At 37.2% G+C, this 144,179-nt stretch overlaps 2 protein-coding genes and 1 long non-coding RNA gene across 3 annotated transcripts; 1 reads left to right on the top strand and 2 right to left on the bottom strand.

Moving 5' to 3' along the window:
• Positions 1 to 1,466: 1,466 nt before the first annotated feature.
• On the bottom strand, positions 1,467 to 22,213 carry LOC109203853 (uncharacterized). Its single transcript, XR_002063512.2, has 5 exons — positions 22,089 to 22,213; positions 19,547 to 19,637; positions 4,096 to 4,134; positions 3,735 to 3,861; positions 1,467 to 2,871 (listed from the first exon to the last, which is right to left on the bottom strand). It is a non-coding gene; the product is annotated as an uncharacterized LOC109203853 (long non-coding RNA).
• A 48,301-nt stretch (positions 22,214 to 70,514) lies between these two features.
• Positions 70,515 to 132,853, bottom strand: gabrb2b (gamma-aminobutyric acid type A receptor subunit beta2b). Its single transcript, XM_005452554.4, has 10 exons — positions 131,956 to 132,853; positions 131,721 to 131,818; positions 131,112 to 131,179; positions 101,786 to 102,006; positions 90,345 to 90,427; positions 80,951 to 81,088; positions 79,556 to 79,708; positions 76,321 to 76,565; positions 74,990 to 75,130; positions 70,515 to 74,850 (listed from the first exon to the last, which is right to left on the bottom strand). Exons 1-10 carry the CDS (start codon positions 132,036 to 132,038, stop codon positions 74,503 to 74,505), a joined length of 1,578 nt encoding a protein of 525 aa, XP_005452611.1. The 5' UTR covers positions 132,039 to 132,853; the 3' UTR covers positions 70,515 to 74,502.
• Positions 119,741 to 121,874, top strand: LOC109203936 (zinc finger BED domain-containing protein 1). The gene is made up of 3 exons (XM_025910680.1): positions 119,741 to 119,874; positions 120,285 to 120,913; positions 121,003 to 121,874. The coding sequence occupies exons 1-3, from the start codon at positions 119,802 to 119,804 to the stop codon at positions 121,393 to 121,395; spliced, it is 1,095 nt and encodes a 364-aa protein (XP_025766465.1). The 5' UTR covers positions 119,741 to 119,801; the 3' UTR covers positions 121,396 to 121,874.
• Positions 132,854 to 144,179: the final 11,326 nt, after the last annotated feature.

The raw sequence follows: 144,179 nt of genomic DNA, 5'->3' as shown, positions 1-144,179 counted from the left end.
CGAAAACATGACAGAAACGGCGTGAGCCAAAAATGCTCAAAAACAACTGACGTTTCCATGCTGTCAGAAACCTCACTGACAGCGCAACTGTGGGTGGGTGTTACATGGCGGTGAGCTCGACGGTGGTAGCGGCTCTTGTATCATCTGCGCCAGTGGAGGCAGTGAGGCCATATGTCTGGACTGAGGGGAGCTAACCCACAGAGCCCTTGTCCTGTGGTCAACTGCTAGGGCCAAACTGGCAGACCATATGGAGATGAATAATCTGTGTGTTTTGAAATATTCTCTGGACTCCCATTGCATGGTTCAGTGGCATGTTAACGAGAACTGATAAATTCCTGTTAAAGTCTCTTGTTGGGGAAAAAAAAAAAATTGGAATGCCAACGCTTCTAGAAATGGTGGCTGTTATGTTGCACAAAAAACAGATCAGTTGAGAATATTTTTAAAGCCAACATCTTGTGTCGTTAACCTTGTACTGTGTATGCCAAGTAAAACACACCCATTTTATTTACTTAGCTGGAGAGAAGTTTAATGACCGTGTATGTACTGATGCTTATCACACCATTAAACCTGTGATATAACGCTGAAGGTGACCTGAGGTGATATCGAGGTCTTGAAAGCATTTAAATATAGGCATATTGGCTCATAATTTCAGACAGCCTGTCAAAGATAGCTTTTATTGTGCTGCACTGCATTCATCTTTTCACACATATTAATTCAGCACTTTATTCTATGTGCTTAAGCACTTTTTTGCCTTACACCTCACCCATAGCCATTTTAGATTCACCATTTAACCTAAAGTGCATTCATTTGGATTGCAGGAGGAAGCTGGAACATTCAAAACCAAAAAGGCCGTAGCTGTTAAGAATTTAGTGTCCTTAAGCTTCCAGGTTCAGCCTTCTTTTGGGCACGTTCAAGGCCTTTTCCTAACAAAATCCAAGCACATAAATGGAAACTCTAGTAGTATAAAGTGTCAACTATCCCTTTAGTTTTATCCAAATCATACTTAGAAATCTGACAGACACCTGACTTTAGTAAATATAACGCTAAGTTGTCTCATTTAACAGAATATTTAACCAAAAAGAGGACAGTGCATAGTAAACCTCTGCACTGTGTCTTGTATCATAAATACCAATTTATCCAAAAGGAAAAACAACAGTGAAAGAGAAAGGGCAGATTTTATTGTCATTCTGTGCAACAAAGCACAGCAATCATCTCTGCACGGAGAGTCAGACCAGTTGAACTGGTGGTAGCATACTGCATGATAATAAGTGGCCCATTAGGAGCACTGGTGAAAGGTTTCATGCTGTGTTGCAGTAATAGAATAATCAAGATGCCCGCTTTGACAGTAATTGAAGCTTTGCTTTGCCTGCACCTGCAAAACAGTCCACTAAATGAGATTCTCCTCTGTGTCTCTGTATACATGTATGTAACTGAAAGCATAGGATTGCATATACAATACTGGGGTACCATTTGAACCTCTTATTTTAGTAAAAGCCTACATTTCTAGGTTGTGTTAACATATTTCATATTTCAACTTGACAAGTAAGGACACAACAATTTAATAATTCTGAGATAGACAATCATTAATGTCATGAAGCAGTTTCCATTCACTTTTTTCACAGACTGGCATACCACTTATTTTATATCTTACACAATCAATATAATATGTAGAAACACTGAGTAAAACAACAAAAACAGGAAGTAGACAGAGATAGAGTCCAAATGCATTAATTGAAACCTGCTGAAAAAAGTCAAGGATTTTAAGACCAACTGGCAAATGCCAAAACATGCAAATAAAATACAATTAAAGTTATTATGAATATGTAAATGCAAGTTAATACAATCTTCTCGTGTTTTTTGTTGTAAGAGCATTATGTATCTTGGAAAATAAAACAACCAGAGCTGCCATTTCCAGGGGCAATTGCAAAAATCCCATTTCAAATTCACAGCCTGTAAGTATAGTGCCTTCGGCTCAGCAGCATCTCATTACCATAAATTTTCTGACAAGAACTTCTGCAGACATGGATCATTTGAGATGGAAGTGTAGATGAATCTGCTACTGACCCTGGCCTGGCCCCTTTGAAAAGATGAGTAAACCAGGATAGAATGGTCTTCCAGAAATCAATACGGTATTACAATTTTATTGGCGTTTATGTAAGAAACACAGCTCCATAGCAACCAACCTGGAGTCAAAAAAATCTAATATAGCCAGAGCAGTAGAACACCATGTTGAAGTATCTCAATAGGATTCGCTTACAGTGTTCGTCTCACTTCACATTACTTGCCAGCTCAGACTTTGGCAGAAGTTTAAACAGATTGAGATGGTTCCCATCTCAGTCTCTGCCACAGGTTTCCATTTGACCCATTCTGGGTGTTATTTTGCAGTGCATAAACAACTCTGACATTCATAAATAATACCTTTCCTTAGGGTAAAGGAGACATGCAGACATGAGACTGACTGGCAGTTTTCTGCATATTCTGTTGGCAACCTATGAGCGTCACTATCCCAGCACTTTCTCTGTTTCTGATTCCTGGAGCCATCTATTTGCCATTCAGTCACTGTGCCTGGATGGTAAAATTCCTTCATCCGTATATTGCTTTGTCTCTGAAATTGTCTTTTGCTACATTTTTAGTTCATTTTTCTCACAACACTTTGGCTCATTAATAATTTGTGTTTGTGTGCTGCAGAAAAGACACCGCGATTACATTTAATGAAAAATTGCAAGGATTGTGTGGAGGGGTGTCAGACTTAATCTTTCTCTTCTCTGTCTTCTCCTGCTGTGTTTACCTCCTTATCAGTGCTCACCACCATAAGAGTTCCTTGTCAGAGTCAATCAATGCCAGCCCAAAAATGCTGCATTGTTCATCCCACTGGAAAAAAAAAGGTAAACACTGTCACTGGTCATGAATGAGACAAGTGTCGCAGGAACAAGGAGATTTGTGAAAATAATTTTTTCTAAAGCTTCTCTCGCCTCTTTCTAGCTGCTTGTCATTGTCAGATCCCCTCATCTTAGTGTTTGCAAAGCTCTTGCAGTTTTGTATTACCTTTTTACGTGAGACTCTTTCATCCATATGCATGCCTTGTTCAAGGTAATAAGTTACAGCACTCCTGAGTCCCCCCTCCTGCTTGAGTGTGTATGCCTAATAGTTATATGCGGAGATTAAAATCAATGAAAATTTGTAACGGTTGAGGTAGTCAAGGTTTGCTGTAATCTTTATTGAAAAGTGCACAGAGCTTATCAAAATGGAATGGGCCAGGTGAAAAAGAAATATCTGACAGTCCGTATTTAACAGCTTTTTAAAGAGGCAAACCACAGTGGAAGTGAGTGTACCTGACAGTTTTCACAATCAGTTAATGTTTTGCTATGTTTGTCTTGAGGTAATGTGTAACCTTCGGAAAGGTGTGAATATGCTTGGTGAATTGTGAATAGAATACCTTTGGGTTTTAGGCTGTTTGTGGGACAACATTAGCAATTTGTTGTTTTAGACCCTGGGACCTCGTGATGGGCAATTTTTTCTTGTAATTTCTGACATTTGACAGAATGCACTAATAATAATGCCAATTAATAGGAAAAATAATTGCTATGGTAGAAAGATGCCCCAAAGCTATTAATTCTAGGCATATCAGGAGAACGTTTCTTTAACCTTTATTTTAGAATTACAGTGGGGAAAAGATTGCAGTACAGGAAGACAGGGACATGTGGAACTTCTGTTATTGTTGCTTCTTTACTCACAAGCACCTGAAGGTCAAATTCCATCATGTTGTACTCCTGGTGTGACCTCCTCTTGCTTCTACTTGCCAGAGATGGCTGCCAAGAGGGAGACATATCCTGTATTCCTCATAAAAGGTCATGTGGAGGTCTGCATGAGAGATATGAAAGGTCAGCGTGACTTAGCACTGATATTAAAGTGACCTATCTCCACCACAGAAGAAAGTGATTAAGACCTATGCACAGACAACTGCAGACCCAGGCATCTAAAAAAGTGTTCCTGGATTGATGGTGTATGATTGTGTGAGTGCTGAGCCATCAGTGACACCTGCATGACAGTTACGCGAGTGTGAATCAGCCCAGTGTGAACAAGTGCATGGCATACTTTTTAACTTCTGCTCCAATGGCACCATGTCATCAGTTCCTGAAGAGTAGAAAGAAGGAAATAAACAACTTGTGTGGTCAGCTGAAATGCTGCATATTGACTCTACAGTTTGATGTGAGCAAAAGGAACTTAAATTACACAAAAATAAAAATAAAAAGTAGTTTTTAATGCATGACAGATCTAAAGGCAGTATCTAAAGAATGTTTTTGCCCTTGAATTATGTATGACTTGTTATTTGCCAACCTAATTCTTTTCTTTAAGAAGCTGAAAACAAACATCAATAAATTCTGTTCACTTCATGGATAAGAGATTAATATCTGTCAGTAACAGATTAATCCTATTGACAGACAACAAAAAACTTTACTGTACAGCCTATAAAGGCTACATAATATGCCAGCGTTTGATTGGATTGTGAAAAATATTAGTCATCTTAGTTCATTTGCCATTATGATGCTAATCCAGGTGATTCTCAGGAAAGGTCGATGTGCTAACTTATTCATCTTAACAAAAAAGAAGAAATAAAATTAATGCCAGCTACATAAAAATATTCCCAGTAACTCAGTAGGTATACACATAGAATCTACACTCACCAGGTTAACCTGCAGGTTAAAACAAATGCCTAATTACCTAACCAAATATCAGTAACTTGCATTTACGCACATAGACATAGTCAAGACAACCATCTGAAGTTCAAAGCAAGCATCAAAATGGGAACCAAATGAGATTTAAGTGACTTTGAATGTGGCGTGGTTGTTTTTTTTTTGTTTTTTTTTTTGCACAACCATCACTAGGGTTTTGAGGCGTTTTGGTCTGACCAAAATAACGGCCAACAAAAGATTGGAACACAGTGTTGCAACACAGCAGGGTCAGAATTTGGTGTAAAAAATACGAAAGCTTGGATAATTCCAGCCTTGTGTGAATGGTTCAGGCTGATGGTGGCAATGTAGTTGTGTGGGGGATATTCTTTGGCCCACTTTGAGCCCGTTGGTACCAACTGAGCATTGTTTAAGTGCTACAGCTTCCTTGAGTATCATTGCCGGCTATGTTCATGCCTTTATGATCACATCTTCTAATGGCTGCTTTCAGCAGGATAATGCACAATATCACAAAGCTCATATTGTCTCAGACTGGTTTCTTGAACATGATAATGAGTTCACTGTACTCTAATGACCTTCATACTTAATCTCAGTGTAATATAGCACCATTAGGATGCGGTAGAACACGAGGTTTGCTTTATGAATTTGCAGCTGACAAATCTCTCGTGCTCTCCTTGTTGAAGAATTCAACAGAGTTCTGATCAGGTCCAATCCACCACTAATAAGGTGTAACTGATGAAGTGACCGGCGGTGAGTATAAAGTCATGAGTGATGCATCAGGTTAGGACCGTGTGAAATGCATGATAGACATCCAGTTTTCTCATTCTGTTGATATTATGTTCACTGTTTCTATCGACAATGTGGTCACCACTCATTAATGACACCTGCATGCTTTTAGACAAAAAAAAAAGATAATAAAAATGTGTAAGGTAGAGTTTGCCACTTTAATTAAATAATAAATAGAATTGTTTCCAATAAGTGTGCGCTCAGGGTAAATCATAAATAGTATCCCCAGTCCTCTAATCTTTAGCCAGTTTCATTCATTTTATTAGTAAGATCTGACTAAAGACTAATGACAAAACAAAGAAATTATGAACAGAAAGTACTTATTTTTGTATCTTGCCTTCCTTTAAAAAAAAAAAAAATCATGTACACAATACATGCTAATCTGATGATGTGCCCTTTCACTAAGATACTCCTAATTACGTTGCAACATCGATGGCCCTCCTGCCATTTTAGATTTTTCATCCCGTCTTGTGAGACCGTTCGCACACATCTGAAGGAGTTTCATTGTCAGCGATAAGCTGAATTTAAATGTCACTTTCCTGCTGTCTCCATAACATCAGGAGGTCTGCTCTGATTTGCTCTGTCAGTTTATGGATGCTTGCCAACCACTGTTACTGCCTGTCCTTAGGTTTGATGGCTGGAGAGTGAGATGGGTGGTTTTGCATTCAGAACACACTTAGACTGTGTTTATGCCAAAGACATTTCCATTACCTGACAGGGGATCAAGAGAGCTTGGCTATGATCCCCATGGCAACATGACACACAGAGATTAGACCAGATAGGAGGATAATAGGACATAGAGCATTCTTATTTGTCTGTGGTATCGCTGCAAGTATTTTCAAATATTACCTTTGCATGTTCATGTTTAATATTTAAAGTAAACCTTACCAGTCTTTGAACAGCAGACCATATTGACATATTTCTACTTTAAAGAAAAGAAAGCCAAAAAAGACCACCTTCTTTTAAGAGACTTCAGATACATTCAGTTCTCCAATGCTGGACACATGCAGTTCACTTGTCAATAGAGAGATGTGCTTTTAGCCCTCATAAATGCTATATATTACGCAGCTATCCACCTCCTCTTTGTAGTGTACATATTGCTGTAATTGTATTAACTGCAGGGTCTTTGGGGGTCTGTAAAAAGCATATTCATTTTAGATATTGTGGATGCTGACTGAAACATGGGAAAAATATAGAGAAAAGGCTCAAAAGCAGCTTAAGTCAATAATCTTAAGTCACTCTTCGTTTCTTTATATGATGCTCAGAAAATAGGAAAGTGCAGTGATTTACTGAAACGTGCAAACCTACATGTAAATACAAAACAGAGTTTGTACAATTCTAACAAGCTTGGAAGTCAGTGTTTGGTATGACCACCTTTATTCTTCGCTGCAGTCTGAACTCTCAATCCTATCTGAGAAATAGCTTTTAGCTTAGCAATCAAGAAAATGAGTTATCAAGACATCTTGTTTCTTCAGAAATAGTTTTCTGCTATCATAATTTTTGATCACCAATCCCACTGGCTGAAATGCAGACCATGACAGAGCCTCTACTGTGACTTACAGACTGCTGCAGGCACTCACTGTTGTACCTCTCTCTTGACCTCCTCCACACATACTAAAAACAATCTAAACCAACATTTTGAAATTGATTCATCACTCCTGCTGATTTTCAGTCGGTTTCTCGTGTTTGGCATACAGCATCCTCTTTTGTTTCTTTTCCCTACACGTCTTCTTGACAGCCACCCTTCTACTGAGACCATTTCTGAGATTTCAGTGAACAGTTGATGGATCTAATGAAGGGCCAAAAGCATCTCTGAGGTCTTCAGGTCTTTGCTGGATCATTTTCCTTTTTCTTAAGGACATGACTTTCAGATATTGTTCACTGGCTGTAGATAGTGTAATTAGGCCTCACACTTCTTTTTTGCCCTCTACTTCTTCAGATTCCTCAATTTTTAACGGTGTTGTTTTTTTAGATTCAGCTGACAAAATGGGAACAAATTTCGTGTTTTTTCAAACTCGACGCTAGTAGTACAGTGCCAAAGACATACAATTGGTACTTTGATAAGTTGCCTTTTATATGTAAACATAATACTAGTTCATCCCTGAGTTAGGTGCCTTTTTATGCTTGAATGATTAATACTGTAGGTTAGTGTTAAATGGCCCCCCTCTCTTCTCCTCTGCCAAAAATAATAAAATAAAACAACAAAAGAAAGAAAAGTTCTCTGAAAATACATTAAAAGAAAATCCCTGGAAGCAAAATATATATATAAAAAATGAGAAGTGAGTAAAGACTTGCACATTACTGTACGTACTAACTCTGTTGAGTTTCTGGAGACTAATAAATGTTTGTGGTACAAGTTTGATTTCACATACTGTCTGTGTCACCACAGTATCGGTATTAGCAAACACAAGTTACAGACGCTGTCTGTCACTCACATAGTGAGTCATGTAAGAAGTGATGGTGTAGAAAATGAAGTAAGGGGAGAAAAGAGACCTGATGGACATCATCAAGGTCACAATGTTGCACAATCAGGGAGCTAAGCTGCAGATCTTAATGTAAATGCAGAAACAATTAAAATGCAGATCACAAGCTGGGGAGGCTTTGGGAAATGAGGCGTTTTGCCAAGACACACTCTAATAAATTCTATGTACAACCTCATTGCAGCCTGCTGCCTCTCTGCAAACTCAAGCAGCTTCTATGGGCTGAAAACATAGTTTGTCCATTCTAAGTGCTTAGACAGACGGTCCATTAGTCTGCTTTAACATTAATCTCCATCACAGCACTCCCACTATCTTTCTTCTCCTCCCACAATCCATTGTTCCCAAAATGAAACTGCTCGCAACATTTTAGTGGATTGATTGGGACTCACTACAACCATCTAAAAAATTGAGGTTTGACCTACTGATAATCCATCTCTGTAAATAGAAAATGAACTAAAATATAAAGTAGCCTGATCGACTGTCTGCCTTCCTATCCCTTCATTGCACATCTTTACCTGCAGTTTCTATATACACGATGCTCACTCTAAATATATCCAGTTATCTCTATGTCTTTAAACTGGAAAACACCAACCAAGCATTAGCATATGTATTTCCCTACAAACCTAAACATCGTATTCAGTATTTAAGTTACATGAGTTATAAACAAAGATCTGACCTCCACCATACTCCGATGTGGCCTCTCCTTGAGTTCTCATGCAGTTGTACAAAATCAAAAGGAGGCCTATCCACAATTAAAAGCATCATAACACCCTGAAAGTTTTTCAAATGGCATGTTTTATTAGGAATGTCATGAAGTATGTGCACTTAATAATTGTTTGGGAAAAAGGACGACTTTCACAACCTGAAAACAGATAAAAAAAACCATTGTCTGCCTCTTTTTTTTTAATTTCAATTGTCAACTTATATCAGTGTCAAGGTATTAACACACACTTTACATGGGCACGCTTACATTAATTTGACGGCTTAAATCAGCAGTTGTTCATTTTCATTATTGTATCATTCAATAAAGAACATTACTGACCATCACTTAAATCATTAGAGGTGCCTCTACATGTTGCATTGTGGTCCACTCACATGCAGCACCAAAAAGAGGTAATCATCTCTGTCTTTTTATGAAATATACCTGTCAAAAATCGTTTTTGAGCATTACTGATTTATCCAGTTTACTGTTGTTTTTTTCCAGAACACTCATACCCAGCGGCACAGCTTGTCAAAACAAAAGGCAAAAAATAACTTAGGTTTTAGGAAATGTGTTGTAAAAGCAAAGCTTTTGTAATATTAGGGATACATTAAAATGTGATATAAAATTGTTACGTTTTTAAGCTACTTAAAATGGCAGTGGTCTCAGTCTAATGTTTTGCTGACTTGTCCATATGTCCTGACCTCTTCCCTCTGTGGTTTATAGATTTCTCTATAAAAATTACAGGAAAGTGGGGAATCATACTAAGTGGCATTGAACTCTTTAATCTGAAACTTCTATACTGAAATTTCTGTTGTAAAATAGATTAAAATTACATGACTTTTCTTTTTTTTTTTTGGAATAAAGACATTACATATCAATTCAGCTTTCCAAGTTTCTAGGTTTGCTTTCAAGTGCTGGAAGAGCATGAAATGGCTGCATGGTAGGAGATTCAGGAGTGAGTCCATGGGAGTCTGGGCTAGGGAAACGAACAATTGTCAGATTTTCTCAAAGCATGTGGTCAGAGACTTTCCCATATCATCTCATATGCGGAGACAATGCTTAAGCTTATCCAAGGCAACAATATGAAACAATGCAACAACATTGGCCATGCTGTGAAATGCAATGAGCTACAGATCTATGCATATAAATAATACTGCCAAAACCCATTGTGTATGTTGCATTTTTGTTTTACCTAACTCTTCAATCACATGTGCTAGGGGTTGACCTCTAAATGTAAATGTAAAAACTAAGGGCATAAAGAGGAATGCATCACAATTAGGGGGGAAACCCCCCCCCATCATATCTTCTGTAAAGCTGTTCCTGTAAACAGGAATAATAATGCTGATAACTCCTTGAGCTTTAACTTTTGGAAATTAGTATCAATAAAATTGATTTTAGAGGACTGGGTATCCTGCAGGGAAAATTTCAAAGGTGTCATGCAGCTTATGAACTGTAGTTACAGAAAAGACAGCATTCCCTAACATTTCCAAATACCAATTAAAATGTAATATTCAGCACTTTGGCACCCCGCTGAGCTGTGAATAAGCTGGTGCTTTTTGTGGTAAATTTTATAATTCTTTTTAAGAATTTATTTATTTATTAGATTTTGCATCTTTAACCATAAAAGAGAATGATCTAACAGAATACTCTGTCTGTCTGTCTGCATTTCTTTATTTCTGTTTCAAATAATTAGATCCCCAAATAAAGTTGTTATTTTGTTGGTGAAGGAAGCTAACACACAAACTATAACAATTACATGAAGCTGGGTTTGAGCTATTTTTGAAAACAGACCCCAAAATGTTTAAATTTAAACTCATATTGTAATTTACCTTATTTTCTGTAGTCTACCCATCTTTCCCTCTCACTTTCACATATCTAAATACAGACCTGTCTATTTTCAATTCTCTGTGCCCACATGTGGTTGACTCGCTTAAGATATTCCAAAATACTAAGACACTGAGGAGAAATTGGAGTCTAAATTAAACATCCTGTAATGGGTGCAGGAGCATGATTTCTCAAGACACTCGTCTCTATGTTTTACAGCAACAACTGAAAATACCTTTAAATTAAATTTAGATGCAGATCTGGTAAACTTATCTGGATTTGAGGCATGAGGTATGGAGGAGTGATATTTTTCACACCTGTTAACACTTGGACAAGCTAGGTTTTGGTAACCTTATATTCACAGAAAGATCCACTAAAAAGTACATGTAAGGTGCATGTGAAATAGCCATATATGTGACATGAATGTCACTTTGGGAACAGATGACATTGCAGAGTAGGCGATGTGTAACAATGGTAGTCATTGCATGCAAAAGATGTTGGCAAGCTTGTCAGGAAATATGACACATTCAAGCACAATTTTGCTAAAGGCCTTAGTGTTGCTGCCATATATAGAATAAACACAGACATGTTTTGAAGGCACGCCTAAGGGTATAAAGTTTATTCTGTACACATCCTGCTCTGCTTTATGGTGCTGCTGATTACTGGCTCACACTGCGACATAGGTGAATGTGGTTTATTCATCTGAACCTCATCAAATCAGTTCTAATCACAGAATGAACCAAGTGTTTATAGGCAATAAAAATCAAGTGATTAGCTACTTATACATCTGCAGACTGGAATCACGTAATTGAAGTATAATTCAGTAATGCTAATTGTACGTGACTGTTATGGGACTGGTAGCCTCAAAGTTGTGACATAATAATGTGTCATACAAGTACACACACACACACACACACACACACACACGCAGATGTCTAGATAGACAGACGACATTTTATTTTATAAATTAAACTGAACTGAATTAAATTACTTAATTCATATACAATGAATGAATGAATTTAGTACATTGGTACGTTGGATGGCAAGGGCATCCAACGTCCAACTTAAAGTGCTGGTTGCATTGGTTAATTTTATTAGTTTAGGAGTGAAAGCCTGAATCCAATGTGGTTTTTGATGCTGCTTCCATTTCCTCCATTAATGTTCGGTTTTTGTAAGTAATAACCTTTCTGTTATTAATCATTCCTTGAACTGCTGCAATGTTACTGCATCTCTGATTTTGGCTTCCTGTGAACTCAGTACTTTATTAAACTGTAAAACAGTTTACAGTGTAGATAGAAAAGAAAGATAACTGTATATATTTCATGAAATTGTTGAAAAAAAAGAAAAGAAATGTGATGCTGGTTAAGTCTTACAACAGGGGAAGGTTTAAGTTGTGTTCAAGTGGTTAAATTATTCATGCTATTGTGGGTTGGTGACATGTCGGGTAAGTTAAGGTATTAAGAACCTTTACCACTGCAACAGCCATACATTATAATGGACACACTTTGAAAACACCTTTCCCTTTTACCATTTTCTATTTTAATTCTAAAACTGTGTGACCTTAATAAAACAACAGCAATTCTTTATATCTTTTACTTGTATTTTGCTAGTCTTACTTCTATCTCTAAATCTAAATTAAGTAACACAAAAGGCATCGAATCCTGAAGCAAAAGGCATCTCCGGAGATACAATGTCAGAAATGACACCAGACTGTGAATGTGTTTGACAGCTTTCAAAACTGTAGGTAGAAGCCTTTCAAGTGTAAGACACTATCTGTCCTGTAGATGCAAAGCTATCACATCTTAATGCCTTTGTTCTACAATGCACTTTTATTCACCTGTTCATTTTTGCTATTATATTCAAAGGCTTTTCAGACAGGTTTTAACCCTTTAAATCCTGAACCATCAAATAATTGTTTTAAATTTAAAGAGTTTTTCATAAACTTTGTGACAACTAAATAATAAATAAATTAATATGCAAACTAATACATTTGCATATATTTGTATCATATTTGCTATAGCTTGTAAAAAAAGACAAAAGAAGAAAGATACAGGCCAATTTTCTGCAGTCAAAGTGTCAGTGCAACACTTTGAAGTTTAACATAAGTTGCTTCACTGGTACATGTTACAAATACAAATATACAATATAAAACAGTCAAATGAATACCAAATAACCCAAACGCAAGACCAAATAATTTTCCCCCAGTGGTTCAGTTTTTGTAACACGTGTAGATTCTGTTACTACTATGTGAAAAGTCTTACTCACTAATCCTGTGGTATGGCCAATGTCTTGTTTTAGCAGACAATATATTTAACAGAAGAGACTACCGTAGTAGATATCTGCAATTCACTAACAGGACAAGGGCATACATGAGGTGTGAACGGAACATTTATTATGAGAGAAGATAAACCAAAATCAAATATTTTGGTGGATTGGTAATCTACACTGGTAAAAAAAAATCCTTAAAAAACAGTAATATTCCGGCAGCTGGGGCGCCAAAATAATACCAGAAAATAACAGAAAATAACTTTCTCATAAAAATACGGTTATTTTCAGTAATTACAATACAGTTTGTTGCCCTAATTTTAGATGGGATTTTGCCTTCTGATTATAAGACAAACTGCCAACTCCTGAGCCACGATGGCCCTAAGTATTTGATGTAAAAAAAAGTTTATCAGAATCATTTTATATATTTTTCCATAGTATTACATTTGAATTTAACAGTTCAATCTTTCAAATAACGGACAAATATTTATGAAATTATGATACATTTGTGAATGTATTTTAACAATCTAAATATGCACATGTACAGACAAATATCTTTAAAAAACAAGAAAATGATGTTTTATTACATTTACAGTGATTTTATGTTATTTTACATTTGAAATGTGAAATCAGTCTATTTATGTAAATTTAATGATATTCTAGAAAAACAGTCCAAAACTGTAAAATACACAGTACAATACTTTTATATTAAATTTTTTTTTACAGTGTAGAAAAATAACTTATTTCTGCTTTTAGTATTGCTGATGTACTATTAATGTGCTTACTATTGCCATCCTACACAAAAAGTATTATTATTAGTATCACTTGTCCTAATAATAATAGAGTAATAATTATTATTATCATTCCAACTACTGTGGCAAAGGAAATGCTCAAATATGGGAGAAAAAAGTATTTCTCATCTTATTGTAAAGACCATGTCTGTACTGTCCTCTGTGAGCCATCAACGTCTGTCCAGTGATGTCAAGTAAGACCTGGAAAAAGTGTTATTTTGACTTCAAGACTATAATTGGCTGATTTAATTTTGACCATCTTATAAGACAGATGGATATCTACATGGTATCAGTCTTTATGGTGTATTAGCTACTGTTTGGTTAGAGTGCAGTGTAGGATAGTGAAGTCTGTGAAAGAGTTTATCTTGACTGACAAAGCGAAGCAGAAGCCCACCTGAGCTTAATTAAGCGCTCTGTGTGACAAATGCAGATGATATGAACAGAACCCCTGATATGAAAATGTATTGGCTACCTTCAAATGAAAGTCATCCTTCTTGGGTATGATTTTATATAATTTGGCCAGGATAATGTCTGGTTTCCAGGGAAAGAATTATATTTATTTAGTGGCGTATCTAGGGTGTCCTTCATTAAAGAGGATGCACATTGTGTATTATACACCAGGGAGAAGAAAACAGTTCGACCCCTTGGGTGAAGGTTTCAGTAACAGCTGGGACAGAATGCTTTTGCTGAATAGTTATCATTCACCAAATATAAAAGAGGATGTTTGCATACCTTCATGTGTTTTGTTTAAATAGATGCAAAGCATAATCCTTTTTTATAACCTGGACTTATTATTATCCTTTTTCTTATGCTTTTGTGTTTTTTGCATTTTGTCTTTTATGTCAGTATTTTGTGGAAATTTTAAGACAGAAAGAGGGAAACATTAACGAGTGGGTAAAATGTAAGAAATATACAGAGAATAAAGACATTGGTCTAATTTTTCGTGCAGTTACTTATGGATTTTTCTCCAATGAGCCATACAAGAAAAGACATTCTCCCTTTTGTGAAACCTTCTTTGTCATAATAATTTCCTGAAACCTTAAGCGATAGCTAGCTCTGATATTTGCAGATTTTTAATGAAGCCTACAAGTTCAGTCATAAAGATGGTATATAAAAATGGAATTACATAATTATAAGCTTTATAAATGACCAAGTATTTTGTAGTATATATTGTGTTGCCTTTATTTTACTTGTCTTTTGTTCATAGCTTATATAAAGCATAGCTATTTTATGCATGCAAAGACAGAAATCCTTTTGCCTCTGTTTACTTTGTTTTAATTACACACAGCAGTCATTTCCGTTTCTCCTGAACTTATTTCTTAGTTTTAAACAAATATATGTTTATTATTAAGTAAATCGATAACTTAGTGGTGCCCTTATTATTGTGCTCAGATGAGAAGTAAATCTTCATTGAAAAAATACACAATACCTATGTACAATGACATTCTGTTACACTTGCACTTGGACTGTAAAACACTAGAGACTAAACTGACATCACTAAACCCAGCTGAAAATTGCTTTGGAGCCATTTGACAGAATCTCAGTTTCTAGGTCACCAATTCCCCAAAGGACCCTCTGTAACTGGTGTAAGAACATAAAAAAAACCCAAACAAAGAAACAAACAAAAAACCCATCATTGTAACAGCAACAAATGATGCAGATGAGAAGACGTAGACAGGACAAAATACTATAGAATGTCACTCATGATTACAGCTTTATTGTTTTTCTAAATCCTGGATTTAGTTTTGGGTTTAATACAAGTACAATGACTGGTTGCAAACATCCTCTATCTACAGAATTTGTTCATATTTCCAACAACACTGTCTTGCAGGTTGTCTCTTACAACAGTTAGCTTATATATTTTGTTAGGAAACAAGTCACCAAACGTTCAGGTCAACCTAAAATAAAAGTTCGATAGCATGAAAATTCTTAACTAACTAATGTACACCTCAAATATTACACTGAGGCTTATGCCAATGCAGAAGTACCTTAAAATGCAGTGCTACAACTCCCCAAGCTGCTTTCACGAAATCCCTGGCTTTCAGTGACTCATGTTGTATATGTAGTGAATGAGTTACACTAGAATAGCGAAACTGTGATAGATTTAATCTTTGCACTTGGTTTAGATATCTGCAGTCATGCTCTTGAAGTCATTTCACAACATGATGACCTGATTCTGTAGCTGACCTTTGGATTCTACTCAAGCGTCTCTCATTGGGGTCTGTGAAGGCTGGTGAATCCTATTTGACTTAGTAAGACAGGAATGTGATTTTCCCTTTAAGGCTAAAGGCCAAAGACCCGTGTTCATCTTAATGGGAGGTCAGCACACTCAGAAAAGTAGATATATTGCGTATTAGAGGACAAATACTATAGGATAATATGTCATATAAAAATGTTCCAAGGTACCAACTTGCAATAGACAGTGGAGTCTCTTGACTGATGTGCTTGCATGAGAGAACACTTGGCTATACAAGATATTACAATTTTAATCTTGTAGTATTACTACTGTACCTTCTGAATCTGAATAAATTCCTCAGCTCACAGCTTATCAACTTATATGCTTGTGCTCTAACTGCAGATTCTACCCCCTCTACTTTGTTGGAATAATTCAGATAACCAATTATCAGAAGAACAAAATTAAAAAATGTAGAAATGTGTATCCTTTTTACATTGTAATTTAAGGCAACTGGAAGGAGAACAAAATTCCTTAAGAGAACATTTTTTCCAAGAGGTACCAGTGCTGCCTAACAGGAGGCACTGCTTTAAAGATTACCATCGGGAAACAAAGGTCTTTGTGTACAGTAAACACTACTGATCAAGCGTTACTCTGCACTGTGTACCCTAAGACATATCAATGGCTGTTTTTAGCTAGGCGTGTGGAAAGCCACATTGCCCAGAGGTGTATATTTGCTGTCAGGTATGTACAGTAATGTGAAAAATAAAGTTTTCACGTGACTGCATACAGTCTTGTGATAAACTAAGTAAACCTTTACTGCTGCAAGGAATTAAGAGGCTAAGTAGCAGTCGCATACTGCTAATCAAATGCAGCATCTGATTATGTGACAGCTAGTGTGATCACTGCTATAAAAGCAGTAATTTCAGCAGTTTGATGATCTGCGGCATTAATGTGTGTGTTAACACAATGCCAAGGGGCAAAGACATCATCGATGATCTATCTGGAGTCTTTTCCAAATAATTTGAAGCCCATTATTCGACAGTGAAAAAGATTATTGTTCATTATTATTCATAAGCTCACAATAATTGTCAGTATGCTCAGAAGTACACTTTCCAGTAAATTCACCCCAAGGTTAGACTGTGCAATGGTTAGAGAAACTGTAAAAAACCCAAGGGTTGCCTCCTGTCAAGCGTGGCTTAAATTTGCAAAGTTACATCTGAACAAACCATACGACTTCTAGAACATGGTCCTTTGGAATGATAAGACCAAAGCAGAGATGTTTGCATATAATGCACAGCACCAGGTTTGGTGAAAACCAAACACAGTGTATTAGCACAAACACCAACTCTCAATCATGGTGGTGGAAGTGTGCTGATTTTGACTTGTTGTTCAGCCACAGGACCTGGACACTTTGCATTAAGTTGACCATGAACCTCTCGATATACCAAATACCAAATGGTGAAATTGCCAATGATCACAAGCGTGGCAAAATGGGGTCTACAAAGCATGTCAAAAAAATGGCAAAATCTGTAACAGAATGACTAAAAAAAAAGAACTAAGGTGCTCCAATGGCCCAGTGATATCCGCAAACTTCAATGAACAGGATAAATGACTTAAAGAAAGATGGGCCAAAATTTCTTCACATTTTGACTGACCGATAAAGTCATACTGAAACCATTTATGATACGTTATTGATGGTGGTTCTAAAAGCTAATAAATCATGGGGTGTACTTCATTTTCACAGGGCTGAAGAGAGTCCTGTGAAATCCCCTGGTTAGTTGTAGAAAATTTGACTAACACTGACACTAAATCCTGATAGAGACGTGTGAGGTGCTGAAGCCAATGCTCGTGTGAGCAAACCTTCTTTAACACATTTTCCATATGACTGCATTGACAATTCTTTAAAATCTCAGCTTTAGGACAAATGTATTTGACTCTGTTTTTACTGCAATTTGTTTATTTTTGTAAGGTATTTAAGATTGTTTAATAAATTAAATAAAGTCTTTCTGCTACTAAACTTTTAATGTGGTTTCTTTATTGTCATGAAAACGTAAATATCTTAAATACATGAAACTTAAATGTATTAGTGGTATGGATGCCTACTCTTCAGCCTGTGTGGTAGGGTCCTTGTGCATTACCCATGATCCCATAGGTTTTAAAGCTTGATTTGCTTATTGCAAAACTGCAGCACTCACTTTTTCCTGTAAAAATGAATATAACCTCAGGCTACTTAGGAAAGAAATATTAAACCCACGCTGCACTGTTATTCTATTTCCAAACAACAGTTAACAAGGCATTCGGTTAGATGGGTGACTGGAAAGTACCAGAAAGTGTCAAAGTAAAGCTAACGAAGACAAACACCATAAACCTCAACCAGAGAACTACTTTGACCTAAAAATATAAAAAGGAAGCTTTGAAAGGAATTTCAAAATCCTCCAAACATACACATTATCATTGTAAAGTTTTTTTAAGGTAATGCAAAATGCTTTTACATGAAATATGAGTTTCTATTATGAAAAAACCTAAAGAACCAATTAACTGGTATTAATTTAATTATTTTTTTTGTTTTTCTTATTGCTGGTGTTTTCTTAAGTTGCAGTCTATTTGACCTCTCAGGGCCACCGTACCATTTGGAACAATCCAGATATTTGCCAGAAAGAGAAAAAACATAATTTTTCATTGTGGCATGAGAAAGGGAAAAAAATCTATTACATGTTATACAGTGGAAGGTTTATTTCATTTAAATGCCTTGTATCAAAATAGAGAATCAGCAACAATAAATTTCTTTAATATCAGCAATGGAAACCTATTATATAGGAAAAATTCATCCCAGTCAAATGAATCTAGAAATACCTACTTGGGTAACAAAATTTTTAAACACCTGTACCCTTAAATGTATAAGTTATAATACATTTAAAGTGGGAGCAAGATCTGTCTGTCATTCCAGATCCAGATTCTGGACTCAAATACGCTTAAACACCTTCAAAATGACTAAAAATCCCAACTTACAACTTATACAATACAAAATTCTCTACAGAACACAATATACAGGACAAAGGTTGTTCCAAATGGCCTTACGCACTCTAACCTATGCACCTATTGAAAAGACAACTCTGCTGCAGAACTATATATATGCAATGTGGTCCTGCACCCTTGTCCAGCAGTGTGTCCAGCAGGGCTCTGGGGTTCAGCAGGGGGTACTGTGCTGAGTACTGTGCAGTTCTTGGGCGCCTGGAGACCAGAAGCTATGAATGGGTTACTGCAGCTTCCCACCCTCATTTTCAGATACATTTTGTGACAAAAGCACACATACTTTCACCCTCTCTCTTTCTCTTTCTTACACTCACACTCACACACACACACACACACACACACACACACACACACACACACACGCACCACAAGAAGATTATTGTTTTATGTACCTGTGCATTTTCAAATGTTTGTGATCCAGTTGTGTTTTTTTTCTTACAGGTGCAGCACAATTGCACAATACATTGTGCAATTCTATTTGTACTCTGTCATTTTTACATCTTCCCCAATCCCCCCATCTCTTCTTTTTCTGCCTGTACTGTCTTAGACATTGTCATACTGTATACCACATATAATGTAATATCCGAAATAACATGAATAGGAATCAAGAAATAAACAGATGAACACTGAAAAAAGTAATTAAAAAAAACAAGTTTGTGGCAGCTCTCACAGCTTGACCTTTCATTTCCTTCAGTGTTTCTCTGTAATGTGCCTCCCACATTACAGAGAAACACCTCGTTACCAGCTTGTTCATGGCTATCCCACCTGTTTGACTCATATGCAGTGGGTGTACTCACCTGGGTCCAGACCTTTGAATTTGTCCATTTCAGCTGGCTCGTATCGTGGTGACATGAAACACTGGATTCGCTTTTGAAAAAGCAACTCGTCCTGTTAACACAGAAAGAGGACTAATGATTAGCCAATGAGCACCATGAGTAAAATTAATGCCTGGTTGAATTTTTTATCAGCCCCAGGATCAACAAACTTAAAAAAAAAAAAAATTCTACCTAGATTGGATGTGTTTTCCATATCGTGCAGTGTAATAGTTTGCATGATTCGGCTTACATTACACAGACATGTCAACCTTAAACGATCTTACATTCCGGCAGATGCGTTAGCTTTCTTAAAACTTGTTTGCGTGCTCTCTAGGAAAAGGACACGATAAGGAAGAGAGTTTTGGGGATTTGTCACATTGCTGAGGCATTTCTAAACTAGTGCTAGACTGAAAAACCAGCCCGCACAGAAGATCATAACTCATCACAGACATATTGGTACTTCTGTCAAAATCAACTAATGAAGACAAGACATTCAACGGCAGAAGTTTGTTTTTCATGAGTGATATTTATTATTTTCCCCCCATTATACTTTATGTCTTGAGAGCATTTTTCTAAAAATAAAATTGACTTGAATATATGTCATAATGAGAGCTCTTCTAGCAGCTTTCAGCTCTTGCACTGTAATAACTATGAAGAATAAAGTTTTACACTAGAATAAATATCATGCAGCTACAGTATAAACACACAAATATACAAAGACAGAAATATGTTGGGATCAAAGGATTTTGTTTCCTAAATATTTTGTAGCAGTAGCAAGTGAGGTTGGTGGATTTACTTTCCCTATGATTACCAAGCAATCAGTTGTCAAAAAGGGTGGTGGTGGGGGGATAGAGTGGATGATGGATTATGTACTGTGTCTGTATGTGTCTGTCTCTTCTGTGTGAACTGTGTTGTTTGTGAAGTAGAGTAGATTGTTCTTATTAGCAATCACTAAAGAGGAACACTCTCACATAGTTGCAGATAGTGTCTGTCCAGAGAAACCACAAGTTCCCCAAGCCCTTGAGATTGTTCATGGGGTTTCCAAACCCTGCTTCTTCCTGCCATGATGGATTCAGTGTATTAATAATGGACAGGGTCACTATTATTCTGGGACATCCAATTTAAAGTGATGAAAAAGTAATACAGTGAAGCTGAGTACAATGAGAAATAGGAAGAAAGAGATATAAAGGGGTTTCTTAGAATGTAGAGATGTGCAGAATATCATATTAGTCCAGTGTAAATTACTCTAGTGCAATTCACTAAGTGCTCACAGTATTGAAAGCTTTGGCTGGACTCCTGGGACCAGAAGCATAAAACTTTATAGATTCAGTAAAAGCCTGTGTATGCACAAAAGCAAAAATATGCAGTCTACACCAAATTTATGAACAGCTATAAGCACATTGTTTTTATTATACATCTCAGTCATCAGGAAATATACATACAAGCACCAGCCTAATGATAACTCTCAAAAGTAGTGGATTCCGAGTCCATAGTTTCACCACTATGGCGTAGCTAGTGTCTTTAGAAATTTAATTTGTGAAATCATAATTTTTGGGGAACTTACTAAACATATGGCTTGACTATGCTGGAACGGAAATGTCAATATGTCAAGAGATCTATGACAGCTGAGCTCACTCCATCTGCTAAGGAGGACCATATGATGCAGCTAAAAGTTCTGTAAAAGTTAGAGAAGTTCAGCTTAACTTTGGAGAATCTAATCTGTTCCAGTTTTCCAGTAAGTTGTGCATGGAATTTCATCATATTTTTGGGAGTATATGTGTAGTTTTATATTGTACTCTACAAAAGTCGCAAAGTGCACAATAAGTCTGAACAAAACTGAACAAAAACTGCAATTTTATAACTACATTTTTTCCATACATGCTTGTTGTGCAGAGATATTTCCTATTGTCCCATTTTACCATTAGCAAGGACTCTTTTACAATGAAATAATAGAGGAACTAATCTGAAATGAGGCTTCCTAAATTAATTGTGTCTTTATCTCTTTCAGTGTTAGTGTGGGATATTTGGAAAGAAACAGTCAGAAGAAGGAGAAAGTGACAGTAAATGATTTCTTGACTTGAAGAGGTGTAAGATGATGTTTGAGAAATTAGCCAACGGAGGGGGTGTCCCCCAATACATGTATTCACCCCTGTCCCACACTGGGTGAATTAATTGAATCTATTCATCACAGTGACTGGATCAATTTACCCTTTGAGGACACCGGCCCCCTTTATACAAAATTAAGTCAATCTGATTTACCAAACTCCTCTTTACTCCTTTCCCTCTCTCTTCTGCTTTTTTGTTATCCATCTTTCCTCTCTCAACACATTCTCTAAAAGCCTTAGGGCAGAGAGAAAAAGCACAAAGTATGTAAATAAAGAGGCACGCGCACACAGTGATGAGAAATCCACTCCAGGGTAATGGAATATAAAAACAACGTCTCCCTAATTTTCAATCCAATTATTTTATGATTAATTCTTTAAAGGCAGACTGGACTACAAAATGTGGTCATCATTCACTTCACCTGATTAGCTAGCCAGTCCTTTGCCAAAGGAGTTGCAGGCAGATTTGGTGCTGCTGCAAGAAACTCAAGGAACTGCAGAGGAGAGACTCAGGCAGATTATAATTACATTGTTATGCAGATTACGGATATTGTCTGAGGTGGATGGTCTGAGTGTGTAGGTGCATGTTGAATCAGCCCCTCCACTTTCCCCCCCCCGGACTCTTTTTTCCTCTTTTCTCACTCTCACTGACTTGACAGGAAACAAGAGAACAAGAGAACCATTTATGGTCTGATATTTTGAAGCCTGAGGATAATTATCACGACATACAGTTTTTGCTTGTTTTTGCTCATGTTGGACACGCATGGGTGAGCATTCAAAATGTACAAATACAGCATAATGAACCCAATGATTGTGTTCTATTGCAGAGCACCTCCAGTTTACATTTCCCCAAGGCTTATCAGTACTGAAAATGTATTTTCACATTTGATACCAGCCTGATTCGGTGTACCTAATAATGAAACCTAATGTTTTGCATCAGGAAGGGCAGAGCTGTTGATGAGTGGGCCACTATAAATGTTTAAGGTTCGCATGTACATCCTGTATAACTGAAGGATTTATTTTGACACTGTGTTTGTGAATGTTTTCATTTTGTTCATCCATTTTTGTTACTATTGTGTGACAATATTGTCTGAGTTTTTTCCTCATACAATAATCCTTAAGCTGTTTTAATGCTATATTGCTTCAGGCAACAAAATGTTATACTGACCTTAAGTCATTACCTATTCTTTGATACCTTTGGTGCTTTATTGTCCAGGTGAAGATTGGAAATGTGAACTTAAGTGAAGCTGCATAGTGTCTGACTCACTCCCGATGGGTGTCACACCCCGGGGTTGCCCCTTGTCACCAATTCTGTTCATAACTTTCATAGACAGAATTTTTATGCGCCATGGGGTAAAGGGTGTCATATTGGGTGGTCATTCAGAGAGATGAGACCCCAGCTCACACTGGGCTGGTTTGCAACTGAGTGTGAAGCAGCTGGAATGAGAATCAGCACCTCCAAGACTGAGGCCAGTGTTCTGAGTCGAAAAAGTGAGGATAGACTACTACATGTTGAGGAGGAGTTCCTGCCTTAAGAGTTAAAGTTCAAGTATCTTGAGGATCTTGTTCATGATTGAGGGAGGTAGTGAATCTAGAAACTGACCGGCAGATTGGTGCAGCCTCTGCAGTGGTGCACATACTGTACTCATGATTGTGGTGCAGAAAGAGCAGAGCATAAAGGTGAAGAAGTCAGTTTACTTGTTGATTGATAAACCTACCCTCACCTTCAGCCGCGAGCTGTGAGTAGTTACTGAAAGTAGTAGTGAATCAGAGTATAGCCATTGTTCTCTTCTTTATCGAAAGAATCCACCTGAGGAGGTCAATCCAATATCCAAAATCAATCAATACATTCAATTGGCTGCCGAAAAACACATTAAAATGCAACTTTATGTTTGGTACCAATTCTACTTAGATAAATATATTCTAATCCCTAAATTTCACATCAATGCCAATTCACACAATGTATTTCATAAGGATGTTAATTTCTTTAATAATAATTAAAGTTCCAACAATGGCTCACATGAAAATCTCCGGTTTTCAACTTTAAGCAAAGATGGTAGATGTGCTTTTCATATGGTATCCAACGCTTATTACCACAAAAAAGGCAAGTCAGAAAATGTTTTTTACCAATACTGATGAGTCTGTTTTTGTCTTCTTTGTTAAGCACATTGAGTTTGCATGTATTGCAAAGTGTTATATAAATAAAATTGCTTTTGCCATTTATTTTATACTTAAAACACACTAAATTTCATAAAGATGCACTAACCACCAAGATAAACGTTGCTGAGACAAACTTTCCCAACTGTAGTAGAAGGCAAAAGCGTTGTGACAAATGCAACAAAAAATAAAGAAAAAACACTATAATGTGATGGGCTGTTTACATGCCTTGAGGCTGTAGTGCTGAAGTGAAGTGTTATTATAAGGAGACAGAACTTAAATCCTGAGCCAGAAAAAGTCCCAAAAGTTTGGTAAGGGCTTGTCACCGTAGGGTTAATTTAGAACACACTTTTTTAGAACACACAAATCTTTTTGTTTTTGTTTTGTTGGCACTTACCATTAAGATCCAATTAATTCTTTTTTGTTTTGAGAAAGGTCTGTAAGCGTTTGTACAGAGCTGTACCGTAAAGAAACATTAAGCAAAGCTGACCCATTAATTTCTCAACATGAAATATTTTTTGGAAGATAACAAATCTTGTCTTCGGTTAATTGTTAAATAATGCATATTGTACGTTCACAATTTCTGCAAATTTCTCTCCAGTGTAATGAACTTTACTTCAATTAAGAGTTCACCACTTTAATTAACCCCTTGATTTTTTTTGACTTTGTAAACCTTTTTGATGACTTGCCAAAAGAAAGGATCTATCAGGAACTTTCCACTCATCCATCACCCTGCTGTTGGGTGGACTTTAATGACCTTTCATCTATTATAGCCCACTGGCAATAGTCCATGAATATTTCATTACAACAAGGTTGAACTTTATCATTTACAATGTAACCATATAAATTCATGGTTTCCCCCATTTCACCCAATTTTTTGTTGCATTGATCTTTATATAAGTAATATTCATACACCTTTTCAAAATAATGATCATGTTAGAAATAGAAGCTTTTATTCTATAACGTTTAAATGCAGAAACAGAAGCAATGCTTTACAACAGGATCAATGAATATCAAACCAGAGAGAACCATACAAAAACCAATGATCTTTATTGTCCATTGGCAAGGCGTGCTGTTACACAAGAGTGTACCTCTTGGCTGCATTGCAGATATAAAATTCATATTCTGTGGCCGAAGCTTGATCTTCCTCCTTCTCCCTGCAACAATGCCTGAACAGAATGTAATCATGGTAGAAACAGGGCATCAGTCTTTTGCTGCACCTGCCACTCTGTATTTATTTCCAGTGTTCTCAAAAAACAACAAAGCAAATGTTAGTGTTTAATATGCAAAAAGTCATCGTCAAAGCTCATAAAAGTGTAAAAACATGAACTGAGTGGACTATGGTTGTTGCTGTGGTGACAAGTTTTGCGTTTATGAATCTTGCAACCTCAAATCAACTGTCAAACATCTGCTCAAATGTGGCATAAGAACAAATAAGAAAAAAAGTCATGCTGTTCCCTAGGTCAACACTTCACAGTATAAATTTATCTTGCAACAGCTGGCTGTGAGCATCGTGTTCTAAATCTTTCCAGATGTACAATGCACAAGCCATAATTGTTTCTGCCAGACAAAAAATGCCTCCCACTGAAATATTGCATTTGTTTCTGTCTTACAGACAACTGAGCAATTGTTCAAACATCCAGTTTTGGCTGTTCTGAACCTAAGCCAGCCCTATAATGCTGGGAGGAGAACAACAAAAGACCAAAAAGGAAAAAGAAAGAGAGAACTACATGTTCCTTCTAATACATCTATTTCTATGTAGCTCACGCATAAACAACAGGTGAGCAAAGACAACAACAGCAGGAGCAGCAACAACAAAAATAAAGAAACACAACAATAATGAAAGAACAGAAATAGGAAGAGAAAAAAAAGATGACTAAGTGGTTGAGCGATCAACCCAGAAATTAAATGAGTAATTCAACAACAGTGTGAGGTGAGGGACTAAACTGATCAACCTCCTGACTGACAGTGAAACTGCTGACTGGTTGCCTGAGTGACTGATATCCACGTAAAGCTTTACTGATTCGTAGCATACTAATCATGACATTGCACAGGCAGGCAGGGCGAGAGGGTGAAAGTGAGAGTGAAGGCGTAAAAGAGCAAAAATGGAAGGAAAAAATAGTGAGAAATAGAGCCAGAGATGGAATAGCAGTAGGTGAGCAGAGGGAGCTATGTGAGGCTTCGCTGGAGTGCAGTTTCAGGTTGCTCCAGATAAGACTCAAACAGGAAATTGCAATATGGTGGTAAAGTGTCTCAAGTGGAATACTAAGAGACTCTTTCTGCTTCCATAAGCCTTCAGCAGAGGACAGTATGTCATTGAAATCTTTTAATGCATTTTCTTGATGATTATTACCACAGAGGTCAGCTTGGTAATAGCCCTTTAAATGTTTGTAATTGCCCTAGTTATGAAGCCTCAATTTCTGCCTTACACTGCACCAAGCCAGCAGTATGTTTTCACCGGGAAAAGTGGAGCATTTTTCAGAAATGTTTTACCGTTTACAAGATTTTTTCCAATTTTAATTTTTAAAGTACTCAAGAAAACATCTCATCCAGATAGAGGGTGTTTACATATATATTTTTTTCCTGCATATAATTCCTTCTGCTCCTGCAATCCTTTGAGACGCTTCAAAGGACACATTTAAGCTTCAGCAGATCTGCCAAGTATCCAGCAGGGGGGAGTGCTGATCTCTACTAAAAGGGACAGAAAACACGCACATACAAAAATCACATATTTGACACAGATCAATCTTAGAAAGGCTGTTTACAACCATATGAAACAGTGCAATCCTTTAACTTTATGATAAATATTTCTTGACCATTTCACCTCCCACCTAAGACAGAGCTTAATGTTTTAAAATGAACCATCAACCCACTCTTAAAGAGAAGTTACTGACACAATATCATCAAACTGCTGACTAACCCTTTTTTTTTCAAAGTGGCAAAATTGAAATCTGCACGTCCACTTACAGTAGAATCATGTGCAGTAAATTAGGGACCACATGTAAACATTCCACAGGGTATGCAGCATGGTGCAGATAGGAACACCACCTAATGAAAAATTACTAACTGTAACAATACACCAATGCTTTGCCGCATTCTCCCACAGACACACACACACACACACACACACACAATACACTGGTGCTGCAACAGACTGTGTTCTGCTTATTCAAGAATGCAGTTCATTTTCAAGCGTTTTATTGCATGTAACCAAAGTGATTGTATATTGGGTTCTGAATGCGTTAGAATATGACGGTGACCTACATCTTAATACTGTGCCTGAAGGTATCCTGCACAGACCAACTCAGTTTTGCAGAAAACTGTGTGTGTTAATAGTATTTTCCAAATATAAGGTGTAATATTGAGCTCTTTCTTGTTATTTGAGTGGGTGCATTATAGAGCTGAACCTCTTAAAGCTTGGCAAAATCTTATATGAAACTTTGAATGTGGTTGTGAGTGTAATTTAAACCAGAATATATTTGTGTTATAAAAAGTAAAAGTAACATGTGAAACATTAACCCTCTCTTGAAAGTTATACAACTGATGATGTCATGTGCTTGGAGGGGTCCAGGAAAAATGACTCAAATGCAAGAGTTTCAGGTAAAAGGAGACAAAAGAAGGCTTTTTACCGCCTTTTATTAAGGCTGTTTTCAAAAGTTTCAAAAATTCTAAAGGCCTCATGAAGACGACAAAGTGACAATAGGACTATAGGGACAAAAGAGATAGGACTTACCTGTACACACACACACAATAAAACAGGAAGTAACTGAACTTGGAAATATGCAATACAGAGAGACTTGACAACAAGAAAACACTAAGAAGGCTGGACTAATAAATACCAGAATTTGAGTGAACTGAAAACAGAATAACAATGCTAAGAAAATATAATATTACAAGAATAATCACAGAAACAATGACAAAGCTCAATCTACAAAAGTAATGGAAACTAAAGCTCTAGAATAACGAAAAGCAAACTAGAAACTCTCATTAACACCCAGAAAACTCAATGAAACCCAATAAAAAGCCAACGGTCCATTACAGATGCAGTTTCTGCTTCCATGAGTATGTGAGGATTTACTTGGGTCGGAGTGATGCAAATTTTGATTTGGTGCAAGGCTATGTGCAGATATTTTTTATTGATATTCAGCGTGACTGTTTGGACTTGACTGTTGTCCAAGTGCTATCTGCAAGTGACCATGACCCAGGCCACAAACAGTTCTTTAAATTCAGAATGTAAGTGGCGCTCACTGCAGAGTAAAATGAACAGAGCTTGACCTTGCCCAGGTTCTACGTTGGAGACAGTTTTAAATTAGTGTGTCCTCCACAGCTGTGACAGCAACTACACAACAAGAAAATACAATATGAAAACTTAATTTCAACTTTTTTTTTTTCAAAAACAGCAATCACAGTTAAATTAACCCTCTGGGGTCCAGGGCATAATTGAATACTTTTGATTTTACCTTCATATTTCTCCATGTCTGTCTAGTCAGGTCACCCTCACATGTCTGTATTTACAGTTATTTTATTTACTCTATTTTGACATGCTTTTTTAATGCAATTGACCTAAAATCACACACACAAAATCAGAGTAGCAAGTAAGTACAAATACTTTGTTGCTTTACTTAAGTAGCTTTTTTCTGACTACTTTTTACTTCCTACATTTTTAAACAAGTATCTGTACTTTCTACTCCTTACATTTTCAAATCAGGCTCATTACTTTGGCTTTAACACTTTTGGAGGGAGTTATTATTTCATCACTGCCAGCCTCCAAACATCAAACCAGCTTCTCTTAAGTTCAAACCTAAACCTGTTCGTTTATCAATTACCAGAGAATTTCGCATAAAAGAGATGATGTGTGCCAAAGTCAGGGGTTAAAAATGGGTTGTGTTTTTTGTTTTTGTTGGGGTTTTTTGCCACAATACCAAAATGACTGCAGGTGTCCATAAGTTGCAGTTGTGGTACTTCAGCATCTAGCTAGCCCTACTGAAGATGAGCAAGCATAAAGGGGGTGACTTTTTTTTAAGTGTCATGTAATTTCAAATGCAGCGTTTCTATCAGGTCAATGAACATCAGCAAACACACAAACTTTTTGTGTGCAGTTTGTCACAGAGTGGTTGCTAACTAAAGGTGGAGAAAGATAAGAAAGACAGGACAGGAGAGAAGCAGGTTAGTGCAGGATAAACAGGTTAGTTTGCTGTACTGTGACAGATTTAAAGTAAAGAACAGTGTGTGACTGGTGCATGGTGGCTGTGGTTTCATGATCAGATTTAGGTTACATCAAGTGTAGCAGAGATTAATATAAAGCCTGTAGAGATCCATTCACAAAATTCCACCTTCACACCAACTTACAACTAACTATACTGTCTAGTATAAAAACATCATAAATAGTGTACTGTTGGTGTAGAGGATGGAAATCAGTCAGGACAACTCCTGAAACATCTGCTCACATCTTGCTGAATTCAGTTGTGTAAATCCACAAAGAGCAGCTGATCACAGCTAGTACACTAAGAAAATCTACTGGAGCTCTCAATAGAAATTGTTGTGAGTTATGATTCTTTTTCCCACAGCGAACCCAATTTTAGGGTTCCCCCACCTGCTGAATCCACTTTAACCCCTGACTCTACACATTTTCCTGTTTAGAGGAAAAGTCACCCTCTACAATGTAGAGGTATAAATAGAAATATGTTTTTTATTGTGTGTCTTTTTCTTCAGATTCAAGCTGAGTATAGATAGAATTTAAAAGAACTTAGACTACAGTTTGTATTCCCTTCAACTGATATTATTTTAGCATTATGTTAATATAGCACAAGGTTCAGTTAGCTTTGCACAAAAATAGGAACAGCCTCCAAAGAGCTACTTTTTACTTTCTTATTTTCAGCACATTTACGAACCTGTACTTTTCAACTTTTACTTGAGTAAAGAAGTTGAATAAGTTCTTCAGCTTTTATTGGATAATTTTTAACAGTAGTATTTGTACTTCTAATTAAGTACAGAATGTCTGGAATTTTATATGCCAGCATGACCCCAGAAGGGTTACGTCACTAAAGTCAAATAAGCAGAGATAATGTGGGAAGTTTATTTTAATGCAAGAAAGAGGCAGAGAAGGCTCTCAGAAAGCTGGATTTGATTGGCAGAGGTGAAAGTCCACTGAAGGTGTGACAGATTGTTGGCTAGAATAAGGCTGGCAGATCTGAAAGAGCTGTAACAGAGCTGAAAATCAATTGGTAGCTGCAGTGATTGGGTTTGCCACCATAAAAGATCAGAGTAGTATAAATGGACATCGGCATTAAAAAAGAGAACAAACTAGCTTTCGTAGCAAGTATACCACATCTGCTGTGTAGCAGGTACTAGATAGATATACTGCAGTGTTTTAATAGGTGTTGCAGGTGAGTGATGATTTAATCTGTGAAGACAGATGGGGAAGTAGTGTTGAGATATATAATCAGAAGACACTGGAGATAAATAATATAAAGGAACAGGATAAAGGAAAACAAAATGACAGGCATTTAATTTGTGAATATTAAGAAATGTTAAAATGCTCAAAAGTGAAAAGCATTTAGTTAGAATCACTGCAAGTAATAAATGCATTAATTAAAGAAAGCCCACTTCCTCTTATAGTAAATATTGTGCTTTCAAAATGAAATAAAAATGAAAAAAATTGCATTAATTTATGAACACTTGATTGGAAACTAGTATATCTGGAGAAAGATGAATATGCTACCAATTAAAAGGTTGTATGCTCCGTTAGCCAAGAAGCTAAGATATGCTAAGCCAGTTGGGAAAACAGCATTAGAGAGATAAGAGCTGGTGTCTGACCTGACTTTTCAACAGCAGTAGTTCTCTAGGTCATTGTGGCTGCAGGCGCTGTGACAGTACTGTTCCCCAATGCCTTGCTGTAGGATCATCTCCATCTGGTCCTTAAAAGTGAGCTCTGCAACCTCATTTACACCCCCCCCCGTGCTGATGCTGCCCTGTCTGGAAACCTGATGGGGCAGTTCAGGGCAAAAGTCATCGTGCTGGTTTAAATATAGCACACACAAAGCTTGAAGGGATTGAATAGAGGCCAGGGTCAGGGGATAAACCCCTCTAAAATATGGTAGTCTGAAGTGTTCCTTAGTTCATGGTAATGTGGGTTTTAGAGAGAATTTAAGCTTAAGTGTAATGTCATGCTGTAAGTGTTAAGTGGGCTTCTGCAGCCTGTCTCATGCAGCACAGCATCATCAGTTCCTGGGGATGTAGTGAAAACTCTTTTTCCTCACAGGCAAGAGAAAGGGGAACACCCGGTAAGAGTCATACAGGTGCTGTGAGACAATTGCCATGCCATACTAGGATTACGACACACTTATATTCAAGACAGGTAATTGGACACATAAAATGCTATCCAAAAGTCTTAAAACACCCAACATTTTTAAAAAAAATATTTTGCTAAGAAAACTGGAAATCGATGCTTTGATTTATTGAAGCTTGCAAACATAAATGGAAAATACAGTAAATAAGGCAACATCAAAGTTGTGCAATTCTAACAAGTTTGGAAGCCTGAACTCTCTTTACCAAGCTTTCGTGTCTTTCTTCAGGAATAGTTCTTCAGGCTTCTTAAAGGAAATTCAAAGCTCCTCTTTGGCTGCCTTCTCTTCTCTTCTCTGTCAAGATGATCCCACAATGCTTCAATAATGTGGAGGTCTGGGCTCTCAAGAGGGCAATTCGTGACTGATAGGGTCCCATTGGGTGTTTTTTGATCCAGGTATGCTTTTACTATACTGGCACTGTGTTTGGGACCACTGCCAATCAAACACTTTGCAGATTGTAGTGGATCAGAATCTGACTGTACTTTTCTGTGTTCATAATTCCATCGATTTTGATCCCTAAAACCACTGGTTGAAATGCAGCTTCAAACCATGACAGTCTCACCCTGTTTTACAAATTGTTGTAGACTGTTGTTGCTCTCTCCTGAACTCCTCCAAATACACTCATGATGATTTGAACCCTAAATTTTAAACTTGTATTCATCACCCAATAACACCTGTTGCCACTGTTTGCCTCCCTTAAATACAGCTTCTTTACAGCTACCCTTCCACTTTGACCATTTCTGACCAAGATAACTGTAACTGATATTACATGGTAAGGTTGATGCTGGGAGTACAAGTATTATTTTATGGGCTGTTTTTTCTTTCTTTCTTGGGCCCTGTTGTTAGCAAATTTTAACACCTTTTTAAAGGTTAAAAGAAAGTATGGTTAGATATATTGAAGAGAACACCAATCAACCAAAATATAAAAGTCAGTAATACCAGTAATCAATTTATCACTTTGACAAATTGAATGATTATCAGTGTATCTATGGGATGTAATGGGATAGTTCTAATATACCCAGACCTCACTCTGTAATCCATAATCCATGAGACCTAAAGGCAGTGTCACTTTCAGTGTCTTGGTAACAGACACAGCTCAACTCACCCAGAGGTCCTGTGTCCAAGCTCCAAAGTACAAGACCTGTTGGTTTTAATGTTGTGGCTGACGGATTTTTATAGGCTCAAGGTAATCCTATAAATAACTCTTGATCTAATAATGACTGAGGTAACTATGAGAGATTAGGGTAGAGGCGATGCAAATACCTACAGGAGGTGAGTTTTATGTCTGACCTAGACACTGAAACACTCCATTAACATGCGATTATAGACAGTACCTATGGGCACATGAAATGAAGGTCAATTGCAGAATGGCTGCATGGTTTGAGGGCAGACTGCTACAGCTCAGGCAGAGATTCTTCATGCAGGTTTAGCTAATGGCATATAGTTTGATGGTTCCCTTAAGCTCTCATATTACTGGTGAAATCAACTGTTAGGTTACATGCTCAGGTATGAACATCTTGGTATGCCCATCTAAACCGTTCTGAGTTTAGGAAAAATAAATAAACAAACAAACAAAACAACAACAACAACAACAACAAAAACAAAACTGTATGCTGCTTATCAGCCTGTCAAGACATTGGCAAAGTAAGTAATGACAAGATGAAAATGATGAAATGACAGTCCAGCTTTTACCCCCTGGCTCTATAAATTGGATAACAATTTTCTTTTTTTTCTCTTTTGTTTTTTTCACTCCTTGACTCAGTTATTTATGGGAATACGTTGAAGCAATATACACAAAGCCCACAAAGGCTTAACCTGCCTTACAGCATCACTTCAGTGAAGGAAACAGAAGACAGTTTTTACTTTGCCACAGCATCCTTTTATTTGTGATATGCTTCTGTCCTCTGTTTTCCAATGATCTGTGGAATGATTTAGTAATATGAAAGATCAATATTTTCTTTACTATCCCCAAGCAATAATAGTATTACCTGAATCTTAAGCAATATTCAAAACACTGATGTCAATTAAGAAGATATAGTGTACTTATTGTATGTGCTTCTTTTTAACCTCAGTGACTGCAACAGTAATAATTTTATTTTCATGTACACATAAAGATTTTACAGAAACTGGTGATTTACTGGGATTTTCTTGTTGATACCAGAGGTCAGTGGAGACTGGCCAGACTGCTGATTAAAAAGGCAACAGTAACTCAAATATAGCCACTTTTTTATAACCAAGGTATGCAAAAGAGCATCTCTGAATACAGAAAGCATGAAGCCTTGAAGCAGAGGGCTCCATGTGTATATCAGCAGATGACCACACCAGGTGCCACTACTCTCACCTGAGAACGGGAAACTGGGGCTACAATTTACACAGGCTCACCAAAATTAGACAATAGAAGATTGGAAAAAACTTTGATTATTTTAGCGAGTCTTGATTTCTCCTCAGGATTTGAGTGGTACAGGGTCAGGTTTGGCATAAACAACATCAAAGCATCCATCCTGTCTTGTATCAGTGGTTCAGGCTGCTGGTGATGGTGGTGGAACATTTTCTTGACACACTTTGGGGCACTTAGTACTAAAAGAGAATTATTTAAATTCCACAGGCTACCCGAATATTGTTGCTGACCATGTTGATCCCACTGAACCTATCTTCTGATGGCTGCTTCAAAGAGCATAACATGCAAATGAACGTGAAAATGAGTTCACTATATTCAGTGGCCTCCACGGTCACCATATTTCAGTCCAATAGAGCACCATAGGATGTGGTGGAATTGCAATTTGCATCATTATTTTGCAATCTTGAAATCCGCAGAAACTGCAATGCTATCATATCAATATGAATAAAAATCTCAAAACGTTTCCAGCACCTTGTTCAAACTATGTGAACAAGAATTACAGCAGTTCTGAAGGCAAAATGGGGGTCCAGCCCAGCATCAGCAAGGTTTACCTAATAAAGTGGCTGCAGAGTGTATGTTCAGGATTTGTCATAGCTGGCAAGATATGTTGTAATGGCTGAATCAAACAGTACATTCAAATGCAATCAATGTCCAATGGTCAACGCTTGGGTCAAACACAGGTAGATAGTTCAGTAAGCAAACAGTTAATTAAAGGGACACAATCTGAAAACAATTTCAACAAGCAAAACTGACAGAGTGGTCAAAAAATGTCAGGGGTCACAAATGAGAGGCATGAAAATACTGGAAAACACGACAAACTGCTGAGATAATCTGACAGTAAATAAAGGGAAACATTCACTATCTATGCTGAGTGAATGATTTGCTGTTGGGAAACAGGTATGGCAGACCTGTGTCTGAAAAACAGAAACAAGTGGAGGGAGCAGAACTAGCAATTAAAAAACGGAGTGGGCTGTTACGGACATTATATCTATGGCTATGAATAACTTTGCTAAGGGCATTTTTGCAGTCATCGACTAGGTTCTATAGCAGTAATGCAAATTTGGCTCAGGGAGGCTGCCCTGAAGTGTTGGGATAATGAAACCCTCTTTGGAACCTCCATGTCAGTGTCAGCACATTGAGTAGCTAAAGTGGTAATAAACTGCTCTGGCATACAGGCTCCCAGCCTTCATGGGTACAGCTCACACAGTATTGGCTAATGAACAGGATCCACGTGTTTTTATGTTTGGACCATGTATGTCCCTACAGACAGAAAATGTTTCCGAAGTCCTGAATAATTCTTTTTTATGTTATTTATGTATTTTGCATTGTATTCTCAATTTTATTGTTGAGACTAAGATGGATTAATCATCTGTAATGTGCAATTTCCTACAGCTTCTTTTGGAATGGTATGCCATACCATTATGACTTAAATATTGGCTGCACTGGCTCTTAGTTCATACAGGTTTATGGTCTATGACATTTTATTTCATCTAAGGGAAGCTTTTACTGCCTTTGCATGTGGAAGGCTGGATAGCATAAACGTTTAAAACCCACAAGAACATAAATGGGAAAGAAGGTCAAAGCACATTGAGTGTGCTATTAATAGGAGTTATTTTCTGGGATGATATTTAAAGCGCATTTCTAAACCTTTCTGAAGGTACACTGTTTTTATACCATCTTTCTTTTTGTCTTCTTTTCTATATTTTGTTTTCCTTTTAACCCAACAAATGAATTCTCTTTGAACTTGTAAGGACTTTCGATGCTCAATAAATGAAACTGAAATCATTTGGAATGTAGCGAATACTTCTGTGAGTTAGAACTTTATGTCCACACTGAAAATGTAAGCGGTTTAAAACTTAGCACTCAAAGTGAGGTTTTATAGTTTTATTCTGTTACAGTAATTATTGTAAAGACCCTATGCACAGAATATACATTCTGAATCATTTTAATATTGCTCTCAACATGACACAAAGGGCATTTCAGTTTCATTAGCTGTAGTCATTCATTTTATATGAGCCACTTAAAGCTCTGTTGTCAGTCTGCATAGTCTTGTGAATTCTCGAGTTAGTAAAACTGAGACAATATTTTTCAAATGAAGACTGAAATAGACTTACTAATATACATGACATTTAGCAATTAGCTGACATTTGTCCAAAGCAATGAGTGAGCTAGCAGCAGGGATTCACTGATTTCCTCTTGATGATGGTGAAATTAGCTGCAGCTCAGATTGAGAGAGCCTCTGATTACAGAGTAATGACTTTGGGTTTATTCTGGTAATATTAGTATCTGCTTTGTAAATGATACAGCCTGTAAGTTCTCGTTGTTATGTTAATACCAATCGTCTTCTCAAAAACCAAGTGAATAAATTAATTAATATCAGGCGATGACTGTGTTGCTTGGTTTGGGAAGATGCAGGGAAATCTGGAAAGCTGTTCTCATTCAGCCCACAATCTTTATTTCATTATGAAGTGTTCAATGGCACTGCTGCAAAGTAATTTTGAATCCAAGTGGAAACCATGCAGCAATGCTCTATTCAGGAACAACAATGTTTTTTTTTCTCTATCATGTGAGGTTTTTGTAAAGCTGCTCAAACACGAACAACCATTTAAACTCCCTCAACAGACTCAGACACTCCACACGTACACCTGCAAACAAATGTCAAAACCAATTGCACATCTACTGCAAAACCAAGTGGTACCTCCAAAAGAGACTGAAAATGGTTGCAGCTATGAATAATGCACAGGCCTGCAAATAGGTTAGGATTGATTTAAATGTATTACTTGTTGCAAAGTGATTTGATACCATCATTTATTCTCTGAATCGCTCAAATGCACAAGAGCACATGGGGCATGCAGAAAAGCCTCTGAATAATTATGTGGCATTAGATTGGAAATGGAAACTGCAAGCAAAAAATGTAATTCACTAAAGGTGTATTGTCATGCATATATATGTAATGTAATTCTGTCCTTCTGAGTGCATTTTAATTGACCTGAAAAGGGAAATGAATCTTAAATATAATGTGTAGAAAAAGAACCCTTAAATACATATGATCTGTGAGCCTACTCAGTGCTAGTATGCCAAAGAACCTGCTTACCAGTTGATTTCAGCTCACTTTTGGAATAATACTAAACATAAGGCTTAGCTAATAACAGCGGACAACAAGTGAATGACCTCTACTTACAAAAGACAAGGATAGTTGCACCTTGTCCATAGCTACTGTATATTTAATTCTGACACCGCTTTTCTGTAGCCCAAACAGTCACAATGAGAGCTGAAGCACACACAGCTGATAGTCACATACCCACAGTCTGGATAAGGAGTTTCTTTTAATCATAACAATTCCATATGTTCAATGAAACAAATGTCCTAACAGCTAGCAAACCATGGTTTTGTATTTTGCAATGATATTTATTTTAACTAGAACATATAAATTTACATGCAGTTATCAGTGTTTATAACATTTCACATCACATCTTTCATGCATTGTTCCTTTTGTTTCCATTAGCAAGTGAAGTACATTAAAGATAGACCTGTAGAAATCTACAAGGATAGAAGAAAACCGTATCTATATAAAAAAGATATTAATTTTGAAATTAATTAGATTAAATGAAGTTAAATTCATGTGAAGAGCAAAACATGCCATGTGAGGTGCCAGAGGGAAGTGGTAATAGCACAGTCTTTTATTTAAGCAACTCTAGTTGAGGTACTCTAGTTTGATTCCCAGACAGTTACTACTGCTAAAGGCTGTAAAACCTGTGAAAATACTGTTAAAAGACCAAAATCTATGCCCTCCTTCATATAATTCCATTGAAGTCTTTGTTGGGCTGATTCTGACCCCCGGGCCTTATGTTTGACACTCCTGGTCCAGACCTCCACTACTTGCCTCTGCAGTTCCCTCCCACCAGACATCTGTGACACTGACACTCTCTCTCCACTTTCTTTTTAACCTGGCTGCTGACTTGATAGGTATTTTTTTATTCTTATTGCTTTTAACATTCTGTGTAATGTGACCTTGAGTGTTTTGAAATGTACCTAAAATAAAATGATCACTCATTATTTATTTTTGTTTTTGAAGTCATCTTCTGTCAGCAAAAAAACTACTAAACTACTTGCTAAAAACTCAGCATTAGCCTTTTCTTTATAAGTCTTTTCTCAGTTGTTTGTGTGAAGGGCAAGTCAGAGTTCTGAATACCTGATGATGTCACGCAAGATTTTTTAGTTAGTTACCGAGCATGTTTTATCAAACATGCTTAATGATGTGTTCTTCTTAGTTCATGTGATTAGCAGGTTAGAAGTTTATTTCTCCTAAAATATTTATTAACTTATTATAAGGTATTCTCATCGTTATCTGTATTTTGTGGATTTCAGCTTATTTAAAAAATATGACTGTAGGCAGAAACTAGATTTAGTAGAGCCCCCAACTCCCAAGTAAACTATAATAGACTAATCCTCATCTAGCATTATTATACCAGGTACTTTTGTATAATAGTTGACGTCTGTAAATGTAGTTTCACTCACAGCTTTGTGTTTCATGCTGATGTTTGAAGTGGGTAACACATGAGAACATAGTCCTGTTTAGCAGTCTTTTTAATTCTTCACCTTCCACTCTTTATATCGTCTTACTCTGGCTGCTATGTGCTTGCAACATGACTGGCTGGAACAATTAATTCCAGCAGTGTCCTGTCTGTTGTAATAAAAGTTCAGTTCAGTGATGTGCACGGTTTAAAATTTAATTATCCTTAGATGTAGTAAGATGTGAACAGAGCATGACTGTGCTTCTGTGTGTCTGCTTGAGAAAGAGAAAGAGGTCAGGAGGTGGGAGACAAGAACTGGTAGCTTTCCCCCTGTCAGCATTCGGAGACACTTTGGATCTCAGTTTATGATACATTTAATAGAAGAAGATTTATAGTACACATGAACAGCCTGTAGATTTCCAGAGTACAGAATAATTTTAGACTTAAAAAAAAAAAACAGGGTTCATGAATTAAATTGTTTATGTATTGCAGAGCACTGAAGATTGCAATCTCAGATTCAAGTGTATTACAATCCTATACTGATACAAGGAGCATAAAGCTGTCTCTTAAAATCATTGTAGAGAACCATAGTGGCAAACGGCAATGAGGTCGCTAGAGAAGCATAACATTGCCATGAACTGCTGTGTATGCTGGTGCATAAACCATGAAGTAAAAATCTATAAATCACTTGCGGAACTTGACAGAAGAATACCAGATGCAAAAAATGTTGTTTAAGCAAAGTGCTGTTGTAAATTCTTTTCAGTGTTGTCATCCATAGTATTTGTTATCATTTTTTTCAACATTTGTGGGCATCCCAGATGTATTAAATAAAGTAAAGGGAATTCAGGGTTATATTGTATCACTGCTCACAGTTGGATTATGTTACTTTACATTCATTTACAAGCAGTTAAAAGTTTGTACGTGTTGTTTTCATGTCTATTAAGCTGTAAACCCCATTAATCAATTTGTCTTTTTACGTCTCTGAGCCTGTGGCACAGGAACTTTGTTTCCAGTCACTGTAATTGTCATGAAATGGGACAACTTTAGTGGACTGGCATAGAGAAGGATAGACAGGAGAAGCCACTCTAGAAGTGTGGAGGAAGAACTAAACTCAGGACTAATCAGTACAAAGCTTGAACGTAAATAATTTCTTAAAGCAAAAGAAAAAAATCAGGAGTCTACAACAAAACTCTAAATGCTGGATTGAAGACCGAGGACCATGATAGAATGATCTGAGACCTGCCCAAAGTGTTAAAAAAAATATAACAGTCTTTTATTGCAGAGTACACCTCATATGATATGATGTAGTCATGCACTTTGACTGTGCTGAGAGTAGAAAAGTTGTTTTGCATGTCTGTCACATGAAAGATCATAGATATGAAAGAGTATGGCATCTTAATAAAATACTACTGTCATGGTGTATGTGTGTGGGTGTGCGCATCTGTAAATATGCACATGTATCTGTGTGCTTGTAAGTGTGCATGTGTGTCTGTTTTCTTGAAAGAGACCAGCTGCTCACAGAAGCACCATTGCTGGCTGCAGGGATATAATTCCTCATATCAGCAATTCTTATGGATGAGAAATACAAATGTAAAAAGGCAATGTATGATGCATATCATCACCCACATGTGTTGTATGAATGTATGTATAAGTTCTTTTTCTTCTTCTATTTTCTTCTTATATAATTTGGGCGCTCACAAACGTGCATGTGAGGAATAATCAAAGCTTGCCAAAACTTGCTTTCCTCCACGTGTAAAATGCACACATCAAACAGTTTGGGTGTTTCAGTTGGGTGACTCTGAACCTTTATGACACCAGGTGTACTTGTCGATGTTAGGAATGTTTAAACTTGTGCTCAGTCATTCTCCAATGCTATAGTATGACACGGGCATTAAATGTACAGCTTACTTCTTATATTTAAAGGCTACATAAATGTTCCAATGGTGCCACTTTGAGCAACCTGCTTGTAGAGTGTCAGTGCAGCTGACAGTGATATACGGAGGTAGACAACAGTGAAAATGAGCTAAAGAAAATTTGTTTGCAGTCACTTAAAAATGACTCCCAGAATTTTCGGCGTCTTTTAGAAGATGTCTGTTGATGTGCACTGTCCTTTGCTTTTGGGGCTCAAAATTATAAGTGCAGTAACACAAAACAACAAAATAACTAGTAAGCAAAACAGCTGCCTTGCAATAATGGTAAGATTAAGTAAAATTATGCATCCTTTTAAATGATTTAAAATGACCTTATTTGTATTCTGCAGCTTCCAAAGATGATTCTTAGCATTAAAATGCATTAAAGACTTTCTGATCCATATCAACACTCACACAAATAACAATTACGCAAGGACAATTTAAGTGATCATTTGGATCACACAGTTCATCACAATTATGATGATAAAAATTAAGTATAAACTATGGAAATTATCATCCACTGTATTATTCATGCACTGCCTAAAGCAGACAGAAAAGGAAAAAAACACTACTTTGTTAAGTCAGTTTTGCAATTTGAAAGGATTTAAGTAATTAATAGTATCTTTGTTATGTTTTACTCTGCTCCTTTACTACATACAGTACATAGAAGGAAGTCAGCACTAAACATACAGTTCAGGTCAGTAGGTCATGGTCATTACAAGGTAGTGGTCATTACAGTAGGTCATTACAATTTAATAATAACGGACCACCCCACTTTTTTTTTTTTCATAAAAAAGGGGTTGGTTTGGTGGGTAGAACTGTCTCAGCATTTCATAAAGGCTTTTTTTCTTAATTATTTTCATAGTGTGAAAACAATACTATTGACTAAATATTGTGAGTAAATATGAATCTTGTAGGCTCAGTTTTATCCATTCTCAGTGGAACCCTGTTTGATTCATTTAAAGCTGAAATGTGGATGTGATTTAACTCATATACAATGAGTTAGCATAAACAGGTACATCCTTTAGGGCATTAATACAAAGACCCAGAAGAGAATTTAACTCAAAGCAAGAGAAACAGGAGAGCAGTGATGGTAAAGCATTAAGTCTATATGACAGAGCAGGACATGTTTAGTCTTTGGCCCATTTTGTCATGTTGTTTTGATGTCATGTTAGACAATTTCACCTCTCATGCAGTACAACTGACAACCATTCAAAAAGGGCTAAAATGTGTGGGCATTTCCTTTCAGCTAGCCACAAAGTGAAAACTCCTGTGTCTAGAAAAGGAAACTGGGCATGACATTGACTGTGACACAATCAATCTGATTCAAGCGTGAGACTGTGCCATAGAGCAGCTTTTTCTAAAGACGATGGCTCAAAGTATCACTGACACCTGTTTGACACAAACAGATGTCTTTTATTTATGCCTTGGCAGCTGAGAAAATAGGTTTTGAATTTCCGGTCCTTTTTTGTGTAGCTGTGATGAAAACGGATCTTTTAGTACATTGAAGGGTTTCTCGAGTCGTTCATATTAATAACCTGCCAACCTTATGTGCATGTACTGAAGGAACAAAACCACAAAAAGAGGATGACAATCAACGAAACTGGATTGTTATTGCCAGCCACATATAGATCAAAAAAGCAATTGGAATTCTGTTGCCCTGTGTATTTTAAAGTGCTTGAACAGTCAGCCCCATTTAAAAGCCAGTACAGCTGATTGCAGGGCCACCTGCACAAAGTGTGGGGACGACTACTTACCAACGTCAGGTTCTATTTGCTGCATTTGCAGCGTTGGTAGGTTACGAGGACAGCTGACCTCAATAGACAAATGCAGGGTGCAGTGAGAATGCCTGCTTGTTGGCTCCAGTTCAGATCACTACAAGTGTGGGTGAGCGCACACTGTTAGATAAACACACAGGAAGACGATTGCAGTCACAGATAAATGCACACAGAGAAGAGTGCACCAACAGCCCTGTTCGTGCAAATATTTGAAGGTGCCAACCGACGGCTGCTGCCGAATGTTAAAATGTGCAAAATCTTTTTTTCTTTTTTTGCCGCTCTCTTTTGCCAGTTTCATGTGTTACTCAGTTATAGAACAACACAAACACACACAGAGCAATAACCAGGGCAAACATACAAAAGGTCTCCATTTCTTTGTCCTTGACAAATATACATATGCAAACACCAATATTTAATACAACATGTGGCCTAATGAGTGCTTGCTCAATTCAAGACTATGAAAATGATTCTGCCATATAAAGAGGCAATTACAGAAAACGGCTACATCCACCTACAACAAAGCTTTGAATAGCTTAGTGCAGGGGTCGGCAACCCGCGGCTCCGGAGCCGCATGCGGCTCTTTAGTCCTTGTACTGCGGCTCCGTGTGGTTTGGGCAAATAAATTAGAAGTATTTAGCTGAAGTGTATTTTATTTATGTTAGTTCTTTTTAACTCGTAGTTCTAAATTGGAAGATTATTGTGATATTGAAATATAAAAATAAAATTATATTCTATTATTTTTTCATCGCTCAAAATAAGAGTCACACTCGCGGAAGCCGGTGTACCCGCCGAAACGCCGTGCATTTATCGAGACTTTCAACCCCAGGTAGGCCAATTATGGATCTTCGGATCCACATTATGTCAGCAGCTGTTCTCCACCGTGAACTATGTTAAAGACAAACACTGTGAGTAAACTGACTTCGTATAGCCCCGATTTGCGGACTCTGTGCGCAGAAGTTCAGGAGTCCCATTGTAAACAAATCACGGCAGACCCGACGATGTTTCCATGAACATGCTTTTGAGCATCTCTTTATTGAGCACTTTTCACACACGGTTGCTGTACGCATACAGCCGGCTGTAGCTTTTCAGCTCACAGTCCGACATACACCACCACCAACACAACAGCACAGATAGCGCAGACGTAAAGGCAGCGAGGCGTGATTGCGGGTGTTGCTCAGGTGCGTCCGCCTCCCTTGCAGCGGCGCTGCAGACCACGCCCCGCCGCACGCATTAACCAGGTAAAATACATATTTAGGCAGAATTTTGCAAATACAGTTAAGCCCAAAATTATTCATACCCCTGGCAAATTTTGACTTAAAGTTACTTTTATTCAACTAGCAAGTTATTTTTTGACTGGAAATGACACAGGCATCTCACAAAAGATAATAAGATGATGTACAAGACGCATCATTGTGGAAAAAAAATATTTCTCAGCTTTTATTTACATTTGAGCAAAAAGTATCATGTCCAGAATTATTCATACCCTTTACAAACTGTCACCGTCTCTGGGAAAATCCAAAGTTCCATACCATTCCAAATAGTCAAAGTTGTTCTAAAGCATCCTAATTACCCTGATTAATTGGAAATAGCTGTTTTGATCAACTCAACAGGTGAAAAACAGCAGCTCTCTGCAGGTGGTCTGTGGACATTCATGGCTAAGACAAAGGAACTCAGTGAGGACCTGCAGCTGTGCATTGTGGCTGCTCACAAGTGAGGAATGGGCTACAAGGCCATATCCAAATGTTTTCAAGTTCCAGTGGCTACAGTGCAAAGTATTATTAAAAAATACAAGATGTTCTGCACTGTGGAAAATCTCAGAGGACGTTGTCGGAAGCCAAAAGTGAAACCTGTGCTGGCCAGGAGAATAGTGAGAGAGGTGAAAAAGAATCCAAGGATCACCACCAAGGCCATTCTGGTGAATCTGGGCTCTGCTGGTGGCAATGTCTCAAGGCAGACAGTCCAACGGACACTGTTGGGTTCCACGGATGCAGACCAAGGAAAACGCCACTTCTCCAGGCACTTCTAAGGCATGCAAAAGCTCATTTGGCCTTTGCAAATGCTCATCTGGACAAAGAAGAAGGTTTCTGGTCTTCAGTGTTATGGTCAGATGAAACAAAAATTGAATTATTTGGTCACAATGATGTTGCCTTCATTTGGCATAAAAATGGAGAAGCCTTCAACCCAAAGAACACCATCCCCACTGTCAAACATGGTGGTGGGAACCTAATGCTTTGGGGGTGTTTTTTAGCCAATGGACCAGGGAACCTAATCACAGTAAACAGCACCATGAAAAAAGAGCAATACATGAAGATTCTCAACAACAACATCAGGCAGTCTGCAGAAAAACTTGGCCTTGGGAACCAGTGGACATTTTAGCACGACAATGACCCAAAACATACAGCAAACGTGGTGAAGAAATGGTTAGCAGACAACACCAGTAACGTTTTGCAGTGGCCTAGCCAGAGTCCTGACTTGAATCCAATTGAGAATCTGTGGAGGGAGCTAAAGATCAGGGTGATGGCAAGAAGACCCTCCAACCTGAAAGATTTGGAGCTCATTGCTAAAGATGAATGGGCAAAAATGCCTGTGGAGACATGCAAAAAGCTGGTCTGCAATTATAGGAAGCGTTTGATTGCTGTAATAGCCATAAAGGCTTTTTTCTATTGATTATTGAGAAGGGTATGAATAATTCTGGACATGATACTTTTTGCTAAAATATAAATAAAACCTGAGAAATATTTTTTTCCACAATGATGCCTCTTGTACATCGTCTTATTATCTTTGGGGAGACACCTGTGTCATTTCTGCTCAAAAAAGAACTTGCATATTGAACAAAAGTAACTTTAAGTCAATATTTGGCAGGGGTATGAATAATTATGGGCTTAACTGTATCTATTTTTCATTTTTCAGCAGCATAGTGCTTTTTTCCAATTATTTTTTAAGAGTCAGGTCAAGGCTCCAACAGCCCAAAGGCGATATAAGGGTGGCGGCTGACAACAGTTTTTGTTTGCTACATGGATCATTTTAGTTCAGCTGGGTGTCTTTGCTTTTGTTATATTTCTTTAAGAATTCAAAATGTATTAATTACGTAAATAAAATGTAATTTTCTCTGTAGCACTTCATGGATTTCATAAGCAACACACCTTAGTTGTTCACACAAAGCACAAAGGTAAAAAACAATATATACAGTGTTATCTTCATTTTAGATGTCAAAAAGTATTTGCGGCTCCCAGTGTTTTCTTTTGCGTGGAAACCGGGTCCAAGTGGCTCTTTGGGTGTAAAAGGTTGCAGACCCCTGGCTTAGTGTCTCTCTAAATATGCAGTATCTATAACTATAACCAGAACTAAATAATTTCTAATCCTAAACTGGTGACTGAGCTTCACTGTTGGTGTCTTTTAGTTGTGTAACTCACAAGTTGGTTTTCAAGAACAATTTTTAAAAATTTGTCTGTGGCAGTAGTTCAAAGTTTTTCTTTCTTAACCCACTTCGGAAGCTGAAAAGTTCATGGCCCAGACATCGCAATTTTTAATCAATGAGTAACAATAACAATGATTCAAGTTGGGGATGAGCTCATGGATGAACCTGAGTGCGAAAAGAAATGTATTATCTCTATTCAGTGGTAAAGTCCCACTTTTTCAGTGATACAATTTATCAAGCAGCAGAGCTGTGCAGCCCACAGGCATGAGGAAGTATGATTAATACTTACCAAAGGGACAAATAGTTCCCTTAGTCTTTTCAATAGTAATTACAGCAAGATAATAGGTCTCTGGAGACTCATAAAAATTGCTAGCCTGCACAGGCAGTTTTATCAAAGTAATCATCTACTATGTATTATTATTTATACCATTGCTAAACAAACTCCTGAAAGCCACATAGCATATAATTCAGAGAATTCTCACATAGCACAAAAATGAGTGGTGAAGTTTGAAGTAGATGATGTTGCACTGGAAGTAAGTCTTTTATTTTGAAAAAAAAAAAGCAAAATAAACCAACTGTTATAATTAATTGTATATCATATTTATACATGGATGCAAGTATGGAAATGGACTAATAGGCCTAATTATACTTGCTGATCAAACTAAGCCCAGTACAGCAATGTTGACTGGGGGGATCTTCATGGTCCATATGAACAATAAAAGAACCTATGTCCGTTTCAAGTATAAAGTGGAAAATTCTCAAATATCTAATTTCTCAAACATCTAACTCAAACATTTAATTTCAAACCAATTAAACATGTATTCATTTGCCTGAGATGGATCTAAATGCATAAAGATCTGGGTATAATTGCTGAAAAGGCCTGACAAAGTGTTAAAGGAGTAGCTTCAGCCTGATGATTAACATGGTATAATGGATCCTTTTAACAAGGCTGTTCTGCATTAGGAACATTAGAAGTAATATATTTGGCATGATTTGGCAAAAAAATCCATAGCAACCTTTCAGCGTACTGTAATTCAAGTATCCTGGGAGAAAACTAGACTTGGGCCTCCTTTTAACTTTGGTTTCATGATTTAGAAAACAGTTGATGACATATTCGATCACAGGTTCAGGCTGTGGAGATAAAGCCATATCAAGAGCAATAAATTCTCCAGTGAGAGTGAGATTTAGTGGCTTAATGGCGTAGGATCATGAATTTCAATCACATGAGTTTTCCTCCACTATGAAGCCACACATTTTATTTATTTATTTTTTGCCTAACTATTTCCCTCTATATATTCATGTATGAAGCAACTATTGTAGCCGCTGAGGCTTTATTTTCAAATCTGGAATTTTTTTCCCCTTTTAAATGTAATTTGTAGTTATGCATCCTGTAAGTATAGTTCATAAATCATTTACCCACATACAGTGCAAGTTCTATCATGCATTACTGCTAAAGTAAATCACTTCAGCATACATTTGTATCAGAAAAAGAGGTCAATAAATAAATTTCATTTATGTGTTGTTGCACTCACAAAAATGTAGGTCATGCAAGTATAGTAAACAGTTGCATTACTGACTGTTCCTCCAGGTGTTGTTGTTGGTGGGTGATGCACTTATTCAGATCTTTGAAGTAATCAATGATTTTGTAGCTTGCCATGAATTCTCTTTGTGCTATAATAGCAGTCCAAGATAAAAGTCACTGCGGCATCATGGCTCAGCTGCTTGTTGTTGCTATTGAAATTTTTATTGTCCCTTCCAGTATGTTTCCTTCTGGCTGGTTAGTCTTTATGCTGCTGATTATATTTACACTTGCAAAAAGCATCATATTTATTTTCTTTTAGTTTTTTCCCGTGTCTTGGGCAGTTTATTGAGGCTTTTTATTGTCTTTTATCTCATTTTAGAGACTGAAGCCTTCTCGTTGAACTATTAAAGCAACATAATAATGTGTTTCCCCCAGTAATGCGTCATTTGGGGAAGTTCTGACTCTATTTGTTCATCCATTCATTTGTCCACTTTGCTTAAGCCTGAGAAAGGTAGTAAAAATGGCTCAGTATAAAAATGGCTGTTTTACTTTCTTACTTTGAGTACGTTTCACATTTCATTCCTGCAGTAATTTTTACTCGCCATCCACATACATCCATGTGCTCATACATCTCTCCCTTTCTTGTTTATCCTCCTGTCCTTCCTAACCTGGTGGGATTTGCTCCTCTTGGATAGGCTCAGAACCAGATGGTGCTCGAAGGCTTAAAGGTTCTGACTGGCACTGTTTCTGATTTATGTTTATCTGGCTGTGAGCTGCCTCGCGTGCTGCTGAAAACATCCGGGCCAGTGGTTCATGTCTGTTTATGCATAGTGCAGCTGACCTTTGGGATTTCAGTCTTACAGTTTTCTGGGGACAATCTGCCCAATGATGCAAGGCACTTGATGCTTCATAAAACCTTGACACCATAGGCGTACACGTGTGTGGGTTTAAGTGTGTATCCATGTACTTGAGACATGCTGAAAAAAAAAAAATAAAAACACAAATTTACGTAATTATCAGGTCCATGGTGGGCTTAACTTCAGAAATCACGTACACTGTCTCACAGAGTCACACAACTGTGAAAAACAGCAAACCACTGAAAAGGGCAATTTAATATCATGGTCTGAAACTCTGAACAGTATCTTTCCTTATCAGCCTTGTCATGCAAACAGCAGTTGGTGTTCATACTGCATGTGCTTCTGAAGAGGTGAGCGATAAGGAAAGGGAGGAGGACAACTTAAAAAAAACAAGGATGTGACTGAGATACTAAAATGAATCTGTTGGTCTGCTCCAAAAGACAAACACCATGGCAACCACATGATAACACCAAAAAGAAAAAAAAAAAGATTTTCTAGGTCTCAAATTCTTGAAAAAAATTGAATTAAAAAATAACCCACATCCTGAGTTGATTGGTTCAAACATTCAAATGTGCAAATGTTGCATTCACAACCTTGTGAATCCAAGTAAGGATTAATGCATGATGGGATTTTCTATGACTGTTGTAGAAAAAAACACTAAAGTGTTTTATAAAACCTTTTTAGAAATACTGTTATTAAAACACACAAACTATCCTAATGACCATTATATTAACACCTATCCAAATTGTCAGAATTTGTTTATGACGAAATAGAAATGTCAAGGCTTTAATGTGACACTTCCACTATTTCCGGTTTATGATCCCGGGTCATAAATCTGTCTGTAAAGGCTTTAAAGATATATCTAATTTAACAGCTAAAATGACCAAAGTGAGTCAGTCCAGCAATGGGCATTGTCGTGTATCAATTACTCACCACGCACTGTTTTTAATAAATTGAGAGTAAACCACCAGGTGACACTGTTCTCTGTTTATAGATCTTTGACTTTGGAGTATGACTTGCAGGGTGTTTTGCCTCTAAAATGTTCCCTGAATAGAAAGGCAATGACAGAGGAGCACAGTGACAAAGAGGGACGGAGTAACAAATAAAGAAAAGTGCGTGATTGATTCTGTTTAAGAAATATAACTCTTTACTAAGGACAATGCCAGCCAACTGACTGTAAAAATAAAGCCACGTTTGTATCTCTGAGAAAAGGTGTGTGTGTTTGTGTATATGTGTGTGCGCACTTTTGCCTGTGCTGCAGTTACCTAGATTTGATTTTGTCCTAGTTTGCTCAGGTCCGTAATGCTCGTGTACCAGCCATACTCAAAAACAATCGAAAATGATAAGCACAACCCATCTCCTCTGATTGGAGGATGAAAATTAGTCAACTTTACGTGCCCTTCAGAAACATGACTCATTAAATTGGTGGACATGTAATCAGAAATGGATTTGTGTTTCAAAGGGATGCAGAGAATAGTGCGTGTGTTCAATGAATGGTACTGACGCACGAGAGAGTCACATCTTGTTCTTTGTGTACTTGTGGAGAAAACAAACAAACATGTGATTGCTATCTAGAGAGGTTAGGCAGGATACAGAGTGCATTATGTATGCTTTTCCATTTAAATATAGGTGTAATTGTATTCTTTTTACATCCAGAAAGAAATGATAGGGTGGAAAAGGTTTTTTCTTGGGGACTGTTTATCATCATATTATCTCAGGCCTCAGGTGCCTTACTCTTATATCTCTCTCTCTCTCTCTCTCTCTCTCTCACTCACACACACACACACACACACTTTAGCTCCTCTGTGCCCTCATCATGGGCAACATTTTTCCCATTCCCCTTCCATTAGCAACTGAAGGTCATCTTAATGGGGCCACTGGCAGACCAGTGGAATTGCAATTTAAGACAAAGGCAATTAGACATTGACAGGACAGCCCACCCCCACCTCTGACACATCAAACCCACATGTCTATGTATGCACCCATACAAATCATTCAACTCCTCTCACAAATCCTTGGCTTCGTTGCCATCATTCTCCCACTCTCAGTCATTCCATCTGCCATTCTCTCACTCAGTCACTCCATCTGTCCCTTTCAAGTCTCATTGACCATTTTGCTCATTAGCTTCTTACTCACAGTTGCCCACACGTGGAGAATGCCAGTGCTTACAGCTTCAGAAAATTGCTTATTTGCAGCTGGAGAAAACTGATTCAAATATACAAAGAGAAACAATGAAAACTGTGTACACAGATGCTACATTTAAAGCATTTGACTCTATATATCATGTACTAAATGGTAAAAGAAATGTTTCAATGAACTTCATCACACTGTGTCTGATTATCAGGCAACAAAAGCACTTTGGCTGCTTTGCAGAGTTGTATATAAACATAACATATACACAAATGTGTAACTTTTGACAGGGCAGCTGGATCACTGAAACAGGGCTGAGAAGGAAGGAGGTACCCAGCTATATATTTCATATTTAAGCCATGGTTTTAAACCAAAGCCTATGAATATATAAATAATAAAAAAATATATATTAAAATTTGTCCACCAACCTGTTGACCTCAACTATGCAAACAAGTGTCTTATAGAGCAGTTCATTAGCACAGTGACCATAAATAAAGCTTAACATGCCAAAGCAACAAAAAGTGGTGCTTAACACAGGGTGGAGAGAAGCGAACAGGATGACTTCTGTCCGACCATGGTTACAAACATTATTATATTTCAGTTACTTTAGCTAGGCTAAATTTACTTGTGGTAACCTAGTTAAAGAAGATGGAGTAGGTTTATAGCAGTGTTTCCCAACCTTTTCAAGCCATGGCACATATTTCACATTAGAAGAATAACACGGCACACCACCAAACAAAAATGTCACATAAAGCGTATTGATCATTTTCCCCCACGCACCAGGTATAGTGGAATTGGCTCGGTTTGTCCCCAGTATCCTTTTTTTGCTTTCTTCTGACCACTACTCATGCTAGGCCCTTCATCTGGGTCGCAATTTTCTCCCGGACCAGGTCAGATTGAATACATTTTCTTTTCAAATATTTATGTATTGCCATTAGGTGCTGCTGCTTCTCACAGCATGACTATTACGTAATTTCTTCTTCTCTTCCTCTTCTTTTGTTTTACTGGCAGTTGGCAACCCATTTAATTAGAGCAGGTAGTTGTACTGCCCTCTAGTGGAAGAGAATATAATTGTTCTGTCCGTTACGCCGGTGGCTTAGCGTACCAGTCAGGTGTAACCAAATCTTCCACGGCACACCTGCTCATTTCTCGCAGCACAGTGGTTGGGAAACACTGGCTTATAACATAAGCTGAAATAATAGTGTCCATTCCCAAATGCTGCATTTGCTGTCTATGGTGCTGATCACAAACTAGAATGATGTTATTGATATGATTATTTATTTTTGCACTTTCAGTATGTGTGAGAGAAAGAGACAGACAGAGAGTGAGAGAATGTGAGACAGTATGTTTGCTCAGGTACAATGTGGTGGCAAGAATCTAAAAAAATGCCTGCCCAGGGGCCTGTCATAGAGATGACATACATAGCAGTCAGGGCTGCTGAACCATGTATTTTATTTTAACAACTCTATTGTGAAATTATTTTGACGGAAAGTGAGTGTAAAGAAATCATGATTGGTATTACAAGGAAAACTTTCAGGAGGACCTATAGTCAAAGATATCATAGCAGGATTGATTTGGTTGGTTAAATATTTTGCTTAAGATACATTGAAATGCCAGTTAAGTGTCTGTACTTGCCTAGTTTGTAAGGATGAGTAGCACTACAAGTAGGAATAGCCACAGTAAGGATTTAAATATATCTCTTCCTCAGACTCATTTATGATAGCTACTGCATACTACAGATATAATACAATCTTACATGCCAGACAAACTTTAAGATAATAATAGTGATGATACTAATGATAATCACAATTCGTAAGTCTCTTTCAAATTTGAAAGATGGAAATGACTACACCTAAATAGATCATTTAGTCAGCAAGAGAATTCACTCTTATCCAAAACAATTGCTATTGCAGGGCTCATTTAACACAATTGTGACAGCGTCTTTTTTTATGTTTTGTTTTGTTTTTTGATGGAAACTGTACCGTACATACCATAATGATAAAATGGAAGCAATGGGGAAGGGAAGATAAATGCTGAGATATCTAAATAGATTATACCTTCTGTCTTCTATCTAGCCAGTAAGATAAATCCCCCTAGGGTATGACTCATCTCAGGAAGTCAAAGCAGTGGAATCTAGTGTTTTCCGGTAATGCATACAACACCAAGTCACGACTGCTTTAATTTGGAGGGCTGTCGTGTTGAGTCAAGGGAGACTAGGAAGAACAGCACACTTAGATTTTGTACATGTTTGTACGTGTATGTGGGTGTGTGTGTGTGTGTGTGTGTGTGCGCATGGCTGGTTGCATGGGTGCACCTAACACAATCCCAGTTGATGAATAGTTTAGCTGAGTTTCATTCCATCTCATTAAAGGCGTTACATGTCTCTGTGGTTCTGGATTCTTTCTAATCTCATTAAAGCTGTCAAAAAAAGAAAACCATCAGTGAGGAACCAGCAGGCTGAGATAAAGTTGCTGTCATAGCCCTTTATTGGATAAAAAGGGTGACGGTGTTTGGTCAAGTTAAATTATATGTCCCTGTGTGCGTGCGTGTGTGTGTGTACGTGTACGTTAGCGAGTGAGTGACAGAGATAAAGTGAGAGAGACAGACACAGAGACAGCAAAGAACATTTGTCTCTACACAACAATTTGCATAGGCTAGACTTACATCACAGATTGCCAGGAATGATAAATTGAATGGACAGGGAACAGTCTCACCATCATCAGACTATCACTTTCTCCTTCGCTCCATTAAGATATTACCTAGATGTGGCTTATTAAAGTAATTTAGATAGAACTTTCTTGATATCACAGGTAATGAAACAAGGTCTAAAAGGATTATGTCTGTTTTTTTTAAATAAACAGGATAGCTCATATGCTATCCTGTTTGACTCCAGAATGATGATAGGGTTATATTCAATAATAATGTCTCATAGGTACAAGTAATATCATACAGTACAGTGTGATTTCATGTGTTAAGCTACATAATAACTATCTTCACCACTAGGACATACATGAAAACCCCTACACACCAGTTATGCATTTAAAATCTATAAAGCTGGGCACAAACACACAAATGAATGCATGCCTGTAGAGCATTATACTCCTCTATGGTTTAACTAATTCATGCATATAATAATTAAAGGTAAAAACAGTAATAAGCTTCGCATCTTTGTTAAGTCTGTAATCTTACAAAATCAACATTATACACAATGAAAACCAATATGGCAACAAAATATTTAAGACAACCTGCTATTACCGGAGCCAAGCGTGGCATGTAATTATAACTGTCAAATCATTAAAATCACTTTTCCAACTTCTTTTCTTCTTCAGAGAACATGCTAGGAAAACAGAATTATGCTGTGATTGCCTTGTAGTCCAGGCTAATGATTCACTTTCAAACAAATGAGTGATGAGTAAGTGATGAGTGACAATTTTTTTTGCACACACACAAACACACACACTGGTTTTGACTATCTTAACTACTATTCCACGTGTGTGTCAATATTCCTGCCAGAAGACAAGTTCACTTGACATTAATACATGTCAGTAAGTGAATGAGTCTCCACCAGTCCTGAGTTGAAACAGGTGCACCAGCTGGCAATGCTTGAGAGAAGCAAGTCCCATCTCTACTTCCAGCTGGTCCTCCAAACATACTCACCCATTCCATAAACAAATGTCCTCACAGCTTGCATCTTCACCACTTCCTTCTTCTAACATTTTCCTTTAAAGCATTCCCTCTCATGTCTAACCTCTTTAATAATCCATGACTTCTTCACTTGCTAGATACATTTCCCTGTCTTTTTTATGCTTTTATTTTCTAGCTAGCGTTGTGATGGAAATACTAATTTTGCTCCAAGGGTACTTAACTCAACACCAAGCTCTGCTTTAGTGTTTCTTTCAAGTGTAGCTGTGGTAGCAGTGCATGTGTCTCAAACTCACTTACATACAGTATGCTGTTTAGGTTAGGTCAGAACAGTCAACAACAACTCCCGTACAGTTGTTTATTTGTATTAAGGATGTAAGTGTAAAGAAATGTAGTGATGCAAGTGCACACTAAACCACTAATACCTTCTCAAGTACCAGTAACTCAGTAAGTGAAAGGTTGACAATGAAGTGCAATGGCAGAGAATGTGAAGAGAGGTGGAGGTCCCAAATGCAGACATTTACAAGCGAGTGAAGTTGAACAGAAAGCGAGCTGTTGAGAGACTGAGACTTGACTAACTAAACTGGGCAAGCTGAAGCTAAGCTAAAACATAAGGAAACCAGAACATGAGACATGAACGAGGGAACTGAACCATGATGCAAGAAACACAGAGAGCCAATCAAAGGACAGCGGAAAACAGTCACAATATAATTAGACAAGGGTAATTAGGGAAACTGGAAACACACGGGGAACACAAGTGGAAGGAGTTGACCTAACAACACAGAGGAAGCAAAACTAAACACACTGAAGACAGGATGCGACACTGTCAAAGTAAAACAGGAAACACTAAGACGCATACAGTGGAGACACGGAGTTCTATCATGAGGGGAATATGTAAACCAGAAAGGGAGACAAGACAGAGGAAAACACAGGCGTAACTTCAGAGACAAACAAAGAGGACATGACAGACTCACGCAGGAAACAGGGAATGACACATCGGCAAGAAAACAAGGATCATAAGACTAACTAAACTTAGAACCTAACCAAGACTAAACTCCATACCAACTGTAAACACTAGAACTTGAACATTTCCCCAAACAGCAAAAAGGAGTCAAAAATATGAAAGACATTCAAAATGCTGCATCAATGACCCAGCACCCTGACAGGTTTAGAGCAGCAAAGTACAGCGCCACGAAGAAGTTTGAACTTTTTATTCTAATTTCTCAGCTTTTTTCTTTAATATTTAAGATCAACAAACAAATTAAAATTTTAGATAAAGATTGATGATTAAATAAAAAATTCAGTTTTAAATGATTATCTCATTTATTAAGGGAAATGAGATATCCAAACATCTTTCGCTTTATGTGAAAAATAACTTGTTGTACCACCCTTGGCATCATGAACAGCCATCAAGCTTTTGTTATAACTGTAATGAGTAATTTATTGTGGAGGAATGTTATTTACTTATTTATTTAAGGTTATACCAAAGCATTTTGGACACAGACTTTGACTAGGCAACTCTACAACTGTCATACTGTTTTTCTTGAGCAATTCAGACAATGGCTTGCCAGTGTGTTTCAGATCAAAGTTTAAATTGTTAAACAATCTTACTGCCTGTAACAAGTTCAAATATCATGGATATCGTATTGCAGATCAAATGTAAGACAATGATGACATTTATAGCCAGTGTAGGATAACATATTTACAATTGAGTATCCTCTTATATAAATTAATTTTCAGGCTGAACACTTTGAAAAGGAGACAGATAAAAGGTTTAGGACCACAAGTTATCGGTTCATTGTGGAGACACTGGTGTTGTTATGTCTTTGTGGGAAGGTGATTTGGGTGTAGCTTTTATTTGCTTTTTTTTTTTTTTTTTTTTTTTTGTTATGTGATTTGTTTTGTTTTAGTTTTGAATTGTGGACTTTAAGTCTGGAATAAATAAAGATTATTGCTGAATCATGAACACTAACTTTAACAGACAAGTAAGCCTTGCAGTTCTTTAGATTATCTGGGGTTTTTTATGGCCTTCTGAATAAGCTCTCAATCACTCTTGGAATAAAGTTGCCCACTCCTGGGAAGGTTCACCATACTTCCAGGTATCTTTTTTCCATCTGTGGATAATGGTTCTCATCTCATCCAAAAGCCTTAGAAATCGTATTATGGCCCTTTCCAGACTGATAGATGTCAATAATTTTGTTTCTCAGCTGTTTCTTTAGATCATGTTTCATGTTTCTCTTTAGATTAGAGCATTATGTACTGGATTTTGAGGTATTTCAGCCTAATTCACTTTGTAAGACAGCCTCTATCAAGTGATGGAATCAATTTTTCACATAAGGCAAGGTAGGTTTGGAAAGCTTTTTTTCCCCCTTAATAGATGAAATAATCAAGAAAAAAAGTATTTTCTGTTTACTCAGGTTATCTTTGTCTGATACTATATTTGTGATGATTTGAAACATTTAAATGTGACAAATATGCAAATCAGGAATGGGGGTTACATTTTAATGGGACTGATAGTGAGTTGTTGTTGGCATTCACCATCTGAAAGCAAATTTATTGTTTGGCTAGGGAGTGTTATTGATTACAGCCTCCTGGTAAAATGAACTAGTGTCATGACAGCTGGGAAAGAAGTAATTAAATGCTATTTAGGGACCACAGACGAGCAGTTTAAATGAGTCCTAATGTTTTGGGGTTTTTTTTTTTCAAAATAAAGCACATTGTTAAAAAAACACATTTTTAAATATTCTGTATTTACGTATTTAATAATTACAAAATATAACATACTGTACACAAATTTATGTTTGTGTACACTTGCATGATAACATATATCAGTATTCTCAGTGGATGCATTAGATTATTTTTATTTATTTTTTTAAATTGGTGTTAATAAATACAGCATTGATCCTTGTTTCACTTCCATCACTATACTCAGTCTGGTGGAAATAAAAGATGAAATTTTAGACACTGTTTACTATTTTTAGAATGCCCAAGGTTCCACAGTATAGCATATTATTATGGTGGTTTATATTATTGAAAGCATCCCAATGCACCACAGCAGTTTGTTAGAGTGTGCATACTTCTAAGTAAAGTAGCAAACATTTCCCTATTGGAAAAGGCTAACAATCCAATTACTCTAAAAGGTAAAACCTCACTAATTAATCACAGTAACATGTTTGGGTTTCTGTAAGAGATTGATGAATTTCCCATCACATGTACCTTAATTAAACCGTGCCCAGGACATGTTTCCCACCCTCTTTTTTTTTCTTAAGGTTGCATTGTCTATTGGATATCCCTTCACCACTCAGCATAAAATAGTGGGTTACATGTTATAATTAGCTTCCAGACTAGCTTTTTACTTATTGGCTAATTTGTCCCCCGATGATGAATTCAAGCTTTGCCAGTCCATGGTCCTTCGAAATATGTATACATAAAAATAAGTGGATTTATGTTATGGAACAACGTAAACACTTCAAGTTTTTGCTGGATAAGCACTAAAGAAAATAGATGAATGTTTTTTTTATTTTTTATTTTGCTGTACTAACTAGTAATATATCATCACCCTCTCTTCAGCAAGATGGTTAAATCAAATTTAAAAAAACAAAAGGGCTACAAAGTCACACCAAGACATTCAGTCTTTAAATGTAGTCCATAAAAAAAAACATGGCTTTAACAGCAGTACAATTGCTTATCAACAATGTGATTATCTCTCAAGAGAACAGTTGCAAAAAAGGCAAAATTCCATCTCAAATTGGATTTCTCAACTACAAGAAATCACATAAAACATGCCAATGAAGAGGAAGGACTGCAGGGCAAGTCTCATTAGGGCTAGAATATTTTAAAATCACCTTCTTTTGAGATGCAAGGACAACAACAGTGACTTTAATTTGTTTCAGATTACTTTGGTGACCTCTGTGACTCTACAAATAATTAAGGTTGCTCTGTATCTTATTGTCAGTCTTTTATTTGACTGAAAGGACTAAGCCTGTTTTTCGGAATTGATGCTCCGTGGCCATCCAATGATCAGTTGGAGAAGTTTACACAATTAAAGTGTGAGGAGCTAGGTGTCCTTTTTGTTTCATCAAGACTTCTGGCAATTAGGCCACAGAAAAGGCCTGAGGTTATTTAAATCTAAAGCCATTTCCTTCTCATTTACGTTGAGAAAGAATCACACAAAGTCCCATGAGTTAAATGGTTTTTTCACATTATAAAGAATTCATTTCAATGTTATTTTTTAGATGTTTTTGCTCATCTACTTTTTTTTCCTGAAGCAGGAAGGGTTACATCTAACTGTTGTAAAAGTCTTAACAGTAAAATAGATTTGTTTCATACAAAGGAACCAAAGAACCAAAAGCAGGAATTAGTCAATTACTTCACAAACATTATGACATCTTATACCTTTCTTTCAAAGTCAGTTCTTGAGAGGGTGAGAATAATAGCATCATGTAACTCTGAAAAAGCATTAAATGAACGTTGTATGAATGAAACAGATTGATACAATATAAAGGTGTGATGTCAAGGATGTTATTTTATTATCTGCTATTAACTGGAGTTAATAAGCTCTTATTAATCATAGTTATTATTATTTTTTAATAAAAAAGCCTATTTTCATTGCTAAAACATCAACATCAAAGCATCATTCTTTTATATAAAAAATACTGGAAGCTGGCAGTGCTACCCGTCAGGCTCCTAGTAGATGCACCTATGGTATTCGTTCAGGTCAACAGGATTTGAACTCAACCCAGAGTTTTAGTACATGCATCTATGGTATTAACTTGAAAATCTTATGTCGACTCATTTATTGTATTCACTTACACAACTCAATTGTCCACGCTTCCCGCCCGGCCAATGGGGTAACGACAATACCCCATCAGCGTTTTACAGCTTTGGAGTAAAACTGACATGGTACCATAAACAACAGATACTTACAGGAAGCACAGGAGTGAATAAGGCTGATATTGTTTACATACTATAGCCAATCTGGGATGTATGTTGACAGATCCCATTAAAACCCAAAGATCCCTTAAGTAGTTCTCTACCTCGGCCCTCTGACAACTGCAGCAATGTCCCTTTTGCATTTTAAATCCTACTAGAAATGCACAGCGCTTTAGAAATTTTTCAGTAATGCTAACACATCAATATGGGCTCTGATTCAATTTTCTGACAATCCACACAAGGGGTTTACTCCATGTAAGACTCCTTGTTGAAAGACTTTCTCCCGACTTCTCGTTTCAGATTCCCATGACACCCCAAGGAACAAATACAATATTGCCAACACAGTGTTACAATTCAAGCAAGACGCTAAAATTGGAGAATGAGTCAAGGACAGAGGGATTGTTTTTTTTTGTTTTTTTTTCATTATTCCTCATGTTTTGGGACACATGAAAGAATTCACAGTAGTTCTTCAATTTCCTTTATTGTTTATCCATCTGCATTTGTCACAGCACATGCTGTGTAAGCTTCTCTAGAAAATGTTAAGCTGCTATTGTGAATAAAGCAACAGCAGTCCTGTTACAGAGATTAAAGCTTTGAGTATTGATAATTTACAGCTCCTGCTGCTGTGCTGTTTCATAACATTTAAACAGGTCACTGACATCAGAAAATGCACAAAAACCAATACACTGATCTATAAATATTAGAATATAGACAGATTTGATTTCATGCCATGACTATGGGCAAGTGTGACATTTCATGGTATTTTATGTTATTAATTTGTTACTATTACTACTTTTCTTTTGTTTTTTCTTTCTACTATTGTTGCATTGTGATACACTAGTTATTGCTTGCAGCTGATGGTTTTTAAGTGGATTCCTCCCTCAATCTTTAATAATTTTTGTGTCTCATATCCTAAGGGAGGGGAGCATTTAATTTCTCTTAAGGACAGGTTTGGGTTTACTTCTTGTTGCAAACCAACTCTTTACTGAATTTTGCTGAAAATTACTTTAATCTAATTGAGTTTCAAGGCTCTGCTGTCTCAAGACAATTTACCAATCTGTTGTTAGTCTCAAAAGAGTGAGACAACTTGAAAACTAAAAGGATTACTTTACTTACTTACAAAGTACTAGGAAACCATTGCTAGAATCATTGCTGTGAGAGCCTGATTTTGCTCTTTTGTTTCCTCTGAACAGAGCTTCACTGACAACTTTGTGTTTTAGTGTGTACTGTTTAACATATTTCTTGCAGGGCCTTTGAGGTATTAAGGTATGAAATTAGCTCCCTACCAAGTTGAAGTCATTAGTATATTTTAATGTTGACAAGTTTTCCTTTTTGCAAAAGGAAAACTTGTCAACATTGTTCAATTTCAGATGGTACCTTTTCATTGTCTTCATCTTTGCATTTTGCTCATTGGGGTGTTGGTATTTTATAGCTTATTTACTTTGTGTACCTATCCAATGAATTCAGATGGAAATATGCTAGTGGCTAAATTTGCTTTTATGAGAGCAGTGGGCTTCATTCATTTATATTCACCCATTAACTAGAAAATACATGTGCATGAAAAAATACCACTGGGTTCATGAACCACCATATTTTATTCTTACTATTGTGCATGTGTCAGTCAGAATCAATCTAACCCAACAGACCTGTACAATCTGTATACTATCTGCATACTGCCAGACCCCCATATCTCTATGTAAGGTGAAGTTGAAAAAGCATTTGTGTAGTAAGAGAGAATCCTGCATCGCTGGGGCAAAAAAGCAGGAGAAAGTCCAACTGAAGAAACTGAAACAATATTGTCTGAAGAGCACTGAATGAGGACCAGAGATTGTTTGAAACTGAAACTGAAAATTATTGAAAACTGACACTTCCAAAGTAAAAACTGGTGTTTTTTTTACTTACCCTTTATTTATACAGGTAGTCCCATTGAGACCCAATGTTTCATTTGCAAGAGAAACCTGTTCCAGACAAAAATATTAAAATGTCATATTAAAATTAAATAATTATTAATTTAAAAACAAACAAAGCAAAACAAAAACTAATGTACATAGTCATATTAAAAACAAAAACAACTTCCCAGAGACGATTTCACAAAAACATTTGTATGTATTTTGAAGTCTGCAAGGGAAATCAATTGAAAGCTTCAAATCCTTCTGCAACATATTCCATGAAGATGGGGCAGAAAAGGAGAATGCCTTATTCCAAGCTCTGTATGAACTGATGGAATGATGAATGTAGGTGTTTGTGGACAATGACGCTTAAGTGTTTACCACGAAGCTCTAGAATTTACAGTTCTTAAAACAGCCTCTTATTTTGCATGCTTTTTGCATTGTGTTGCAACTTACCTCTTGTTATGCCCACCTACCCTTAGTCTCCAACTTTTTAGTTTACCACAAATGTCTTTTGTGAAGTAGACATTTTTGAGGTTTTAAAACCTTTTGTGTACACTTGGACCAAATGTGGGCCTCATCACAGTTTACATTTAGTTAATTTCTCTTCACAGCACCTATTCATGGTGGAAAACCTGAGATGGTATGTAGATATATACCTATATAGACATTTTTTTTTTAAATAAACAAAATAATAACGTAAATATGCAAAGAAAATTATGTTTTATGGAATCTGTGGCTTCACAACTAGGGAAAAAGGACTGTTTCTATTTGCCAAAAAATATGAGTTTTAATCATATCTTTGGTCTCTGTTCTTTTGCAGCCCTAATTATTTCCTCTGTGTTTTTCTATAACGCTGCAAATAGGGATAGCCTTATTAAATCAACTCTGGTGTGTTGCCATTTGTTAGCACATCAATTAACACAACAGGCCAGTGTCAGCACCCTATATCTACTTTTCAAAATTGATTTGGGGATTGTAATATTGACACAGGAGCAGAAAGCTTGATTGAAGCTACAGGGAAAAAAACTCCCAGCAAAATTCATTAACACACTCCTTGTTAGCTTGTAAACAATAAACAAAACTAGTTGTGTGGTATTAGTTATAAGCTCTTGAGAAACATAATATTACCATAGTTTAATTAATAAATGAATTTATTTGACTTCGATGCAGGTACAAACACATGTTCACTGAATTTTGCAACCTCTCCAGCTGAGGCCCTTTTCTCCATATAGATGGGCAATAACCAATAATGCTTGGTTATTGCTTGCAGACATGCTGAGAATCAGCAAAGAAGCAATGCCAACATGAGACTGCTGCCAATAATGAGCTAAGAGCAGGTACTCACCAGGCACCGTCTGTGCTGTCGTGCCATTTCAGCACTGGGCAGTTTAAATGGCCACACATCTACGAACCAAATGGCCTTCAGGAGGAGCCAAGAGGGGCTGGCTAACTGAGCAAGTGAATGACTCATTGTGCACAGCCACATGGTTTCAGTAAAACAACACACAAAAATAAGGCTAGATGCTTTAGGTGAAGCACATTAGCATTCACATACAGTATCACATGCATTCAGACTCCTAGAACAGATACAACTTAACAATACTGAAGCTTGGTAACTGTATGAAAACTATGGTGTAAGAAATGGCAACATAGTTTTACAGTTTGGGGTCATCAGTAAAGGTTATGCTTTATTTTGAAATTGTTCAATTTTCCTACCTCCAATATATATGATTTATATGCAACACTTCAATTAATTACTTTTAAACTTCTATTAAGCAACAAAATGGGAACTTTTTAGGGGTACGTTGTATCAGCTGTTAGAAATCCATCCATCCTTCCATTCTCTTCCGCTTATCCTTTTCAGGGTCTTGGGGTGCTGGAGCCTATCCCAGCTACTATAGGGTGAGAGGCATGGTACACTCTGGACAGGTAACTCAATTCCCCTTCTTTGCAAGCCAGTGTGGCAGAGAGCACATTAATGTTGGTGGTCTATTGAGTACACATTATTCTTCAAATAAAAAACTGTGGTCTTATATTTTTATTATTTATTCATGAATTCAATTATGCTAACAAGTAGCATAGCTTCCAAATAATATTCTGCATGAAGTTTGAAAATCAAAATGCACTCAACTGCTCAATGTAGGCACTGAATGGGTTTGTTGAGAATAACTAAAACAGTCTAGTGCATTTTAATGCTAAGAAGATATTTAATCCCTTGTGCAAGGACATATAGTACAAGTAACCCTATGGTAGCAGGGTAACATGTTTTTGAAACCAGAACTTCTATAATCCCTTAAATTCCTAATGTTAGCCACATTGTTCAGGTCACAATTTCAATTTCAAGATGCTAGCAAGGTCTTCACATTAGTCAAAGGTGCTTTTTGTAGCCTATATACAGTAGATGTGTTTGAATATGTTAGTATGATAACACAATTGAGATGGAATTGTCACATCAGGCACTAGGTGAGTGGACCTACAGGTAGATCTCACAAAGGCAGTTCAAAGTGTTTATTTATAGATAGACAATTCTCGTGAAACACACAGACTGGTGAGGGAACATTCAGGAAGGGGTAAGGGTCCAAGGGGGCTCGAGGTGATCCAGACAGGAGGGAATCCAACTCGTAAACCAAACCAGCAGCCATTCCACTCAATCCGATCTCAATCACTTGACTTGGGGGGTAAAACTCTCTCTCTCACTCTCCAGACATTTTTTATGTTGGCTTGAAATAAAATAGCTCCCACTGCTGTTACTGCAACTTACTGCAGCATTTTGGAGAGGCAAAGTGTGAAATGGACACAGTGGACCTGTGTGTCTGTCACATGCTTTGCCTTGATATTGGGTTGTACATGCGTACATGATATCCTGGATCATCTTTTTTGAAAGACAATTGGTTCGTTAATTAGACAATTAGTAGCGTTACTGTATGCAGTGGTCTTAATTCTAAAGTCAGAACTCTATGTCGAGATGAACTTGTGTTCTGTTGAGTCCTTTTCAATGAGAACCTGAGAAAATTTCAAAAAAATCTATATCCAGTTACTTTGGTTTGTTTATCTTTGTTTATTTGTTTATGTTTTTTCATTAAGAAGACTGAGAGCTGAATTCTCAAATTTAAGTGTTAAAATGTTTAAACTTTGTGTTACGACTGCTCTCGTAATGTTGTGTAATATGCAAATCTCAGTGTGCAAGTGCCTTTCCGTGATTGGTGGCTCCAGAGGTCGGCTCATATGGATTGGCTAGCTACCTGGAGACAGCTCATATGATGACACCGCCATGGACGGCCAGTCATTCATCCTCGACTCATCCCAACTAGCAGACCTTTTGTTACTTGCCCAGTGCTGTTCGCTGTATACAGGAGTAAGTAGGGGTGGACTGCCTTTCTGTTGATTATAGTTTTCTCATGTTTTTCTTAGTAAGGGAGGCAAGTTGCTGTCTGTTTCTTTTGAGAAGGTAAATTTGTTAAATCCTCGAGATAGGCTCCTTTTGTCTGTTGTTTTGGCGTCAGCTCCTTCTTTTGTGTTGAATATCCTAACGAATCAACATATTGTAAATAAACCACTATCAAACTTTACCAGTTGTGTGATGTGGCTGTTTGGGGTCTGGCGAGGATGGATCACCCTTACGTTGTGAACAAATCCCAAACATAATTAGTATATAGTGTGTTTACTGTAGTGTATAATTTTATCCAGTTCATTCTGTGGTAGCAGTTTTTTGTTATTATTATTAGCAGTAGTATTAGTATGCAGGTAGTGTACAATTTACTTTATTACAATAAAACTATGATGAAAGAGAGAGTGAAGCAGGGTAATGTAGTGCATTGCAAATTAAAATGACACATCTGTCAGTTTTAATTTCTCTAAATGTCCTACTCTAGTTCTTATTTGTTGTTTTCAGTTACACTTTTGTCCTTCACATTTTCTGACTTTTATTCTCTATATATCCCTTTTCTCCCATTATATAAATTAAGGTCATTGATGCAAACATGGATTATATGCAGCCCATCCTAATGCAACTGATACTGGGATTTATCTTGTAACACAGGTTGGGTGGACAAATTGTTTATTCAGTGTTATGCAATTAATCAGCTTTGCCATTTAGAATTTCTTTATTGTTAAAAATAAAATGGGTAAGCTCTATGTATTTGCATATGGATTAGTAGAGTGGTGTCAAAATCCTTATGGAAATACACTTGGACATTTTTCAGTTCTAAGAAAACATAAGTACCATTTTTTCAATTTTTCACCATCACATTAGTATAAATTCTGAGCTTATTCAGTACTTTGTCTATTGGAATAGATTTTTTTGGCTTCAGAAATTTTTCATAGACATAAAAATGAATGCAACACATGAAACTGGAAATTATATTGAAAATAATTTGCCCATGAAAGCAATATACTTTTTGTATTATGCTTTCACATTCTTAATCCCTGCTAATGTAAAGAGATTGCGGGTCTGTTCTCCCACACAACCATTTCTGTTCCATAGCTTTTTTATTCTTCTGGATCTTTTGACAATGAAATTAATTAAAGACACAGGGAATAACGTATTGAAATAATATTCCTGGCAGAGTAAAGTGATTTTATAAATACAATTGCCAGTCCTTTTAATAGCATCAAGTGCTTTGGAAGATTAGGGACAAACAAGGATTCATGCATTATGTCTTCATTTGCAGATTATCCTATTCAAGTGGATTTGTTCATTAAACTCGCTAACCACAAGGAATCAAAACATTCTTGTTCAAGGGTGGCGCAGAGAAACTTCTGTCTGAATTTTTATTTTTTCAATTTAAATGATGTTGCTAAACTGGCCTTATTTAATGCTACTAATGTTGTGTAACAGAAAGGATGTTAGTGCTTTTAAGTGGAAGTGGAGCTATTTCAGATATATTCAGCCATGTAATTTAGGGCTAATGTAGCTAATGTACCATTTGCTTGGCACTGACAGACAGTCCAGTCTTTAAGGTTCAGCTTCTTCCTCCACTCGTCTTTCCTATCCACATGGGCAAATTAACACATACCCACATTTCTGCACAGCTAGGGCACCCTGTGGGTTCCACCTGGTGTAAGCATCTCATGGTGTGGTATTCACAGAGCCTCTCTTCCTCTTCTCATGCTACTCCCAGGAAGTAGAGGCCATGTTCAAAGAAATTAAGTCATTTTCTAAGTGTTCACTAGCCTTTAATACTGTACACAAGTTATGACATCACTAATCTTGATTTTAGAAAATGGCAGGACAGGAATGGAGCGAGGAGAGTCTGGATGATATATCATTTTCAGTCTGGTCTATTTTTGGTCACCTTTGGATCTTTACCAAGAACCATTTCCTGGGGGCCATCATTGTCTAATTTATGTTGTCATATAGACCGTAGATGATGTGCTGAATACCCCTGTAAAGACATTTACAGGGCACGGAAACGTAAAATACATACACAAAAAGGAGATTGTGAAACACCTCAAAATATTTACAGTATTTGTGTTACTACAATATCCCATTTGTCTTACATATTGCTCGTACCCTTCTTACTTCCTGCTACCCCCTTTGCTATACCTCTGAGGGCAGCTGGTATTGTCAGAGGTAGAAGTAGCCAAGGGTATAAAGCCTACTCTTTCGGTCCATTTTCTCTCCCTCTAGGGAGCTCCATCTTCCTCATGATTTTCTTGCTGTTAGTTTTTTCTTTTCTTACAGCCTTATTCAATGCACATTTCAATCAGCCATCCATATACTCCATAGGTAAATTTCATCTGTAGGTTTTCAGGCATGCAGGTCATGGTAGACTTTGGAGCTTGAAAAAGAAGGTGACTAGACTTCTTTAAACTTAAGCAGCCCCAAAATTGACTTTCATCTCAGAGAGTTCATAACAACATTAAGGACAATGTTTAAAGAAGTCCACATGTAGCAATACATTTGTAAGAGCCTTTGCTGTATCTTGATGCATGTTGATCAACCAAGAGACTAAATGAGACATTCAGTTTTTTAAAAGCATTAAAAATGTTTAACATCAAACAAAAGTGAGAACATAAATAATATTCATAACCAAATATGGATGACCAAGACAATAAAGAGTCATGTATATTTGGTTTGTAAATGTGTTTGTATGTGGATGCATATTTCTATGTACTGTATCTATCTAATCCTTCTGGGTCTTTGCTGGTATGTGATATTCATTCATAATAGAATATACTAAATGCCTACATTCATCATTTGGCCTCTCAGTTGGCTTTATATGACATTTGAATCAGGAAAATATACCAGATGAGAACTGATATTGATATTAAGGTGTAGAAAAAGCAGTTTTCCTCACTGGAGATTTTTCTGTGAGCGTGAAGTGAGAAGTGACGCTCTTAAAAAGCACAAGATGGTAGCTTTGCTATAAACTGAGGATTTCTAATGGCTTTGACAGCCACCTAGTGACAGTCAGTATGACCTTAACTCCATATCCTGAGTACAGTTAAAAAGAAACCGAACTGCAGTTGTTTGTGTCTATGCTATGTGAACATGTTGCCTCGTTAGAAGGTGTAAAATGATTACAGAATTTACACTGGGAATGTCTGAAAATTGTTTCTTGTTGAAAATCTTGAAAAACTGTGCAGACTCATATACAGCATATTTGCTTTTTGAATCTTGAGCTTTGTGACAGCAACGTGACATTTTTATCTACACTCACCTTGTATTTTGCTCACTTAATGAATGCTGTATCAAGATTTCTTTAATTATCTATAGATTCCTGATGTAGATGCATAGCAAAATTGCTTTTGCTATATATGTGTTTATCAAAACTATATTAAACATATTTCTAAATAGAGTGCACAAAAGAGAATAATTAATTAAAGAGCTTAATGTATTCATCTAAGAAGACAAAAGACATTACTACACAAAGTTGGAATATATGCATTTTGTTGATAGGCTGCCAGTACATTTTTTTTAAATCACTGTGGAATGGAATGATAACTATAGCTAGAACATTTTTTTCAATTTGTGGGAAAATCTGGCTTTTAGCCCAGAATTTTAAAACAGTTTCTTCCAATAGATTACGCTCATTCTAAGATCAAAGCAATGCATTAAGAAAATGTGCTTTCTACTCCCAGACTAGACAAATTATTGCAGTTCTAAACGTCCCACAAATGGACATCAGTGGTTGTAGCAGATCCATACATTTGTTTTTCTTTCAACCTGTTTGTACATAAGGAGAAAAGAGTGTGCTTTCACGATGATACCTAATGACACCACCTTATTATCTGATGTGTAATTCTTCTAATTCAACCAATGTGTTTCTCACATTAGTACACATCAAAGTCTTCTAATGCATGTACTCTATCAATAAATGATTAAGATCAGACCTTTTTAGGTCACTGCTATCCCTTAATGTATTGCTAATATTTTTCTAGATTGTTTAGAGCATTTTTTGTCATTTCTACTGTAAAGTCCGTAAGTTTTTGCACAGTTGCATTTAAAAAAATAATAATTTTGCCTCTGTTTCCAGCCACAGTGGACTTCAAATTAAAAAGATATTCAGATTTAATTCAAGAGGTTTAGTAAAAGTTTTGCATGAACTGTTTGAGAAGTAATGTTTTTTATGCCCACATTTTCAGAGACTAAAAATCATTTGAATAAAATAACAATTTTAAATATAAGGATTGGTTTTAAGTCATTGCACTTAATGACTGTCTGAAGCGTAGAAGCCATGGACTTGACCAAATGATTTCTTTCCTTTAGGTCTGACAGGCCTGTACTGCAGCCACCTGTAATTGCTGCTTGTTTGCGGGCATGCGCGCCTTCAGTCTTGTTGCCAGTAACTGAAAAATATGTTCTGTTGAGTTAAGATCATATGGCTGACTTGGCCATTGAAATTTATCATACTTCTTTGTCTTGAGAAATTCTTGCTAATGCAGTATGGGTTGCTGACTAAACTAAAATTCTTCCACTAAATACCACTGGCTTTCTATGGTTTCTGGTCACAAGATTTCTGTGAACTGCTTGCTGTTTAGATAACTGATACTGATGACCTGTAGACAATGAAGTGAAAGTGGAAAAAATACCTGAAGTAAGTGCTTTTAAATACAGGTTTATTTCATATTTGATATTACTTTTTGGTCTCTTACCACACACACTTGACACACACACTAGTCCAATATCTTCCTGACTTAAATTTTGCCTGTTGTCTGCTGTTACCCAAACTAGAAGTTTGTCTCTAAAAATCCAACTTTAACGTTATGTCTGAGAGAAATAATCAAATGGGATATTTTCATGAAGAAGTCACCATAAGAGCTAAGAATTAGTTTCATTTTCTAACCATAGAAGAAGTGCATGTTAGAGTTGGGGTGATTTCCTCAACAAGTAAACCAGAGGCAAGTCACACATATAAGCACACATAATCACAAGGGCACACACAGTGGGACTGGCTGACAGTATCTTCAGTCTAATCAGAATCTTAATTAGTCTGCTAGCAGCGTCCCATTAACATATATTCCTCCTAATTAACTAGGGACACACACATACAGAAGAAGAGAAGCAGAGGCAGAGAAATTAAAGATGTTTCATGAAGTTACATAATATGAGAAAATAAATTAACAAAGTAGAATAACAAAAGTAAAGCTTGAATCCACCAACCTTATTCTGCCTTACTCATAGGAAAAGGTCATCTCAATAGATACGGTGGGAAAAGAGCTTTTCAAGCAAAGTCAACAAACACATTTAACCATTACTGTACTCTAGATAATGAAAAGGAAGGTGAAAATAATTGGTCGGTTATCTCACAGGTTAGTGTCAGACAACATCTGAATAAACACAGATTTAATACATAAAGTATATAAAAGGAAAGTTGAGTGGAAGAGAAAGATGTGTTAGGAACAGGGGTATGAGGAACACGGATGACCACAGGCTTCAGAAGGTTGTCAAGAATCATCATTTCAAGGGTAGGTACATCAAATGCCACCATGCACAGATTTGTACAGGAAATGGGCTACAACTGTTGCATTCCTAATATCAAGAAATTCCTAAACCAATGTCAGAATACTCTTACCTGGGCTAAGCAGAAAAAGAACTGGAACAGATTCTGTAGATGATTGGTAGAGTTGAGTCTTGGATGATCAAAAATCGAATCACATAAGCATTTGTATAAAAATGGAAGGTGGGCTTTTATATTAGAATACACTGAAACACACACACAAACACGCGCACATATACTTCCGGTGTCTATATTTATCCAGATGCTCTATCATAAAGCCATACTTTTATATTACAATTATCCTTCAACACTGAGTCACCATTTAAAAAAAAATGCTGGTATGATATATTGGCTGAACAGTCACTGCTTCCCTTTGTAAGTTTAATCTTAAACTGAAGACTGTGGGTGATGACCAAAAAAGGTGTTGTGGGTGAAAGATAAAAAGACACATTTCACACTCATTCTAATGTCTTTGTTGCGATGCCAAGCTTGCCTACCGCTCTGTGTCATGACTCATGTACTCCTATTCAGAGCCACAAGAGCTCTATTTCTACACCACGGTGGCTCTGTTTCAAATCTCAGCATAACACTCTGCTTGTGTGGAATGGAAAAGGTTATGCATAGTTACATACAATTTTGTTGCTATCACATGCAAGTTCTTTTGATTTATCTGGCTTAGGCTGGACTACAGTCATGTTTCTACTGACGAAGTTGTGTTTTTGTATTTTCCTACTCAGTTGTATATAGTATTTGTATTTCTATTTTATTCTATTGCATATATTATTCTATTCTATTTTATTCTATTGTATATAGTATTTTATTTTATTGTATTTTATTGCATTCCAGTGTTTTCTAATTTCTGCTACATAACTTTGCACTTCTGCTGTAACAAAACAAATTTCCCACCTGTGGGACTAATAAAGGCCATCTTATCTTATCTTATCTTATGTTAAAACATAGGTGTGTGTGTTTCATTATAATGGGAAGAGTGTTTAGAGAAAACTCTGCTCCAGTGAAAATGGGCTCTTTCAATTTTTCATTCAACACAATTCTTCAGTGGGAAATGTACAGGTGCAGAATCGTCTTCTTATGGCAGTTTTACTAATTTTACGGATTTGTGTACAATATTCCAAAATTCATACACATGCGAATGACTCATTAACCTTCTGAAGTGTTGGTATGTGCTTTCCAGAAGATGAATCACAAAAAGATGCCATCATGTCAGAAAATGACTAGTTTTAGCTATTTTGTACTGCAAAAGCATTAACTGCATTATATGTTGCAGTCGGTCATAATTCAAGTACATTTGTCTACATTTTGTTAATTTTACACAACTGGGAATACTTGCCATGCATTGAGATCACTCTGCGTTTTTCCCTTATTTGAAATAAGTGCAAAACAGGCATTCTCTGAACTGTATATAATATTTATTATCAGGGAAATAATTTCACTTCCCAAGTAAAGACATAATTTTTACAGAGCTTGTCTTTCAAAAATGTGCAGCTATGTTCTTATGAATGACATATACAAGGGTTTTCCAAGGTGGAGGGTGTTGAGAGTAAGTAGGATTGATGCTGCTTGGAAAGAGGTCCAGGGCAGCAGGAGGCTAAGGCTTCTTCTGTGACTGTGTGCAGACATACTCAGCCAGAAAGATGTGTCATTTAGGCTTTTAAGATGTCATTCGTTCCAGATTCTCCTAAATAGAATCTAGAATTTTCAAAAACCTTAACTTTTCAGGAATTAAGAAAAAAAACATTTTCAAACCATTTACAACCATGTATTTTATATGAATTAAATTTTAAACAAGGTATCTTGACAGGATTTCATTATCATACAAATCATTACATTTTCACTATCCCTAAGGGACAATGCAACCAATAAGCATTGTATAAATATGAAAAATGCTCAAACTTGTTTTACAAGGTTTAGAGAAAAATGGGTTTTGCCATTTTTACATTGGAATATAGAAGTATAAAAATATATGAAACAAAAAAGTGCTGTGAAGTACAAACACACATCCAAACTGTGCTTTGGAAATGCATTGCTATCTGGCCAACATGCACCCACTTCCCACACTCATACTCAGATACATCATGTGTTACAGCACTATTATTAAGATTTGTTTTCTTATCTTTATCTTTTTGTTATCTTTACACATGTCTACAGCTGATGTGGATAGAATAACTTTGTTTATTATTGTATTTTTTTAATATTAGCCATGTCTAGATTGTGGTTATGGTCAAATACTGTACCATACTTTTAATATAGTTACTGTGTACTGTACTGTATCATGAGACTTATATTAAACAGGAGAAGGGAAATAAATTACAGGGAGAACAGATAAAACAAATGCACCAAGCCACTTTTTTTTTTTTAAGTACAAGTATATTGTAGTCTGTGTTGTTAATAGTGTGAACTGTGCTGACCTGAGATGTTTGACTTTTGGTCTGATACAAGGCATTATTAGCCTCTTAATCACATGACCTTTTGTATTTGTGTGTTTTTGTGTTAGTGGTGGTGTGGACTAAGCTGTGTTTAGCTAATTATTGGTACAAAAATCTCTTATACATTTGCTGAAACATTATAGCAAAAACACCCTGCAAAGGAACATCAACTACATTCATCAAGACATGTTTACATTTTGGCAAAAACAAATACTTATTCTCCGATTAATAGCATAAGATCAAAGTGATCAAGTGACATTGTTGAATAGATTATTTACATTACATCTGCTTTTGCATTCTCTCTTTCCATGTTACAATATAAATGCTATTGAAAATCTTTTTTTTTTTTTTTTACGTTGTGTAGAAAGTTCTTAAGTATTTATTAATATGTATTAATATGTTTCAATTTCTGATTAATAATATATATGTTTGCTATATACATATATAAATATGCTTTTGGAACATGTTCCCAAATTTTTTGTTGAACTCCTCAGAGATTTACACCAACAATCATTTTCTCGTAGATCTCTCTAAAAGTGACCCAAAAAGAGAGCAAGAGAGAGAGAGAGATAGAAAGATATATTAAAACAACACAGACGACAAATTTTGTGACATAATCACCATAACCATTGAACAAAAATACAATATTTCACTTACAATGCACAGTTTTCAATCTTAAGAAAGCAGTGTGAAATTGACTATTTTGATAATTAACATATAAATACCAGAGCCGAAAGCTCACTTGAATCTGCACTTTATTGATAATTAAAAGTGTGTCTAACTTGTTTGTGAGTTGTTGGAGAGTGACTATAATGGTTAAGTAAATTATTTCTAGAAAAGAAAATTGTATTTTTAATAACACCACAATTAAGTATTAAGACATTTTTTAATAAATCTGTAAACATTATGTATATGTATTTGTGAAATGAATTAAACACAAAAACTGAGTGAACATTTGGGCAATTAGAACAAAATCAAGGATTTACTTCTACACAGAGCATGCAGTGGGTCATAACTGTACTTGGCCACACTTTGATTAAACATTAACAGAATAAAGCTTAGAGTATTCACTCATGCCTTAAGACTCAAAATGAATATCACTTCAGAGGACTTCAATATGCGCAAGATTGTGTTTTAGGTAAATATCTGAATTCAGCTTCCCCCCCTTCCACTATATTTAACAATGTTTATTTAGGTACAATTTCACATGTGAGGCTTTGCTACTGTTTTTTACCTTTAGTTTAGTTTTTGTTTTTTAACAGCGCAATTCGATGATCTAGATACTATAGAGCTACAGGAAAGGGACTTTGAAACTGGTGTATCTCTGCCCTAGGTTTGTTTTAAATTGAAATTGAAATATATAGTGTAAAAAGATCAATAAGGTTTCTCTTAAAACCACTCCCATCAGCACCAGATGTTAGAAGAACTATTGAGCCTCTATGGCTTATAACAACTTTTGTGCATAATCAGTTGTTCCACATAAATTCCACCTTCTGGACAGTACTGTTAGCAAGTATTTTGTCATTGTTCTAAATTCATTGTGTATTGACAGCTATATATTTTGTGATTGTCAACATTTTTCAATGTAAAAACAATACATGATCATTTTACACCTATATATAGTATACAAGTCTGGCTTGGGATTAAGATGAATAAATAAACACATTTGAGTCAAACACGGGAAACAAAAAAGTCAAAATAAATATACAAATCGTGGTGTCAGTTGCTACTATAATGACATAATGCTTGTATATTTATGAATTCTATTCTTTTCATTGAACACAGGCACCCTTTTAATTTCACTGTTTTTTTGTACAAAACAAGAAACAAAGAAACAATCATTATATCATCAAGCAATTTAAAGCAAACCCATGTATTAAGAATAACAACGATAAACAGATAAGAAACAAATGAAAGGAAAAACAATGAAGTCATTGATCACTGAAGTGGGGAGAACCAGTGGCTTTGTTTTGCTGATAGTGGCATTTTGTGGGAAGGTGGTCCGAAAACCTACCAACCAATAAACCAAAGAGATTTTGGTTATTAGATTAGAATACAACTAAGAGAATATGTTTTGGATTAATTTTCCATCTCTTCAGCAGAGTTCCCCAAAATTGGGGAATGAATGTGAAAATGTACTGAATTGATTTTTGTGACACATAGTGGCCCAGCACCATCTTAATAGATTTTATGTTGGATTATCCTTTAATTTGTCATGCATCTGTTAAAATAAATCTCATTTATGTGAATAACAGGAATATTATTGTTTGTTCACTTAGCTGTCTGACACAGTGGATAGCACCCAACAATCATAATAAACTCACTGTATTTCCTTTTAACATGCAAACTTACTCAATCAATCTGGAATGTTTTGGTAATTTCCCCATTTTAAAATGATTTTTCAAATAACAAAATCCTAAAAAAAACCCCAAATAATATGAATTTCAGGCCCGTGTGTCCCATATAAACATGACATTTTGATATAATTGAGACAGAAAGCCCTATTAACCTGAAACTTGCTTCAAGCACTTTGAATTAGTATTGGTAAAAGTAAATGGTCATTATAAAGTGTCAGCTTATCCATTCATATCTCATTTATATAACAGTTTGGCAATTACTGTTTAGTGTAAATCTAAAGTAATAAAAACATAAGAAACGCAAACATTTTAAATAACGGAAAGATGCACACATCCCATAATACATAAAATGTTAAACAAATACTCAGGAACAGGCACCTTATGTTTGTAATCTCTAGTGTAAGGTTTTCACGTGTAAGCCAGCAAATGTTCTATACCCAGTTATGACAGATCCAGTCCGTAATTTACCGATTCAGTCTAGCAATTACAAGATCACATGAATAGAAAACAAACGAGATACAAAGACAAAATTAGCAGCATATTTGCTGTTTGGTCTTGCCCTCATGAATGTCCTTTTTTTTAAACATTTGTTTTATCCTAATTAACGTAATAAAGCCAGTAAACAACATTAAAGAAAGAAAAAACAGTTGGAAAGATCATCCGTGACCATTTGTCAATAGAGTTTACATCAGACAAGTCAGGGATGGTGATTTTTAGCTGTGAAGCGCGCCTCCGTAGTCTGCTTTTCTTTTGAGTCATGTGACGCTCCAGTGCATTTCGGCCAAAATTGTGCCTGGCCAGCCCTGCTTTGCGATACTGTAGAGCTGAGCTGTCATATGTCAACATGGTATTCCGTGGGTCATTGAGACCCAGAGCCAGCTCTGAAACACCCATATCGTTCTTAATATCCAGGGTGCCCAAAAGGATGTTTTCATGTGGGTCCATCTGCCCAAGTAAAAGAGTAAAGTTTGTTAGATTCAGGTTTATGTAGTGTTGGGTTTATTTTTGAGACATTGGCATTGACATTGGCATTGACATTAGCACAAAACTCATTTGAAATCACCTGCACATCATTTTCAGATACCTTATTTTTTTGATCACCAAGTCCAATTGCTGCATCATCCACAAAGATTGGTTCCCACAATGATTCATGGCCATCCATATCACGTTGTTTCATTCTTGCATACAGCGTGTCATCTCTGCCAACTACATTCCCCACCAGCCACTGCAAGCATATTCAAACAAAACAATATTGCTGTGGTTCTGTTGATGGACTGGATTAAAAAAAATGTGTTATTGTTACATTTTACAATTTATGACATAATTATCTTCTAGTGTTTCCATTTCAAATTCCATGTAGACATAACCTAAATGGTTAACAGAACAGAATTCCTAAATTGCAATATAGACTGTGCACTCTTTGAAATAGGTCACAGGATATAAATGCAGTTATTTTTCTATTTGGTTTTCTTTGGCATTTTGCCTTGAGTATTTCAGCATTCCAGGTGCAGCCATGTTATGGTGACCATTTGCATTTTGTCAAGGCAAAGAGCCATCTGTCTCTGAGACCCTCTTTCTCTTTTTCACGAGTCCTTTTGGCTTCCAAACACGGGCTACAACAATCCTACCAAGCTGCTTTAATAGTGAAGAGAGGGAACATTGGGTCAATTCTTTATTTGAAGAGTTTTTTTCTTTGTTAATTATTATTCTGAACTCTTTAGACAATCTGAATAATCCATTTTCACTGTAAATGTGATTTCATGCATTTTCATGCATGTAGCAGTAAAACATCAGGTGTGGTTTGCCTGTGTATTCAAATATATGTTTCTAGTTTTTAATTGTTTATGCAAACATTTTTCTGAAAATCATACTAATTCTGAAAGAGGGCCCCATTATACCTGTCCTCTTGTGGTGGCGGAGCAGCATTATACAACAAAGTTGACGTCAATTTGACACCAAGTTGCAATAGTTCTGTTGCAAGCCACCCTGTTGCCAATTGTGTAACCCGGGACATTGTACTACTGCTGCCAATGCTGGGTTGAAGACACAAGGATATCATGCATCACATTGGTTCTTATCACCATTTTATTGATGAAGGCCAGAGATTCGCAGACTATACAAAGTGAGATGTTGCAGCAGTTTGAAAAGATGAGACTTTGTGGGGAAAAAAAACTTTTTGACTTCCAGTTGTGGCTTCTTATTATCTGAGTGCCAACACCTATCGTTCAGGAGAATACTGCAGTGGGTACCTTACCTCAGGCGAGCATAAATGGATGTGGCCGTGTAAAGATGTCAACTATGTTGTGCAAAGTGACCAATGCGGTGAGTATACTGGACTCAACAAGTCCTTTCTAAATGCTGGTAGGCAGGTAGGTGACCAAACTACAGGGACAAGCTAAGCTATTAGATAGTTACCTTGTTTGGATCCATTCTCATCTTTTCATTGTTGGCCGTAGCAGTCTTCTCCGCTGCTTTTTTCTGACGCTGAGGGCCCCGGCCAAAGAAGATGTAGTTGACCAGGGCATACTCAAGCAAAGCCAGGAAAACAAAGACGAAGCAGCCCATGAGGTACATATCTATGGCCTTGACATATGGGATTTTGGGGAGGGTTTCTCTCAGGTGAGTGTTAATGGTAGTCATGGTCAGCACAGTGGTAATACCTTAACCACAGAAAAACACAAAAAAAGAAATTGAGAAATTCAATAGTGAGATTTAAAACTGCAAGTTTGTGCTTTCACCTCAAGATCAAGATCAGAGGTCCAGTTTTCAGAAAACCTTGTCAATCTGATAACTCAAGAAAGAAGTCATACCATAGAGAAATCTACGACAAATCTTGGACAAGTTTGAATCCCGGTGACTGTGAGTCTAAGGTCAAGGTCAGAGGTCTACTTCTCTGAAAATTTTATCAATGCAATAACTCATGAATGTGGTGATGTAGGATTTTCAAATTGATACCATAGGTGCATCAACGAATAATCTCAATTGAGTTCAAATCTAAGTGACCTTGAACCTCAATGACAAAGTCAGAGGTCAAGTTTTCTAAAAACCTTGTGAGTAAAAAAACTCAAGAAGGAAGGAATAATAATAACGTTGTGAAAGTATCACATGCTTATAGTGAAGGCCTTACTGTATATTATTGTGGAAAATAGATTTCTTTCAAATAGCAGAGCAAATCAATAATATGTACTAAAAAATGTCAGTAAGAGGGACAAATATAGAAATGTGTGAGAAAGCTTATGTTCTGACAGTTGTGTTCACCTGTCACAAAAAGGAAAGCTGTTGTAGAGTTTTATTGAGAAAACAAAGAATGATTTCCAGAAGCGTCCTTTGTTTCAGCAGGGTTGAATAAGTCCGTGGGAGAATGAGCACTGCTGGTTTTGTGTGGAATGGAGCTGGTGTGATGGGTTGTCCAAGACGGACAACGGTTTGTTCAGTGACTTGCTGTGCACCATTGGCTCAAATGCCTCCAAATGCTCACTACTGATTCGATTGATTAGGTGACCTTGATCAGTGAAAGTAAAGGGTTTGCCCCATGATTTTAAAAATATGCTTTAGAGGAAGGACATTCACTTGAAGTGGAATATTTTGAAATTCAAATGTCAAACTTGATCTTGTTCATTAGTGGAGAACTATTGAGAAAGACAGTTTTCCAAAGCCTTCCCAAGCAAACTGTCAGACTATGCATATCGATGCATGGCACACAAACCCCTGCAAGAGTTATTACACGGCTTTTTTTGTAATTTTTAACATAATGTTCACTCTTGGATGTACATGTGTTGGGCTTACATTAGCACTGTTCTATTCATGTAAAGGAAATGAGAAATGGTAAGAGAAGCCAGATTCGAATGCTTATATGAGAACTTACTAAAATGGTTAAATTACAGTGCTTACGTATCCTCCTACATATGTCTGTATGTTCATTGAAAAAAATAACAGTACTATTTAAATTCTAGTGAACAAGTGGAAATTTCTAAAGTAGGGAGTAACATATAAATAAATTAGAATACATTAATTTAACAACCATTTAAATGCTGCATTTAAATTAAATGACAATAAGAACAACAACAAAAAATAACATCAAGTACTATGAAAGTGCAAAGTCACTCATTTCATTTTAATGGAGTAGTATTGTGTTTTGTATATAAGAATTATCTTTGTTTGGCCAAGTTTGTGCACACAAACAGTGTATATTCATATTTATTTAGTTAATTTAGTTGTTTTTTTTACGTACTTGTTGTACAGTAAAAATTGGTTAAGGGCAGCACGACGTGTGTTTACTTTGATTACACAAACATTATGTAGGAGTAGGTAATAAACAATGGGTACTACTCTGTATATAAGTGGTCATGAGTAGCTTTATTATATATTACACTACAGTATATTTCTAACTAACTATGCAGTTCATTTTCTTTCTCTTGCCAATACTTTCTTTAAAGATTTAACACATTTTGGGGTAAACCTGAAAGAAAGGAAGATGTGAAATGTGAAACTGAGATCAGAGGTCAAATGGCATGACCTTACAATATTCTGTAGGGCGATGATATCCTGTCTCTCAAATGAAAATACCATGAAAATTAGACACTGTTCATATTTTTGTATGTGAGCAAACTTAGAAATTCAGCAGAAAATCAAATAATAATTCCATCCACTGTATATATTAATGCATCACATTCAAAATGAGCAACATTATCAACTTATTTTACTTCTTTTTATATATTTAATTTGATTTTTATTGCATTTAAATTGTGCGAGTCATTGGATCCAGGCTTTAAGAAACATTTAAGAAACATTTTGCAGAGCATCCCAATAGAGTTGTAGTAAATTAATACAAATTAATACTGGTCAAAATAGGATTCAGACAATTTTCCCAAGCTGTTGTGATAAGAGCTTAACAATAACAACAAAGGATTTTTGCACATAGTGATCATGTGATATAGCCCTTACAAGTCCATTTTAATGCCTAAAAGGAGGTCAGGATAAAGTGGATCCTGAATCTAGTATGGCGAAGGAGGTGACCAAACATTTCCCGACTCTGACCTGCCTCTATTATAAAGCATTAACTTTTTTCATTAAATCCCATGCATGCCTTCCCCTGGACCACTAAATATAGCCCAGTCGTCAATCAGCAAAATTGCCTTGTTGACAAAAGGGAGGGGTTGGATAGAAATATAGATGAAGCTGAGTGAATGGAATTCGGTAAAAAGAAGACAGTGAACCACTGATAAACACAGAGTAGCTCGTTACAAATCTCCCAGGCAACATGGGATTTACATAATCAAGGATGACTGGAGGAAATTGCGGCTCTCCAAAAAAGAACAGACGGTTTCTGGTTTCAAAGTAGAAACAAATCAGCCTAGTCAACCATCATTATAATTCTATGATTTAACCCTATACTTGATTAATATTTGACCCACTAACACCCACAATACTTGCAAAAGATACAGTAACAGTGTGGTTTATGTGTAGAGTTCAAAAAGTTCACAAAATGGAGGAAATAAGCAACTAGAGATAAAATGAGAAAAGACGAACAAGAGAATGTAACATGCATGCTCTTCATTTTTGTATTTAGTACAGCCAGCACACAGGTTGGGCAAGCTTCCAATCACATATTCCCCTTTTATCAGCATATTTATTGTTTTATTAACCTTACCTAGAGCCACTCTGGCAGCAGAGGCATCGTAGTTGATCCAGAAGGAGACCCAGGAAAGGATAGTGATGAGAATAGAAGGCATATATGTCTGTAGGATGAAGTAACCAATGTTTCTCTTCAGCTTAAAACTCAGAGACAGACGCGGGTAAGAACCTTTGGATAAAGGAGAATAATAATAATTAAAAATATCCATTCGCTTCTGCTTATTTTTAATTAATTTAATAACTTAATTTTTAAAAAAGAGAAAAGATGTGAAATGCCAAAGATATCAGGTGTGTCGCAAAAAATATGAACACAATCATCAGTAATCAGGATCAGTTTGAACCAAGTAATTTAAATTTGTTCTTTCCAATATCACTGACTGATGAGCAACTGTTTTTTACTACCTTCCTTAAAAAAGGTCATGGCAGACACTAAAAATAAAGCTTAAAAATCTGAAGGCTGAAACATGCTTCCTCTCATTAGGAAAACAGGGGTTTGTGACCATGTTGATCATGTGGTTCTGTCAATGACAGTGGCGTTCTGTCAGGCCAGATGGAAAATCTCTGCAACTCTTGCCTAAAATTTGTTTTGTGGTATCCAGAGGATAAAGTCTAACTTTCGTGATCTCTTGACTTTTGTTCTATGAAGATGAATGAGGACAAATCCAGGTTATTCCTGTATAGCCTGTTATTTGATATGTCAACATATATGTGATAGAAACAAATACAAATTTGGTATTCAAATTAGCACTATAATTATGACAGCTTTATAACCAAGCTGTAGCCAGTGAATGTTTGACACCAGGGGAATTCCCCATTTCTGTAGGAGGTAATAAAATCCAGCACACTTCAGGTAGACACTTGGGTAAAGTTTCTTGCATACTAATAGTATACCAATACACAACAACACACATACATACACGCACAAGCAGTGTGTGCAGACAAAACAAGCTTTCATTGGTGTAGCTGCAACATTCATATTGAATTTACGTTATGCTCTCATTCAGCACAGCAGCTATCACTAATTATAAAAAAAATCACTGTCCTGCTCACAAATGCTTGTTTGCATGACAAAATCATGAATATGAAAAACTTGAACATATGAATATTTCATTATATCAGGCAGTGTTCTCTTTTGTTTGTTGTTAAAATGTCATGGTATCATCTGCCTCCGAAGACAATGATTCATTCAAAGATCTGTATGCCTGTTTGTCTTCATGATGTTTAGGATTTCTGGAAATTATTTTTTCATATATATAAGTTGAAACAGTGAAAGAAGTCAGTACTGATAAAGTATGAAACATCCAAACTATTTTATGAATATACAGGGACATGGGGAGATATAATAATAAAGTAAGATTACTAGTAATAATAGTAACAATGATAATGAATCATGATTTTTATGATGCGTTACCTGTGGAGAAGACAACATTCTTGGAAATGAGCTTATGATCCACAATGGAGAACTGGGGAAGTTCGATCTTGTCTACTCCTGTCACAGCATTATCTCCTCCTCGCCAGTAGAATTCAATGTCATCTGTAGTGTAACCATCTGCGAGACAGTACAAGGAACAAGAATCACTGATTGACAATAAGGTCTACACACTATATCTGTTCACAATCTATCCCATGTCGTTCTTGTATATTTAATTAGTAATGATAATTTTTGCATTTGTTACCAGTTTACAGTCTTTTGACTTTAGATGCAGTCACTGGGCTTTGGTTTACTGATGAAAAATTCATGGCAGTCCGCAAGGAAAAACTCTTTTATTCATTTGAATGTTTTCTTTTTGTAAAAGCATGTGCATTTTAAATATGCACATATTGTACATTTGCTTCCTTCTCCTCACAAGGCCTGCATAGTGTATATATGCTTTGAAATGTTTTTAAGTTGTGGGTTTGTTTACCGGTTATTATTTTCTAATCAAAACAATCGACTTTTGTGCTCTTAACACTCCTTGAACCACACATATAACAGTTCGCCATACTGCAACCTTGGAAGAACGAATGCTGGTTATTAATTTTTGTGTAACTAACACATTCAATCTGTTAGTTACACAAGTAAAGCTCAGTAGTGCAATTACTGTGTGTTAAAATCTTATTCAAAGCCATTTCAACATGAAGATACCCTTAGAATTTAGATCTCTCACTACTATGCACTTCGCAATAACTGCAATGTGGTAAAAGCATGAAAGCATTAAATTATAGAAAGAAATGAAGCATATAGTATAACATCCACTAACATACATGAGTGAAACCCATATTTGGCTCAATATATTTGAGCTATATCATGTTTTGTCTCTTGAGCAACTATATGTTTAATAGCAAGAACAAACATAAAACCTGGCATCTATTCTATCATCAAATCTACTTTTGCCAAAAACATTTATATGTGAACTAACGGTGGTGAGTGTGAGAGGAGCTGACCTGAGAGATAGATAGGATCATAGCTAAAATGAAAATCTGGACCTTCTGTGGCCAATTACCAAGACTACGTGAAGTACCTTCTTAAGGTCTACTAGAAGATGGACAATCCCTACTGCGACACCACAGCAACAGTGATCACTGAGATGCTTGGCTACAAGATAAACAGCCACAAAGGGCAGTGCCCTCCATCAAGATAAAGGCAGCATGGAGGAAGATTAGCCAACTTTTGGTGCTGCTAAATGAACAAATGGATGCATAAGTACAGCAAGCCGCCCATACCTGAAGCCTTAGAAATTGTCAAGCAAAGACTCACAGCTATCGCCAGCTGCTTGAAGAGGTATACCTGAGAGACTGAAGCCAGGTGGCAACAAAGAGAGGGAAAGTAGTCAGAACTGAGGGGATTGTACCACTAGAAGGCAACACTACAAACAACGAGGACAGCTATAAGTACCTGGGAATTCCACAGGCAAATGGGAACCATGAAGAGTCCGCTAAGAAATCTGCAATTATCAATTTCCTGCACAGAGTAAGGAAAATCCTGAGAAGAACAACATCTAGGCAATCAACACCTACGTCCTGCTGGTTGATAATAATATCATGCTGTGATAATAAGCTGGCCAAAAGAGGAGATAGAAGCCACTGACAGCAAGAAAAGAAACTTCCCTATCATGCAGGGATGGTTTCACCCCAAATCCAGCACCTTGAGACTGTACACTAAGTGTAAGGAAGGTGGGCGAGGACTAGTGAGTGTCAGAACCAATATCAAGGATGGGACACCCAAAATCCAAGAAGATGGCCACAACTGACCGTGTGCTTAGTGAATACCTCAGGCAGCAGAAACCCAAGAAAGAAGAGGAGCAAGAGGAGGAAATATCATGGAAGGACAGGCCCCTGCACTGCATGCACCACTGGCAGGTAGAAGAAGTGGCTGATATTGAGAAAACCTACCAATGGCTAGATAAAGGTGGACTGAAAGAAAGCTCACAGGCACTAATGATGGCAGCACAGGAACAAGTTCTAAGCAGAAGATCGATGGAGGCTTCTCCGTCTGCTTTTTATTTTTATTTATTTATTTAATGTAATTTTTTTTGTTAATGTGTATGTGACTTTTGGTCATTCTTCTTTAAAAAAGTTTCCAAAGAAGGAATGTTAAAATGACCTCCTCAATACAGGTGCCAGAAAAGAAAAAAATAATTCCCCATGGAGTGAAGAGTACAAGGAAATTACATTAGTTGGGATGAATGAAATGAAGTCAGGACTGGTCAGGGGCAGACAGAAATAATTTAAGTTTGGATGCATCTTTTAAGTGACAAAAAATCCAATTGAAAAACCTCTACTTAAGTTCGAATTATACTGTAAATCGATGAATCCATGAGTCCATGAATCCAGTTTCATTGGTTCATCTGCAAAGACTTAGTAACTGAAAACATTATCATTTAATAGTGTTTCATGACATGACAGGAGACATGAAAATTATTCTTACTTTTAAGGATGTTTCTACTGGATGAGTAAAAGTATAGGTGGATATTACATTGTAGGCCTAATTACAACCAGTGTGTGTGTTTGTGTGGTTTTTTAATCAAACAATGATCACAGCTCAGAACTCTGTGTTCACAACAACACCCTGGCTTAAAACCCCAGTATTATTGTAAAGCCTCTGTGTTTTTCTTCCGTTTCAGCCTGTGTTGATGTGGACAGTAACGTAATCCAATTACTTTTTTCAAGTAACGAGTAAAGTAAGGGATTACTATAGCAAAAAAGTAATTAGATTACTGTTACTTTCCCATAAGCACGCTGCATTACTGCGTTACTAAACCGTGATTTTATTTGCGAGAGTGTCTCGTGATAATGATTTACGAGCGTGCGACGACCGTGGCAGCAACAGATTTGTGTAGATCAACATTGCATAATATGGATTGTGAAAGAGAGTACGACCGTGCAGCGTTTAAAGCTTGGATGTACTGACATTACTTTGAGTTTGATTCCATAAAAAGTGACATAAACATTAACGTCCGCTGAAAACTTCTTTCTACAGCAAAAAATTAAACTTCAAATCTGAGCAAGCACCTAGCAAGCCGTCACGGGAATGTGAAATTCATAGAGAAACCCCCAGGTCCCCCCACTGACATGACCGCTGCGGCACTGGGGAAACCTCCACATGCACCACTCCTGCTAAACAGATGAAAATAGATTTAAGAACGACAGGACTTAGTGCTGCTGAATCTTTGATTTTATTCATTTTTTGCTCTGTTTTACTTGCATATATTTGAAAGAGTGGGTGTAAACACAAAAAATAATTTTATTTTATATGCTGGAATATGCAGAAAATAGGTTTAAATGTTAAACAAGACTGTCGCATATAATTTAATTTTTGCTTGATGCATAAAGTTAAAAGATTAAAACTAATAAAACAAATTTTAAAACAAGACTTTTTCATTTGATTACATTTTATATGATGGATTATGCAGAAAAAATAGAATTGGGCTGAAAGGTCTATTGCTTTATTACGTATTCAGGTTGTGTATCATGTTTTTAAAAAGTAACTAACTAATTACTTTTGAAAAGAAGTAATCTGCAAAGTAACTGGATTACTTTCTTGGAGAAGTAATCAGTAATTATTAACTAATTACTATTTTCAAGTAACTTGACCAACACTGATGACAGCCAATGAGAGCGAAGGATATCTTTGACTTGTAGAAGACCTGGTAGTAAATACATGAGATTGTTGCCTAGACAACAAGAGTGTGCAGATACAACTTTCTGAGCCATGTGCATATGGTGAATTGACAGTATGAGGTTATAGCAGTAATTATCAATCTGTGTTGTGGACACACTCAGGGGGGAACAGAGCTACTGCATGACTGAAGTGGATGACTGAATGGGGGCATGTTAGGAAAAACTGTCAACACACAAGGACTACACACATCTCTGTAATGTAATAGTATAGATGAGCAGAAGTTTGACCCAGTGCTCTTATGTCTTAGTTTTTAGTTACCTATTCAACTGGTTGTTGCTTTAACTCCTAGACTGACTTTGCAATTTTATTTTACTTTCATACTGAAGTTATTGTGTCAAAGTGTTTAGCACATTCAGATTGTCTTGATTCCCATCCTGTATGAAATTAACTGCAAGGAATATAGTAAGAGACACAAAATAAATAATTAGTTGAGAGTATATCTATTAATTACAAAATGGTGAAATAAGAAACTTAGCTTTGTAACTATTAACACGCACAAGATTACACAACTTAGATAAAAACAACAATAAGTTTTAAATAATAAAAAAAAAAACACAGGGTGACGATATCTATTTTACACTAGCACAAAAACCTTCTCTTATGGATTCCAATGTCAGAGCACACCGCCAGACCAAAAATAAATGAAATTGTTCACGATAACATCAGAGGAGATAGCAATACAATACTAAAGCTATTTAACTGGGACTCTGGCATATCTCCCTGACCAAATCTGACTCCAGGCATTTTTATCAAGCTTATGAAATAATGTCTCAGTTGATTTGTTTTAATGGGCAAAGAAGGATTTTGGAAGGAGATAAAACGCTGGCTTTGATATTGCTATGGGCAGGACTTAATCAGGGATAATAAAAAAAAGTTTTTTTAATTCTTTTATATACTTATTATAAAAGAATACCAAGTTCTAATACATATAATAAATACCACTGGCATGCAAGGTCATGATAAAGCATTAAGAATCAAAACAATCATGTTATTCTTCACATCTATACCTTTTTCTAAATATATTTTAAATAAAACTTGTATACACATTTGGCATTTGCAAACATTTGAAATAAGAATACTTTGAAAGATGCTGTGAATCCTTAAAATGTTGACTCTTATTGAAAATTATAAGACTTAAAGTCACCAAGCAAGTCCTTTGGATTATTTTTTCCCACAGTTTATCAGATGAAGTGCATATCAACTTAATACATATTAATAGACATTCTGTGATGCATAAACACATGTGTCCACATACACATTCACAAACATCACCATCACTCTCACACAAAAATCGACACTTGAAATCCAGCCCCCCTCGACAAATGCCTGCTTCACGCATAGCCCAGTGAAGCTGAGAAGGATACTCCACTCTAAATATGTCTGCAACTAACTTTGATTTTACAAAGTTCAAAGCGACTTTAATGTTATTCCTAGTAATTAAAAAATATCTTTAAAGTTTTGCAGTATACAGCAAGCTGCGGCTCACTGGATGCCTGGACAGGGGCGGAACATCTAAAGATAAGATAAATAAATAAGCCATGCAAGCCCACGTGTGGAAACCATTCACACCCCAGAGGATGTCTGCAGTTTCTAAAATGGGCTCTGATAAGCAGTGATGGCAACAGAGAGATAGAGTGGAAGTGGCTGTCCATATGATGGGGATCGCTGGTGCAGAAAGTATAACTATAACCTGGCAGAGATGCTGTAATGAAATGATAGTTTCATTGTGAGCACACATCGAATGAAACATCAAATGTAATGTGCCTTTTACTTTCCCCTCAGTATATGTAAAAGTTATGTAATATGTACATAGCTGTCTTAATTAGTTTGTTTCATTTTATGGCTTTTAAAACAGCTTCGCTAAAATGACCAATTTTGTCGTCTTGTGTAGAGCCATACATTTTGTAAAGTCAAAGCTGCTTCACGAGGGCCAAAAAATGCTTTTTGGCTAGTGTTCAATGTTTAACGGCTGACTGATCCTAATCTTGGTATGATTTATTGAAAAGGTTCACAGCTACTGTTGTTATGAAGTCAGTGTTGTATCTTTTGATCAAATCAGTTTCCTTTTGAAGGTAGGGCTATACAGCAGCATATAGACTGTATATTACTGTAACAGCGACACTGAGCATTATAAATAATGTGGGAATGGCAAGAAAATCCTTCAATAATAGTCTATGTGTGAAATTTTGTATACTAATACAAACTTTTGTACCATAGGATCTGAGTTGATCTGAATTGAAGCATGATTAATACTTTGAGATTTGTGTGCACGGTAACAGATTAATTAACTTTAACAGTTTTACCTTTCGCTATGCTGATAAAGTGTCCACTGTTCCAAAACCTTATTTACTTGTTATGGAACACTTTTGCCATAGCATGAATAAAAGCTGGTAAATCAGTGGTTTTACATTTGCCTCTAAGTCACACAAAGTTCGACTTGAAAATAGAATGGATAATGGAACGATACATACAGAATAAGAAAGAAATACTTGTGGTGGAACTTTGAGAAAGGAAAAAAACACTGATGAATTTATAAAGGAGATAGATGGATGGAAACCAGTAGTCTACCCTTTTATATTAGCACTGGGAGTCCGTTAAACCTTTCAAGTGTGCATGTGTGTGTGTTTTCAGAAGTTTTGTCTATTGGGTATTTTGGGCATGTTTTAGTGGCTATGATAATTACACATACACAACCATATCTATATGATGGATGCTCACAGCCACAGTTAGTAATATCCAGCTAGTTTCTTAAGAGAAAGAAAACACTCCAACCACATTAAAAGAGAAAGATGTGTGCTTGTGGTACTGATGACTAGACATATTGTGAGGTGAGCTCATATGTACACCACTAATGCTCGACTCCTCTCCATCTTCCTCTCAGTTGTTTACCATCATTCTCTGAACTCAGACAATTTGTTCAAGTGGACACTACAAAGCAGGGGGTTACATTTGCAGTAAAAGTATACACGATGTTCCCATTTAGATTTTATTATAGTATTTTTTCTTGTCTCTCCCTGTGGCATGACAAACTATATATAGATGATATGTGGCAGTTGTGTGCATTTGTGTATGCAAACAGCAACAAGGACCTGCCATGATCCACTTATATTCGAAGATCACATGAGTGACTAACAATACTCAGACTGGCTACTCCCACAAAGTATAAATCGTATAAATACCAGTTAACAAACTGGTAGATAAACTTCTTCTCCATAATATGGAAGCTCCACACATATGAGCAAAGCTCAAAAGGGTATTGGAACAACAAAATGTCAAAGGACCAGGAACTGGCGGGTAAAGCAGCAAATAGATAATAGACAGTGAGACAATATACAATATGAAGCCTCTTAACAACATAGAGCACCTTGAAGCAACTGTTATTGTAATTTAGTGCTATATAAATAAAGCTCAATTGAATGAACAAGTGGTGATGAGCCCTTTCCATTGTAGGAATAAGACCCATATCATCAATGCTTTCAATGTCAAAATAGATATTGGCTTAAATAATAAAATGGCCACAAGGGTTGGTATGCCAGTAACATCAATACAAACAAACTTCTGAGGGCACTGATGGTTGCATCTAAAGTCCAGCACCATGAGACTCCACCAGCCATGAAAAGAAGGATGGCGAGGATTAGTGAGTGTCAGTGCCAAGATCCAGTTGCGAGAGCCAATACATCTTCCTGATGTATTCAGAACATTTCTGAATACATTAGGAAGATGGGTATTGGGGATGAACTACTATGAGAGTGCCTTAGGCAGCAGAAGATATATAGTAATGAAGAGGAGGAGTAAAATCTATGGGATGCAAGCCCCTCCATGCAATGTATGCATCATCAGCAGATAAAGGAAGTGACTGAGATCAAGAAATCCTATCATTGGCCACAGAAGGCAGTCCTGATGAACAGCTTGAGAGCAGGCCCTTAACATTAGATCCATAAAGGTAGGATTCTACCAGAGAAGAGATATGAAAAGGTGCCTTGGAGACTGTTAAGCATATAATAGCAGTGTTAAGGATGCAAGCTGGAAAAACATACACTGAAAGGCATAACAAAGTACTGAAGATATAGCACATGTCGTACATATATGTGCCACATATGAATTCAAAGTATTTATGGAAGAGCCTTCCAAAAGTTTTGAAACAACAGAGCTTCGAACTAACCAACCAGACATGGTGGTGGCTGACACAGGGCTAATTATAACTGTGAGATCTAGCAATTCTACGGTAACACAGGAAAGATGGAGTATGAGAACACTGAGAACTATCAGAGGCTGCTGGACCAGCTGGAGTAGAAATTGAAAGTAAAGCTGCCCAGAAGTAAAATGAGTGTTGGGGGTTTAACTCAAAACTATGAGAGTGGCCCCAGCACATTTTCAAGGAACAGAGTCCAATGAATACTATGAATACTGTTTATAATAAAATATTTAAAAAAATAACAATGGTCTTTTCACTGTGTCTTTTTATGGAAGTGAATATGACATGGATTACTCATCCCCATGAGTCAAGAGTCGGGGATACATGCAGCAATTACTTTATTTTCTAAGCGATAACTAAAGACAATAATGACAAAAACTGACAAAACATGCATGATACATTTAAAATGTTTTCTTCCATTCTACTTCCCTTTATTACCCCTTTCCTCAAATAAATCACCCCATTTATTTATTTACTTACAAATGTGTGTATGTATTTATTTATTTATTTTTATTTATACAGTTTCCACTTCAGAATATGCCTTGATGTATTTTGTAACTATTTAACTGAATACAGAAAGCTTGATTTTAATTATTTTCTTATTGGTATTTATTCTGTCAATTTATTTTTTGTTCTATAAATGTCTTTCAGAATGGATATAGAATATATAATAGATATAGAATTTAATGCCATCTGAAATGCAGTTATGGAGCTTTGAACCAAGCAAACACTGTGGTATGGACAATGTGGTTTGTGTATAATAATCATGAATTACTACAACAATACTCTCACAGACACTTTTGTAGCAGGCTGCTAGATGACAAATAGTGTGTTTCATTTGAACAGTTTGTAAAGCAGCTGTGAAGCTGCATGAACCCTTAGCCATGAGTACAGAAAGTAAAGTTCCAGTCAAAATAAAATCATTTGAGATGACAGTCATCGTAAAACTATGATAATAGCAATCTTAATAACAGATAACTGTTACAACAAGCATATTTGCATTACTGTTTCATGTTAATATCCATGTATTGTGTGATCATGATGTCCTTTAAACCTTCATGCTATAATTCCCTTCATACATTAACACCAGATTTACGCCTTTCAGTGTGTAATGCACTTAAGCTGCATTGCAGGCATTCAGATGTATTTATCATTATTTGCCATTAGTTCTTACTGAAGTTAAATTTCAACCATTTTTGTTTGGAGGTAAATTAAATTTCTTTGTGAATGAGTAGCACAGTCACTCATTTCACTTGAACTTTACTTTACTACTTTACTATTAAAGTACAAAGGAAGAACAGGGGCTATAAGGGACAAATTTAAATTGCTAGACATAAACTTAGAATTTTAAACTGTTAAACTGAGTCGACATATTAATTCAGCTCTGATAAGAAAACACATTAATCAAAAAAACAACACATTATGGTAATTAATGAATCAATTACTTACAACTTTCTATCTCAAGTGTGCAGTTTTGCTCATCCAGTGGATACCTTCTCAGGTCCATCATACAAGCAGCAGTGGTAGTTATCCTGAAAAGACATCACATCAAAATAAGACAGCAAACTCTATTTTTCAACAGGGTAACTACAACAGGGGGTAGACAAAGATATATAATATAGATGCTGTTAGTTATGAGAATCAACTTTTTGTTTTGTTTTTTTTTCTTTTTATTGCCTCATTTTATTTACTTTTAATTTCTTTTTTCAAAAATTTTGATGACCATTTGCTAGCTGCATGGCACCGAGTAACTGAACAAAATCCAAATCTTGCAAAAATAAAATAATACATAAATAAATAACCCCAAATAATTATATATATATTTTTTAAAGACTGGAACGGTGGTAGTGGTGGGAACTCCACTGAGCATTATAGGTCAATAGCTAATCCTTATGTCCCAATTCTAGCTTTGTTTGGATAATCCTGTGGGTTCTCTGTTAGGTTTCACCTGGGATATGAATCACTGTGGGGTTTATACTCTGTGGGACAGTGGTGACAGCAACAGAAGAGAGAGATATACTGTAAAAATCAATTGAATGTAATAATGCCATAAAATATATGGGATAAAATTAACTTTATTGAAAACTTTGACTTTGTAGGTCAGTATTATTGTGTGAATAAAATGATGATGTTAGTGTAACTGGAATCAGCACAATAAATGAAAAATTTCAGACTGAAAGATCAATATTATAATTTCATTTGTTTACTTATAGCAGTTACAAAAAATGTCATATAACGTAAATAAGTATGAAGTTACGTTAGTGTCAGAGTTTTATTTAAGTGTGCACCTGTCTTGTCAGACAGTTTTTTCATGAACCTTACTGTTTATTGCGAGATGCTGCACAGACAAACAAAAATGAAATAAATTGTAAAAAGCTATTCTTTTAAAAATTAAAAGAAGAATCTAAGTTCCTTTGAATATTAAACAAGGAAATAGCTTTATTATAGCATTATTACAGCATGGTACTGATGGGTTAAAGCTCCTAACATACAGCTATATAAAAACCTCAAATATCCAAGTTGTTCAGTTAATACATTCCATTAAAAAAGTACTTTAAATGACATTTTCACATAATTTCCTGTTTCCAAGCTTAAATGGGACTTGGCTTTCAAATGTAGCACCTGATGTGCCACAAATGAACACTTCATGACTCCATGGAGCATGCGAACATCAATAAAATGATAGATTATTATCTTCATGGGAAATGGTAAAGATAGATAAAACAGCTTGGAGGGAAAAGAGAAATGTTAGATTACTGCCCCCCCAAGGCTTAACTTATCCTTTCCCTTTAGCATAATAATTCAAATGTGAAAATATGTCATGATTTCAAGTGAGGGATGAGAGGCAATCTAAATAGAATCTTGGTGGTTTTTTTTCTTTTTTCCTTTGTTTGTTTTGTTTAACATTTTTTATTAGATGGTATTCCTATGTGTCATGTTTTAGTAAAAAGACACTCGAGGAATTGATCTCAGCAATATGTCAAGACCCTCTTTGATCACATACCTCTGATTCTTTTGATGTGAACCACAGTCAGGAGCATAATCTTTATAGTTCTACTACACATACTATTCTGATTTCTGACTTGCTGTTTTTTATTGCTATTAATAATATTTAATGCTTTAGTTTGATATAGTGGCTCCACAGTGTCGCATTCACATAACACATGAAAGCTTTGAGACCAGGAGGAAACACAAATTTCTTTGGGGTTGCATCAGGAGAGACATTTAGTGTAAAAAAAAAGGAAAACAAAAAGAAAAAGTAGAGTTAGCTAAATCGAGCATGTGAAACCAACCACTGTGTTAACCCTTTGTGAATAACGGAGCAACCTAAAGCAGTTTCTATCTTAATTTCTTGTCACGGATTATGAAAAATTTACCAGAGAAATGTGCTGCTGTGGTAAATGTGCTTATAGGTGTAAACAACCCTGGTCAAAGAACCAGAGCTTACTGTTTTACTGTTTCTATCCTATCATATTTTGTGGATATCTATCACCATAAAGGCATTCAGCCTTTCAGTCAATATCAAAACAAATAGGCAGCAAGGGATAATAAGGGATAATAACAGAAGGCAACCATGAGTCAATAGATAAGGTTATGTTGTCCATCAGACTTTGTGAAAGGAACATAAGGATGAGGCTGTGAGTAATAGGCTGCCATTCTTTCCTTGACTCTGGTCTTGTGTGAGAACTTCACTCCCACTGAGGGAGTTGCCACAGAGCAGCACAGCATGGTGGGTAATCGTCTAGGCACACCTGACAACATAGATAAATTTGTGCCAGAGGAGAGGCTCATCTTGAGTCCAATCCTCTGTTACACAGCAGAGATAACCATGCTTGTGTGCCTCTGTGCCTCTTTCGCTTTCTTTGTTCTGTCTCTCTTTTACTATGCCATTATTCAAACAGCCACTATAATGCCAATACATTTATATTCATAAATTACAAACATCTACTATACAAACACAGAAAGATTAATGGACATTCAAATTAAGGATATAATCAACATTACGTGATATTATTTGTAAGCAAAGATTTGGAAACAATTATGCACCGGCGTTACAAGACTTAGTAACACCTAGCAGGCATCCCATAGTCTGCGCCTATGGCAAATATATTAAAAAATCCAACAACTGACAACATGTCTGCAAAGAAGCTAACATCGGAATTGGAGACAATATTCTCCTTTTATGCTCCACTTGCTGGATTATGGGATGTTTTAAAAAGGAAGACCTGAAAGATTATTTTTATTATTAAAGAACTTATCCCTGCTACCACTTAAACTGAGCATCCATCACATCAGTTATTCTTCTCTGGCCCACTTCCTACCATGGAGAGGGGAATAGGATCTCTTAGGAGACTACTTAGTTCAAACACCTTGTTAACTTCAGCATGTCTCACCTATTGGATAAAGTTTATTGACAACTTCAGTTTATTCTGGAACTGTAAAGATCAATCCAAGATACTTGCTGCCAATCTATGTCGTGCTCTTGGAACATCTGATACTAATTAAACTCTGTGAATAATTCAATTCAGTTGTATTTATATGGCACCAAATCACAAAAACAGTCGCCTCAAGGTGCAAAAAGGACAGAATACATAGGCAGGACACCATACATAGACAGAATATGCTCCTTCCTCCTTAACTAACTCCATCCACCCTATTATCCAACGCTTCCAGAGGATGTCCCTGTAACAACCTGCAGCCAAGCCACCTGGCTGTGACAGGTGGCTGGGCCTGAACTCACTCACTGGTCAACGTTCCACACTGAAGCTGAGCCAAACTGAAGATATATCACGCAGCAGTGGTCACACACATCACCAATGAGATGCTCATCATAGATGAGACAGACTCCATGCCACTTGTCTAAACAGTGATCCTATGTGGCAAGATCAAAAGGATTAACCAAGTGTACTCAGAGTGCACAGCTAATGCATTTAATTTATAAAGTAATATTATTACAAAAAATGATCTTGATTTTATGTTTTTAACCCAAGCCTGGTTAAACAAACACAACAGTGCTATGATTACTTTTCAAAAATCTCCTCTGCGCTTCCATTTCATAGTTTCGACTATAAAAGGCAAAAACAGGAGTGCGAATGGGCATTGTGTACAATGCCAGTGACAAGCAGCTTTCATAAAGAAGATGAATTTAGAAGCTTTCCTGCTTCTAAAATCAGGTAAAACTGAGGTATTTGTACAAAAAAACAGTGGTAATGGTAAAAAACCGTGATAGAAAACAAGGTGATGCTTACCAGTGTAAGTGTCTAACCAGACACTTGTTGCTCTCCTTTCGTGCAGTATCTCTCAAATTACAAAAACATCCTGTCTCAAAGTGATGCTGAAAAACTAGTTCATCCATTTATTGCTTCTAGGATATCTATTGTAATTCATTTATTATTATCATGTTGTTCTAAAAGCTCCCTGCATTGCTTAAGTTACTCCAGAATGCTGCAGTACTGTCAGGGACTATAAAGACCATTGTGACATTGTACTTATATCAGAGTACCCATCCCAATAGATATTTTTTCTCAGACTGCAGGCCTACTTGTGACTCCTAGGGTATTTAAATGTAAAATGTGAGGCAGAACCTTCAGCTTTCACGCCCCTATTCAGTAGAACCAGCTCCAAGTTCAGATTCAGGAGACTGTTTTAAAGATCTGTCTTAAAACTTATAGTTAGAGCTGGATCAGATGAACCTGAACCATCCATCCATTATGCAGCAGTAGGACTAGTCTGCTGGGGCTTCCCATGCTGCACTGAGCACTTCTTCTTCACTCTCTGTGTTTATAAATCACTTTGTATTTAATCATTAGTTATTATTAAACTCTGGCTCTCTTCCACATTGTGTCTTTTGTCCTCTCTCTTTCTCTCCCCTCACCACCAACAGATTGTGGAGAATGGGTGCCCTTTCTGAGCCGGGTTCTTCCAGAGGCTTTTTTTTCCTATCAAAAGGAAGTTTTTCCTTCCCAGTGTTCCCAAGTGCTTGTTCGTAGGGATTGTGTGATTGCTTGTCTTTCTGATATTGCAGGGTTTTTACCTTACATTATAAAGAATCTTGAGGTGACTGCTTTTGTGTTTATGGTAACGTATACATAAAATTAAACTGAACTGAACAGTACTGAATCTGAACAAACAACACTTAAATGTGGAGTTCCTCAAGGGTCCATTCTTGGACCTCACCCATTTAACATACAGTATGCATATTCCCTGTTGCTCAGATTACATAATATTATATTTCCTATCATTGTTAGTGTGGAATTAAAGAAATTATTTTACTGCTATCATATAATCTACAGCATTAACATTGCATTAACAATATAACTTACAGCTTTAAGACGGCATTAAGATGTTTAAACATACTGGCACCATATTAACCTCTATTACAGGTGCGGTCATAATCATTATATACACACATTGCATTTTGTGCTCATTAAAGAGTTGAAGCTCAGTCAATTAATTAAAGGTCGTAAGCTTCGTTCGGCGCTATGTCCGGACGATCTATTTTGTAAGTGACTTGGAGCTGTAGAAGGATTGCATACATGCTTACAAAACACATATAGTACATATAATCTAGAAACAGGCCTGAGCAAAGGCCTGAATCTATTCAACAACCTGCTGCGTTTGAGTTTGCTTGGTAACAGGTGACAGAAGAAGAGGACGAGTCCATGGGGACCTCAAAGGCCTGGAACCATCGCCTTATTTGGAAGAAGATGCTAGAGAGGGGACTTCTGTGTCTGCATTTAGCTCTTAAAATTGATCATTGTCTGTAAAAGATGCATATAATGTTCTTAAGATGCAAATTATGTTCTTTTAACGCGAGAAGGGGCGTCCAACCCTGATGTTATAAAAACAATTGTTTGTGTATTTTTGGGTGGAGATCCATGCTGATTGTGTGCAGTAATTATCTCCCCGCGCGTGTGTTCAATAAAATCATTGTTTGGCCAAACCTTTCTGGACCATTGTTGTTTTGTACTCATCCTCAATATTTTTGAGCACGGGACATTAGCCAGAATATACACAAAGAAAAAAAAGTCTCTGCCAATAGAAAGTGTGACACTTAAATCTTGAAATCTTGGAGTCATTCGTTCACCTAATTTTCACAGCCACATAACGACAATTACAGTCTCAGGCTTTTCCCATCAATTTAAAGCAAATACAAAAAAACAAAAGAACATTTTTTTAGGAGATTAGACTGTTACTTATAATTTCAATATTTATATTACGCATTACTATTACTTTACAGGTACAGTAAAATAAGATCAGACAGCTCTTATGATAAACTTAAGCATTACTTTTTAAATATTTTTGCTAAGAAAAATAAATGTTGTAATTTACTTAGTTATTCAAAAAAAGGAGGTACAATATTAAAAAGAAAGCCATAGAAAGAATATTTTAGGACAGAGGATGTGAAGACAGACAGTGAGCAGTCTATCATAACATTTCCTTCTAATGCCAGTAAAGAAGTTCAAAGGGAAGAGTTCTAATATTAACATGCTGTTTCATATTACACACCTCAGGGATTACCACCCCACAGAGTGTGACGGTAAGGTTGTTTGAGCCTAAGAGGTTTAGATAGATTCTCCTTTTCTTTCTCTCTTGTCCCCTGTCTTTGTCAGCATTTATTTCACACTGATGGATTTACTGCTGGTGATGGGGCTCTGTGGCTTCCATGTGTTTAACCAAGGAGTAAATTGCCGGTTACTTTTCGGCAACTTTCTGATCTCTGTGTCAAGTCGGAGTCACCGGTGTAGAACTCAGAGCACAAGCCTCTGGCAGGGCTTTTTGAAAAGATAAAGGTTATGCATGTTTGTATGAGGTAATGTGTGAGCATGTTACGTAGCTGTTACACCGTAGAAGTGAGCATCAGATTGCCTATGTTTACTGCTGTCTTGCTCTCCATTTCCCCTCACATTTCCCCCAGGTGTTCCATCCATTAAATGATGCAAACCCACATTTTTCAGTCTGCTTACGCTCCCTGGTTGCTAAAAAAAAAAACTACTCCCTGAAAAAGCTGCCAATCACACTAAGTCCCATATGTTGCATCACCTGCAGTGACCCTCCATATTTTTCAAGCTGTGCTCAGAGATTGTCTTGCTGGATTGATCTAACTTGTGAGGTCAAATCAGGGCCAAGTAGCTTTAAGGGAAGAGACTGGATTTCAGGCCAAAGAAATGTGCGGGCTGTTGGTCACAATCACAATAAAGGTATTCAGGGTGATAAATACAAGTGATTAATGCGTTGCAATGATTTACTTTTGTTTTTTACTTAAATATTCTCAGTCACTTATTTGTACTCAATTTATGCTGGTCTTAGTTTATAGTAGATGCAACAGAAACATTTTAACTTTTACAGACAAAAACATAACAAATTATAATTTAGTACAGTTAAATTATAAATACATAATTAAACAGTAACACTCTGAGAGAAGTAGGTCCCTTTTATTTGGGGTTATCAGTGAAAAATATCGTAAATGTTCCTTGCACTGTACTTGGAAAGGAGTACCCCTGCATAATTGTGGTCTAGCCATTTTCTGTGATTATAAACAAAATACTCCACTCTCATTGCTCGCACAGCTCAGAGCTCATTGAAACAGTGAAACAGAATGTGCTGTGCACCAGAGCTGCATTATTTGATATTTAAGATAATGACAGCATTTAGAGAGTCATCATCCCCCATAGCCAGCTGCTTCCCACCCACTGATGTCCATGAAAATATAGTAAGTAGGATGCTCTAGGTAAATCATTAACATTTAATCTTAATATTCAAAAACATTTTTTTTTGTTAATTCTCAATCAGGCATTAGTTGTGTATGCTAAGAGCTCTCCTAAAGCTGGGTTTAAAGGTGGGTATTTTTCAGTGATAAACACCCTATCTACCAACAAATACTCCCTATATATAACAAAAACAAAACACCAACTCTTGTTTTGGTTTCTCAGCCCCAAAATGCTTGAAGTCTTATTATTTTATATTTGCTTTTGCACAGGTAATATTTGCCCTAGAGTCAATTTTAGCTTTTTGCTTTTCTTGAAAGCTGCAACAATTGTGGGTTTAGGTCTAAAACATCTGCAGATGCTACATTTAATTATATTTTCAAAACATTTTTCTTTTTGACAGTACATCTTCCCCAAACACCACAGGTCACTGAACATGGTTGTAGGGATATTTATTTTGGCCATCCTGTAACTTCATATGCCAAAACTGCAGAAGTCCCTGCACCTGGCTTGTTTTCATCTAGAAATAAATCTTTTAAAAGCCTTTATAAAGCCTGAAATTGCTGTTTTATCTTTATGTGCCTATAATAACAAAATAGCCCAAATTTATTAATCTGTCACGGGTTTTGTTAGATGTATAATGGACTTAGTTCAGACTGCTTCCAGTCTAACCTAAATCTAATCTTTTGAATTGCATCCACCTATCCATTTTTCTAAACCATTTATCCAAATAGAGCTGTAGAGATACGGGGCACATTCTAGAGAAGCTGATAGTCCATCGTGTCACTATGTTTTGATTTTATTATGCATTATTGTTACATGTTTTCACTCATATATTTTTAATTGATGTCAGACTACAAGAATTTCCATTTGCATGAATTTCATTTTAATGCATGCTTGTGTCTACACATTTTTTTGTAGTCTAATTGAATTTATTAACATAATAAATTAAATAACTGCACAGCTTTAGTAGGTCTTCAGTGGGCATTAACGTGCTGTATCTGCATGTGCTGTGTGGATTTATGAGCACTCACTGACCTGCACAAGATTCCATGACCCAATTTAGGATTTGCAAAAATCTGGTCATCCTACTTACATGATATTGAGTGTCAAAGGTGATGGATTTCTTCTCCCAATTTCAGTCTAATCCTACTCCATCCAAAGTAATATTTGCACTCTGTCAAGTTCTTCAGTGGATGGGAAACATTCAAACCCATATTCCATGTGATTGTGGGTTTTTTTTTTTTCATTTGCATATCACATCAGTGTGTTGATAGCTGTTCATTTTTTAACTTGGATGACCTGACACAAGAATGATTTGTACTATTTGAGTTCTATTTCAGTATAATCTGACCTTCACAATCTGTTACTGGCTTGAGCTTTCTTCTGTTGGGTTTTGTTCACTTTAGACATTCTAGACATGAAGCACTTTGGCTTTGAAGCAACAGAGACTTTTTGGCTGTTGCTCGATCCATCAAAGTTTAAATCTGGTAGGTGTCCATTATATGAAACGTTTATTGAACTGTGTGCAAGATAAGACAGTATAAATGAGAAATATATCAGTCCAAAACTGATAAATACAAATGAATTAAAAAACAAACAAAAGAAAACATTTCCTCCCAATTATAAAGGAAAAGTTTGTCAATTAAAATATTTTTTATTATTCTTACACTACACTTTTAAAGATTACTAGTGATATATTTTGCAAATATAGCTTGCTCTGCATAATTAATCAAGCAATTGATACTATGTGATGGGCAAACAAAACAACAATAACCTAAGGAGTGTAGCTAAGTGAACCCTACTATTAGGCCTTTGAAATTTGCTGATGATACAGTGCTCATCATTATCACTTCATCTGCTAAAACAAGGAGGAGAAGTGAATTATCTGGTGGTGCAGCTCTAACAACCTGCAGTTAAACATGCTTGGAGACACTGGGCTGCAATCCGTGCTGACCACTCAAGCACACAAAAATAAATGAATAAATAATTAAAAAATTTAAAAAAAAAACCTACCAGCAGAAACTCAAAGCATTTTAAAATGAAATTGAGTTTATTCTTGGCTCTTTGATCAATTTGCCATTTAGTTCTTCAACCATGATTCAAAAGATCTGAAAAGGAGAATTCTCTCCACCCTTTGTGCATCTTCAGGGTCAGGGAACATACAGGTAAAATCATCCTGACCCCGAACATCTCTAGACAACCTTTTTGAGCTACCTCCCTATGAAAGGGACAAATGACCATATGCCAGTTTTCAGTGAGACATTATTATCACATGATATCTGCATGAGGGCATACTCTGTGTTTATGTGTGGTGTGTGGACAATCACACACTTTTACATTTATGAATCTTGTTTCATGATTGGCCACATGATTGGATTGTTAAAGTGGAGGTCCTCTATAATGCAATGTGGCACAACGTGTGAAAAAATCTTATAAAATTTAGAGTATTTATAGACAAATTCACAAATATAACAATACATCTCTTTGTTTGTCCTTTTTTATCCCATTTTCTTTCATTTTCCCTTTTTTGCATAAGAGCTTTGGATTTCTTCCATGAAAATTGACTGTTGATTATTCTGATTTTAGCACAAGACAATGTATTATTTAGAATTTTCCACATAGTGCTTTCTTCTTCCATTTCTTCATATCAGAAAAAATGTCTTATTCTTCCTTCTCCATCCACTTTATCCAACAACAGCAATGAAGAATATCACAGAAAAATATAATAGCAAGATTCAATTTTAATCCTCTTCTTAACATATCTCTCATCCTTTGTCTTGTGCTCTCTCAATCTCTATTAAATTTCACTGTCCCAGAGCAGATCCGGTTCATCGTCATGGTAGCCATTAAAGTGTTATGATTTTCAATAACATTTTATAGACTTTGGGCATAAGAGGCCTATTTACAAAATGAAATGATGAGACATCAGTGAGGAGTAAGAAACGCATGGTCATCATGTTAACTTCGAGAGGTTGAAACTCAGTGGAATGGTCAATCAATTTATATAGTGCAACTAGGATTTCTGCTTCGGGTCTCTGGGAAAGAGCTAGGTTATGTCATATTATCATATCAAATACCTGCATGGAGAAAAACCATTGAGATATTTAAAGTAGTTGCCCTCCTAAAAGTTTGTTTTAAAAAACGTTGCAAAAGTTGTGGTGTTTTTTAGGTAGAGAAGTATCTTGCTGAATGCGTACAGCATCGTTGTCAGCAAAAATTACCAATCATACTTCACAATTTGTCACCTAATGCTCTTTGATTTTCAGTAGGTTAAATAAATTTAATGGCTTAAATATTCAATCATCTCACAGTGTTAGTCAACCCCATCAAAATTACTTTGATCATGAAAACTAATCTAACATCATTTGTACAAATCTAGTTGATTGATATGTAGTAACATCGGGGTAATAGGAAAAAAACACCAATGTGCTCAGAAAGGTGTAGCTGGCAAGGCAACAACAGAAACGGTTTTATTAGCAGTGGTACTGAAGAACAAGATCTAAACTAACTGAAATGACATTTACAGAGTTCAGTGTGCTGCAGCTGACTATCTAATCAGCCTTCAAATGAGCAATGTTAGTACTGAACGTCCCTGGTGGATCTCGAAAGAAACAAAAAAGTAATTTAATTTCAGATGAACTTTCAAGGCTTTACACCTACAGCTATTCTAAGTACATCTGCTTTTTATACTTGGTGGTGAGGTAAATTATGCAGAGAGCGTGCAAAAGACTTGAATTTAGTGTTACACAAGCCTTTAGTGAGGCTTGGCTTGGTGATGTGCAGACGTCTTTTAAATGAGGACACAAGTAGGTCACTTCCTCAACATTATCATTTTTGCTTAGGGGGAATGTTGCACCTCCCATCAGTAGTTTTCTTCATCTGGCTCTAATGAGCTAATTACTGACTTGGTCCAGTGCAGCAATGGTTGACTCACTGTTACCTCACCTGCAAGATTTTCTTTTTTCCAGGATGTTTTTAAGATGTTTAAAATAGAAAGTATGCTGACAAGGATTAAGTGTGAATTGTTTGACAACATGAAGTAAAAGAGAACACAATTCTTGTGCAACATGTTTGTCATTATTTGTTACCAAGCTCATGCAGCATTTGTGCATATAACATTTTTAGTTGTTGTTCTTGTTGTGTTGACAAAAATGTTATTTTAAGAGATTAAAATCTCACCTTAGACCATATAATACGGTACCATCTGGGTGCAGTCGGATCATTCTGTTTTTTACTGTGACACCATGGACAAACGATTTCTTGTCGTTGAGGAAATAGGTGTCAGGCACCCAGAGCTGGTCAGCGACCCGGTTATCTAAGGTCAGGTTGAGGGGGATGTCAGAGTAGGACAGCCGCTTGTCTCGCCATGCCTGCTGGAAGTACATTGTCAATGTGTAGTCCTGCAAGTGCACAAAGAGGGGCAAGAGCAAGAAAATAGAGGGTAAAGATAAAATGGGAGGAAAGGAGTTGGGGAAGCATGGAGGAAAGATGAATAAAACAGAGAGATGGAGAAAAACAACAGAAGAGGTGGTTACTTCCCCCAAAAAACAAGCATTTTACACAGCTGGTCTGTAAGACTTTTCTTATGTAAACTCCTAGATTCGACCAGACTAGACAGGGTTCAATATTGGATGAAGTTCACTTTAAAGCAAATGGAATAGTAGCACTACAGGCCAAAAAACGCTCAGTACAAAGCAACTGGGAATTCCTTCTGTTCATAGAAACATGAGGTTAAGACAGATAGTGTGAAAGAGTGTGTATGTGTCAGAGAGAGGAAGAGAGCGAGGGAGAAAGATGGCTCGGGTTTGGTGTGTAAGTGTGTGTATGTTTTTGGCAGTATGGCTCTGGAGTATAGCATATGTCGGTGGCATGTCCAGTTGGTTTAATGCGAGTGCTTGTGTGTTTTTGACTCATGTGACTCATACATAGAAGAGAGAGAGAAAAACAAAGCAAGAGAGACTGCATATTTGAGAAAAATCAAAATAACCTCCAAGCAACCTCAAAACATAAGTTTTACCAAGTATTTCCTACATGCTCTATTTGCTTTGACAGTGGCTTTCTTTCTGGGATTAAGAACTGTTTGGGTTATGGGTTTGCTGTGTTGTGCTTGCATAACATATTCACCCATCTACTGTTTGCTCAGCCCAAAAGTGGAACGCTAGATATCTCAGTCAAGTCAAATGAAGAAATGTATAGAAAGCGCACTCTCTCACAGAATGTATTCAAATTGCAGAAATCACTAACAGGAAAGGATTTTGGCTTTTGCTTAATGTTCTCCTAAGACTTGGAAATCTAGAAACAACAGGATCTGTTGGTAATGAGACAGAGAGCTTACCTGCCTATCACACAACTAAGGACTCAGCTTATCCAAGGAAAGCTGAGCTCTTCTTTATTTCGAAATTTGTTAAAACCCTTAATAAATTCTACAAATTTTGATCATTGTAGAAATGTGTGACCTGAATGAAGCTGAATGGTATTCATGTATTTTTTTTCTGTCACCGGCTTTTGGATTTGGACAGTAGTTCTGCTGTGAAGCAATATTTTGATAAGAGAGTTCCTGTTACAAGCATTCAAGGTTGAGGGTGCATGGAGTGCAATGCAAATTACTGCTGACTGTTTATTTCACTTTTGCAATTAGTGGGGTAATGTGCCAGGAAATGTACCACTGCAAAAACAACTACATTAGCAAACCTTAAAAAAAAAAAAGATGATCAAATAAATCCCTCAAATCTACTATGTGAGCCAGCATGTTGACTGTAATCTTAGCATTTAAATTCAAAGAACAACAACAAGCACTGGCTGTGATTTTTGTCACAGCTATTTTAGGTTTGCTATCACCTTGCTCTGTGTGTAAAATGTCATGACGATAATACAATATTACAGTAAATACTGACACCAACATTACATCACACAGAACATGCAACTTGTAGGATGTTACTGAAAAAAAAGAGAAGTGGTGATATGAGCTGCAGTTTTGGAAGCACAGTTTGCTCAATTTGTTTATTTATGAATGCAATCGTTTATCATGAAGTTTGTAGACAACACTGCACAGCATTGTTCACAGCGTAGTCTATTGAACTATTTATTTGTATCATTTAAGCTTATATTTTTATATAGCTAACATTGCAGCTTCCTTCCACTTATGTTGTATTAAAGCCGACCTTGTGGCCTAGCAGGTGAATAAATGATCAAACTCTGTATACTAGCAAAACTGAAGATGAGGATTTGTCTGTAAAAAACTGGTTTTGTCAAAATAAACCCATAAGTCATAGAGGTAGATGTGAAAAACACCATTGTAATAATACAGTATCATTCTATATTGTACTTTACAGTATAAAGCAGTAGTACAGTACTTTTTTGGTATAAACTATGCTGCCAGTTACCTACAATGAATATATGAATAAATATACAAGGAAATCTGATCTACAGTGCACACATCACCTGAAACTCATAGAGCAGCTTAATAATTTATTTTAAAAAAACACAAGAAGTGTGATAAATTGCAAGAAAATTCCCTGTTGGTAAATCTGGGGCACGTTAAAAATAGTCAAGCCAGCAGTCAGATGCTCATGTAGCTTACTGCAGTAAGAAGCCTACCAATCATCCATGAAAAACTAAGTTAAACAAACTTGCTGTCTCAGGGAACTTTTTGTCATGACTGGCACATCCACTTCCTGGCAAAGAGGCTGAACATGCATTTTTGAGTATGCCTGTTGGCTACAGATCTGACATCCAACAGCACCTTGGGAACTAGAGGCTTGGATATCGACTGTATGGAGTCAGGAAAATGGGAGCAGCTTTTCAGAGTAAAACCGCTGTTTGACTTAAATCGGTTTTGTCATGTTGTTGTTGTTTGTACCTTATTTGGCTTGGGTGCTGACAACCATGAGTCTGGGAACTGGGTTTTTCAAGACATAAACAGTAGAGTGGCAGTACTAGCATCCAATACTATAATTAGACTTGGAATAGGAACAGAGTGACACTGGTAAATTTAGGGTCACACACAGTTTGGGATTGTGTAAACACCCATTTCATATAATTTCATTATAGTCTTTGTGCCATTTACATGGATTCATCCACATAATACCTTACTGGCAATAAATCAAGAATTTACATTATTTACTTAATTTATGATAAAAATAATGGGAAACCTTACTTCTGCATCTCCATTTAAAAGTTCATTAGGAGGCTTAATAACATGTTGGAAGACTTTTGGAAACAAGAGATGCTAAAATCCAACGTTAAAGAGACATTAAAATTAAAACAAATGTTTTATTGTTTCTTATCAGTAAATAACTATAGTGATCTAATTTCTGGGTAGCCTCAGTCTTGCGTCAACACATCCTTTACTGCACGTGCTGCCTTTGCAACATTTCTGTCCCGGATTGGAGGTTACGTAACAGCTCACACTCTGCTCTTTCTGGCATGCTATGCACCACAGCACGTGTGGCTGAAGAGATGCTTGTTGAAATGTTCCCCTCCTATACTATCTCCGATGCCCTTATTAGACATAGCATCACACAAAAGCATTCATGTGATACATGAAACATTAGGAATGCTTTTGTACCTCTTCCTCACAAACACACAGATGTTTTTGTCTGGACACTGAAAATGACATTTTAATTATGTGTTGCACCATTTTATAAATATTCCTTGTAAAACTACAGTTTGTACACAAGGGTCTGTTAATGTGCTGTAAATGTGTATGCTCTTCTTGTGGCATTACAGTCTTGACTAATAAAGGAATATAAGAAAAGAACAGTGATTTTTACCTACAACTCTTTACAGGTTTTCCATTGTTAAAGAATTCTTTGCACTACATAATAACTTTTTCGATCTTATGTTGCACTCACAGTTAGGTCCATATCCATTTGCACAATGACAATATTGTGGACGACACACAGAGACGACACTGATGATACTTGCATCGCGATTTCTTTCACGCTCAAATTCAGAGCTCCAATGAACAGACGTTTCATCTGCATAGTCTGATCATTTAAGTTTGAGCCTATGAAATGTTGGGATTATGTGTAAATTCGATTATAATTTGTAAACAGTTAATTCAATGCTCTTGATTTAAAGGTTAAAATTGTATCTTTTTGATTAAATATCCACGCCAATGGTGCACAGAGGCAACATTACAAAAAAAACAAAAACAAAACAAAACTGTGCCACTGCCCAAAAACTTCATTTAAAGCCACAATTCCCACACGACAAAGTCCACTTTCTGAATCTGAAATACTCTTTAGAAATTGTGTAAAAAAATAAAAAAACAAAGGACAGCCTTGGTGGAAAAAGAAGGGTGTTAAATGGCCTGCGGTTTGGTTATTAAACTGAGTGAATGTTTCAGTTGTCATCCCTGAGAGCCTATTATCGCACACCGATCTGCTTGAGGAGGCTGTGGTTTGCTGAGCAGGACAGGCCCTGTGGAGGTGCCACTGTGGCTAGTTTACAGTGAACATAAAGCTCCCCTCAAAAACAGTTATAGTGCATCTCTCTTGTGGAGGAAGGAGGTTGTAAATCACCAGAATAACTGCAGCGGGTGTGTGCATGTAAGTGCAAGGGAGGCTGTCATAACAACAGTCATAATGAGCATCGGTATATAAACTATGCTGGAGAGAGATAGAAAGATGGAGAGAAATGAAAAAGGAGACAGAATGAAGCAGGAAGAATGATATTGAATTTACGAGTGCACAATATGCTGTGCTCCCACACTGTCAAAGAGGGGACAATGCGAAGTGATCATTAAATTTTCACACACAACGCTATGACATGATCCATTATATCTAATAACCAATATCCAATTCAGCAGGATGCTTTACACTGTGTAATGAATGTTTCTTTTTGGAAGGTTAAATAAATTATTAGATTTTTTTGGAACAACTAAAAAAAGAAATTATATAATCTATAAAACAGTTGGTCAAACTGCTTTTGATTGCTTCTCTATAACATGTTGTTAGTAAGTAAGTCTGTTAAAATACTGTAGAAATTTTCTTTTATAGAAATTACAACTCCATATATAGACACTGGAAATATATAGTACTCTTCTGAAAAAGCAGTAAAGTCAATCATGTCATGGGTGCACTCCACTCTATATCCTGCTGTAAGATTGTTTCTATATGCTGATTCTGCTCACTAAGCTTGCCATCAGCATTCATCACTATAGAGGTACTGTCATTATAAGTCTTAAGTTGCAGCTATCTCAGTGAAATGCAAATGGGAAAGGCAACAATTATTTCCCAGAGCATATTCAAGTAAGTCCTTTAAACTGCTTATAATCTTGAGCTATCTTACTCCTAGCTATGGATGATGACCCTCAATTATTCGTAATGACCAGGATTTCTTCTAAAATAAAACAAATCTGTGTTTAATCCGAGCACGTATCTTATATAAAAACAGTACACGGGAGAGTTCAGAATCATAAACAACACAGAAGAGCACATGGAAAGCACCTCCATCCACTTAGGAAAGTGATTCACTTCCAGACAGTTTAGGTCAGGTCATTATGTTGAAAGAGTGACAAAAAAGATACTCACAGTCACGCAGTAAATTAAGTGATAATCAGTAGCTCTATATAGCATAAACTACTTCATGCCCATGTATGTATGAGTGAGCAGGTAATCTGCAACAAACTTAAACATATTGTGATAGGCCATGCAGATGGTTTGTTCCTAAAATGCTCAAACCATTATTTCTGTCATAAATTGTCCTTGAATTTCTCTTCTCCAGTACACTAGAAAAAAATAAAACTACAGCTCCTTCTGCATCTTTTTCAAATACATTGGTGAAGACCAGTTTTGTGAACTTACGAAGAAGAAAAACTACTGAAAACCCCAAAATAAAGGTGCTCCAGCTACCCAGTCTGACCTCGTCAACCCCACTCACCCTTCAAGCCGCCCTGTCTACTAACCCTTCACATCTCATCCTCATCGCTGCACGGCATTAAAGCTTTTTCTTCAGGTCTTTCTGTCTTATTCTTTTTTGTCTTGTGTTGTAAGCCCTTGTGTAAACTCTGCTTTGTGTATCTGACGATTATTTTTTCTTCTTGTTTTTGGAAAAATAAGTAAAACAAAAAACAAAAACAACACTGTATAGTAGCATACTTTTTTTTATCAGCATCTTACCAAGATGACACAAAAATATATACAAGCATCCATTTGTAATGTACATATTTGTTTTTGAGTACAGGTTTTACATCGAATGCTCTTCCTGATACAATTATCTCAATTTATCCTAGTGAATGATAAAATATTTACTTCATATTTAGGGGAGACAAAAAAGACGGTATGTTTTTGCATTCAACTTCAACCAATTATCCAGTATCAAGTCTGGGTCACAGGGGGCTCAGTCTAAGCAGAGGCACCCAGACATCCCTCTCCCTAGGTAACTTTTCCAGTATATTGCCTTTAGCATGTCCTAGGACTCCTTCGGAGCTTCCAGCAGGACAAAACACCTGACTTAGGTGGCTCCAAAGAGACATCCTAGTTAGATGTCAAATTAACTCACTACACCTTTCTCCCTTTCCCCTCGCTTTTAAACAAAACAGTAACATTAGAATGCCACATTAGAACTTGGGGCAGCAACTTATTCCAACCTGGAGTGTCCATCTTTTTCCAGTCTGAAGCCACGACCCTCTCATAGCTTCAGACTTGGAGGTGCTATTTCTCATCCCAACCACTTCACGCTCAACTACAAACCACTCTAGTGTAAGCTGGAGTTTATGGCTTGGTAAAGTCAAAAGCACAACATCAGCAAAAGGCAGAGACAACATCCTGAAATCACCAAACCTGATAACCTAAACCTCTTGGCTGTGTTCTGGCTGAGTGGCTGACCCTAAGTCTGAGTTATTGCTACTAATGCAAAACAAGCTCACACTATGGTAGCACATGGACTGGACTCAGTAGCTTGCAACAACTGGACTGATATCCGACACTCTGAAGAACTCTAAGGACACCCTGAAGGATGTGATTCAATACCTTGACCAAGTCCACAAAACATATTGATTGGGCAAACTCCCACTGACCTTTAAATGTCCTTGGGAGGATAATGAACTGGTCCAGTATTTAGTAACCAGGATGCAAACCAAATTGTTGCTATTGAATATGGGGTTTGACAAATGGAGGGACGCTCTTCTTCAGTACCCTGGGACAGACCTTCCCAGGGAGGCTTAAGAGTATTGGAACACACCCTCCAGCCAATCTTGAGGTACCAGTCCATGTAATGTTGCAGAGGTGTGTCAGCTAATCTAGGTCAGGCCCACAATATCCGGGACATTAAAGAACTCAGTGTGAACTTCATTTGACCCAACTTCTTAGTAGCAGGGTTGTTTAATTATCTACCCCAGTGATTGGCACATTATTTGCCTAGTCCGGAGACTTCTCCCAATATGGGAATTGGATTGAGGAAATGCAGTAGCATCCCATTATCACTGTATACTGTGTGAGCGGAGCAGCGCTTTCCCCTGCTCAGCAGGCTTACTCACTCATTCACACACATTCATACAAGCATATTTTTTTAGTGTCTACATGCTTTCTATCTAAACTTCACAAACACATTCACACTCTGATGAATGCATCGGGAGCAACTCAGAATTCAGTATCTTGCCCAAAAATACTTTGGCAGACTGGAGCAGCCAGTGATCAAACCACTGACCTTCAAACTACAACCTACTCCACCTTCTGAGACACAAACACCCCAACAGTTTGGAAATATCAGTTTAAGACCAACATGGCTGCCAAAGCTGCAGTCCACTTGCCAACCACACTTGAAAAGGTCTCTTTAGCTTGATGGCCCCTTGTTCACCTTCAGTTTATGGGTTGCCACCACAAGTATAGGCCCCAACTGCCTTAATGCCACAGCTCCTTACAGACATTTTAGCAATGCAGGTGTGGAACATGGTACACTGCCACCTTATTGAATGGTACACCAGGACGGTCCACCAGCTGATCCAGGTTACTACCAAGCTGTGTTCAGCTGATTGCTCAGCTCACACTCTATTTAGTGTTTATAATATATATCCAATTTTAAGGCTTAAGGAGTGTATATAGCTATATATTCTAAGGCATAATGTAACTTTGAATGTTACATTACAAAGAATGTGAACCAAATACACAAAGCAGAAAAATAAATAGCAGAAGTCATGGAAAGTGATTTGTTTTGATTGTAAGTGGACAAGGCTGGACTAGAGTTGGAATACAAAGTCTACATCAAAAGAGAAAAGGTGGGGTCCAGAATAAGGATTACTAAATAGTATATATCTCCTTCTTCTAACAAACCTTGAAGAAAGTTTTCCAATTGAGAGATGTGGAATGGTGTGGTTAGTTTGCAGAAAGGAATAGTATGTGTGTATGGGGTGGAGTGGAGAGGTATGGGGGCAAATGAAAGGCACTGGAAAGCTCAGTGGAACGGTAATGCAAATTGCTTTTATTCTCACTGCTCTTCATTTCCAGTCAGCACCAGCTATGACCTCCCTCTGCTACATTGTCTCCCCTCCATTTTTATTTCCTCATCTCCTCCAACTATTTATTTTTTTCTTATTTCATGCTATTTTTTTTCCATTTAAGCTCAGATTTTCCCCACTCCTTTGATGAATATCCTTCCATCTGATTTCCCCTGGAGCTTTTCCTCTCTCCCTAGATTCTTCTCTCCATCCTTCTTAATCTCAGAGGACTTCTTGTTGCATTTACTGCATGTGGTTTGGGAAAAAAATAGGTGGGAATTCATCAACGAGGAATTTTAATAGCTGGTATCATGATCACTAAGCAGATGGAAGCCATCTTGAGCACATGACAGCTGGTCTATCAGCCTCTAAGGTGCTATATGAGTTCTGTAGAACTCCATTAAGGATTCTGATTTAAATATCTCCTCTCCAGTTTATTCCCCCAAACTGTATATCCTTCATTCAGGTAGAATCAACCAAATTTTGACTGAAAAAAACAAACAAACAAAAAACAATGATTTTCATATTTAACACATAATTTAATATTTAACTAATTTTGCTTAAAATTTTTTCTGAAGTGCACTGACCTTGAATAGTGGGGTTGAACACTAAAGCATCCTGACTGTAAGGTCTCTATCACTCTTTCTGCTTCATTTTCTCTGCTCTTCCTCTATTTTGCAATATCTTTAGCGAGGACGAAAAGTGATCACTTCACCACTCACGCATATGCCCATACTGTAGTACACCAGTACTTCAGTTCCTCCAAAAAGCCCTCCGACAACAAGTGGCTTTCAATTTCCTGTCTCACATGGCCCTCACGCCATCATCGACAGGGTACGGGAAACCTGGAATAGGGCACAGCATTTCTAAAGAAGTTTAATAATAAACATCCATCCCTCCAGAGCAGAGTGACATATATTTCCCAGTCTGGGGTGATCTGTCTATGGAGTCCTTAGGATTCAGAGCTGTATCTAGAACAGCTTGCACACTGCATGGAGTAAATAGGCAACAGGAAAGCACACAAGGGCTGCTGCGGGGGGTTTTATTTGGCCTGTTTGCTCCAGAATTAATAACACTAGTATTTGTTTAGAAATGGTCAAGCTGAGAGAATATCCATAAAATGTAAAAATATATCAAACAGATGCAAAAAAATAAATGAGTTTTTTTAAACTATATTTTTCAGTGATTAAACCTCATAGTCACAAATTTAATGGATGCTTGTAAAATTTCCCCAAATTATTAACACCAGTATTATTAGTGTTCTCTTGATTAATATATGAGATTGGAGCGATAAGAGTAGTAAATGTTAGTCTGTTAGACAGAGTATGATCAATTTTGTTTGTTGCTCAGGTCTTGAGATTTAATTTCCATGAGGATATTTATCTGACCAAAGCTCTTTATACTCTTTTTATACTTAAAATACATCATCTGGTCAAAAACTAGACGATGTATTTTAATAACTGCCAAATTCTTGTTTGTTTACTTTGTTTAATCTTTCTTTCCGTCATGTAGCTCCTGTCTCTCTATTTTGTCTCTTTCTGTGTGTCACCCATTTTCCCCCTCTATACTTTTCATCATTTACTTTGGCCTGGACATAGCTTTCAAAAGCGATCGCTGAAGGTGAATTGAATTTAGAGGAACCTTTATTTCCCAGAGTTCTCCCAAAGCAGAGGTTAAAATCTTTGCCAGTTGGCAGCTGTGTAGCGTAACTGACTACATACAATTTATTAGAGACGATTGGAGCATCTGCAGGCCCTTTTGCATCCCCGGAGAGTAGTAGAGTGGAGTGGCAATTCAGAGAGGGGGTCAGTGGGGGGTGATGGGGAAGAGAAGAGAGGACAGAGTAGGACGCAGATTATTAGGGTGCTTTTGAATTTCACTGAAAGACAGGGTGTAGCTGATGGAGCTTTCAATCTCATTCACATCAGAAGGCTAGCTAGCCAAAGAGATGAAGGGGAAAAAAAAATGAGTCTCTCTCAGTGCACGTTATTTGTTCCACTTACTGCTTCTGCTTTAAAAGATTGCATGTGTGGGTTTTGGGTGGGGGTATGTGTGTGTGGGCAGGTATATGTGTGTGAGCTGCATGTCTCATGAAGCTAAATGTGTATACTGCATGCATATACTCATTTGAAAACTTGTCAAATATCTACCTTTCTGATGCTGCTAAGGCACTCTACAACTATCCTTTTACTACAGCACATATACAATGCACATAGAAATGCGCTGATGTACTGGACTCCTGCATCTCATGCATTATGGACATTTGGGGAACTGAGGAAAAACCTGTTTGCTATTCAAGCTGTGTAACAAGAAGTACACAGCACACATACACATTGTCAACAGTGAGCTAATGCGATATATAGACATCTGCAGATCGATGGCAAATATACAACCACAGTGAGCATAAAAAAATTGGTTATAAAGATATGTATGACCCGCAAATACAGTTTATTCCAGTTTACCTATGTAGCTCGGAGCAAATGTCTCTTTCTTTTTTCATGCACATAGTTTTGTGACTTCAGATTTGATGGTCTGAATACAGTATCTCCTTGAGCTAGGATACCCTTGAAGAAGCAATATTTCCTCACAGCTGGACTGACCTACAATACACACAGGGGTGCTTTAGGGGTGTCAGTGCCAAAATGTATGTATGTGTATGTGGGGCAATGACATACAAGGATAACACTAGAAATATATTATTGTGGACCATAATTCTATCCGTCTTGACAACACTACCAAAAACATATAAAATATCAGTGATGTGAAGGGCATAAAGTGGAATGATAACTGCAAAGCCATTTTAAGTACAAGCAAATGATGATTTGAAACAGATGGCCTGCATACTTGAACTTGCATTGCTTTCACTGAAACTGGCTAAATGTAATAGGTTGCAAGTGTAACTCTTTATGGCGATCCTGAGCAAATAGGTCAGTTTGAATTGTTTTGAGAACTATATTTGCCATCATGAATGTATACCATTAATAATCTCATATTAGCATAAAGAAGCCTTAATGCTCAAAGTGCTCTACAAACAACAAAGTGCTGTAACAAACAAGCATATTCATCTGTGTCAGAACTTATCACCCCTGTGCTTCTTTGCTCCCTAACCACTCTCACTGACCTCATCAACTAAGATCAAGATTGCAAAATTTTTTTCATTACCCAATGGGAAAAAATACAATTCAAAATTTGTTCATATTTCGCCTTCCATTTAAAAAAAATTTAAGTATCTATTTCAAAAAGTACAAAAAAGACAGTAACAGTAAGTAAACACTGAACGCTGATATTTTATTAATAATACAATCTCCTTGGCAACATTAACTTAATCATTAATTTATAATCTGAAACTTCAGTCATGCATACTATTCAAGATGACTATAGGACAATCCGTTTTCACAGAGCTGTGCTAGTGCAGCCATATTCTTTGAATGTCCAATGTGAATGAGTCCCTTGAGAGCATGTCTGTCTGGTTAAAAGGCTGATTATCTTTGTTTGGTTTGATCTGTCTAATGGGGAACCCTCTTCTTCATGCAAATCAACAATTCTGGATCCTATTTATTTCAAATGTATTTATATTTATATCAGCTTGTTGTCTGTGAAGGTTCTCAGTCATCCAGGTCATCGTAATCTAAGGAGCTTGGAAAGAAAAGCGTCTGGACTTCTTTAAGTTGCTTGAAGATGTTTCACCTCTCATCCGAGAAGCTTCTTCAGTTCTAAGGGTCAATGGTGGAGAGTCCCAGATTTAAACCCAGTGGGAGTTTCCCCCCAAAAGAGGGACAAAAGGACCCCCCGATGATCCTCTACCTAATCACATGAGCCAAGGTGTGAAAATGGGTGTGGGTCACAATCGTAGTGCTTCCCATTTTTGAAAAGGGGGACCGAAGGGTATGCTCCAACTAGAGGTGGATCACACTCCTCAGCCTCTATGCCAGGGTGCTGGAAAAGAATGTCTGTCAGTTAGTCAAACCTCAAATACAGAAGGAACAATGCGGTTTTCGTCATGGTCATGGAATACTGGAACACCTCCTTACCCCCACAATGATACTTTAGAGTACATGAGAGTTTGCCCAAGTGGTCTACATGTCTTTTGTGGACTTGGAGAAGGCATTCGACTGTTTCCCTTGAGTGTTCTGTGAGAGATGCTTTGGGAGTATGTGGTATCTGTCCTGCTGCTAGGAGCCATTCGATCTTTATACAACTGTTTGAAGAGAATTCTTTTGTTTATCTACAATTGTAACTTCGACAGGGATGTCACAAATTCCCAAAGGTCTGATGAACTTTTTAAACCATTGCAATGTGCAGAAACCACACCTCATTTCATATGTGGGAGTGACAAAAACTACAGTACTTTCTTCTGGCTATCAAGTTGTACCACCATTTATCAATCAAGAAACTGTTAGTATTGCAATATAAAATGTATTTGTTTTGTCCCTTCTCTCTAAGCTTTTCTTTTTTTTCCCTCTTTCTCGTGATCTCCCAACTGGTCATGGCAGAATGCTGCCCCTCCCTGATAGCAGTTCTTCCAGAGGTTTCTTCTTTTCCTTCTCATTGTCACCTAGTGCCTGCTCATAGGTGTTTGCTCAACTGATTGTTGGGGTTTTTCCCTGTAATAGTTTATTTGCCATGTAATATAAATTACCTGTTGTTGTTAATGGAACTGAACTTAGGAAATTAAGTTATTATAGTATACATACATAAACACAAATCACAGTTAGAGAGAGAAGTACGAGAGGGAGAATCTGCAACAGTAAAAGGTAAAGCCCTTTAAAAGACTTCATACTTTATCACAGCTGTCTATACAAGGTTGAATAAGATGGAAATTGTTTCATGATTCATATTCAACACAGGTGCTGGACATAAAACTCCCTTTAATGGCACAACAGGCAACCACAGAACTTGTTCTATCTTGCTGGAAACAAATACGAGAGGGAAAATCAAACAAGCCCATACCCAAGACTATGATCAATAAGCTTGTAATTGATGTGTTTTGGGGTTTTTTGGACTGAAAATAAATTTAAACTAAACTTCTAACTTGTATAAAAGTAACAATGCTAAAATGTCTTCCCATAAGACAGAAGTGAGAGCAAACATATCCTTTAGGCCAAGTGCTACTGCTGCATTATGCCACTCAACGCTATCCCATTATCAACTCCTCGTCATGTTCAACTGCTGTGAAAACCAATCCACACCCCCTGGTTCTCCTGCCAAGCCATTATCAACTTCTCGTATTTTGACAAGCTGTGATAAAGCAGAATATAGTCCTGTGCTCCATTGACAGCTAGTATCATGAGTTTTCACACACTGTAAAATCTATGTTATTGCCAGACATGAAGCAAATCATGTGACCAACAGTCAAATTTATAGCAAAGATAAACAGCCACAACCACGTTAATAAATCTGTTTCATCAGAGAAGGAAGAAAATATATACACACAGCATATACACAAAGAAAAAAATTACTGTAACTTTGTAATTGCTGGCCTCATGTAAGGTTTATTAAATGATTAGCGTCAAGAAGCTTCCAAATAGCTTTCTCATTTGGCTTTTTATACATTACAGCTATTGCAACTGACAAAATTCTCAGTTGGTTGGTAAAATGAAATAAATCTAATGAAATAGTGATTCGATTTAGACTCCTAATGTAGCACCCCAGTAAGTATTACTGTTGTATTTAAACAGGTATCACTGATTGGATCATTATTCTCTGATAATAGGAACAAAAAAACAGCGTTATTAAGAATTTTTGAGACAGCTGTACTACAAAGCAAGTTTAGCATACCCAGGATAACTTTTCCTTATCTGGGCTCAGTTATCTTAATACTAGCAATCAGCAATGTGGTCACACTATGGTTGTTATCAAATGTAGACTCAGCTTGCCTATAAATTTGGATTAAAAGTCAGCAAATACAAATAGTTATCCTGTTTTAGGATTAAACCCCTGTATCTCTTAGTGGCCACAGTTTTGTACACACTGTATTTTAATGTATGTGAATAACATCTACACTAACAATAAACTGAGACTAAGAAAAAAAGACGTGTCATTTTCCTTGTCTTTATGTGATTCAACTCAAATGTTTTGGCTGCTGTGGTAAGGGTAGCCTGTCAAATCATATTTACCTCAAATGTCAACATTTCAGGTGTGAAGTCCATGTCTATGTATTATAATTAACACTTTTCAATTGTGTTTTGGTCAAGGTGTTTACAATGTCCATCTTACAAGTCATTATATATTGCTAATCAGAGAGAAAAAACAAGAACAACACCTTTAACACTTAAAAAAACTTTAGTCCCTATTACTGTTCTATCACTGGGAGACAAGGGGTCTTCCATATATGGTTATGTTATTTTCCTGAGCATTGATTGGTCAGTAGAAGGTGATTTTGTAACTGCTAATCCTTTATTTCAAACATTACCTGCTGTAGTGCAGGTTAAGTCTGCTGCATGAGTTACACAGAGTAGATTGACCAGCCATGCTTAACTGGCTTTAATTCATCAGTCATTACAGAATTATGAAAAACAAAGGAAAACAAAAACAAACAAACAACTGTATATTGCATATTATTAGTGTCTTATTTGCTTAGTTCTGATGACTATAAATGTCATCTGACTTTTATAACCTGTAACCTTCACGTCACTCTAAAATGTTGCCCTACTGACATGTTTACCTTTGTACACATGCTGTACCAAATGTGAGGGTAAAACATATTTTTACCCTTCCCTCTTGTCCGATTTTTGGGATGCATTTAAACAGAACAAACATATACAAATAAAGAGAAGCAAATCTCTGTAAATGTGTCTGGCACCCTTTGCATCTGGAACATACTGTACAGAGCTATTTTGTTGTTTGACAACAGGCACTAAAGCACAGACTTGCATCTGCACTCTCACACACGTCATTTTGACCTCTGGTAGGTCACTGCGGTGGGATGAGCCAAAATGAAGCAATCTCCCTGCACTCACACTTCATGGGATATCATACTGAGTGTGTCAGTCAGAACATGTTACTTGATTAACAACCTAAAAATAGATCCCACGCAGTGATGAGTGTTATCCCTGGTACACAACACTCAACAGCAATGCTTACACACTAACACTCATATTTTGAACACGCAGAGTCGACCGTGATTCAACTCATGCCCTTCCTATTAAGAAAAAGGGCAGGACAAACGGAAAGTGCACCCAAATGTAGCTGTTTTTCTGAACAACAGAGAATGTTGACTGTGAGTATTATATGCATCTGTCTTTGCTTTTCTGTAACACAACTTCAGTGACACAACATACTGTGCAGCTCTCAGCTTTGAAGATAAATGTGTGCACAGTAAACTGTGAGTGTCAGAGAGATATCATACCATCTTTAATGCATAAATAGTCACCTGGCATCCAGCCATGACAGCATATGGCCAAAAAAATGTTTCAATCAAAGGCAAATAGCTGCCACTAAACATTTATCACTGATTAACACTGGGAATTAAGTGATTATATAGACACAACGTCTTTGGCAAAAATAACACTAGCTTTGAGGAATCTGAGATTAGACATGTTTGTGTCCTAGTCCAGTCCATTCCACACTGTGCTGACTGTCTCACTTTCAGCAACTAACAGGATTTTAAGAATATTCATCAGTATGTGGGGTTGAATAAAAAGGTTCTACAACTAAGCACATGCTACATTTTCTCCTTGGAAGTCCAGGACTGAACTTGCAAATGCTGATTTGTGATTTAAACATGTGTGAGCTCTGAATGTGACCCAATCTTCATGTGCAGGATAATGCCTGGCTTGGAGAGTTTTCTGCTGCAAACAAAAAATCAAACAGCAGTCTCCAAAAAAAGAGTCCACAATGTCCAGACCTGAAGGCAGTGAAGGAGGGCAGGAGAATCACCAGAACCATGCTCATCAACTGACTTTGTATGCAATCACACAGGCCATCTTGGATTTATTTCCTGAAAGCGGATGGTTGATTGTACTGTCACTCCTAATTTGTCTCTCTACAGGTGAGTCCATAAAAAGTTCAAAAGAAATAGGTTGTGATATTTTTTGCTTGTTTTTTTTTTAACGAACAAACTAAAAAAAAAAAAACTTTGAGCAGGCGTGCGCAAACACTACAGTAACACACAAACAAATAGAGTAGTGGGACCACTGAACTGAGAGATGCCTGCAAAAATGGTAGGCTAGCCGATTAACCCACTTTGATTTGTAACTCTGTCTAATCCCCCCCTGCAGCAGGGCCTCAGCCTTGTGTCATTATCAAATAGGCAGAGAAAAATGAAAATGAGAGACACACTTTGGAGAGGGAGAGAGAGAGAAGGAGAGAGACAGACGGGAAAATGTAACAGAGCAACATAATATAGGGGTAGAAATTATTACCTTGCAATACTCAATAGAACAGTGGCAATATGCTGTTAAATCGCCCTGCTCTGCCCACCGACACGAAAACAAGATGATGTTAGACCTACTGCTGCAGGGAATGGGCTGTTGTCTGAACATCCAACCCATCATTCTCTGTCACAAGCAGCAGTGAATCAGATGCCTAACTAGTGAGCTTGTTTAACCTGAGGGAATTGATTACACGCCTTCCTTCCCTTGACATTTAGAGCTATGGTACTAATTGTACAATATGCAATGTCTGTAATATTAATAGCAATCTAAGAAGTACATTTCTGGTTCGTGTGTGGATACAGTGATGGGTGTATGAAACTCAGCTGATTATATTTAGGGCTGAACGATATATCGCATTTGCGATAATATCGCGACATGATCAAGTGCAATTTTCTAACCGCAAAGGCTGCGATTATACTCTGTTTACGTGACATGCGCGAGTAAAACATGTGATATGATCAAACGGGATTAGCTGTGTCCCAAAACGTGGGCTGCATCCTCCATTGTCTAACCACAGAGGCTGCACTCTGGTCACGTGACACGGGGAGCAAAGTTTTGAAACAGTCTACCAAGAGTGAACTAGCAAGCAAAGCTGTAGCCTACACAATGGCCTCAGGTTCAACAGAACCAGAGCCTGCGGGGATGCTAGTACCAAAGAGGAACTGCACATCAGCCGTGTGGGAATATTTTGGGTTTAAAAGAGATGATGTCGCACAGAGTCAGGTACTGTGTAAAACCTGTCTTGGTAGAGTTTCTACATCTCGGGGAAACACTACGAATTTGTACCAGCACCTTAAGACTCACCACAAAACAGAGTATGATAGATGTATGGCTAAAAAATCTAGTAGTGTGCAGAATAAACCTAGTAACGTTACTCGGCAAGGATCACTGACCGAACTGTTTGAAGGTGTTACGCCATATGAACGCACTTCAAAACGGCACGTGGAAATCACCAAAGCAGTAACCCACTGCATCGCGAAAGACATGATGCCCGTCAATACGGTGACCAAGCCTGGATTCAATAATTTGGTAACTACACTGGATAAGAGGTACAGAATGCCCTCCCGCACGTATTTCAGTCAGACTGCAATACCCGAGCTACATATGCAATGTAGGCGGAGGGTTGCAGCGGAGTTAAAGGCTGTTGAGTTTTTTGCGGCGACAACAGACATGTGGTCAAGCCGTACAGCAGAGCCCTATCAAAGTCTGACGGTGCATTACATTACCGAAGACCTCCACCTCGAAGCTCGCAGCCTACAAACGGCCTACTTCCCCGAAGACCACACAGGGAAACATTGCTGCTGGCCTGAGAGAGGGGCTTGCGTGTTGGGATCTCCCTGAAGACAACCTTGTCTGCATAACGACGGACAACGCGTCAAATATGGTGAAAGCAGCACAGCTGAACGAATGGACCAGGCTCCAGTGTTTCGGACACAGATTACATCTTGCTATTGGTAAGTTACTGCCGTGAGAGAGAGAGAGAGAGAGAGAGAGAGAGAGAGAGAGAGAGTGTGTGTGTGCGTGCGTGTGCATGCGCGAGCCTGTGTATCACTCTCTCCCACAAACACACCACACTATTTTTTATCTTGTTCTTTACTGCTGTTAATTCTAGATATGTTATGTCAACCCCACACTGATGTACCCACCTCTTCTTATGTATTTTCTTTTTTGTTTTTGTCTTATGGTCTTATGTTCTTGTATGTCATGATGTATGTAACAATAGCTTTGGCAACACTGTTCCCATAGTCATGCTAATAAAGCAACTTTGAATTTGAGAGAGAGAGAGAAATGGTGAAACCTTGCATCATAACTGCAATTGTATGTCTAACACTAATTTTACTTTTTACTTTTTTTTTCCCTCCAGAAAATGCAATCAAAGATGATAGAGTATCAAGAGCAATTGGGCTGTGCAAGAAGTTGGTGGGGCACTTCTCACACAGTTGGAAGAAAAAGGCAGCACTCACTGAGGCACAGAAGGAGCTTAAGCTTCCTGAGCACTCTCTCATTACTGAGTGCCCTACAAGATGGGGGTCCAAAGAGAAAATGATTGCCAGAGTGCTGGAACAGATGAAAGCCATATCGCAGGTATTGACAGGTGACCGACATGCACGCTCCCTCATCCCAACCTGGCAGGATGCTGAAGTGTTGGAGTCCATTCATAAGGCACTGCATCCTCTCTCCGAATTTACTGATGCTCTTTCTGGAGAAGAGTATGTGAGCATCTCCTACCTCAAGCCAGTTCTCCATCTTCTGGCAACATCAGTCTTGGCTGAAGATGCTGAGGACACTGATCTGACTAGATCAATTAAAACCAAGGTCCTGGCATACCTCAACGACAAGTATAGTGACCTCAACACCCAGGAGCTTTTGGATGTTGCGTCGTTCATGGACCCTAGGTTCAAAACGCAATACATCAGCGCAGACAACCTTCCTGCCATTAAGGCCCGACTGAAGACAGAAATGGTGGAATCGGCTAGACGTACACATAATCAGGTAAATCCTTGAAAATTATATTTCCACAAACACATAATATTTATATATAAGCTAACTGCAAAACTAATGTCTCTCTTCCCATCTGGCAGGAGAAGAGGTCTCGCACTGAAACTGCTCAAAATTCTCCAAGTGCACAGGCCTCTGGGGGAAAGGCAAAGAAGACTCTTGGTAGTCTTTTTAAAACCAGTGCGGCCTCTTCAGCTTTGCCTCTGCCACTTGAAGATGTTGTGGAGGCAGAGTTGAATAGTTACCTGTTGACCCCAGTCATTGACGGAGAGGATGATCCCTTAGCCTGGTGGAAGGTGCACAACATTCACTTTCCACGACTGTGCAAGATGGCCCGCAAATATCTGTGTGTGCCAGCCACAAGTGCCCCCTCAGAGCGTCTGTTCAGCACTGGAGGGAATATAGTGACCTGCACTCGCTCATCCTTAAAGCCAGCAAAAGTAGATATGCTGGTCTTCCTAGCAAAAAACCTGTGAGCTAGGATGATTATGGCTAGCTGAGCCATACTCATTGTGCACTTTAGTTTGTGCTGTGTTGCTGTTACTTACTGCAGATAATCAAGATGTTCAGCCAGTTTTAATTTAAAGGCGTGTTTGTGTGTGTGTTTATACAATTGCTATTATGTTTGCACTTTATGTGTAATGTTACTGACTGCAGAGATCAGTAAGATGTGTGTATTTTTTATTTATTAGTTTTATTTATTTAATATTATTTTTTAATTTAATGACTGTCTAGTAGTTCACAGATGTCGAAAAACTGAGTGTGGTAAAGCCACTGATTTTTTTATGTATATTTCTGCAATCTGCACATTGTACTGACTTTCATTTTAATGTTTACACCAGGGTTCCTTGTCAGCACTTTATGCTCAGATGTTTGTAAGCTAAAAATAAACTATTGTGTATGTTCAAATATACTGTTGTGATTGAAGAAGTTAAATAAAAATGTCAGTCATCAATTCATGCATCACCTCATGTCATCATTTCACAGAGGTCTGTCTTCCAGGAAAGAACAGTTTAAAATTAATGTAATATAGTATTGGCCATACTATATGATGTATTGCTTGTCTTTGTTTAATAATACAGAAGACAAAGACCTTAAAAAATAATCGCATATCGCATCGCAATCGCAATATTGGGGCAAAAAATCGCAATTAGATTATTTTCCATAATCGTTCAGCCCTAATTATATTTCAAAGATAACCAGATTTGGGTTATATCAAGAGATGAAAATGCAGTGGCCAAACACTTAAAGGATTCCTCCATGCACAATTAAGTGTACCCATGGAGTTTATAGTATAGTTAAGACACCCACCTTTTAATATTTTGAAAAGTTTTTGTGTGTTTGTTTTTTGCATTTGCAAAAGTGTTAATCTCCATATGTTCCTTTCTTTGTTCTGCCTATCCAGTTTCCTTAACAGGAAAGAGTGCAGAGAGGCAAAGTGCAGTAAGAAAATGGTATTCTGGAAGTAAATATATCCATCTTTGCTGTTTAGCTTGCATTCAACCCAGCACAGAAACCTTTTAACAGCATAAGGTTCAAAAGTTTTAACCTTATGATGGAACAGGATGAAAAGTGAGAGGCTAAGTATAGCAAGGCTGTGAACTGTGCCTAAACTTTGAGCCTAATTAAATACCAGCCAGCCATCCATCCATTCATACATTTTCTTCCACCTATCTGGGTCACGGGGCAGGAGCCTAAGCGGATAACCACCACCTCCAGTTTGTCCGTGGGAACACGAAGGTGTACTCAGGCCAGCCGAGCGATATAATCTCTCCAGCGTGTCCTGGGTCTGCCCCATGGCCTCCTGCCGGTGGGACATGCCCGGAACACCTCACCCAGTAGGCGCCCATGAGGCATCCTCATCAGATGCCCGAATCACCTCAACTGGCTCCTTTCGATTTGTAGGAGTAGTACTCTGAGCCCCTCCCGGATGGCCAAACTCTTCACCCTATCTCTAAGGGAAAAGCTAGGCTTCCTTCGGCGAAAGCTCATTTCCGCTGCTTGTATCTGTGAACTTTTTCTTTCAGTCGCTACCCAAAGCTTGTGACCATTGGTGAGGGTAGGGACATAGACTGACCGTTAAATCGAGGGCTTGGCTTTTATATTCAGCTCTCTCTTTAGAATGACGAACTGATGGACATACCGGCATTATTGCAGTCACTGCTCGGTTGATCTCCCGCTCCCTTCACTTGTGAACAAGACCCCGAGATACTTAAACTCCTTCTTTCAGTAACTCATCCTTGACCTGGAGTGGGCACTCCACCTATTTCCAGCTGAGGACCATGGCCTTAGACTTGGAGGCCACCACCTAATGAAGCCAACAGAACCACATCATCTGCAAAAAGGGATTGTGAGACTGCCCAAGTGAAAGCCTTCCAACACTTGGCTACACCTAATTAAATACACTGATCGAAAAACTACTTTTGAATCGTAACTCGGGGCTGGGGACAGGTTTTGTAAAGACGAGTTGTGTGATTTTAAAAAGATACCTGCAGTGAGATGAGAAATAATGGCGAGCTAACTCCTTAGTCACTATTTAGTCAGACATCTTTGTACACACGGCTTAAGAGATTTCGACTGCACAAAAACCTGTGGTAATCTTGTCATGGGGACAGCTGCTCCATCTTTCTCTCCTCCCTCCTCTGCCTCTGACTATTTCCTGTGCTCTCGGTAATATAATATCACTTTCAGCTGTGTCATTCTTTCTTCATGCCCACCAGCCACTGCTCTTGAATTTTCCTGTTGCTTCTTGACACTGATCACAATGACTTCTCTTTCTACCTTATATGAAATTAATAGCACATAGAAAGCATTTTCCAGGTTGCCTAAGTTGTCTTATTCCCGTGTTGCTGCAGCCTTCACTGTGTTCCACTTGTCTGTACCTGCTTATATGATCATCAGCCTCCTTTTTGATTTACTGCCTACCCACGGCATTTTAAATGTGTTTGCTACATCTGATTGACTTTGGTTCCAACTGTTAGCTTGCTTATTGAGCAACTAAATACTCAATCTTCTCTACAGTTTCAGGCTACACACAGCAATCCAGATTTGGGATCCTTCAGCACTCTCTTTATAACAGTTGTTGCTAGGCATTTGTGTCATGGCACTCAGTTTGGCACTACTTTAGTTGCTTTTAATTGCTATTAGACACTGTGTGAATGTTAAGTGGTCTAGTTAAGAAATATGTTAATTTGTTAAATTTGCAATTTTTTTAAAAGATAACACGAGTGGAAATCTTTGTTTTTATTACTCTAAAACATTTTAGGATAACATTTAATAAAATTGCATTACAAGTGCTTTTTGATGCCCATGTCCTGTCTCTAAAACAATCAATACTTAAAATAAAGAAGTTTAGTAATGAATAATTCCAGCTAGTTTCCAAAATATGTGAACACTGATGGAACGTCTATTACTTGCTTTGTATGTATTAAAGAATTTCAATTTAGTTTACATACTGTACTCCTAAAGCCAATAAATAGAGTCTTAAGGCTCTGACACGTGTGTTTTTTACACTAAACTTATTGGTATTTTATTGGTGAGGCACATCCTCGGTGGTCACGTTATCGTGTACAGTCCTCATCAAAGGAGGAAATTCCTCATTTATGTTTATTCTAATCAAGTTTTACATTCATTTTCTTAATCTCCCTAATGAAGAGGATCATTTCGAACCTTATTTCTGTTTACCTGCTTTATTATATCATGGCCTTATCGCAGAAACACAATTACTAGCTTCAGTCTCATTTATATTCTGCTAATAGCTTCGGCTAACACCTACCTGTATGTTATGTGTTTTTAATGTCGACATAAAAAAGTAATCCTACACAAACACCCACATAAATTATGCCTTTTTTTTTTTAAACAAGATTCAAGTGGCCCATGACTTAACTGTAAATAAATTACTAAAACTCTATAGGCTGGCATCCATCCATCCGTTTTCATAACCATGTATCCAATTCAGGATGATAGGCAGAGCTGGAGCCTATCACACATAGGAAAGAGGTGGGGGACACCCAAGACAGGTTGCTAGCCTACCACACAGAGACAGAGACACAGGTATAGGTGCGAATGTGAGCAGTCACAACTATACAGCCAAATTAGAATCACTAATTAACCTAATACACATGTCTTTGGACTTGTGAAAAATGTTGGTGCACTAGGAGGATACCCACACATGCAGAGGGAGAATGTACTAACTCCACACAGAAATGCCCCAGAACCTATAATCTTTCTCCAGTGAGGAACAGGGCCTAACCATTTCATTACTAAAACACAATTTCATCTCCAACATCCTCTGCACAATGTCATATTTACTTGTTGTTTTCTATCCAAAGTGTAGAATTTCCATTTCCGTTTTATGTTTTTCCTCTTTATGCTGATTAGACAGCAGAAAGTCATGGCCAAATTTTCCAGGTGGAAAAGGGTATCACAATGAAAACTGCCATGAACGAAAATATTAAGAGAGTGAGAGGGTGGAGAATATTCTGTGACACAAGGGTTTCCGTTTGAAGAACAAACTACACCAAGGAAACAGGTTACACCTGGAACCAGTGGGAGAGACAAGTGAATGTCAGTGGAACTTATTAGACGAGTACAGTTCAAAATGCATCACAGCTTAATAATGAGGGAGTTGAAAATGTTCCCTGTGAATATAAATGTACGAGTAAACACATTTCACTAAAATACTCACTGTGTAAATATTTTTATTTGGACTGACCTTCATATCAGCCTTTTTTCCCCTTTTAAACTCTTTGCTACAATAAGAGTAAATAAACCTGAAAGTATTCACCAATAAATTATAAGCCTTTCCTACCAAATAACATGGTAGCATCAATATACAATGAAGGAGGTCTTTTACTTCCAAATGTGTTCTTCTATTCAAATATCAAGGTTGTTCACAAACAACATAACAATTTCCATAACAATTTCCAGTGCTTTCATAATCGACTGATTAAATACTACAAATTAAAGAATGCTTCAGATGTTGTAGGTTTTGGAAGCAAAAGTTACTGTGGCAGACCGCAATGCACAATGCAAACCTTTATGAATGCATCTGTCCATACTCTCTTTTAGCTTATAAAGTAGTTCTATGGCCCGCAACAATACAATTTTTGTGCTCAGCTTGTTTTCTTAAATAAATAAATAAAAACCCTGCATGTGACCATGGGTGCATTTGTCTGGACTCTGTCTCTTGCATTATTCCAACAACTTCACTGAGGGTCTGTTAACACACCAGTTTATGAAATGAGACATGACTAAGGACCAGCGGGGGCTTTGGATTTGTCAATGTATGCATGTGCATGGGAGACACTGTACTTCTCATTAAAGATACTCTAAATTTTAAGTATGTCCATGTCTGTTCACAGTCTGTTCACAGACTGAGGATAAGAAAGAGCCACTTCACTACACGAGGCACTTCGATGAGCTTTTAGCAAGTGTAACTTTTAATGAAGACGTTTTGACTAGTTATAGCCTTCCCAAAGTTAGAGGCATAGTAATAACTGTTACACTGAAAAAAGAAGAATTTTTTTGGTCATTTTAAGTATGTCATCAAGTTGCAAAATTTCCAACTCAAATAAATATTACCAATATTTTCTAAATTGCTTGTTTCAAATTTATGTACAAGCAAAGATGATTTAATAGTTTCACATTTAATTTGACACTTTACACACCAAAAAACATTGGTGTGTCTTCATAAATTCACACATTTTGATTGAGTTTTAGCACATTTCTTTTTATTTCCTTCCACGAATGAAAGGTGTTTCACTTTGTGAATCTTCACACATTGCTTCTTCGCTCCCATTAGTTACTATGCAACAACCATGGAGCAGGAGTATGGAGATAATTGGAGTACTGACAAAGCCTGCAGCAATCAACCTGTGTATAGCTTTGGTGAAACCCTGCCAAAGTGTGTGGGCTTTGACAAAAAAAAAGACAATAGAGCCGATGTATTCTTTAATGAAAATAGATTTAGTGGCGCTCATTATTTTCTAAGATTACATGACACCCATCAATTGGTTTAACCTTATTATGATCTGATTAAGCAGATGTTTTCTTCCCCACTGACATTTTACACTAAGTGTTATTCAGTGTTCAAACCCATGTCATGGAAACCTATTTAAACTAATACTGACACGGCTGAACATTCCTCCATACGTCATCTGCTCATTGGTATACAGCTCTATCCAGATTACTGAAGGTGGCTGTGACATAGATTTAGACATATCTATAGAAGCAGGCTTAATATCATTTTAAAGCTCTTAGGTCTGGGATGAGATATTGTGCAATACCACATAAGTGCTATCACAATCTTTCTTCCTTTTTAATATCATGTGGTAAGCAATAATCTCTTGCCTTTCAGCCAACATCCATTATAATGTATCTTTATGATATATAGTATAAGCGGTAGAGTTTTTAGTACAGTCTTCATGCATTTACACCAGACGTGCTGAGAGGTGGTACCAGAATTGAAGGGGGTCTGAAGTTTGCAGTCCCTCTCCAACAATCAATAAGCTCCTTTCGACCTTTATGTGCATCAATAATGGTATTTCTGCCTTTTGGAAGGGGATAAGAACTTTTCTTCATCCTCAGACAGGAATATTTCTCTCCTGTGAAAACTGCTGGCTTAAACTTCAAGTGCTCAGGAGCTAAACCAAAAGCAAATATTGAGACTTGAGCAGCAGAGAAGCAGAAGACAATTACTGAGAGGATTGAAGGGAGACGAAATCTACTAATGCCTCTATATTCCCACTTAATTTCCACTATTTTTTCTATTTTTTATTTTGACCACGACATGAATCAAGGCTTGCAAGCCACTTGCCTTAGGTTGAATGTCTAACATGTCATTGGTATTCCGAGTGTGCGTCCCTCTCTGTATGTCCACCTCTGAGTCACGCAGAATGAACCCTCTGCAGCACTAGGTACATGACCTTCCCTCCAACACCAGCACCGCTGCTGGCTCTCCACATGGTAGCTTGTTAATGTCAGAGCTCTTTCTCCTATCTATCTCTGTCACTCTCTCTCTCTGTCCCTTTATGTCACATAGTGAAAAGTGAAAAATGTGACCCCTAGGTCTTAGACAATCATATCCAAAGTCCCAAGCCAAAGATTGTGACACTGGGTCCAAAACACAGGAACAAGTGACCTTTCACTAGCCACATCCTCCTCATTGTCAAGCCGCAATCCTAAAAAAAAAACCATGCAATATAGTTTTCTACATGGCACAATAATAAGTGAAGATATGCATGTACAGTTTTAATATTAAAACCCCTCATAAATCACATTTAAATGTGTTTCTTGTGGCAGTTTGATTTTCACAGTCAGCTGTTAAAAGGCGGGTTAGAGTTTTACAATAAGGCCCTACACCAAGCTTAAATCCAACTTGTGCATTTAAACATAAAACTTGCTTATGTGATAAATACCAGAGACGGCAACTCATGCTTAAAGGCTCATTTAGTTTGAGAACTCATCTAAAGTGAGTTTGATGCAAATGGATCTATGACACTGAAGACAAATGCTGCAAAAGATGTATTTATTTTAAAAGGTCTTTTGCAAAATGTCAACAAAATCGTATGTCATCACCTGGTGTCTCTGCTTCAGATGTGAGGCCTCCAACATAGAGTAATGCCAGTCTAGCAGATTCAATTGACATATACATACCAAAACATGGATGTTCTATTCTACCATAAAGATAAATGCAGCTCTGCTGGATGCATTCCTCTGTGACATCTCTCCATTATCCTCGACCCTCAACCCTTTTCCGTTCAATAAAGAAAGTACACAGGGAGGTTCTATCCCTGCACTGAAATAAGTGGCAGACAGAGAGCCAGATGGGGTAGAGGAAATGGAAGAAAGGAAAGTGCTTCTACACCAGCTGCTATCCTGAAAAGTGGCTACATTTAGAGGAAGACAAGAGATCAAAGATGCTGAGACCATTACACACACATGTGGCCTCTTCTTTTTATGAGACTCCAGTGGGTCAGGTGGTAATGACTCTGCTTTCACATTAGAGGGTGTTTAGTAGGCCAAACCTAACAAAGGCTTCACATGATCAAAAGAAGCAGCTTTTTTGTGTTTAGATGGAGAGTGGGATTTTTTTTGTTGTTTGTCCATGTGGGGGTGCATGAATATAAATCCCAGCCATGGTGTGCTTGTAGGCAAGAATAATGATGTCAGGTTAGGTCAGTTTTTTTTTTCTCTAAATGTTGTTGGGAGTTGAAAGTATTAGCAAAAACAGTTTTGGCACACCATGGTATCTAGCTCATAATCTATTACAGTTTCCTGATTCACTTTTGCTTCCCGCACTGCTCCATGCTGTCTAAATAACATAAATATCATTATTTACTTTCTAGCATTATTGTCATTTAATAATAAGTTCATGCTGTTGTGCATTTTCTGAGAAAATATACAGATAGGCCACAAATTAAATGAAAAACCATGATGCTCGACCCCTACTGTATAATGAGGTGATGTAATGACCTGTTATGCTGTGGGAACCTGAACCCTGCCATTTGGGTAGACTTGATCAAAATAGGAGAAAAGTATAAAGTTGTTCTAATAATAACTTTTATGCTACGATGAAACATTTCTATCGTGTCATCCTTGATGACAATTTCCCCATCCATAGGGCATGAGGGTCCCAACACGGTTTGATGAGTTTGAAAATAATGTGAATCACATGTGATGGCCCCCCACGGCACCCAGGTGAATACCTATGTGATATTTATATCAAATGTGTTTTCCCCCACCAACATCAGAACACCAACTGTTTTTGGGAATATTGGTGTGCCAGTCTCCAACAGAGTTTTAGAGAATTGTAGAATTAATGCTAAGGTCCAATGAAGCTGATACTCAGAGCCCATAGACAGCATAACGTAACACATGGTATGCTGTTCTTTTTTCCTAACCAGCCTGCATCCATAAATTGCATAAACATGTTCGCATGCTTAGTTATTCTATAATTAATCTGGATGGGGATGGAAAGAACATCATGAATGCATTTGATACTTGAAAATACATCTTATTTTAGCACTTACAGTACAGTACTGAACCTACACTCTTTTTAACAAGTACATATACATGAACAACCTCTATGTAAGGCAGCTTTCAACATTCTTCACACGGAGTGCTAGGCTCCGAAGACTGGCATTGTGTATGCACGTGTGTGCGTACCTGTGTATGTGCGTGTATGTGTGTGACTGATTGTGCAAGTCCTCAAATACATGCAAATAGACATATTATCATCTGTTTTCTCACTCTTGCAAATCAACAGAGGCACAAAGATAACAACACAAGCAACAGTGTTTGAGTGCTGCAGCCCACAATTTCCTAGAGTGAAACATATGCAACATATCACAGATAGCAACACCAAAACAACTGCTGCAGCAGGACACAGCTACACATTTCATGTAAAAGTTGTAAATACTAATGTGCCAGCTCCCACTGATGAAGTAAAACATTAAAAGAAAAGAAGTTTTTAAAAAAATGTAGGCGTGACAATGCACCTATCAAAAGCTAATGCATAACATCATAAATATCATTTTTGCTCCCCTTTGCTTGGTGTATTATAAGTGTCAAGCTGACCTTCCAGTATGATAAAATACATGCCTCTGTTTCTCTCAAAACCGAGGTGATGTTCTGTAATATCGTCACTAGGAGGCGCACTTGTATGAAACTTAATCACCTCTCATAGCTACAGCTGCTGAAGTTCCTCCACTGTCACTATTACTAGGAAAATCCCAGCATTGACAGACTCGTCAAAAACGATGTTTCACAAAATCTTGTCAGCGTTGAGACTTTTGTTAATATCAAAACTTCCCTCAAGATAGATGGAAGTACACTGCAGGTGCGTGCCATGTATGCAGATTGAACTTTATTCCCTAAAACAATTGATTGTGTTAGGTTAGTGATGCTTGGCTGTGCAGCCTCTTTGCTCAGAAAATGAGGCTGCAATCAGCTTAAAAGACCAAAAACCAATCGTCCATCTATTCCAGTCAATTTAAAAGCTCCAGAGAGGTTTAATTCGTGTCATGACACACAATAATCAGTGGCTTTGAAGTCTCAGACTCACAAGGCATTGATCTGGCACGTTCACACAGCCTATGGTGGGCATCTCCCACCATAGGCTTAAGCATAACAGTTATCACTAGTACAAGATCGTCACACACTGTCCCAAAAGTAGAGGTGGCCTACTTACCATGTTGACTTCTGATACCATGTCTATGCTGGCTATATCTATATTCATTCCCACTCCAACCGGAGGACCTGGGCAGATGAAAACAAGCACACACAAAAAAGAAGACACTGCACATCAGATGTAGCCCGAGTGATTCGCTGACATATCGGTTAATAATGAGTACGTGACTAGGAAGCACACAGTTGTGAATTTAGCTTTTGTCAGCTGAATAATAGTTTACAGTGTTCATTTCGGGTGGGATTAGATGCGTTGGCCAGCAGTGAAAGTATTGGTATTACCTCTAAAAGTTGCTGACTTTAGCTCAGATAGTTCTAACGTATTTCCGTGACAATAAACGCCCGAGTTGGACGTTGATATTAAGAAAAATGGGCAGATACTGTTTTTTCCCCAACTCTGGTGACTCGTCATTCAAATAAATGTGCTGGTGCAATTTATCATCCACATGTGTTCTGGCGTTAGTCGTATTTTATCTACACCATACTGTCATTCTAAAGCTGATATCTTTCCCCTGTCCTTACTTGCTTAAAACTGCCCAGTTGACACATTAACTGTAATATTTCACAGGCTGACAACGCGCTGCCTAGTATCGGAAAATAGAAGTACATTTACCTCCGAAATCTGGCCTCAATCGTATATCATAACCTTTTAACAGTCTGTCCACCGTTTCTTTGACCAAAGACATATTGCTAGGGTCACTGACACTGGCACTATGGACGAAGAAAACACAGAAAGAGACAAAATCAGATTTAAACAGGATGTATTCTTAAAACAGAAGTGCCTAAGTATTTTCCATGCCGTCTGTAATACACTTAGTAAAACGAGTAGAGCATCCTCCGTCCCTTACCTTTGAGCGCACACCATGGCCACAATGACGGGGAGCAAGCAGACGATAAAACACATCATTCTTCGTCTTCTGAACACTACCATATTTAAACTCTGTGTTTTTTCGCTCTTTTAGGAAAGACGAGGTCTAACTTATTCTTGCCAGCGCAGTAATTCCAATGCCGGGCGCATGCGTACTCCCGACCACAACACCGAGAGGCAGCACCGCTGCCGCTGATGGTACTGGCAAATCTAGGAGAAAATTTAAAGGAGAATCAAGACTTTAGGTTGCTCAGGGGCATATGGGGGTCTCCCCGTTTCTTTCCTTTTTTTGTTTTGTTTTGTTTTGGATATGCGTGAGAGAGAGAGAATGCTTGGGCGTGTGTTTTGATTTTTTACACGTTGAGCGGTTGTTTAAAAAGCGACAACTATGATAGAAAAAGCGATAGTTCGACACTCCTGAGGTTACTGAAAATTGTGGGTGTGGTTGTGTCTTTCCACTAGCTTTTTTTCTGGACATCAGTTAGCCAACTCGTCAGTCCCCGAGCAAGCCACTGAAGGCACTAAATCTCTTTGCTCCTGCAGAGTAACTCGGCAGCTCTCAGTTGAAGTCTGCACGGCACAGTTCATATTCTAAATTTAGCATCTTTGTTTGTGAAACAGCAGCACTGTGGTGAAGCATTTAACTAAAATCTAGGTTTATAGATTCTGGAATTGGTCACAGACCTAAGCGTTGGCCCAGTAAAGAGGAAAGGATATGCATGATACGTCCTTAAAACAAAGATAATTGACATAGGCAAATATTATCAGATATGAGTATACATCAGTGACATTGTTTGTCCAAACCAGGAGACAAAACTTTTCCTGCAGCTGGGGTACACAACAGGTCCGCCGTTTGCTCAACGCCCAGAGAAAGAGAGAAAAAAAGCCTCTCTGTCCATGATGCTTAAACCAGTGAATTCAGTCAGCCGCTCCCCTTGACATTGTCCATGGAGCTCTCACTCTCTCTCTCTCTCTCTCTCTCTCTCCTCTATATCGTGTCTAAACCAGCAGTTGCTCACACATCGACCTCAACGCACTGAGGCCTCTGACAAAAACAGCAGCTTGGCTTTACATTCTGGGAAGCGCCTTGCCAGCGCAGTGCCTCGAGGTTGGAAGCGGGTTTCATGGAGGAGAGCACTATGCGCTGAAGCTTGCACTCTGCGCGTCTCACACAGCCGTGCACGCTGGTGGCTCCACGCACCGGTAAGCAGGATGTGCGCCGCTGTGTAAACTCGGACACGAAGCGTCATGGATATGGTGGGATCAGAGGCGGATGTAAAAGGCAGTGAGCCCCGTGTAGGAGTCCAGTAGCGATTCACAGCTGTGTGTGTGTGTGTGGGGGGGGGGGGATCCTGCCAGGAAGCTGCTGAATTTTCTCTTCAATTCAAAGCACACCTAAAACTCTCTTCATATTGAGACTTCTATTCATTACTGTGATTTATTCACATAAATCAATAGAATCCCTGTATTATCAAGACAACAAGTGGAATTTTTGCACCTTATTCGACCTGATGGCGTTTCTGTAACCAAAAACTGTGCAAAAATCTGAAAACAAAACCCAAAGTACATTTAACTTAAAGTCTAAGTAAACCGAATAATAATCAGGATATATTTGAAGCCCCATTGCACACATTGAAACTTTATCTACAGGGGGCTGATATGACACGTTAAGAGACAAACATTAGGTTGGCAGATTTATTATTTATTTTTCGTTAATTTTATACAACCCTATACATCAAAACCAAACATTTTTTATAGCTGTAAGTTATGAAGTATCTTGCGTTTCACTACAGGGAGGTACAATCATTTCAAAAGTCTTTAATGAACACTGGCCATTCGCAAATGATCTTTTGCACACAAATGCACAAATCCTATCTTTAAAAAAAGCCTGAACAAGTTTGAAGTTTTGCACATCAGCATGATGGGCTTTTGGCCTGTTTTACTAATAAGTCTTTGTACAGTTTTACACTGAAACACATGCACAGATGCTTTGGTCCTCATAAAGCCTTGAAAACTCATATATCACTCCTCTTAGGTAGTTAACAGTTGACATTCCACTTTAAATGCTCACCTGTAAGAATGTTTACCACCATGATTTTGGCTGAATTCATTCAAACTCAAATTATTTTTATGGTGCTTTAATGACTTTGTCCCGATTTTTGCCAACTGGAAGCCACAGTAGATAAGTTTAATTGTGCTTCAAATCTGCTATAGTTGTAAGGTATTTATTTGGTCTTGTTAAAATTATTTCTGGCACAAAGCCCAGCTATAACTATAGACAAAAAAGGACGAAATTTAGGGACTTGGAAACTCAAGATGAACACATGGAAATACAGTTTTAGTTTAATGAGCTATCCTTTCAATACTGTGACATGCAAAAGTATTGAGCCACCCCACATATCTTTATATTTTGTTGGGAAAATAGGAAATAGGTGAAGAAATTTATCGAAACATGCAGACATACATGGAAAAAGAGTTTATAAAGCAAAGAGTTTTTACGCATTTAACAAGCTTGAAAGTCAGTGTTTGGTATGGCAATCTGAACTCTTTATCTCTTAAGGAACCTTTATTGTCATTTCTTCATCTAGTTTTCAGGAATTGTTCTCCAGACTTCCTGAAGGAGACTCAAATAATGTCTTTAGATGTAGGGTACCTTTTCTTCATTTCTCTCTCAAGATGATCCCACAGTTCTTCAGTAATTTTGATGTCTAGACTCTGTGGTGCTCATTCAATGACTGATAGTGTTCCATTGTGTGTGTGTTTTGTTTTGCCATCCAGGTATGCTTTTACTGCATTGGCAGTACTAATTGGATGCATTCCAGATGGTGTTGCATGACAGGTCAAAATTTGACTGTACTTTTCTGCATTCATAAACACATTAATCAAGATCCCCAAGACTACTTGTTGAATTACAGCATCAGAAAGTCTGTCTCCTTGGAAACAAAATCTAAAGAAATGGGTCAAGACTTTTGTGAAATGTTATACTTGGTCACTTGCTGATAAAAATCCAAATGAACAAGAGCACAAATCATATGCTTTTCGTTGACTATATTAGTTGGTATTTTTGTGCATTCAGAAATGGGCTTCTGCATACGTTGGGTGTAACAAATGGTTACTTGAGTTACTGTTGCCTTCCTGTCAGCTCAAAGCAGTCGGACCATTCTCTTCTTATCTCAGGCATTAACAAAGCAATTTTATAAAGAGAACTGGCACTTACTGAATGTTTTGCCTTTTTTGGGCTATTCTCTGCAGATCCTACAGATGGTTTTGTGGGAAAATCCCAGTATATCAGCAGCTTCTGAATTACAGGCCTGGCCAAGTACATTTGGCATTAATAGCCATCAGTGTCACTTAAATCACGTTTCTTCCTCATTCTCTTACATGATTTCCTGTAAATCATGATGTATTTCCAAAGTTAGTCGGGCTTTAACGTGAATATTGCGTGCTTGTGTCTACTTATTTAATTTAATCCTGCCAGCATGTCTTATATGAAAGTAGCAGTAGCTCACATAATTAATCACACTTGGTTGTATAAACAAAACAGTTTATAAAAGTATGTTGGTTTGAAGACTATGACATATCTTTGACTCACCAATACTCATTCGAAGATAAACAGATGGAGGAATTATACAATTCTACACAAGTTATAATACTGTGTGTATAAAAACATCATGCTGTATTCTAGCCCTTAAATCTCAGTGTGTAGATTCAGACATTACCTTGAATCTGCCACTGAGGAAAGCAATTAAATATTTTGACCTGCTATGCTGTTCTTAATGCCTGGTTTGGCCAATTGTTAAACATCCTCAAATGGGCTCTCATGCTTCCACTTACTCTCTCTGTCTTTCTGCATCTTTGCACTAAGAGGAATGTAATGACTGCCTTTCTGAGCGTCCCAGTAAAACACTTCTTCCAAAGCTATACTCGGGCTGCCCTGTGCTGAGGAATAAAAAAAGGATGTCCGCAATGTTTTCAAAGAAGCATTTGTGTTGTTTCATGTCAGTAAACATGGGTTTGTTTGCTGGGATCTTGGCAATATGATGGAAGTATTCAGGGAAGAGGCTTGTGATCTCGCTCTGTGTGTGTGCGTGCGTGTGTGTGTGTGTGTGTGTGTGTGTGTGTGAGAGAGAGAGAGAGCATTCTGTGCCTGAGCACACAGATAGCAGATCTCAGTTAATCATCTGCCATAACGTTGACTTAGTTTTTGAACATGACGGAAAACTCAAATAATGGCAGAGGATGTCAAACACTGACTGTTTAGATGGGCACTACATTCAGTATTCTAATAGTTTGATCTTCACACATATACAAACATATTTAACTGAAGGGCGATCAGCTTTTTGGCCACAAATTGAAAGTGACACATTGTGACTATAGATAGGAAACATATTTTCCACATATGTCACAGATACGTAAATGTAATGTTCAAAGATACTGGATCTTTTTAAAAAAAATGTCATTTATCGATACTTTTAACTTCATAGCAAATTCATTACGATGCGGAGCTCGTCTGTGTTAACTGTTGTACCTATAGTGTCATCTCAACTCACCATTTATCTTATTAATGAATTGTCACACATTAAAATTTTGTCAAAGCTTTTATAAAACCTAAACAAATATTAACAAAACAATCAAACCAAAGCAGTTTACTTGTATTTATTTATCACGCATATGCTGTGGGAAGGTGGTAAGAGAAGAAGATTGATTACTGTGCAGTACCTAATAAACCTCTACTGGTTGTTGTCTTACTGTGGAGTTTGCACCTGGTATGTACTCAGCAGGTAAGGCTTCCCATGGAGTGACTGTCTGATATCCATCCAGATGGACAGAGATGGACCAGCAGCATGCCAAAGCTCATGGCCAAAATAAAGTGCTGTCATTTCATCCTCTCTCTCTCTCTGTCTCTCTCTCTCTCTCTCTCTCACCATGTCCCTGTGTCATAAAGTTGGATTGACTGTCGGATCTAAAATTACCAAACAACATAGGACCCAACAGTTAACGTACATCACATTTATAATATAATCAAACACAATTTGTCAGGCAGGGGGAAATTGCACTCTGCCTTTCCCTGTAATTAAAACACCTCTCTGTATTTCGCTTTTATGCGAACTGCAATTACAGCATTGACACCGCTGATTAGAGCTCCTTAACTCAGCAGGAGAGCTCCATTACAGGACTTGGGAAGGCACTGTTAAATTATGTCAATGCGAGACTGTCCTTGCGTAAAGTACAACCCAATAGGTTGTTTGTGCAAGCAGCTTATATGTTTTTAAAATTGAACGACCTCTAGTGGTAAATGCATGTAAAATATGCGCTGGCTGTGTCGCTGTTATATGGGGCAAAACTCATCACCCTGGTAACCCAGAAAATGGAGCTTTCTAACATGTGTTTATCCTTGTAAAAGGTTCTGTTTTATCCCAAACTATAATCTGGTCCTAATCCTGACAAGTAGCCTAGTTTTAATGGCTAAATCTGGGCAAACAGCAAATGAAAATGAAAGTAAACATCGATTGACTCTAAATGTAAAAAAATGACTCAAAAAATGACTCTAAAGCTCAGCCTCTCAGTTGAAAGTTGTGCATGTTGCTAAGTACCCAGAAACCCTTCTTTACTATTTCAGTAATTATTTTATTTTATTTCATTTTTTGAGGCATGGTGCAAACAACCATTGATTGTTTATATGGAGGGCTTTTTGAAAATATTATTTGTATTTTTTATTTATTTTAGTGTTTGGGTCAATTTAATTGTAAAAAGGGTATTTGAGATGTACTTGAGGTAATGCAATTTTTTAAAATATTCTCAATCAGCTTTCTGCTGTGGTGACAGTGGTATATTTTTCCATCATCTTTAAATTATAGAAGTTATTTAAATATTTAAGTTTATTTAAGTTATGGCTCACTTATTGTGTGTTGTGTGTAACCTGAATCTGTTGTGTTGATCTGACTTGTTAACTTAAGTTCAATTTAAAATAAAATAATTAAAACTTAAAAAAAAAAAAAACTTCATAAAAAGACGATCACCAGTGTGTAGTGTAAGCATAGTTGACCCAGATAAAGTTATTGATAGCTAGACATTGGGGAAAAAAAAGCTTACGTGGTGCAGTAGTGAAGGAAATAGTCAGATTCTCTGTCTAAGCAACAGCTGCTTCTCAGGCAAAACAAAGCTTACGAGGTAAAAATTCTCTCTCGCAAGTGAAAGTTTTGCAGAGAGGACATTCACCTCCAGGCTGCAAAGTGTTATTTAGTGGCCTTTAAAATGAAAACAAAAGGTATAAATTAGCATAAAGTAGCAGTGCAGTACTTAAATCTGCCTCCATTAACAACCTCTTCATACTTAAAGGTTCTGAAATGAGTTCCCACACATTGAAACTCTCCCAGGTGAATCCTAAAAAGTCAATATATACTACAGACAAAGAGGTGGAGACCATTTACAACCTTCTACTGACGATGTCCCAAACACTTCCTAAACAGAGGAAGAAAGGTACTATTTTAAAACAAATCAATAATAATAAAGGGTTTATTAATCTGTAATCTAACTTTTGTAAATGGTTACTTCCAAGTTAGAAAAATGTTTTGTTTACTAATCATCAGTCATGCTATTGATGTAAGTAGCTTGTGTAATATAAAGCACATTATTGCATCCATTCAAAGCAATGGACAGTGGACAAGAAAGGTGAAGAAGAGAGTACCGGCAGGGTGAAGTAGATGGAGACAACTGTCACCGGTGATTGGTGACAGAAGGATAGCAAGCAGCAAAATTAAAGATGCTCTGATTTTCAGTGTGACTGACCAGGAGGTGGACTATAGAGGTTGAGTGGTTTAGAGACAAAGTTAAGAGAGACAAGACTGAGATCATTTGGACTTGTGCAAAGGAAGGATAGTGGACTAGAGTGATGAGTGCTTCTTAATATATATTAGATCAAAACTTTTTTAACTTCCTGCATTCATTTAGGATTCCATGATTTGACAACTAAAGAAAAAGAAAAGAAACAATTCCTGTTCTAATGTACAAGACATTTTGTATTTTCTTTCAATTGCATATTCTTTAAATGGCATATTGAGGATTTTGCATCAGGAATGAATGAAATAGAAACACACTTATTGATCCTCTGAATAATGAATACATGAAAATATGACGGTCCTCTCTTGCACTTCACCAACATTTATGTTCATGAATGTTTCACCAGATCTAATAGATTCAAAATCCTATATTGGCTGCACTCCATCCATTACAGTTAAAAACTGCCCATCAGCACTGCTTTGAGCTCTCCTGCGTCCTGAACAGGGCTACTACTGACAATGCGCTTGCACCAAACAAATTGTGAGGATGGTGGTATTGACTTTTACCATGTAGATGGAAATAAATAAATAAATGAATAAATAAAATGAAGTCCATCACCCAACCTTTATGCTTCATTAGCTTGCCTTAACTAGCTTCACTACCAGAGGAAGCACCACCTGCTACATTTTCAAGGTTATGGTGTCCTTACCTGCCTGGCTAACACCAAAACACCAGATAGTTGGCCAATTCCATTTTCACCTCCACACTTTCTTTCTCTTCATTTCTGTCTCAGTATTTAACTCTGGCCCCAACAGACGTCGGTCATTGCTGCCAGAACTGCAGACAGGAGTCCAGGGTGAGTGTCAGCTTTAGCCACAGTTGGATGGGTGGAAAGATGAAGGGAGTGATGGAAGGAGGGAAGGGTAGGAAGATTATTTGGAGGCCTCTGCCAGAAACCTCACGTTTGGTGTCTTGGCATCAAAAGTGATGATTTAGACTGCGACACAGGATGATAGCGATGTAGTTGGCTTCCTGTGTCGCCGTTCCACCATGCCACCTGCAGATTACAAAGATCAAGAGCTACGGTTACACAGTGAGGCTTATACTTGATGCACTTTAAAGGGGCACTTTACTTTTAACATGTGATCTCAGCTACAAAAATAAGGGAGCCTTACTTTTGTATAGCAAATTATATGTTGATGGCACAAAACTAAATCTAATCCCAAATCTTTTTAAAACATATATATATATATATATATATATATATATAAAGAAAAAAGTTGGACTCATTTTTTTTTCAATTTCAAGGACAAACTTAACAAGCAGTCCAGTGATAAAAAAAAAGTATGAGAAAGATTCTCAATACACCATCAAAATGCCATCATTTGTATTTTGTCTGCATTTTTTCTTCAAATAATTTTGATTCAATCAAGTTTAATCAACTCAGTTTGCAGATTTAGGAAGGCACTGCCTCTGCAGGCACACTGACTTTAACTTGACATTGACTGTTTTTTCTTCCCATGGAGACTGAATATCAACTCTTTATTCTTGCATATGCTAAAGAAGGAATACCATACGCATGACAAGATTTCGGAATGTCAGCAATCAAATAATTTCTGTTTCATAATCAAACCAGCATCTACAGAGCAAAACATTTAACTTTCACATCATATATATATAAATATTATTATTTTCTATTATGTATTCTGTGGCTTTCTGTTTTGTTGCACCACTTTTATTTCCACTCTCCTTACAGCAGGAAGTTGGCAGCCATCCAGCATAGTTCATTGTGAATCTTTTGGCTGTAGTCAGGCAAGAGGTCAACTGAGGCAGCGAGGACAACTGTTTTCTCCAAATCAACATTTTATCATACTATGATATGGTTTGGTCTCCATGGAAACTGCAATGGAAATTTCTTCCTAATGTTGAAAACCGCGGGAACTGGTGCAGCACATCATGTGTAAGGAGCAGAGATTTTAAAGAACTACTGCTTTGTGTGCGCTGTTATGGATGTGTGACTATGGGGGATGACGGGAAAAAAAAGATATAACCAGGCCGAGTCCCAAAGATTTCAAAGACTGAATTTAATGTAGGTGTTATGCAACGGCATTATTGATGGAGGAACACTCGCAAGCACTAACTGTATATTTCTAGCCATTAACCTACAGACGAGCGGAAAAACAAAATTCAGATACACAAAATGATTTTATAACCTCTAACAATAGTCCCCCTACAACAACCCAATCTTAAACTCTAAATAGCACTTTGAAATACAAATTCCAACTCCTATATACCACCATGTACTGAAACATATCAGTCACTTAACAAAACTTGATCCTGACGTTAACCCTAAAGTCATCCAAAAATTACTTTTAGAAGCACTGACCTAAAATTGTTCACCGTTCTTAAGCACATTTAGTTCATGCTATCTCCAAACACGCATCCACATTACACCACACATGCTGAGTTTCTTCTACTGTAAGTGGTTACCATAGATACTGCATTGTGAGGCACATGAAGTACAGTGGGTCCATCTCACGTGGGAGAAATCATGTATTTATAGAAGCAATGTGATGCGGCCAGAAACGAGTTTAGACAATGCACTTTTTTTTTGACTAATCACAGGCACCGTAAGAGGGGCTGTGGAGTATGGTGTGCAAGTTTGTCAGCAGTGACTTTGAATTCTTATTGTGTTTTTCTTTGGCAAAATAGAACCAAGTCAGATGTCAGCGCTGTCCATGGTGCTGAAGGACAGATGCACAAGAGAGGATATCTTCAAATCTTCTCTCATCTGTTTTTCTTTCTGTTTATCTACAGCGTAGTGTGCTTCCTTACACCAATCTCAGTCTCTTTAAAAAGAATTTTATTGAACATACAGCTTAACACACACATACACACTCCAGTTCTACCATCTGAAAGTTCCTCCTCCCTCAAAAAGGTCAGCAAGTTGTGAAAAGTTTCTTGCAATAATCTTCTAGCTCTGCATCTTGCTCCTTGAGAGGCTGCTATATGTGTTCAAGTACAGAGTGCATATCATGACATGTTTAATTAAATCCTGTTTTGTTGAATAATGAACTAATTAACAAACTCCTTCTGAAGGCTTTTTCCCCCTTCATCAAAACACATTGGATTTTGAAGTATGTCCCGTTATCTTCCCGAAGTAATTGTACTTCCTAAATTGACATAATTGAATTGCTATTCATCCTGGCATACGAGGTGTATTGTTCTCATGGAACGAAGCATACCTAATTGCAATCCATCAGAATCACTGTGCCTTTTTCATCTCAGTTCAGAACTTAAGACTAATGAATGGTTTAGTGATTATATTTTATGGAAATATGCTCTGTTAGATATAATGACCTCTCATTAATTGCAATTGTTCTCTTGACATGGGCTTTAGAATGTAGTGACCAGTTACAAAGAAATTATAAATTGGGAAGACAGAATTGCGACTAAAGTGTCAGATCATGATCACTATGGCAGGACAATCAATAAAACTGATGTAAGGAGTTGCCATAGCTGAATTTTATCTCTGCTGACTTTCAGGCTGTTCATATAACAATATGGATTTAGACGGCTCCCAATTTAGCCAGCCTAACCATCTGTTTCTCTACTCGCTGCACCACTGATTGTGGATGTTTGGTTGGAGGACTGACAGAGTGCACTTCTAGATGTAGTCTCCAAGCAGGCAATGATCCAGTCAGCATTTTAATATCTGTCTATAAGTCAGTCAGTCATTATGCTATTTAGGCAAAACGTCAAACTAGCAAGCACATCATTCTATCAATCAGCTATCCAGTCAGGTAATTATCCAGGCAGCAACTTGTCTGTCAAGGAAAAAAATGCTATGATGGAAGGAAATTAGGTGAGCAAACAGGCAGACAAGTCACAGATGTATTCAAAAGTGCATGTCAGTCTCTGGTTTGGGCCAAGCCAATCTTCTCCCACACAAACAACATCATGTAGCTTCAGATCCTTCTCTTTTCAGAAGTGCTAATTTTTGTAAATGTTAAATATTCTTATAAGTGGTGACATGCTTAAAAAAACCAGTGATCTACTAAATGTGTGGTGCGTTCAGTGCTACTTAAAGCTACCAAATTACAGAGGTGGCTTAAATAGTGATGGCCCTTGTCTGCATCACAAGTATTAGTGCGTACACTTGGGACTGTTTTCCTGTGATATCAGAAGCTTTACAAAGCATGTTTAGCACATTCACAGCAGGGAGGAATAGAATATGTTCACTTTTGCTCTGGCTCATCCAAAATCTCAGCTAGTGCCAGCAATGTAAATCAGGTCAGAAGCCTTTCATGGTCAGTGCACTGTGGTTGGTCAGATGAGTTGACCTCATGCTTTAAAAGATCAAGTTGATCACGGCATTAGGGTCAGATAACATTATGTACCAGCAAGCCAACAGAGAAACTGAAACTGCCACTGCAACTGCTTCTAATACAGTACTACCTCAGTATATGCCTGGTCTGTATTTCCTACTATTGCCACTATTGCCACTGTTGCAATTGTACCCACCACTTCTAGGATGGCCACTGCTCTCACCACAATACTCGTGTTGTATAAAGTAGTGTTAAAGCTTTCACTTCTGCTCCCATAACTGTAACAAATACTGTTCTATTTTGAAATATCAAATCTGTTTTATCACCCAGTATGCAAAGTGAAATTATGCCCTGCATGTACTTCTAATAATGCAGCATACAGGATATTTCTTTAAAGAATTATAAATGTTCACCAAACTCTTTCTTAAACTTTCGATTTTTATTTTGATGATATGTCTACAAATACAAGATTGGGGTTTAAAGAGAAAACCAAGAGAATAACTTCAATTTATCAGACAAATTACAGCAATATCCAGTTTTCTTTTAAAAGAATTAAATCTGAATATGCTTGAACTAAAAGTGATCGTTTCCATATGATTTAAACAACATTTTGAGATCATTATATAACTTCAGCTTTGAAACAGACCACAGTTGCATAATCAGTCTTCACAATTTAATGCCTTTAGAAGAATTTCCTATATTTTTATCCCTCATATGAATTATTAATGGAATCACTATGATATCACTTATGATATACCTCTAATGAAAAAGTAATGATGCACTGGAAGAAAGTATTGTAGTTCATTGATCACTGAGCATATAACCCTACAAAGGCTTGCTGGCATTCGTCAGTGAATATTAGCTCTTACTTTTTTTTTTTCTTAAAGTTGTTCTGTTTTCAAGAAAAAAAAATGAGTTTATGATTATTGCATGAGTTATAATTAGCGTTTTTCCACATAGTGGTGGTACAGTAACTATTCCTCCCACACAATACTGTCTTTGACTTGTTTTTTGTGTGTGTTTTTTTTGCACCAACCTAGATGAATAATAAATAAATAAATAAAGTGATAAATTTCGCTTTTGCACTTCATTTGCA

The sequence above is a fragment of the Oreochromis niloticus genome, linkage group LG10 (assembly GCF_001858045.2).
Source record: "Oreochromis niloticus isolate F11D_XX linkage group LG10, O_niloticus_UMD_NMBU, whole genome shotgun sequence".
Classification (NCBI taxonomy): Eukaryota; Metazoa; Chordata; class Actinopteri; order Cichliformes; family Cichlidae; genus Oreochromis; species Oreochromis niloticus.
This window is presented reverse-complemented; position numbering and strand designations above follow the sequence as displayed.

Bases quoted from the DNA above. Each gene is read 5' to 3' on its own strand.
- LOC109203936 (XM_025910680.1), top strand. From the start codon at position 119,802: ATGGTGAAAGCAGCACAGCTGAACGAATGGACCAGGCTCCAGTGTTTC. The intron at 119,875-120,284 runs GTAAGTTACTGC...TTTTCCCTCCAG, and splicing joins CAGATTACATCTTGCTATTG to AAAATGCAATCAAAGATGAT. The intron at 120,914-121,002 runs GTAAATCCTTGA...CCCATCTGGCAG, and splicing joins CTAGACGTACACATAATCAG to GAGAAGAGGTCTCGCACTGA.
- gabrb2b (XM_005452554.4), bottom strand. From the start codon at position 132,038: ATGGTAGTGTTCAGAAGACGAAGAATGATGTGTTTTATCGTCTGCTTG. The intron at 131,819-131,955 runs GTAAGGGACGGA...CTTCGTCCATAG, and splicing joins GCCATGGTGTGCGCTCAAAG to TGCCAGTGTCAGTGACCCTA. The intron at 81,089-90,344 runs GTAAGTAATTGA...ACTGTCTCGCAG, and splicing joins CACACTTGAGATAGAAAGTT to ATGGTTACACTACAGATGAC.